The sequence below is a fragment of the Mytilus galloprovincialis genome, chromosome 10 (genome assembly GCF_965363235.1).
Source record: "Mytilus galloprovincialis chromosome 10, xbMytGall1.hap1.1, whole genome shotgun sequence".
Lineage (NCBI taxonomy): Eukaryota > Metazoa > Mollusca > Bivalvia > Mytilida > Mytilidae > Mytilus > Mytilus galloprovincialis.
The window spans coordinates 52474920-52589446 of record NC_134847.1 but is presented as its reverse complement, the minus strand read 5'-3'; the positions used below and the strand labels follow the sequence as shown (position 1 = coordinate 52589446).

At 32.2% G+C, this 114527-nt stretch overlaps 6 protein-coding genes and 1 pseudogene across 6 annotated transcripts; 3 read left to right on the top strand and 4 right to left on the bottom strand.

Annotated features, from left to right (window-relative positions):
• Positions 1-9308: 9308 nt before the first annotated feature.
• On the bottom strand, positions 9309-27866 carry LOC143047814 (uncharacterized protein CXorf65 homolog). Its single transcript, XM_076221092.1, has 6 exons — positions 27723-27866; positions 17013-17099; positions 15841-15960; positions 14702-14776; positions 10345-10389; positions 9309-9582 (listed from the first exon to the last, which is right to left on the bottom strand). Exons 1-6 carry the CDS (start codon positions 27745-27747, stop codon positions 9458-9460), a joined length of 477 nt encoding a protein of 158 aa, XP_076077207.1. The 5' UTR covers positions 27748-27866; the 3' UTR covers positions 9309-9457.
• On the top strand, positions 21159-25188 carry LOC143047809 (uncharacterized; annotated as a pseudogene).
• A 55-nt stretch (positions 27867-27921) lies between the features above and the next one.
• On the top strand, positions 27922-51803 carry LOC143047813 (uncharacterized). The gene is made up of 12 exons (XM_076221091.1): positions 27922-28236; positions 32238-32710; positions 33643-33754; positions 35323-35447; positions 36381-36435; positions 40590-40653; positions 41275-41457; positions 42362-43116; positions 44005-44855; positions 45982-46172; positions 47281-48115; positions 48869-51803. Exons 2-12 carry the CDS (start codon positions 32257-32259, stop codon positions 48997-48999), a joined length of 3756 nt encoding a protein of 1251 aa, XP_076077206.1. The 5' UTR covers positions 27922-28236; positions 32238-32256; the 3' UTR covers positions 49000-51803.
• Positions 51804-55939: 4136 nt separating this feature from the next.
• Positions 55940-62272, bottom strand: LOC143047811 (uncharacterized). The gene is made up of 2 exons (XM_076221089.1): positions 61845-62272; positions 55940-58445 (listed from the first exon to the last, which is right to left on the bottom strand). The coding sequence occupies exon 2, from the start codon at positions 58182-58184 to the stop codon at positions 56541-56543; it is 1644 nt and encodes a 547-aa protein (XP_076077204.1). The 5' UTR covers positions 58185-58445; positions 61845-62272; the 3' UTR covers positions 55940-56540.
• Positions 62273-67663: 5391 nt separating this feature from the next.
• LOC143047810 (uncharacterized) lies at positions 67664-73501 on the top strand. The gene is made up of 4 exons (XM_076221088.1): positions 67664-68499; positions 69713-69903; positions 70924-71746; positions 73039-73501. The coding sequence occupies exons 1-4, from the start codon at positions 67668-67670 to the stop codon at positions 73167-73169; spliced, it is 1977 nt and encodes a 658-aa protein (XP_076077203.1). The 5' UTR covers positions 67664-67667; the 3' UTR covers positions 73170-73501.
• Positions 73502-80456: 6955 nt separating this feature from the next.
• LOC143047812 (uncharacterized) lies at positions 80457-94139 on the bottom strand. Its single transcript, XM_076221090.1, has 2 exons — positions 94094-94139; positions 80457-82565 (listed from the first exon to the last, which is right to left on the bottom strand). Exon 2 carries the CDS (start codon positions 82307-82309, stop codon positions 80666-80668), a length of 1644 nt encoding a protein of 547 aa, XP_076077205.1. The 5' UTR covers positions 82310-82565; positions 94094-94139; the 3' UTR covers positions 80457-80665.
• Positions 94140-95401: 1262 nt separating this feature from the next.
• On the bottom strand, positions 95402-101330 carry LOC143049522 (uncharacterized). The gene is made up of 5 exons (XM_076223128.1): positions 101081-101330; positions 100125-100263; positions 98398-98534; positions 96461-96638; positions 95402-96091 (listed from the first exon to the last, which is right to left on the bottom strand). Exons 1-5 carry the CDS (start codon positions 101278-101280, stop codon positions 95495-95497), a joined length of 1251 nt encoding a protein of 416 aa, XP_076079243.1. The 5' UTR covers positions 101281-101330; the 3' UTR covers positions 95402-95494.
• Between the last annotated feature and the right edge of the window lie 13197 nt (positions 101331-114527).

Here is a 114527-nt window from a genome sequence, read left to right as displayed (position 1 = left end):
TTTCTATGTTGTGTCGTGTGTGCTGTTGTTTGTTTGTCTTTTTCATTTTTAGCCATGGCGTTGTCAGTTTGTTTTAGATTGATGAGTTTGACTGTCCCTTTGGTATCTTTCGTCCCTCTTTTAGGACAAAACATCCCCTAAGGTTGTTCCAAATACGAAAATGTATTCTAGTCTTGGGTTACAAAATCCGTTTTATTTAGAATAATTCCAAGTTTTGCTAATATTTAATTTATCAATATTACATTATCGATGTTAATTCATGTTATCACAGACATGCTGAGTACTGAGTTGCTGATACCCCCATGGAGCAAACCTCTCCCGGCACTGTATATATATACTTTTTATAGCCAACAATACGTAATGGGTTGCTGTCAGCGATAAAGGCTATCAAAATGTTTAACCCTAATTTGCATCTATTCTGAAAACAAACCGACTAGATTTAACAGAGAATACAAAAGATCCATCTTATACATATAACTAAAAAACATTGTCAGCTTAACATGTGACGGGCTTTGTCTATTTTACCAATTTTTGAAGGCCGTATAGTGACCTTTAGTTGTTAATTTCTGTGTTAGTTTGGCCTCTTGAGTCGAGTTGTCTTTTTGGCAATCATTTCACTTATTCTTCCACTTCTTCTTATTTCTATATTTAAAGTTAGCTTCCAAATTGTGCAGAGATTTTTGTTTTATTTGACTTATAACCATTTTTATTTGAAATTGTTTCACACCATTCAACAACCACTCGATTATTATAAAAATAGAAAATATTTTAATTTCACCAATATAGGTAAATATAAAGCCAATATTATAACTTTTGTTACCAAAATATTTATCAATATATTGACAGTTTCTATTTCATCGTATTAACGATTTATTGAAATCCTTGTTTTTATATCAGTTGCTGTGTAACATATATGTTACCCTGCACTTATTTATCTTGTATACAGTCAATCAATGTTAAACTTGGCAAGCCGAAAGCGTACATCAAACTTGTAATACTTGTGTATTTTCCACAACCTATTTACTTCAGTTTTTGGGTTGGATATATTCAAATAATTCTATAAATAGAAATAAAATAATGATTCAAGGGACAAGGGGCCTATTTTGCGTTGAAAATTTACCACATTCATTTTGTATATTAAACAGCAACAGTAGTATACCGGTATTCAAAAGTCATAAATCGATTGAAAGAAAGCAAATCCGGGTAACAAACTTATAAGCTAGACGTACGCTGTAATGTCATTATATGTCAAATTCTTAATGTACCTGGTGCAAAACAAATCATGAAACATAAAAAGGATGTGGTCGCGCTGTTTGTACAAAATATGAAAAAAACACCATATTTGCCCCTTTACAGAATACCAAGACAAAAAATACATAACTGTGACGCAGACTTTAAATTAAAAAGAGGAATATGTTAATTCGTGAGAAAAAAAAATGGTTTTCACTTTTGTTTTCTTAGTAAATGATACCAACGCCTTCTAAATAGACACACAAATTGATAAAAAAAATAAAATAGTGAACCCTTAAAAAAAATAAGAGCTTAATGTTAAACTATTACGACAATCTAAAGAAACGTCTAAATTTTGTAGATTTGCATGGAGTTTTGCAAGTTTCTCATTAGTTTCCTCCATATGCTGTATATTTACTTTTATTCTTATTTGTTCTGTTGTTTGATATAATCGAAATTTGATATTTAAGGTGATCTGAAACGTTCACCAGCAGTGACATCACAACTGACTACTTACTTGATGATAACACCAGGAACAAGTTGTCCACCGGCAGTGGTATCGACACAGTACCAATTAATAATTTTGTTTTTAGATATTCCAAGAACTTAAAGCGGTTTTTCAGATTAATTTTATTAGGAACTCACAAGATATCTTGTGATACTTGAAAGTCGGGGATGCGTAAATGAGTAGAAACGTTAGTTTTATGACCAAAAAGAAACTGTATATTGATGATGTACATTTATATAAACAGTGACCTCACTTCTTACTTCTGTTCTATGTTATTATTACAAGCTCCCTCAGACAAAGTTTAACTTATTTCAATCCTGTTATATTATTTATGATGAGTTTATTTACAACCACTGGGTTCATGAAACAGTAATTTTTGTCACAGGAAAAATAAATTTTAAAATGGTAAAGATGTTCCATCAAAGGCAAAATCTTTATAATTTGTATTCCTCGATGGTCATTTATTTGTCTTTTGTAAATGCTCACATATAAATAACGGAATAAACAGATTCTACTGAAAGAGGGACGAAAGATAACAAAGGGACAGTCAAACTCATAAATCGAAAATAAACTGACAACGCCATGGCTAAAAATGAAAAAGACAAACAGACAAACAATAGAAAACATGACACAACATAGCTATAGAAAACTAAGGAATAAGCAACACGAACCCTACTAAAAACTAGGGATCATATCAGGTGCTCCGCATGGGTAAGCAGATCCTGCTACACATATGGCATATAAGGGTAAGCAGATCCTGCTCCACATGTGAATATAGGTTTACAATTTCTCCTTTATACTATACATGTAAAGTAATATATCTTTCGCTATGTGTTAATTTTGCAACAAACAAAAATCAAAGTTAGAACCGAAATTGATTTTTTTAAGAAAACGTGTCTAGGATTTTTTTTTTAATAAATCGTATCTTAATCATCGAGATCTATACACAACATCATCGCAAAAATTTAGATGCGATATTCCATTTTTAATCAGAATTCTATATGAGGAAGAATTTAGCAAAAGTCTAAATCAACTTATGCTAATGAAATTCCTGACTAAATAATAATCCTTTTTTATATTGAAAATAGAATGGAAACGAAACATATGACAAAGAGGCACAGTAAAATTTAGTTTGAAAGAAGAGCCCGCTATGTAAGAAAAGTTAATGGAAGAATCTAAGCAAAATGGCAATACACGTAGATTATTTTCTTTGAAATATAAAAGGCTACTACAACTATGGACTTGAAAAAACTATTTTTGAAATGTACACCTCGTAAGAAGGATCCAAATGAATATTACGGTCCAAAACAAGAAAATTAACAATAGGTAACTTATAATCATCTCTATCGTTGTGAATGAGTGTTTCATTTATGAAACTATAAATGTTTTAAAGAATTAATGAGGGTGCTGGTCAGTAACGTACAAACAATCCTTATCAAAGCTGTGATGTCGTTTTCTATAAATTTCCTTTAAAGCATTATTTTGTTCCAAATCGATATCGGGACATTGTTTGGTAAAATTTGTTTATCTGAATGTTTGTAGAAATAAGATCACATCTATTTGTATTTGCTGCTTAAATTTTTGCTATAGAGTGTTTTTTTTTTTTTTTTTTTTTTTTTTTTTTTTTTTTTTTTATTATTTTCATATGATTAAAACACATTTGTGTTTGTATGTCTTGGATGTTTATTAATACGTATTTGATTTAAATTTATAATTTTTCGTGACCTAAAACAAAACAATTGCATCAAATATTGCTATTCTTATATAATAGAAATATTATTAATTACTTTGAAATGTCTTTCAAAAATTCTATACATTCCTCGATAAAATCAGTTTGCATATCTTTAACATTATTCCATATTCAATACACTTCAAACTTTGCACATTTATCAAGGTCATAAAATGCTTCGTTGGGAACGTGCAATCTGATATGTTTAAAATCCGTGAGTTTACGCCTGTTTAAAACTTGCTTTTAAAAAGCTAGGGATAAATTACTTTTCAAAAAACCGTTGTTATTTTTCTGTGAAATAAATCCTCCATTTAAACACGTGAAAGAAATTTAAACTTTTTATGAATCAATGTTCCAAAGCGGACTTTAGTACATCCAACAAAGTAAAAACTGCTGACTATATACTATTTTCCAATTTAAAATCAAAACTGTAAACTGTTTGTACAGAGGTATGGCGAAGGCATCGCTTTATAAATTTGATATTTTATCAGTTATTTTGACAATATTGCATAACTTTCGCTATTGGTTTGGAGAAAGACCAAATATGCACATTGCCTGCATTCGTTCTTCGATTAGTGCACTGGATAGTTGCTTGGAATTTCTATTTCTATATATCCAAAATTCAAAGTCAGTTCTTATAGATAAAACAGCGAAAGGATTATTTTACACGTGTCTAACTTTAAATTTTATATATGTAGTTACCGTTGTAGCATATTTGTACAGAGTACATGGCATATTAGAACAGAAGATTAACCAGACTCCAGATGTAGAAAAAATTAAAAATAACCAAGCAAAATACGACTCCATATTGGGAAAAAGAGTAACATTTCTTTACAAAGCAGTTGGATTTCCTATTACAGTTATTTTAGCCGCATTCGCCGGTTATTTATGGAATTTTTATAATGAAAGCCTAATGGTATTCATCATCGTTAGCATTGATGCATGTCTTGAATTATTAGAATTTTTGTACATGATTGGGTACTGTTTGTTCAAATCATCAAAGACGGGTACTGCTGATCTCGGACCAGTAAAACCACTTAAAAAAAGGATGTCAGATACCAAACATATGGGATTTATAAAACCTATCCTTCCACCTATAACAACTCCGAATAATAACGTAGAAGTATATGTGATGAAACCCACTCCACCAAAAGGTATTCCATATACTGAAGAGGACCCTGAGTTTACTGAAAAAAGCCAAAGGAGGAAACCCAATCCACCTAAAGGTATTCCATATACTAAGGAGGACTCTTACTTCATTGTAAAAAGACAGAGGAGGAAACCAAATCCACCTAAAGTTACTCCATATACTGAGGACTCTGAATTCAATGAAAAAAGACAGAGGAGGAAACCAAATTTACCTAAAGTTACTCCATATATTGATGATTATGAATTAACTGACAAAAGACAGAAAAAGAAAAAAAGAAGATCAAACAGTAGACTGTATGATCATGTTTCTTAATCGATATGATTGTAAGCTGTATTTGTTTTCCTTTAAACTATGTAAAAACTGCAATTTAAATATTCGATTTTGTAGCTGCATGGTGTATTCTGCAAAAGATTTGGGCATACACGAGGGTTATTCTATAGCATATTTAAATATATATATATATATCCCGTAATATTGGCCAATGGACGCTGCTAACTTCAACTACCAATTATGTATTTTTAAGGTAGCTAAATCCAAGTGCAACATATACATTGAGCTGCAAAATTTTCTTATTTTCAAAGCAGCTAAATTCAAGTGCTCATAGACATTGAGCTGCAAAATTTTCTTATTTTAAAGGCAGCAAGTGCAACATAGACGTTGAGCTGCAAAAGTTTCTTATCATCTACATCCGATTTCACCTGGATAGATGCACGCTTGATAAAGCTAGTTGTTCTAGCGAAATATTGAGTTTATTTTCATCATTTTCTAAATATTTTAAACATTCTTATATTTACATACTAAATAGTGTGTTAAAATTACATTGTTAGGCAATCTATAATTTTATTTGTGTAATTGTACTGATTAATCCACACACCCATAGATTTGTATGTCATGTGCTGCTATTTATAGGCACTTATATATATGTCACTGACTCAGACGTACTTATAAATATAATTATTTTCTGTGACTGTATATTACATTAATTTGTAGGATCCTTTACTATAGATAATTTAGCTGATCTGTAACAATAACATCTTCATGCCTTATATATCATGTACTGTAGTACGCCGCTAGATTAAAACTGACGAGGAAAGGTAACACACGGCCAGCGAAAGCTCTTTTTTTTGAGAGCCCAGGTGGTCGTGTGGTCTAGCGGGACGGCTGAAGTGCAGGCGATTTGGTGTCACGATATCACAGTAGCATGGGTTCGAATCCCGACGAGGGAAGAACCAAAAATTTGCGAAAGCAAATTTACAGATCTAACATTGTTGGGTTGATGTTTAGACGAGTTATATTTATATATATATATTTATATATAACTGCATGACTTTTTTGTGTAGTCTGTATATATACTAGTAGCAACATCTAGAATTATAAAATAGTATCGATAGCTTAATGAAATATTAACATTTGAATTTCAACGACAGAAGCGGTTGAATATTACAAAAAGTAAAATCACAAAAATATGAACTCCCAGGAAAATGCGAAATGGAACGGCCCTAATAAAATGGCAAAATCAAAGCTCAAACACATCAAACTAATGGACAAACACTGTCATATTCATGTGAAGTGTAAATATATTAAAATGTATTGCTATGAAAATTTCATGTATGTAAAACAATTATGAACTTGCAAGAAAACACTAGTTTGATTCATACACTCAAATAGCTATCTGGGCGTCTATATAATATTCAATAATTAGGCACTACTGTTGTCTTAAAACATCATTTCAGTATAAGAATCATTTAAGTCATGACCGTCTTCTATTTGCTAATTGCTCATGAAGATCTACGATTTGAGGGAATGATCATTTAATGTTCTAGTTTAAGTAGTTATTCAAGGGTCAAGAGAGATCCCTCTAAAAAAGAACACGGATCAAACTAAAAAATGTTTCTTCTCATTATTCAGCTAAAACACTCATGATAGAGCATTTATTGCAATCTTTAAAGATGGCATGGAGGAATTAAATGTTTTTTCTAACGCTTTTACAATTTCCTTTTTGATTTGTAAAACGTTTTACTGTAATAATCATACAGGTAAGATTTTATCATTGATAGACATATGTGAAATATAGTATATTTTACACATTTAAACAACAGCTATGCACTATTGAATTGTTTGTTATTTTGATATGCACAATCATGACAATGGTATCTATTTCACCGTGTAGTGTATAATATAAGTATGCATATTTACAATACTGAGCTCTTGCACACTGTTGTGTCGAATAATAATGATTGTAATGGTTGTGGTTGTACCAAAGTTATTTGTGACCCGGAATGTAATAACACCTTTCTCTTTGTCATATCTGTTTTAACGGGTATTTCTATTTACTTCTTTATACAACAAATCTGGGTCCTTGCTAGGAAGTAATATTGAGATAACCCCCTTGCATACACAATTTGTATAAAGCAAATGCAAGCAATATGTGTTTAACTTTTACGATCATAATCTGATATGGGCGTATGACATTTGCGCCGATTTAAAAAAAATGATTCTTTCATTTGCGCCGATTTCATTTTTTCATTTGCGCCGATTTTATATTTGCTCCTAGTAAGTTAATACTTGTACATATACTATACCGTGCAGGTATATTGGTAAAATCTGTTTATAAACATAGGTTTTAGTTAATTTTGATTCATATTGTTCTGAACTTTGCTGTAATTGATGGACATATTGCACACTGCAACTGTCCTAGGAGTCAATTTTTATAACCATCGACGGCCATACACATAAGTACGTTAATAGCAAGACAAAGAAAAGATGGATTTCGTTATTGACAATTACAACAAATATAGAAGAGACGAAATCACAAGAAAGGAATATATTAGATATGTTGCCTATAAATACTCAGCAATAACAGATTTATGATTTTAATGTATTCCGTTTTTATGGATTTATATGCTGTAAATAGATTTTCAATTCGTCATTTTAGTATAAACCAGAGTGCTTTTATCTAAGGTTTTTACTTCTTGATTTTAAAGTATGTGAATATAGTGTACAACTTGAAGACGGAAGAGATCTATAATGATAAATGAAAAATAACATGACTTGGATGGAGAGTTGTCTCATTTGCACTCATACCACATCTTCTTATATCTATTCACCTGTAATTAACCTGTAAAAATCGGCGCAAATGAAAACAAAAATCGGCGCAAATGAAAGAAAAAATCGGCGCAAATGAAATGCAGATCGGCGCAAATGAAATGCAGATCGGCGCAAATGCAAAACGCCGTCTTATATCTGTCGATAAATTTTGTTTACAATTATCAGTAATTAAGTTTCAACAATAAATTTTTAAAAAAATTACTCGAACATCAGATTTTGTTCTGCACCAAAATGCAATTGCTTACTCGCCATTACATTAATATTTGATAGTATAAGGTGTTTGTATATATGTATACTTGCATACTTGAGTTTTTTTTCTCTCACTTTATAATAGCTAAACACGTGTAGCACATCTACAACGAATTTTTAAATTGAAGGTCAGATTACTATTATAAGTATTCAAATTAATAGAATTTTTTAACATGCAGGCCAATAAATGAACAAACATATTTATAATTTGTTGTTGTTAAAAAATAGATTTCAAATGGCTCTTTTATGTCAAACTTCCCTTTGGAGGTCCATCTGTCTGTCCATATCAGAATAATTAAAATGAAAAAAAAGTTGATAACTTGAAGATGATGTTAAACATCACTGCATCTTTTCAGATTGAGATATTAAAATAGTTGGTATTTTAATATGCAATTATTCTTAATCTTTGCACAATAGAATAACAGCTATGAGGGTAAAATTCAACCTATGCAATAAAATTGAAAATAAGAATAGGGAATGTGTCAAAAGACGACAATCTGACGACACAGCAGAACACAGCACAAATCCACCAATGGGTCTTCAACACAACTAGAAAAACCTACACACGGAGACAAACTTCAGTTTGCCCCTAAAAACCTGTACTAGTTCAGTGAAAATGGACGTCACATTAAACTCCGAAACATATAGTGATTCAAATTTAAAACGCGAGGCCCGCCGAGTGTTTTAAATATTTAAAATTTAACTGTCGAGAGTGGATAAATATCGTATTACACGAGATTTGGTGGTGTAATCTGTTTCTCTAATGATTTTCAAACAATACGCAGGCAAACTTATTCCTTCTTTGCGACTGGTCTGCAAAAAAAATGTGCTCTTTCTATTTGACGTCATCAGGCATGGTCGCCTGTTTTCATGCCGTCACAATAGGAAATTCAGAGGAAAACATGTAAATTCAACATCATAATCGGATTTTCACCAATGAAGAACTGAGATCAAAAGAACCACACGTTGATTTTTTTATATACAATGGGTGCAGAAAGGGATAAATTGACCAATAATTTGAGAAATACAGGTACCATATGAAGGTGAAAAGGAAACGTCACTATCTAAAATTGCAAAATTAACAAAAGGAAATGAAAAATCACCTCTTTAATCGTAAATTTGCTTCCCATTTAACATATAGATATTAAGATCCAGCTAACAGCAGTATTCATTGTTAGTATTATAATTTAGCTTTATCTAAAGTAAGTTCGACAGAATAAATTTCTTTTGTGTATAAACTGAAGTCGTCATTATTAAAAGCCAATATATCATCCAAATATCTCATATAATATTTTGTATCAGATTTTGTTTCGATGGCCAACCATTCAACTTCATTCAATGTCATATATGTTTTTTATTTCATGTAAAAAAAATCCTAACAATTAATATAACTTTCGGTAACAGTTTCATTTAAACAACACAATATAATATAATTAATAAGTGACATGCATGTTACTTCTTCTAGTCAGAATAATTTTTGTTTTTATTTCTTTTCTTTCTTCTTCTTGCCAGCATTAACACTTTTCTTGCCACTAACTGCTGACTTCTTTGAAGAAATAGGTCGTATCATACTTTGTCTTCTTCCGCCACTACCAAGTCTTACTTGTTCTAAAAAAAATAGATCTTCGAGTTCTTTAACTGTGTAAATAAACAACTAAATATCACATACTCCAACAACAGTGTTTTAAAGTAGTCCATTTACATACAATTTAGTTTCTCACTTCTGTATAATGTCATTATTAGTAACTTAGGTTCCAACTACTTCAGTTTTGACTTTTCTGTTTGTTTTAATTGGTTTTGTAGCTTGTCAGGTAGTTTAACATCTCACTTTTGTACTATGAAATTATTAGTAACTAATGTTTCCGAAAAAAATATTTGAAATCCACTACTTATTCAAAAATTGAACAGAAAAGCTGATAAAAAAGGAAAGCTCTGTAAAAATTTAATTAATCCTTTATTGTAATAGGAAATCATGTGGTTATGTTGTGATCATTTATATGGGACAGTGTCTGTTTGTCTTTTTTTTTAATTTTAAGCCATGACTTTGTCAGTTTATTTTCGATCTATATGTTTGGCTGTCCCTCTGGTATCTTTCGCCTCTCCTTTTTTGAAAGAGTCACCGTATGTATCATGGTATTAATAGTATTAAAAATGTGTCTTGGATTGTTCATGTTGTTGAACCTGATGAAGGTAACATGTCTTTCACATAGAAATCATTGTTCAATTTGACAACAATGAAGATATCTAAGAGGTTCATTTATTTCTTATTCAATTTTAATTCTATTGACGAGTTACTCGAATACTGAAGTTTATAATTACAGCGGAAGAATAGTAAACGTATGCAAGAAAAAATGTTATATTGATAAATACCCTCCTCTGCTTGCTTTGCTTTTTTGTCTCTGTGTCTCAGTTTTCCTAAAATAAAGGGGAGAAATGAGACCGTGGTCATATACACAATTAAATCAAAGTAGACAAAGGTAAAATTGAGAATGGAAATGGGGAATGTGCCAAAGAGACAACGACCATAGAGCAGACAACAGCAGAAGGTCGCCAACAGGTCTTCAATGCAACGAGAAATTCCCGCACCCGGAGGCGTCCTCAGCTGGCCCCTAAACAAATATATACTAGTTCAGTGATAATGAACGCCATACTAATTGTACACAAGAAACTAAAAGTTAAAATAATACAAGACTAACAAAGGCCAGAGGCTCCTGACTTGGGACAAGCGCAAAAATGCGGCGGGGTTAAACAAGTTTGTGAGATCTCAACCCTCCCCCTATACCTCTAGCTAATGCAGAAAAGTAAACGCATAACAATACGCACATTAAAATTCAGTTCAAGAGAAGTCCGAGTCTGATGTCAGAAGATGTAACCCAAAGAAAATAAAACAAAATGACAATAATACATAAATAACATCAGACTACTAGCAGTTAACTGACATGCCAGCTCCAGACTTTAATTAAACTGATTGAAAAATTATGTCTTCATCATATGAATATCAGGCACAATCCTTCCCGTGAGGGGTTTAGTATCATACCATCATAACATATATGAGAAGAACCCGTGTCATGCCAACAACTGGTTTATTAATAATAAATGTGTTTAGTTCCGATGCAAAGACCCTATAAGTGAATCAATATTAACGCCAAAATATGCAATCTTTAATGACCTGACAACAGTATCGTAACTATATCCCTTCCTAATAAGTCTATTTAAAGGTTTTGTTAGCTTCTGAGGTGAATACTGACATTTTGTGCTTTACAAAGAATATTTCCATAAAAAATTGGATGTGAAATACCTGAACGTATAAGAAATTTGCATGCTGAGCTATATTTCCGAATGATGTCCTTATACCGATGATAAAATTTATTAAATGTTTTGACAAGTTTGTGATATCGAAAACCCTGGTGTAATAATTTTTCAGTAATACAAAAATTTCTCTCGTCAAAATCTAAAACATTGTTACATACACGAGCGAATCGTACAAGTTAAGATATATAAACACCGTAAGATGGTGACAAGGGAACGTCACCATCTAAAAATGGATAATTAACGATAGGAAATGAGAAATCATCTCTTTTATCATAAATTTTAGTATTAAGCTTTCCGTTAATGATATATATATATCAAAGTCGAGGAAAGGGCAGTGGTCATTGTTAGTATTAGCTTTATTTAAAGTAAGTTCAACAGGATAAATTTCTTTAATATACATACTGAAGTCGTCATTATTGAGAGCCAAAATATCATCCAAATATCTAAAAGTAGTATTAAATTTGTGTATCAGTTGTTTCGATGGGTCTTTGCTGATTTTTGTCATAAATTGTAACTCATAGCGATACAAAAACAGGTCCGCAATAAGTGGTGCACAGTTAGTCCACATTGGAATTCCGATAACTTGACGATATACGGAATCTCCAAAGCGAACAAAAATGTTATCTAGTAAAAATTCAAGGGCAGATATAGTATCAAAGCATGTCCAATTGACATAGTTTTTTTTGTTTATTGCTACTAAAAAATGACCTAAAAGAGTTTGAACATATAATTATATTCACATTCTAACTTTTTAAAGTCCATTTAATTAGGTGTGTGAATTTTGTCTTAATGAGATTGTGAGGCAATGTGGTATATAGGGTAGAAAAATCAAAACTTTGAACAGATTCAAAATCACCAATATAAGCATGCAATTTATCAAGTACTTCCAACGAGTTTTTGACACTCCAAAAGTTATTAATTCCACTATTTTCGAAGGCCTTATTTGAACAATATATAATCAGGTTTTTGATTGTACCAAGTGCACTGGTAAGAAGAAAAGATAATTTAGTAGTGGAACAATGGCTTGAAGACGAAATAAATCTATATTTTTAAGCCAATACATAGTTGGGACTTTCATTGTTTTTGGTTCTGCTTGTAAAGCGGTAGCTAAAAGTTTATGTTTGTTACAGATGTCGTTTTCTGAAAATGGAGTCAGTTGGAATGTTGGTGAATTGGTGATTTCTTTTTGTAGAACCTCAATGTAAAATTTACGTCAAACAATAATGATATTGTTAGCAGCTTTATCGGCCGGGACAAAAACAAATTCCTTGGCTAGTTCTTTTAGTTTATGTTTGATACGAGAAATAGGTTTATTGTGGTTATTGTTAAGAGTAAAATGTCCTTTAAAATGTTGAACACGTATATCAACTATGTTCATTTCTGAATTAAAAAAAAGTCCAAAGATTTTTTGTCAGCTTTTTCCCGTTTTATCCTTTTCAAACAGTAAGTACGGAGTGAGTCGTTGATGATTTCACGACACTCATTCCAATTAATAATTGACGGGGGACGATATTTAGGTCCTTTACTGAGGAATGACTTTAACTCTCTGTCTTGAACGATGTTAAGATCTCCTGTTATAACATGGGAAATGGGTCCATAAATATAATCGGAATTACTGCAATTACATGAAGTAGGTGTATTTTCACTGATATTAACATCTTTACACAATTGGCTATAATTAAACACATATTTCCGGGTAGATTTCTTGTAAATATAACAAATAAGAGGGAGCTCAGTATTTTCAAAATATTCAGGAATTTGTTCTTTAACAGAATGGTACCAGCAATATTTACAAAATCAAAACCTTTATTGACATACTTTATTTTAATAAAATGTTTTTTATGATCTTCAGGACAATCAATTTTAGGAAACAGTTTAGAATAACAATATGCCATTATAATTTGAACGATTTCATACTTAGGACTGCTATATGAAATTGTGTTGCAATCCTCTTAAATTTTATTTAACTTATTAATCGGTAATGAACAGAGCTTTGTTAACAGATAATGTCTACCGTTGTTTTTTGAAATAGAAATTAGGTCCGAAATATTGGTATGCTTGGTCCGACATTTTCTTTGATTGCGATTTTAGAACGGTTTTTTTCGAACAGTTTTAGAAACAATATCCAAAATGTTAACAGAATCGGTTCTTGATATATTGCCAATTCCCATGACATTATCATAAAGACCGAGAGGGTAGACTGTCTGTAATTTTTTAATCCAATTTAATTCAATTATTTTCCGTGATCGTACAAACTTTGAATGAGATTCACCAGGCTGCTTATTTACTACTTCCAAAGGTTGAACTGTTAAATATTTAATAGGATGATTGTGCTTCTTAAGGTGTTGATAAATGATACTTTTGAATTTATTGGGTCTTTTAAAACGATACAGATGTTCTTGAGTGCGTTTAGATAAATATCGTCCAGTTTCACCTACGTACTGAATACCGCATCCCGGTTTGTTTCATGTGAGTAAATAAATAAGACTGTTTGTTTTTCAAGTTATATCAGTTTCAAATTTTAAAGAAAATGTGCGACCATTTTAAATGTGGACCTTACCGTATTGTTGGTGGAAAGACGGGGACATGTAAGTAATTTTTTGGCATGACACTTATCGATAGAAGGGTAACCACGATTTTTATTGTTAAAAATATTAGCGATGGTCGTATTTTTAGATAAGCGATTTTGAAGATTGAGACGTGTAGATACCCTTTGAACGAGTTTAGTATTTAATATTTTTCCATTTCTAAGCTTCATATTTGTTTAAAAGAACGTGCATTATTTAGTGTGTGCATAATCATTTAGCAAAATAAAAACATTCTACCTAAAATAAATCGTTGATGGAGTTATGCCGACAAAACTGTACCGCATTGTTAACATAATTGACTCAATGTAGACTACACATTTGTAATTCCCGTTGAACTTATTCAGAATTAGTCTAATTTAGAAACGCAAAGACGACATTTAGAGTTGGTTTATTTGTGAGTTTTATGTCAAACATAAGATTCTAGATTGTTTCTTGATCTTTTAATTGTTCTTTTTTTTAATTTGACTGAGTTATAAAATAAGGTGATCATGGTAGTATGATTACCAACGAAACAATTATCTACCACATACTAAATATGGATGTGAACAATTTTATGTCACCGTAAGGCGCTCAACAATGAGAAAAACAAAACCGTATAGCAAGCTAATATACTTGAAAAGCCCACATATGACAAAACGTAAATAAACTACGGCTAAAGTGGTGTTTTTAAAAAAAAAAAAAAAAAGAAGATGTGGTATGATTGCCAATGAGACAACTGTCCACAAGAGACCAAAATGACACAGAAATTAACAACTATAGGTCACCGTACGGGCTTTAACAATTAGCAAAGCCCATTCCATACATTTAGTTCTTTTACCCATACTTACGTTCTAAAGATGGATACTTCTTCTCCCAGTCGTTTAAAATTGGTGTTATCTTTTTTAAGGATTTGTCGTCATATACTGTTTAAAACAATGTTATATATAACAGAAATTATGAAGATATAACTGATACATTAAGTATATATACCGAAAGCGTTATTATTGTGAAGCCCAGGTGATCGTGTGGTCTAGCGGGACGGCTACAGTGCAGGCGATTTGGTGTCACGATATCTCAGTAGCATGGGTTCGAATCCCGGCAAGGGAAGAACAAAAAATTTGCGAAAGCAAATTTACAGATCTAACATTGTTGGGTTGATGTTTAGACGAGTTGTATATACATAATGTACACAGCAATGTATCATCATCATTGCTGGTGATCCGATGGATAAATCTGTTGTAGAGTTGTCACTGTCACTCAGACGTACTTTATTAATATAATTATTTTCTGTGACTGTATCTTGTATTAATTTGTAGGATCCTTTACTATAGATAATTGAGCTGATCTATAACAATAACATCTCCATGCCTTATATATCATGTACTGTAGTATGCCGCTAGATTAAAACTGACGATGAAAGGTAACACACGGCCACCGAAAGCTTTATTTTTGTGAAGCCCAGGTGGTCGTGTAGTCTAGCGGGACGACTGCAGTGCAGGTGATTTGGTGTCAAGATATCTCAGTAGCATGGGTTCGAATCCCGGCGAGGGAAGAACAAAATATTTGTGAAAGCAAATTTACAGATCTAACATTGTTGGGTTGATGTTTAGACGAGTTATATATATATATATATATATATACACCAATATATGTTGCCGACACGATGTTTAGACGAGTTATATATATATATATATATATATATATATATATATATATATAACTGATATATCATGAAAAGGTCACGAATAAATACAAAAATATAGCACAGGTCAGTATAAGCATATAAAGTCACCAACAGTTGACAAAAGTTACATGCATATAATATTAACTTACTATTAACTATAACCTAATAAATGTCAATGCATTTTACGCCTTAAGAATTGGGATATAAAGGGAGGAAATATATAAAGCTCAACGGAAAGTAGATAAAATGATCATAACATGGTCCAATAATAATAGCCTCTTTTGTAATTCTTTCTTTACTTACATTCAACAGTGCAAACCAGATACGTGTGCCTCACTTGAAACAACAGAAAGGCACTCTCGAATGGATCTTTGGCGAACAAATCAAACTGTGTGGCATTTTCGTCTGTCAAGTCTATCATTGCTGAAAAATCAAATTACACAGAATGCCTTCGATTAAAATGTGACTGTTGATGTTGGCTGCTTAAAGTCCAGCGATAAACTAAATGCATATTGTGTCTGAACAAGACCATTAACCCTGCTTTGTAATTAGAGCTAAATCCACATGCTAAGCTGGATGTTTAACAGTCCGCAGAAAGACATGTTACTATAACCCGTTACCGGGCACATTATTCTTATTCCGTGACTATCAGTCTTTTGTTCTTTCCCTTAATGTCAAATTCTTATCAAGTTATGTTAGCGGAGAAGCAGCACATAATAATTCTAAAAAATCTTTAGTTTGATCCGGTTGGGTTTGAACCCACAATATTCCGCAGTCGAGTCGACATGTACCTCGAAACCACAAAGAATCTTAGAAACATTGCCATTTCAATATGGTTTATTTAAAACTTGAACTTATGATTTGTTTAGTGCAATTTTGTAAATTCAATTAAAAGGATTGCTGTGCTACTAAATTATAAAATAAACAATACCAGAAAGTACCATGACAATAAAAGTTTATTTTTTTGTTTATGTGTGACAACTTGATACCACCTTCAAATAAAAATGAGAATTATTATATAAATTTATATTAGGCAGATCATAGGAAGGAAATGAAATAGATAAATTAAAAAAAAAATATTCATTCGATATCCAGTTTTATATAAATTTGAGAAATGTAGTACTGAGCAAGATTATGATATCACAGTGCACAATGAAGGTATTTCTGAAACAACACAGAGTGTAATGGCAAGTTCCGAATCGACTCCTGCAATCAAAGACACACACACACACAAAATCACATATGAACAATCAAACTGCATATCTAAGTGTCAAAATATGTGGTCCCTAACCAATAGACAGGGCTATAATTCGTTTTGAACAGTTTTAAGTTAGTTATAAATTTAATAGAATCCCATCTTTTTAACAAAAAGTTAATGCAAGTTTATCAAATTGATGGTTGCTCGTTGCCATTTTGACATTTTATAGAAATAGAATGCGAACGAAATAAACACTGGCACTAGGAATTGTACTTACTGTCTTTTGGAAGATTACACTTCTTATGTATATATTCTGTAAAGATCTTCGTTGGGCAATCAGGATTAACAATAAGACTTTGGTTGTCTGCAAAAAAGATATAAAAAATTACACCGCCAGTTTTTGTAAATCCAATTTTCTATTGAATCAGATGACCCGTTTTCTGTACATGAGACCACTTTTGCCCAATACTGGTCTGAGCCTACATTAGACATTAAAGTACTAAAACTATTATTGTTCTCATCATATTTTTTCATCCTAGATTCATATAGACTTGTCTACAAGCCAGATACAAAAACATATACAAATAAGCAGATGAGATATGGTTTCAAATGAGAACCAGATGCTCCGCAGGGCACAACTTTATACGACCGCAGAGGTCGAACCCTAAACAGTTGGAGCAAGTATGGACACAACATTCAAGCTTGATACAGCTCTGAATTAGGATTGTGATTAAATAGTTGACACAGCATAGGTTTCTGACACATAATAAATGTGGTCTAATAAACTTAAAAAAAATAAATTTACCTATTATGGTCCAATATCCAAAATCTAATTACATGGCCATGGATTGATTCAAGAATTCAATTTTTTATGAAATCAAACGAAGTTTAATTTTGGACCCTTTTGACCTCAATGTGGACCAATTTGATAACAGGACCCAAAAATAAAAAATCTAAAAACATGGTTAGATTTAGCATACCAAAGAACCCCATACATCCATTTTTTGTTGAAATCAAACTAAGTTTTATTTTGGACCCTTTGGACCATAATGTAGACCAATTTCAAAACGGGACCTAAAATTAAAATCTAAATAAACGGTTAGATTCGGAATATCAAAGTACCTCAATAGTTCAATTTTTGATGAAATCAAACAAAGTTTAATTTTGGACCCTTTGGACCAATTTAAAAACGGGGACCAGATTCCAAAAACTTAATACACGGTTAGACACAGCATATTTAAGAACCCTAAGAATTCAAGAATAAAATCCCATTGAAATTGATCAAGAAATAAACAATATATACAAAGTATTAGAAAAGTATTGTTTTTGCCCCTTATTCCTAAACAGTTTGGGCAATAACCCCCAAAATCAACCTTCTTTTTTTTAAATGGAACCTTGTGGAACAATTTCAGAAAGATCCATACACTTACACACAAGTTATTGTCTCAAAACTAGAAAAATACTTATTTTGACCCTTTTTGGGCCCCTTATCCTAAACTTTTAGAACCAACACCCCCAAAATCAATCCCCACCTTCCTTTAGTGGTTATAAACCTTATTTTCAAATTTTATTGATTTCTATTTACTTATACATGTAATAAAGTTATTATCCGGAAACCATCCGTCTTCGGACGACGCTGACGACGACGTGATACCAATGTACGACCCAAAAAAAATTTTTTTTGCGGTCGTATACAAATTATCCACCATAATCCAGGTGAAAAGATGACGTCTATGTAAGCATCAATCGGACACAATACGGCATTCGGCGGATAAGAAACCCCAAATTGTAGTCTAATGTATAAAAAGTCCCTACATGACAAACCAAAATATTAAAAAATCAAAACAAGAAAAATAACGACCTAATTCAACGAAAAAACAAACAAATAATATAACCAACGAGAACCATACACCTTATCGCTATTTGTCCGCCATTACTGGATTTTAAACAGGTTCCCGTAAAATTTTGACGTCATAAAACAAAATATCTGACGCCACAAAAGGATTTAAAATCTACAATTTTAAAGCCCGTTATCCATTGGGTACAAACTCGAAGATTTTAATTTGGGCAGGTGGTGGTTCACTGTTGGGTATTTAACATTTGTGTTTATTAGTTTGATCGCAACCTCGCTTTGGTCTTTTCGAAATACGTCGGCAAGATTGCAGCAGACGAAAATTGGACGAGAAAATAATCTTCTTAAAAAAGTTGAAATAACACCTGAAATAGGTTTGATAAAGGGCTATAAGTTTATTTTGATATACGATAAAGACGGATTGATATCGATTTAATCCCGATGTCTTGAAATTTTAGTTAAAAACGACATTTAAAAACATACAAAAATTTAATGTGCAAATGAATGTCGAATTTAAGTAAACGGTCACAGCCAAAAATAAATCAAACCAAGATTGTGTTAGACATTATATTTTTATGCAATTTGAAAATGTGAAGGAATTTATAACTGTTATTGCCGTACTTTAGTGATATAAGGGGTTTTCAAATCAACCAAATATTTTCACAATGAAATTTTGAAATAGCTTATTGTCAGCATATAAATTGATGCAGTCGATAACTTAGTTCATCTAAATACAGGACAAATGAGCAAAAGTTGTGTTTCGACTCTATTTATTGACAAACTTGTAATGACAAACTTCCGGTTAACGGTGGGCATAAAAACCGGAACCGGCTTTGATAAACTCGTATGTTTCGGATTTGCACAAATGGCAAAACAATCATTTTAGTAAGTAGTAATTGATTCTTAGTTTATATATCCTGAGAATAACACGAAATAGCAAACTATAGGCATATAATCGGAGAGAGATTTGTGAAATACGTATGTTTTTGGATATTCACTTTTAATATTATATATATATATATAAGGTAAAGCACATGTATTTGAATGAAGATAACACATACACTTTAAGTTTCAGATCATGTATAGGAGGTCCGGCAGAAAAAGGGTGCCGACAAGCAGGGCAAATAATGGAGGCGCAGCGGCTGCTGCAAAGAAGTCGAAACAGCAACAGGAAGAGGCGACTGCTAATATTGCAGATAGATTACCTAGAACAAGTGGAACACCACCTGTACAGCTCGGCTCAAACACAGTGACAACTAATGTACTACCACACAGTCCAATAATGATCCCAGCAACACTGCCAGCAGAAACAATTTACCCTGCTCCAGGTAATACAACATTACACCAACCCCTAATTAACACAGGTTATGCCTTACCCATTGAAACGGTTAAGGCGTCAGATGACATAGCGCGAAACGTATCGCAAAATGTCAAACAAAAAGTAATAAATGGGGAATATGTAGATATGGGCAGTTTGTTAAATAATTCACAAAACATAACAGGAGTGAATCAAACACTTACATTTAATCAGGGACAGATTATATTACAACCTAAGCAACAGGATACAAGAATTAACACAATAGGTATATGGACGGATGCCTTTTTAATATATATCAGTATTTATTGTACTATACATACATCTCAGTTCCAAGAACTGTTGAAGTATATGCAAACTGTCAGGTTAGGGGCTAAACGCTATGCAGGTTTAGGATGGAAATTGTATGATGAACAGTTTAGACTACGTAGATCACAGGAGCCTGCTGGATCCTGGTCTGTCATAGACACTGAGCTATGGTTATTGTATATGCAACCAGCAGGTCCAATTAATGGGCCAGAGTTCAATATTGCACAAAAACCAACAAACAATTTTCTTAAATGCTATGCATATAATTATAATGGGACGTGCACCCAACAATATTGCACATACAAACATGCTTGTTTAAAATGCAGTGGGGTACATCCGGTTATATATTGCACTAATAGCAAAGTGACTAACTCTAATAATCCTCAGTCACCTGGGATTGTTCAGAGATTCAGATCAGCCCGGCCTCAAGCACCACAAAAAACAGCATCTAATTTTCAACCCTTTGCACCTAGGCAAATGCAAAATAACACAAGATTCCGTTCTCCTGGAGCATTTATGGGACAAAGGCAAAACCCCAGTCAAAATTAAATCTTTAAGAGAATTACTGTCAAATTATGAAAACAAAACTGATGCAGCAATGTTATTATTGGGATTTATAGAGGGGTTTAGATTAAACTATACTGGTCCAAGGATCTCGAGTTTTGCAAGCAATCTCATTTCGGCAGAAGTTCACAAAACTGAAACGAATTTAAATTACAAAAAGAAGTGCATCTTGGTAGAATGTTGGGCCCCTTTTCAAAAATACCAATTTCAACTTTAAGAATATCTCCTATTGGGGTAGTTTCAAAAAATGACGGTGGATGGCGTCTTATAACTCACTTGTCATATCCTCTAAACTGGAGTGTGAATGATTTCATTGATCCAAAAATTTGTAAAGTAAAGTATTCTTCTTTTGATAAAGTGGTTGGGATGATCTCTGAATTAGGAAATAACGTGCTTTGCGCAAAATGGACATTAGTCAGGCCTTTAGAATTTTATTGGTTCACCCAGCTGATTTTGACCTTCTGGGAATTTTCTTTGATGGGAAATATTATATTAATAAATGTCTGCCTGAAGGCTGTTCTATATCATGTGCCCTCTTTGAAAAATTTGCCACTTTTTTGCATAAAACAGTTGCATTGAAAGCTGGCATTGAGACTTTAGACCACTATTTGGATGACTTTTTCTTTGCTGGTGAAAGTTCAACGGATAATTGTACCATTTTGATGGACACTTTTAATGAAGTATGTAGGCAGCTAGGTGTTCCACTAGCAGAGAATAAAACAGTAGGTCCTACCACATGTATCACATTTTTAGGCCTTGAAATTGACACAGTACTTATGTTGGTTAGAATCCCCCCTGAAAAACTGGATAAACTTAAATTTATGCTTGATCAGGTCTTGTCGAAAAAGAAAATGGCACTGAAGGAACTTGAATCAATTACTGGTTTAATGGCATTTTGTTCAAGGGCTATTATATCAGCCCGTGCTTTTATTCGTCGTTTTTACGATTTGATAGCTTCAGTTAAGAATGGAAAGCCTTATTATACTGTCAGATTGAATTCAGAGGTCAAAGCAGATGCTAGAGTTTTGGCTAAATTTTCTAGATCAATTCAATGGTCAGTGTTATTTTCCTGATAGATTTTGGTCGACTAATGAAAGTCTGGAATTATTCACTGATAGTGCAGGTAATGTTTTATTAGGTTGTGGAGCTTATTTTCAAGGTCACTGGGTACAATACCAGTGGCCAAGTAGTTGGGCTGATACTAGCATTTTATTGGATATAACATGTTTGGAGCTTATTCCCATCGTGCTGTCGTTCATGATATGGGGTCGTTCATTTAGAAATAAAAAGATTCTGTTGAGAATAGATAATCAGGCATTAGTAAGCATTGTGAACAAAAGAACATCAAAATCAAAGAGAGTTATGATATTGATAAGACAACTAGTTTTTCTCACTATGAACAATAACATACAATTTAGGGCACAACATATTGAGGGTGAGCATAATGCAATCGCAGATGCTCTTTCTCGATTTCAGGAACAACGTTTTATGGACTTGGTCCCGAATGCAGACAGTTCTCCAGCAGCAATCCCACAAGAATTCCTGTCGATGATTTCAGAACTGAAATGAATCATTTACTTATAAATTCATTAGCACCCAGTACACAGAAAGCATATTTGCATAGCATGGACATATTTGTTAAATTCAGAGAAAATCATGGTTTTTCTGATGTCTGGCCTATTCCGCTTGATGACTTGACATCTTTCATTGTTTATATGTTTAGAAAGAAATTGTCCCACTCAACAGTATCTGGCTATATTTCAGGCTTAAGTTACTTTAATAAAATCAACAATTTAGAAGACAATACACAGAAATTTGTTGTCAGAAAATTGATTGAAGGAATAAAAAGGTTGGGGGGCCCAAATCAAAAGGACACTAGATTACCCATAACGAGAGATATATTGGAAAAATTATTGAGGTCACTGGCGGTGATTTGCAAAAACGGGTATGAGACAAAACTGTTTATGGCTTCATTTTCGCTAGCCTTTCATGGTTTTATGAGAGTAGGTGAAATAACAGTTGATTGTAAAAATAAGCAGATGCATACTGTAAAATTTGAAAATATAAAGCTTTGTGATGCAGGATTAGAGGTTTTATTGACGTCATCTAAAACTGATCAGTTTGGTTCTGGAACAACAATCGTTATTTCTAAGCAGAAAAACAAAAATGTATGTCCAGTACAAATAATGGCTAATTTTATTAAAGTTCGCCCACCTTATCTGGGACCTTTATTTTGTCATTTTGATGGATCCCCCCTTACAAGATACCAGTTTTCAGCATTATTAAAAAGGTCTCTGTCAGTAATTGGTATAGAAAACAATGGATTTAAGTCCCATTCCTTTAGAATTGGCATGGCAACTACATGTGCATTAGAAGGTATTTCTGATGAACAAATTAAAGAAATGGGACGTTGGAAGTCACAGGCCTTTTTGCGTTACATTAGGATTTAAATGCCTGAACATCATATATGTACATTTATTTGTGTAAATATGTTTCTATATTTGCTTATTTTGTAATGCAGTCTTGAGCTGGCATTTAAATAATATTGTATTATGTAAATAAATGGTATGTCCTGCATCAATATAAGCAAGTAATAATTGCTTTCTAAGAATTGCAGGACATGCTACAGTTTGGATCGTTGGATCCTCGATTATTAAGCATGCCTTTGGGGAAGCCAGAGGAAGACCGGGAGGGGTAAACTTGGGGCTGCAGAGGATGGGAGTAAATATTTGGTGGCAGGGAAAATGTGGAGGTAAAGTGCTGGACATGAAACAACAAATAAGAACCATGTTAAAATATGAAGATCCGCCAACTATATTAGTTTTACATATTGGAGGCAATGATATAGGGGAAAAAAGTTCAAAAACTCTTTGTGAACTAATAAGGAAACAGTTCAGTTGGATGCGTCAACTGATGGTGGACACAGTTTTTGTCTGGTCTCAAATTATTCCGAGATCAAGTTGGCGTTACTCTGACAATATTAATGCCATGGAAAAATGTAGAATGAGGGTTAATACCTCTATAGCATCATTTTTAACCAAAACAGATGGTTGTTACCTCCGTTACCCTGATATAAAGGCTAATGAATTATTCTTAATGAAAGATGGAGTGCATTTGACGTCTTTGGGAAATAACATTTTTTTGAATACCCTCCAGGGAGGATTAGAAATGATCATCAGGAATCTTGGCATTAATTTAACCTTCCCCGACTGTAAATAGATACAACTATTATGTTAACATTTTATATCTGACGTTTCAAGTAAGTTACTAGGAAGTAACTTGAAAGTTAATATATTAAATTGTATTTGGCACAGCTCCGCGCAGCTACACCCCCTCTTTTCAGTGGCGGTTGTCCAATCAGATCAAGTTGTTACCCTGATCTTATCGGACAATTTGGCACATTTCGCTGCGCTGGATTTAACATTCATATATTCAGTGAACAGTAATGATAGCCTCTGATTACCAGGGCTCATCAGTCAACTTCTCGTACCAGACATATTACTTAAATATATTTATATTAGTGGTTTGCCATAATTTGCGGTAGCCACATTATAATTTACATATATATTAAATACAGACATTGATAAATATATTTCAGAGCAAGATTGCCAATTTAAATACATATTATATATCATATATGTTATATTTTATTCAAGATAAAGCTGTGGCCAAATACTGCCAAAACCTTATTATCTATTTGTTATGTTTTGGGCCTCGAGGATAAAAGGATTTAAAATCTACAATTTTAAAGCCCGTTATCCATTGGGTACAAACTCGAAGATTTTAATTTGGGCAGGTGGTGGTTCACTGTTGGGTATTTAACATTTGTGTTTATTAGTTTGATCGCAACCTCGCTTTGGTCTTTTCGAAATACGTCGGCAAGATTGCAGCAGACGAAAATTGGACGAGAAAATAATCTTCTTAAAAAACCCACCACCCTCCCAATGTAAATTAATTTTGTGTTACATGTGTATTTGTTCTGAATGGAAGTAAGAAACCAGATACTGCTTTTAAGTTTATATTTCAGCTTAATTCTGCTAATGGTACTGAGATGGGAGAGTAGGAGACAACTAGAGAACACAATGTAGATGTTAAAGTGGACATTGGCAGAGCACATTTGGCACATTTCGCTGCGCTGGATTTAACATTCATATATTCAGTGAACAGTAATGATAGCCTCTGATTACCAGGGCTCATCAGTCAACTTCTCGTACCAGACATATTACTTAAATATATTTATATTAGTGGTTTGCCATAATTTGCGGTAGCCACATTATAATTTACATATATATTAAATACAGACATTGATAAATATATTTCAGAGCAAGATTGCCAATTTAAATACATATTATATATCATATATGTTATATTTTATTCAAGATAAAGCTGTGGCCAAATACTGCCAAAACCTTATTATCTATTTGTTATGTTTTGGGCCTCGAGGATAATGGAAAAGTGATTGTTGTTGACGTCAAAAGTTCAATCGGCCGGGTCAGCCGGGATTAGCGATAAGGTGTATTGAATAGCAGGCTCCTAATACTGGGACTAGCACATTCAAAATGCGGTGGGGATAAACAATGGTGTCAATATCACGAATCTATAAACAATTGCCATAGTTAAGTTGTATAAGCTATAAAATCAATCATGTTTTTCTTTGGAAAATACCTGTACTAAGTCAGGAATGTGACAGTTGCTTTCCATTCGTTCCGTTGGGTGATATAAACGTCGAGCATTTTATTTTGTTAGGTTTTATTGACTTTGTTTTAAAATATTTCACCTGGAGTATGTTGGTTGCGACGTGTTTGTGAGCGCTTAACATCCCTTAACAGTGGTTATAAAATCACAACATGAGAAAAAATTGTAACAAGAGGCTGTCACAACGACAGCAAACCAGATTTATTAACATTTATTTGTGTCCTGGCAATATCACAAGAACCATTACTGATGAATGGTGAAAGTGAAAATCGTCAAAATCAAATTTGACCTCCATTTTGTCATCAGTATCAACATATTAAAATTTGAAAAGCTTAGATTGAAAGGTTCATGAGTAAATGCAACAACGTGAATGGAAACGCCATTTTACGATCTTTCAAGAACCATAACTCCTGAACGGTAAAAGTCAAAATCGTCATTATTGAACTTGGCCTCTATTTTGTCATCAGTAACAACATATTAAAATTTCAAAAGCTTTGGTTAAATGGTTCATTAGAAAATGCACGGACACGACGGGAAACACCATTTTTTAATCTTTCAAGAACCATAACTCCTGAACGGTAAAAGTCAAAATCGTCATTATTGAACTTGACCTCCATTTTGTCATCAGTAACAGCATATTAAAATTTTGGAAGCTTTGGTAGAACAGTTCATGCATAAATGCACAGGCACGACTGGAAACTCCAATTTTTCAATCTTCCAAGAACCATAACTCCTGAACGGTAAAAGTCAAAATCGTCATTATTGAACTTGACCTCCATTCTGTCATCAGTAACAACATATTAAAATTTGGGAAGCTTTGGTAGAACAGTTCATGCGTAAATGCACGGACACGACTGGAAACCTAGACCATTTTTCAATCTTTCAAGAACCATAACTAAGTCAAAATCGCCATTATTGAACTTGACCTTCGTATAGTTGTCAGTAATAACATATTAAAATTTTAAAAGCTTTGGTTGAACGGTTCATGAGTTAATGCACGGACAACATTTGATTGCCGCCCGCCCGCCCTACATCCCCAAATCAATAACCGACATTTTTGTCACAAAAATCCGGTTAAAATCTGTTGTTATTGGCCTATCTCAGTAGACTGGTACAAAATATAATAAGACAACAAAAGATAGATAAAATAAAGACGTTTATTGCAATAAGCACAATTAGGCTATAGCACAGGAATTCGATTGTAGTGATAGCAGAAAAATACGTAATCAATTCAACATTTAAAACTGGTTTCTGTTTTCGACAATGAAGCATTACACCTTATCGCTATTTTTCCGCCATTACTGGATATCCAACAGGTTCCCGTAAAATTAATTTTGACATCATAAAACAAAATATATGACGCCACAATAGAAAAGTGGTTGTTGTATGCTGTATGCGTCAAAAGTTCAAGCGGCCGGGTCAGCCGGGAGTAGCGATATAAGGTGATCTAAGGTGTATGAATGAAATTTATGTTCATAAAGTTGTTTAAGAAAAATTGCATATTTGGAGCTTGGAATTGTAAAGAACAATCTAGTGATGCATTTTCAAGTAAAGTCGGTCAGTATATATATACAATTCTAACATGACGTCCTTCAAACGCTTTGAGTACACACCCGTGGTAAAATATGAATATATTGCCAGAGCTGTTCCGATTGTTCTCCCACGTCATATATGCTTTTTCATGAATAAGGTACCCGACGTCATAGAAAGATGACGTAAGAATATAAGCAGTTTACGGGAAAATACACGCTAGTGAAACCTAAAATCATCACAACAAGAAAACGTAAACAAACGATGATAAAATCTGGTGTAAGCCAATTATTTTTATACATATAATACATTTAAGTACATTATCATTTAAATTCATCAAAAACTATCTAAGTACGTTATCGAAAATAGTTTAAGCATGTCACTAATTCAGTTTACTCCGTTCTTTTACGCCAATTTAATAGTGCGTTTATTTACGGGAACGGCAAATATTGTCCTCCACCTGTAGCGCTTCGATCCAAAAGAATTGCCGTATATGTCCTATTAGAATCGAAATAATTCATGGGGGCTTGAATATATCTAGATTTTACCACGGGTTGTCCCTTTATGCCGATATTTTACCCCTCGCTATCGCTCAGGGTAAAATGTTTGTCATAAAGGGCCAACCCGTGGTAAAATCACGATATATTCAAGCCCCCATGAATTATTTCTTAAATATTCTCAGTGCCGGTGTTGTGCCGTTAAAAAAAGAACTTTTGACTCACCACCATACTCAACTGTGATATACATTTCTGGTGCCTCTTTGCTAATAAAATGACGTCATCATGACGTAACGATATCGTATAAGTTCACGATATACTTTTGATCTTTTTCCCTCAAGAAAAACTACTTAGTTTACGGAGACTTCGTTTCCACTAACTGAGAGATTTCGGGAGTTAGATTCTTGACTTCCGGTGTCTATTCAAATATCGAAAGTGAAAGTAGAATACATGCACCACAACACTCTTTCGTGACAACACCCTTGTTAAAAAAGCCATGGTGACACGGTAATAAGCATATAGATGGAAAATAACATCACTGATAGTTACCATATCGTGCATATTTTAAATTGCAATGCTAACACATCAATGACATAACAGACAATGAATGTTTAGCACTAGCAGAGATGCAAAGCATGTGTGTGCTGATTTAGAAGTAGAAAGATACCACAAGTAGATATCATATTATATCATGGCTCAGCTAAAACTACTTAGAACTTTTATAAATATTTATATATAGGTAAGTGAACAGTTTTTCTCAGTTAGTAAATATTCTTAAAATGGATGAGAGTGATATACATGTGGGGAAGACATTACAAAAGTTATCATGAATTGAAACAATTTGTTTAAAACTATCAGTCGATTAATTTTATACAATTGTATATAAAGAAATTTGGAGCCAATTGCAGCTGCAGATAAAAAAAGAAATGGAAACAAGAAAATTAAAGAGGAATTAGAGTTTAACAGAATAAATTTTTCCTGTATTCACGGAGGCAAAAAATTCTAAACAAGTTTGGCAAGAAAATCCTTATACATTATGTCTGATAAAACAAAGACATTAAAGGCCGATGCCAATAATCTTCATAAATAAATATAAAATTTTATAATTTGATGAAAATGTAAACCTTCAGCGCATCAAAAAATATTTTACCTCTGAAGCGTAGAAGCCTGTGATTGTTGTTTTGACTGGCAACATTTGAAATATGTGCCAAAACAATCCTATTGGATATGTAAAATTTGTTCCAAATCTTAATTTACTTACATGAATCTTTTAAAATTGGTTTAATTTGACGCCTTAATAACCATGATAACTTGCTTCTATAATATTTATATAACACCCAAGCTTATTTTCAATCAGTATGCATTTAATTTGCAATGTTTATTTGTATTATTAACGAATAAATACAATTTGAAAATATTATTTAGATTTCATACTCTTCACTGGTTCTACACGATCCCCTTATTATCAATAATTTCTGTATATATATATATATAAACGAGTCTAAATTGAAAACTACGTTCAAACCTATATATCACGTTTCTTTCCCTATCCGATGGCATTTTATTATAAAACCGGATGAGGGTACCCGTAGCCTACGATTGCGCGTAGCCTATGAATACACGTAGCCTACGACTACACATAGCCTACGAATAGCAATTTGACTATTCCTACCCGCATGAGGGTACGCGCAGACACTACCTTGTTTTATCATGTTTATAGTGGGTTTCATTGGGGTCTAAGCATGACGCAGGATTGCCAATTTTTTGTAAGCGTGACACATGAAAGTCAAGTTATTGTGCAGTGAAAACGGGAAATGAAGTCTAGCGGGACACAGGAAATTACAAAAAAATAAGAATTGCTTACATACATAGTGTAAGCGAGATACGTGAATCTGACAAAACAATAAGCGGGATCCGGGATCAGAACCCCCCAATGAGACCCCCTTTATAGTATAAGATAAGATATTTTTTACAATGTATTATCTAAAATAGAACAGGATTGTTACTAATAGAATTGAACAATATTACCATTACACCTTTGACCATCATTACTGGACATCACAACCATTCCTGTAGATGTGTGGCACCATTATAATGATTAACAATGCAAAAGTGATGGTGATTGTTGTATGATGTCAATAGACTAACATTCAATAGTTTAGATAAAGTGTTGCAAAATCTTGGGTCAAGTATTGTGGAATCACAAATAGAAATAACACTGCAGTTACCACCATGACCACAATTCAAATATGGCAGAGGTAGAAAAAGGTGAAATAGTTTGCTGCCTATTTCTCTGAGTATACGTGTTGTTTTCAAGAATTACTTAACCACCAGATTGACATGTACAGTTTAGTTGTGGATGTGTTTTCTTAATACCATACTAGAACATACCCGTGATATCGCGGGTCCGTGACTGAATTAAAGTATATAACTATTTGCAAGCATTATTTCAGTATTAGTATTGTCATCTGATAAAGTCATGCCGATTATAAGATACACAGTTTTCTCTGCTTTCAAATCTTTCTGTTTGAACCCGTCGAACTGGAACTTATCAAGTATTGGTAATATTAATTATTTGGAAAAGAAAAGGTCCTGGAATGGAGTATTTTTTAATCAACAGCATTGTCCTATATTAGTTTTAAATAAAGTTGAATTCTTTGAATCGCTGTTTTACGTCATGCCCGCTAACAAATTGAAAACTGTACCTATACGCCTTATTTTTAGTCCAGATTTTTAGTATTCGAATTGTTATCTTAGAAAGTCTTACTGATTTAAATACTTCAATAGGTAACAATTCGACAATTTAGTAGTGTCAACCCTGTGATTATGACCCGTGTATATATCTGAATACACCGTTTGTTGGTGCGCCTGTCAGATGCGGAACGTACAGATAAGGTAATAGGTAACAGGTGAATATACTATTGGTATCGGTATCGGACTTGACCCGGAACTTCTTAATTATTGGCAATATTAATTACGTGGAAAACAAAAGGGCCTGGAGTGGTGTAATTTTTAATCTACACCTTAGTACTATATTAGTTATATATAAAGTTGAATTCTTTGATTCGTCGTTTTTACGTGATGACGGCTGACAAATTGGACCTCGTAATTTTAGTATTATAGATATAGCCTCATTACAAAAATAAAAGCCATAGAAAATTCAAGGAATATAGTTGTAACTCCAAGAAATATGTTTGATGAGATAATCATATAGTCGTAATTTGGATATGATAATAGCAACTTGTCAGTGATAAAAGAAGCTTTATTTGTTGATTGGAACGTAGTCTATATTTAAATCTTGCTTGAAAGTTTAATGTTTCACAGGTTTAAATTTATGATAATTTGGATAAATATTGATTGGTATAGTGTATACTTAAAGAAGAAGATATATTCCTTGATAAAAATGTTTTTAAAAGTTTTTAATAACAAAAAATTTCAATCAATCAATAATCATGATAACTGTGTCCTAGTACCAAAGAAACTGGGCTAATGAGTCACTCTCTGGAACTGTAATCCAATGAACATTCCCGTACTACAACCTGACAACAGATGCTTCAACAACTCATAAAGATATCAGCCTGGTGGTAGTTATTACATTGACAGTACTAATTGTTCTGCTCCATATACGCTTTTGACTATTAACTACAGGCTATTATCATCTTGGATTTATTTTTATGCCCCATTTATGGGCATTATGTTTTCTGTTCGTCAGTCCTTCTGTTCATCCGTTCGTCCCGCTTCAGATTAAAGTTTTTGGTCGATGTAGTTTTTGATGAAGTTGCATTAAAGTCCAATCAACTTGAAACTTAGTAAACATGTTCCCTATGATATGATCTTTCTTATTTTAATGCCAAATTAGAGATTTTATCCCATTTTTAGGGTCCACTGAATGTAGAAAATGATAGTGCGGATGGGGCATCCATGTACTTGGGACACATTCTTGTAAAATTGAAATTTGCATAATTTCTTGTGCTTGAATATTTTTTTTAATGCCATGTTTATTCTGTATTATAATGTTTTGAAAGGTGCATAACACTTTCAATACAATGTATTTTGTATAGATAGTGTTGTGGGCTGCACAGTACACTCTATTGAAAATGTGCTATCTTCTTAGTAATAGAAAGTATTGTGTGCTGCAAAGAACATTAAAATGCAGATATGACAGATCTAATTATCTTATGTTGTACTGCCATACCACTGTCCCAGGTTAGGGGGAGGGTTGGGATCTCGCTAACATGTTTAACCGGCCACATTATTGATGTATGTGCCTGTCCCAAGTCAAGAGCCTGTAATTCAGTGGTTATCGTTTGTTTATGTGTTGCATATTATTTTTTTTCGTTCATCTTTTTATTTAAATAAGGTCATTATTTTTCTCGTTTGAATTGTTTTACATTGTCATTTTGGGGCCTTTTATAGCTGACTATGTAGCTGACTATGTGGTATGGGCTTTGCTCATTGTTGGGGTCCGTACGGTGACCTATATTTGTTAATGTCTGTGTCATTTTGGTCTATTGTGGACAATTGTCTCATTGGCAATCATACCACATCTTCTTTTTTATAAATAACAGAATAAACATGGAATTTATAAAAAAAAAAAATTAAACGCATGAAATTATGCTAATCTTGAGTGTAAAAACAGATCCAACAGGGCTATGGAAAACTGAATCAATTTTGCATGGCCTAATCAGAATCTGATATGATTTTATTTTGCCAAATTAAACATGTTGACTTGTTTTTCAGGGTTTAAAGGACATTCACCATGGAACATCCAGCTGTAGGGTTTGATGATCCAACCCTAATTGACCCCTTAGATGCCATTCTAAATGACCTTGCTAATGACCTTGATGGGGATCCCACAACATTCCAAGACCTTCTACAAATTTCAAGGTCTGAACTTGGACCCAATAATATGGCCAACATAACCACCGCTATGGAATATTTTAGAAGCATAGAAAACAACAAAGTTTATGACAAACTAGATTTGGTAGATTATCTCATAAATGTGACAGATACTTTGAACTACCATACAGTCATGGGAACTAATAGAGTTTCAGATCAGTTGAGCCTGTACAAAGAAAGACTTCTCAAACATAGAGAAGCACTGAGAACCAAAGGAGTAGATATTGATAAGAACTTTGTTGGGAGAATTGATGACATTAAAAAGATTGAGGGAGTTATATCTGGTGACTTTGCTCACTATGATTCTGTCAGAGGTAACATTAAATTACACAAACTAGCAAAATTTGACAATTACCTACTACATTCATGACATTATACTTAGGCCAAATAAAAAGTATGTGTGGTTCCAGTTACATCTGAAAAAAAGTTAGGGTAGGTAGGTAGGGATTTTTTTTTATTTTATGATTTTTTTTTCATTGAGTCTATGGGAGCAACATTCTAACTTTAACAGTGCTTAATGAAAAAAAGACAATAAAATCTTTAGGGTAGGCTATTTTTGAGGCGAAAAAGTAGGGAAGGTAGGGTTGCTGGAACCACCTATATATTTTTATTTGGCCCTACCGGGGATTCATTACTTTTTAAAGAATATAAATTTTCATGGATTTCCATGAAATTAACATGTTTATATGTTCATCAAACAAAATTTTTTAAAGGCTAATGTATGCAGAATTTGCTGAAGCCTTTAAATCAAATATCCATGAAGATGCAGTTTTTTATTTTGTCTACATAACTTGTTACACACGAAAATTATTTATTCACAGTTATTATGGTTGTACATGTAATATCATTTGAGATCAAATACTGATATTAAGTAAGTTATCAATTTCCCTCTCCGCAAATTCTTAAAACAGCAACAAAAAAAGCCTTAACAGATATATTGTTAAACTATAAACTAAGCAAACAGATATGTATTTAAAATTATTTTCCAGCAAATTTGAAAAACAAGACAATTTAGCTAAAACTTCATAAAACTATAATAATTATTTTCAGAAAATCTATATTTAAATTTTATTTACAAAATGAAAGACTGTTTTTTCATGTTTATTCATTTCATCATACACACTACAATTATTCCATACTCCATGGTCTGTTTTGCATTCTTAATTTATACAATCACCAACCTTTTTTGCCAGTTGAAGCAGTGAAATTCAATTTATCATATTTTTTATTGAAATCTTTCCAACAGGAGTTTGTATATGTGGCCTAGGAGGAATGGGTAAAACAAGTTTAGCTAATGAGGTCTGCTATCGTCTTTATAAGTCAAACCAAAGATGGAAGATCATCAGAATTGATTTGAGGTAAGCCAACATAGGATTTAGAAAATAGTTAAACCATTTGAACATTTTGATAGCTACTATTTAGGAGAGAAATGACAAATGTATTGTGTTTTTAGCTCTGACTGCATCAATTGGTGATTTGATGGTCGCAAATTTAGTTCACTGGCAAAGCTTTAGCTGGGCCATTAACAGAAACAACATGAAAACATACATTCAAAATCTGTCATACATCTTCTGCAATTGACATACGTTTTCATAACACAAATTGTGAATTGATACCATGAACATTAGTGAAGTTATCCAATCAAAGTGAAAGTTACAAACGTTGTTGCATTAGAACTCACCTTTTCAGAATCTAATTATAAAGCACTATATAAAGGTAATTTCATTGTTCCTACACCAAATTGAAAATAATGTTACATCATTGGTTGAATTTCTATTGTTATTAATGATTTAAACCAATCACAACGTTTTGGTGAACGCTTTTGAAAATACTACCCAGAATGCATTAGATTCTGAAACAGCGAATTATGATTGACTATCAGCAAATTAAGTAATGTCCTTTTTAAAAAAAGGATCAATTAAATTGTTAGAATTTGTGATATATATTTAAAGTTTATAAGTAGTAAGAGTAATTTTATTCACATTTTGAGAGAATTAAAACAGTGCAAATATAAAAAAGAAGATGTGTTATAATTGCCATGCAATAAAACAACCCTTGAAAAGACCCCAAATGACACAGAAATTAACAACTATTGATCACCGTATGGCCTTCAACAGTGAGCAAAGCCCATACCACATATATAGTCAGCTATAAAAGGCCCCGATATGACAAATGTAAAACAATTTAAGCGAGAAATCTAATTGCCTAATTTATGTACCAAAAAATGAACGAAAAACAAATATGTAACACATCAACAAACAACAAACACTGAATTACAGCCTCCTGACTTGGGACAGGCACATACATACAGAATGTGACTGGGTCAAACATGTTAGCAGAATCCCATACTGCAGTGAAACTTTTAAAAACTAACTACCTAATGGACAATGGAAAACAGCTGGTTTTCAGGGTTTAGATATAAGAAGATGGGGTATGTTTACTCTTGCTCCAAGACACAATTTATAAAAGTAAACCATTATAGGTTAAAGTACGACCTTCAGCACAGAGCCTTGGCTCACACCAAACAGCAAGCTATAAAGGGCCCCAAAAAATGACTAGTGTAAAACCATTCAAACAGGAAAACTAACAGTCTAATCTAAATATAAACAAGAAACGAGAAACACTTATAAACCACATCAACAAACGACAACTATTGAACATCAGATTTGTCTGTTTTTTGAAATTTGAAATCATCAAGATTTACAAACTGTATTTCTATACATCTTCAATGATTAAGGTTAGATAGAGAAGGGGATACAAAAAATATGTAGAGAAATTGAACTGAAATAATCTTCATGAAGTAGTAGCATAAGTAAACAAATACAAAATGTATATCTGACACAGATTGTTTTTGTGGCTGAAGTCAAATTCTGGTTTTAAAATGACATATTTTGTGTCATGGAATTTTTATATTGTATTTTTACAGAGAGAGGGATACTCTATTGGATTTACTGAGTTTAACACTAACAGAACTACATGAGACCTTTAGTTCTACAGATATACCAGAAATGATCAAGAAACTATGGAAAATCATTCCTGACATAAAAAGAAGTGAGTGCCATTGTAAAGTAGTATCCCGTGATGGAATAACATCTTAATTCTCAATATAAATATTATATGTATTTGATTATAAATTGTAATGCACATTGACAATTATGATGGAAAATACATTATGTTCGTAATCAATTAATATTGATTAATTAATTGATTACAACATAAATTATATTTTATTAGTTTTTGCCGTGCAATGAAATACTTGTGTAAGCTTAAAAAACCACTTTTCAATCCATATTTAAGCCTTTAGTGTTCTGAAACCAGAACTTGGCTAGCTAACAATTGGTTTGTTTGCATTTGTTTGTATAAACTTTGATCCTTTTACTCAAATTATATAACATTATTACTTGTCCTTGCAAAGATTTATTTGAATGGAGAAACAATTTCCTAAAGGGTTGGACAAAGGGTTCAATAATGTAGGAAAGCTTGAAAATAAATGAGCTTACATTGCAACAGGCAAAATTGAATAACTGTTCCCCGCTGGTAAGAGCTAGAAAACAAATGGCCTGACTCACAAAATGTTTTGAATAGTTTCACATGAAAATCAAATATATATTCATGAAGCATTGTCTACAAACAAATAACAAGGAATTAGTTGAATCTGAAATAAATTTGAATTATTGCATGATATTTCAGTATAAACTAACTTTCACCTATTAATCATGTTAATAGCCATGTGTAAATGGCTAACATTTTTTAATAGTTGGGTTATTTTCATCATATTTTTCTTATTAATATTTTTTCACAATTCTCAATTATATTATTCTAGTTTTAAATCACAACTAGTTTAATAATACTAGGTATACAATCCTTTCTTACACTTATTGAAAATTAATAGTACTGGGTAATGTGAATAAAAAAAAACATGGCTCAAACAGAATATCAAATGCTCACCCCCTCATGAGAAATTACTTTTATTTTCTTTTAAAGGGACAGTATTGTTATTTGATAATATAGATGGTCTTCTTCAAAACAGAAAAGGAAGGTAATTTCATTTCTTTCTGTTATATAAAAATAAGATGTGGTATGATTGCCAATAAGACAACTCTACCAAGAGACCAAATGACACAGAAATTATTACCTATAGGTCACTGTAACAGCGAGTAAAACCCGTATTATTAATTAGTCCAAGACCTTCTTGGTACTTTATGTAAATATACATTCATATACATTCATTTTCGTAGAAAGGGTAGTACACATACTAATTTGAAATCACATCATATAGGAAACTTAATGTAGAAGTGTCCTCTGATTTTATTTGGAGGATACATAACATTTTCTGAAATTTACTGGTCTGAAACAATTGCTCTCATGTAAAAGCAGAAACATTTATAAAGATGATTAGAACCATGGAAATTACATACCCGTAAAAAAAGACAACATACAGTTGATCAACGGTCCGTGTAACACTTATCAATTCAAAGTTTTAAAAAGTTTTGAAACTTTAGATTTTTGGAATTTTGATCAAAGTTTTAAAATATCAAAATTTTAAATTGTGTAAAAGTTTTGAAATTTTGAAATTTTAACCAAATTATTAAAATATTAAAATTCTAAATATCGTTTATAAATTTGATAGTTTAGGAATTTGATCAAACTTTTAAAATACTAAGCCTAACGTGCAATTTTGATTATTTCACTTTTTGAAAGTTTGATTTTTTAAATATTTGATTAAAATATCAAAAATAGTAAAGGGGCGAAAAGAGGGGTACCTGTAAACACTGATGTAAACACGGCTCTGATAACAATCATGCCTTTTTTTATATATAAAACATATTAGACATCACATGGGATAACAGTATCCTGAAATTTTAAGGTTGTGCATCTATCAAACAAATTTTGTTAATCCTATTTAAACCTGAATTAAATAAGTTGATTTAAATCTCTCATATAAGGTTAGCGTTTGAGATAAATAATTCAGAGCTATTTGGTGTTCCCAGTTCCTAACATTTAGAAGTAACAGTGAAAACTGACCAACTCGCAGTAAACCAAATAGTATTAATCGCCTTTTTGACGTTCCTGATGAAGGAAGATAAAAAAAAAAAACGCATCGGTTGCATGCAACTTTAAACGTTTTGTTTTCTTTTTTATCGATTGCATGACGATAATAAATTGCCTTTTATGATTTATTTCAGTTCCAAGAAATAACACGGAAGGAATACTTAATGTATAGCTTCACAATGAACGTTGTACTAGGCGCGCTTCAGCTGGCCCCTAGACAAAAAAGTGTACTGGTTATGTGATTATAGATGTCATACTAAACTTCGAAATATAACAATGAACTAAAATTAAAAGCATACAAGACTTAAAAGGACAGAGGCTCCTGAATTGGGACAGGCGCACAAATTCGACGGGGTTAAACTTGTTTCGTGAGATCAAAACCCTCCTCTATACCTCTACCCAATAAAGAATAAAAAACACAGTTATACGAACAATAAAATGCACTTTAAAAGAAAAACAAGTCCTATGTCAGAATAGGAGACAAACGAAACTAATCAAAATGTCAATGATAATAAATTAGCAAAGGACTACTATATATAAAGCAAACAGTTAACTGCTATACGCCAGCTTTAGACCTCAATTCATGAAACTGATTGAAAGGTTATGTCTTCATTATGCACACTCTCTCCCTGTTGTATTTATTGCTAATTTGTTTCGGAACATACATGAAATATGCTTCACTGGCAACAAAAAATCGATAATTTAAAATAGGTTGTTTTCGTACAAATTACGAAGAAACTTAGGATTTAACTCCCTCTGACAAAGTAGCCCTTATAGATTGATTTTGATATGTTTTAACTTCACTTTGGCCAAACACCTCTTCAATTTTTTTTGGTTCTTATTTTTCTTGACTTTCAAATTTCAGTTTTCAGCGTTCCGTAGTTGAATCCTTTACTTAAAATTCAGCGTTTTACATTGTACTGGTTTTTCGAGAGCAATGTGTATGGTCAAATATGGAAAAATCCATCATGCAGCTGACACTGTGGCTTCTCTTTACACGCCCCATTCTGGCTGGATGTACCTGTATTCTTTTAGTTTGCTAAAAGTCGATTGTCGTACGATAACTTAAAAATGTTCAAATAACAAAATGCAAATACGGAACAATAATATTCTTTTATATATACAAAAAAAATCCCTTTCCTTTTATTTACTATTTAAAAACAGCGGTTGATCTAGGACCCATAATGGAGCTACATGTACGTATATGATAACCAATCCAAATGTTGTCTAGAAGGGAGCAACCATTTAACTTTAAAAGTGGGGTGTTATTGTTTTGTCGAATCGCTAACAATTTTATTAAGTATATCGCTGATATAAACTTTAATTTGAAAAGAATTTTCAATTGTCAAAATGCCGACACCTACAAATAGATAGATGGGGGCTTAATGTAGTACAGCGACAACTATTACAATCATATGAATGCTGAAAATAATGTTTATGGTATACGTTTATATATGATATGAATGGTTTCAACTTTTACAAAACCAGAGCTATAAGTTTGATATAAACGTTTAATTTATTTGGCCTTTTTTAGTTTTATTTGACTTTATTTGCCTTTTTAACTTAAATGGAATCGAGCGTCACTGATAAGTATTTTGTAGACGAAACGCGCGTCTAGCGCAAAAACCGGCAAAATTTATATCCTTGTATTCATCTATGATGAGCTTATGTAGATACCTTGTAACAGTATCTTGGCTCCAATCTACTAATATTTGGTCTTAGTACTCTTAATTTCAACGTAAATAAGATATAAATATATCAAAAACTTCCAACATTGTAGACTAGCACAACCTTAATTCGGACACCATGCATTCAGTATTCCTACCGTACCAAAAAAAAATATTAACTAAAATCATTGATACAAGGCAATATGATTATGATCTTCATACAACCGATAAAAATGAAAACAACGTTAAAAGTTACGACCGAAGCGCTTTTCTGAATCGACCTTCTTAGGGAACGCTCAAAGCTGAATATTAAGGACCAACAACTTACAAAGAACAGATTAAAACATTAAAGATGATCGTTCATAATGTATACATGGAATGATGTATTCTTTAGCCAACATGATTGCAGAAAGTAAGAAGTTGTAGAGCAAAACAGAAAAAAATGAAATCAAAAGAGATAATACACCGTGTATTGAGCCTTTCTATTGCTTTTTAAGAGTTCAGTAGAAAATATATATATATGCTCAACCTAAACATACTATTTGAACTACTGCGAGTTGTTCAGTTTTTACTGTTACTCCTGTTTCTTCTGATATCCATGGGTGCTAGAAAAACCAGCAAGTAAAATGGCCAATATCAGATCCGTAGTACGTCTTGTTTTGAAATTAATTCTCTTCTTTTGAAAAATATTTTGTCATCCAATTTTTCACCGCTTACAACTGTCTGTCTGTGGTTTTATTTCATTCATTAACTTTTAAGTATCAGTATGTTTTCAATTCATATTGTTTTGTTTCATTCCGCTTTTATTTCGTTTCGCTTTTTACAGGTACCCCTCTTTTCGTCCCTTTACTATTTTTGATATTTTAATCAAATATTTAAAAAATCGAATTTTCAAAAAGTGAAATAATCAAAATTGCACGTAAGGTTTAATATTTTAGAAGTTTAATCAAAATCCTAAACTATCAAATTTAAAAACAATATTTAGAATTTTAATATTTTAATAATTTGGTAAAAATTTCAAAATTTCAAAACTTTTACACAATTTGAAATTTTGATATTTTAAAACTTTGATCAAAATTCCAAAAATCTAAAATTTCAAAACTTTTTAAAACTTTGAATTGATAAGTGTTACACGGACCATCAACAACATGCATCATGGGCACATGTTACCTTATCTCTAACTAAAAATATCATCCTATTGAAAAATAGCACTATCATGCTGAGCAAGGTAAATCTTGGATGATTCATATTTTTAAGCAATTAAGCAAATAATTGGGCATTGGGCATTGGGCATGAGTACAAAAATAAGAAAGGATCATCTACCTATTTGCATAAACCAAGATGTTTGAATTCCAACACACAAAATAAAAATATAATGTTAAAAATGCTTTGGAACAAAATTACTGTACATAATACTCTTTGAGATATCATAAGTAATGACTTTAACATTTTATGTTTCATTGATTTGTAACAGACAACAGATTTCACCAGTGTTGAAATTTTTCAATGACTTTCTACAGATGTTAGATGACACAACAGTAAGTTTATCTTTTTTTTTTGGAAAATACAAAATATTAAAGTAAGATGAGAAAAGGGATGAGGTGGGGGTTGGGGTTATGACTGCCAATTAGACCACTCTCCACCAGAGACCAATGACATAGAAGTTAGCAACTATGATTTACCTTTTGGCTTTCAACAATGAGCAAAACCACTTGTATTCGTATTTTTTTCACGTATATATTTACCTATGGAACATTGATTTAAAATCGAAAATGCAAAAGCAAATATAAAGTACTCTGATGTGCTTGCATAACTTTATTGGATGAACATTTTTTGAAAAGTACTTATTATGCTGCTTTAATAATTTATGAATAACTTAGAATCTAGAATATTGAAGTTCTTTTTAATGCTTCAGTGAATCTGAATTGCAAGGTAATAACCACTTGTAAATACAAAATTTAATCCTGGTATCTTTGATGAGTTTATTTACAACCACTGGGTCAATGCCACAGCAGGTGGGGCATCCATGTACTATGGACACATTCTTGTTTTATCATAACATATGGACAATAGGAAGGTGCAAAATAAAAAAAAGGAAGAAATGTTGATATTATACTTAACATTATGAGACTAGCAATATATTTTTTTTATATTTTCAGATCAGAATATTAATTACATCAAGACAGAAGTTGATTGCAATTGATGATAAACAGTTTATTGATAAAATGCGTCAAATTGGTAAATCACAGAAAAGAATGGATGAGTTAGTACTAGAAATAGAACTGAAGCCCCTCAATGTTAAAGAGGCAACAGAACTTTATGAAAAATGTGTTGACAAACAGGTAATTATTTATTTTGAGGAAGATACACCTGTAGTTCAATATTGACAATTAAACAATATAAGGAAATTTCAGTCAAAAAGGCAGAACCGACAACAAAGTTTTTTGCCCCACACGATGCATTTCATAAGACATAGAAAGACTATGTGATTGTCATTTTGGCCTTGTAAGCGCTATCACATGAACAATTAAGATTCTCAGACGAGTTAGAAAATCAGTTCTAAACAACCCTTTTTAAAGGAGTTATGCCCCTTTGAAATTAAAATAATATGGTAAATTGCATTAATAGTACTCTCAAGCATACATAACTTGTAGGAATTTTATGAAATTTGATAAAAGGTCTATATGAGCAAAGTCTGGGACAAGGTCAAGAATCAGCATTGATCAATTATTTTTACCAGATTAATGTACCTAAAAAATTGCATCGTGCACTTTCACACCTACATTTCTTGTAGGATTGTTATGAAATTTCTTTCAAAGTTTTATATCAGTAATGTCTTGGGTGAGTTTGAAAATCAGCACTGATGGACCTCTTTAAAATGTAATTAATATTAATCATTTTATTGTAAGCACTTTCATGCTTTCATTTCTTGTAAAATTTTCATGAAGTTTATAGCACCAAGGTCTTGGAAGAGGGCCTACCGGTAATAAAGACAGACACTTTTTTTATTTTTTTAGGGATTTTTTTTTACATGAATATAAAGATTTTAAAAGAAATTGCATCAATTAGGATGAATAAAATACTTGAAATATGCTCTACATAAAATAAAAACATACTGGATATTGTTTAATGTTATCCTTTTTGATGTTACAATATCATTACATGTATTACAAATCTAGAAAAAAAAAACTCGTAGGAATGTGTATTAAACATTTTATACAAACAGAAGTATTTTATATTTTTCAGTACAAAACTGATAGAAAGATAACTGGAGATATTATAAGATATTGTGGGTATTGTCCCTTGGCCATCAGGGCTACATGTAGTGCAGTTAATGGTGGACTCCTTGAACCTCAAGTTATTAGATATAACTTAAAAATAGCTGCAGAAAAGGGTGGACTCTCCCATGCTTTGCAAGTTAATAATTGTCTAGCACAAACCTTCAGTTCGCTTGATGTTGAATACCAGAAGAAATTGGCAAGACTCACAGTATTCCAGACAGCAAAGTTTGATGTTAATGCTGCCAGCGCTGTGTTTGGTGAACTTAACATGACTATGCGACCAAAAATGGACCTGTTGGCATTAAAAACCAGGCATTTTGTGGAAATAACAGAACCTGAAGATTACATGATGAAAAAGAAAACAACTTCAGCTACAACTGATATTTTTTTGACTCATGAATTGAGGTATTCTTTGCATCCACTTGTTTACATGTTTCTTAAAGAACTAATTAAGGATGGATGTTTTCAAGAGGAAGTAAAAAAGGCATGGCAAGGATTTGTCAGTCATTTTGAAAAAGCTGTGCAGAAAATAGGTGAAAAAATGGACACAAATTGTATGAAAGCTTGGAGGATGATTGAAGAAAATAAGAAGCACTTCATTAGTCTGTTTAAAGGTGATCATGTCCAAGATACACAGACAACCATAGATATGAAGGACAGAATTTTACTATGTACTCAAATGGTTTTAGTTGGAAACCTCTTGCTTGGAGATTTTCATAGGTATGTAAATAAATGTTCAGAGTTATGAATTTTTTGGTCACTTGAGAACATGGACTACAAAGGCTGTAGTAACACAATGAGATTATTATTTATATCATATGTCATCTTTGATGCCATTCTTTGTTTATTCTCAACTCATTGAAAAGGGCTTGGCAGATTCAATCCAACCTAGAATAGATTTTCGTGCAGGATAGTAAGTTGTACAGCAGTAAGTTTTATATTTGAACTGTGATTTTTTACTTTGACATTTCTGCTAATATTGTTTAAAGACATTAGTTGTCATAATTGAAAACTTCTCACATTTAGGTAGGTTAGACAGACAATTTTTTATGTGGCTGTATTGTTTTTAAATCCAATAAAAACAGAAAACAGAAATCCTGTCGAAACATTTATATGACAAAAAGTCCAACAATAATATCAAACCTTTACACAGACGAGAGAGAGTCGAGGATATCAAAGGGACATTCAAACTCACAAGTTGAAAATAAGTGAACAACGCCGTTACTAAAAAGGGGGGAAAAAACCAGATAGATATACTAAAGATTATATTTAAACAACCTTAACAACATAAACCAACCAAAAAAATAGGGTTGAAGTAAGATGCTCAGAAAAGGTAAGCAGTTTCTGCTCCACAAGTGACATGGCAAACAGAACAAAACAATTGTCCAAATAGTTATTATAGAATTTCTACCACTTTAACTCTTTATTTCCAAGACACTGTTACTTTCACATTGATAGAGATGTTTACAATTACTAGTTTTTAATGCAATTGCTTTTATGCCATCCCATATAGCCATCTTTGTGACGTATTTCAGAGACTCACAGTTGACTTGAACTAAGTATTGTATTCAAATGCATAATGAATACAAAATTCATTTCTTTTTCTAGAATAAACAGGATTGAAAAAATGTTGGAAAGCAGTAAGCAGAGGAATTGCAAACTAGAATATTTATTCTGGAAAATTGAAAAAGCCAGTTTTTTCTTTGATGTTGACAGAAATGAACTTGTAGCAAAGTATCTTTTTGAGATAGAAAGTACCTGTGATGTTGTTACAGCCATAGGTACTGCTTTGGCCCCTGTTTTTGGAATTTATTTCCTCCTCAAAGGAAAATTTTACATGCGAAGAAAGCAGCTGGAAAATGCAGTAAAAGATCTTACAATGGCCCAGAAATTGTTCAATGAACATAAATTTGTACGACATCGTTATATGTATCATATTACAAATATTTATGAAAAAATAGGTCAAACTTATCTTATGCTTGATCCACCTGCAGTAGAAGAAGCCAGAGAAAATCTCTATGCTGCTTTTAAGAAAGCTGAAGAAAAAGTTGAAAATTTTTATAATTTGGACATCCCTTCATTTATTGCAAGCATTGGTCGATTGTGGTATGTAATAGGACTAAAAGAAAACGAATTGAAAAATACAAAAGAGGCGAAAGAAAATTTTGAAAAATCCGTTAGATATTACACAAAAGCTATGGCTTTGGACACGCAAATGAATCTACACAAGTATGACAATTACGCTGATAAATTAGTGAAACGAGCTGAATCCTACGACGAGCTTGGATTGTTGAAAGTTTCTGGTGCATTTAGTGATGCTGTAAAAGATATCAAAGAAGCAGATAATATCAGAAGGAAAATCCTGCAGCCTCCTCACTATAAATGTACACATACACCACATCTAGTGGGCAAAATCCTCTTGCACAAGGCAAAACAGGAGTATGACAAGAAACAAAAAGGTATGGCTGTTTTTATAGCTGTATGTTATGGGTTTTGCCCATACCCTTGACAAATGGTGGTGTAGGGGTATGTAAAATCCTGATCTCCTTATTTGATCTTACCTGGCAGAGAGACTTGAAAATTGTAATAGATAGATAGAAACTTTGAATAACACAAATGAACAGCAAGACATGATCTACAAATAATTCATAATACTTGAAATCCTCCATTGCCTCGATATTGGAGTTATTGCCCTTTAATGAAAACTTTTGCATTTAAAAAAAAAATGTATAGATGATTCAAAACTTAAAAAAGGAAAATTATTAGAAGGATTAGGAAAAAAGGGGGCCATTGTTGAAGATGCAGGTGAGTAACACAGACTCTTAGGTAGAGCCTCTTGTTACATGTTAAAAGCATATTTTGTCTTTGACTGCTTTTCATTGTATGTTCTTGTAGGTTTTGATACAATTACCATATCTCAGTTAATATATGTCAATGGTAGATATTAGATAGTCTCTATTAAATACCCCCCCCCCCCCAATACAACTTTGCTCTCACAGGATGTGAAGAAGTTTAGATCATTACATATTTTGGGGGTATTTGTTTAATGATGAAAACTGTATGTCAACTTCTAAATGTCTTTTTTTTTATTATTGGAATATTTTAGGATGCAATTTTATTGACCCCACCACCCTAAAACTATATTATAAGTTATATGGTTCGCTACAGACCTCCTAAGGGTCCAAAGAGGGTTAGTAAAATCCATAGGGGGTGAGGCCGGAGGTCGAATATTAATCACCCTCTATGGAACCGTAGGGGGTCAGTAGTTAACCGTATAACGAATTTATTGGACGCTGGACTTTTTCTGCTGCGTTTTGTTGAAAAATAAACAATGAAACACAACAACATTAATAGATGACGTCACCATTAACGCGTCATGAACCCCCTATGAAACTTACTAACCCCCTACGGTCTCATAGGGGGTCACCACGTGACGGCGTTTAACCAATCACAACGTGATAATTTATCTGTGGTCGAATAATACATATTAAAAGGCTTATAGCTTTTTTGTAATAAATTCATATAAAGATGTTGATACATTCTTCTATGAAATGTTTTAAAATAAAACTTTATATTTTGAAATAGGAAATGCTATCAACCATCTTTGGGAAGGAATAATGTTTTATGAGATTACCAGAGATATGACTAAATGTGGTGGTCTACATCCAATACATATACATAGGCAGGAATATGAGGAAATAAAAGCTGAACATCTCTGGGCTTTACAGCAGGCAAGAGAGACACAGAAAATTGAACCAGCCATCAAGTTTTACAATGTGAGTAAAACTTATAATTATACCCTTTCAAAGGGGGGTATACTGTTTTACCTCTGTCTGTCCTTCCGTCAGTCCGTCAGTCCATCCGTCCCATGAATATTTTTCGTCGCATTTTTCTCAGGAACTACAATATAAGGATTTCTGAAATTTGGTTGCAGGGTTTATATAAGTCTACTACACCGTTTGATGTCTTTTCAGATTCATCACTCGACAACTTCCTGTTTACCGAACACTTGTATTATTTTACACATGATAACCAAGTTGAAAATTTCCGTCACATTTTTCTCAGGAACTACAATACAAGGATTTATGAAATTTTGTTTCAAGTTTTATATAAGTATGCTATACCGTGTGCTGCGTTTTCAGAGTCATCACTTGACAACTTCCTGTTTACCGAACACTTGTACTATTTTACACATGATAACCAAGTTGAAAATTTCCGTCACATTTTTCTCAGGGATTTCTGAAATTTGGTTTCAGGATTTATACTAGTCAGCTATACCGTGTGATGCGTTTTCAGAGTCATCACTTGACAACTTCCTGTTTACCGAAACACTTGCATATTTTTACACTATTGATATTATACACTTGCGGCGGGGGTATCATCAATGAGCAGTAGCTCGCAGTTTCACTTGTTTTATTTATTTTACCATTTTCAACTCTTACACCACTCTTGTCTATATCACTGAAACTATCTCATAATTATTAGTAATTATAAAGCTATTATATTTTCATATTTCAATAGAATAAAAATTCTACACTTTATTTTAACTGCTCTTTTTAATCGAAGTACTATATGTGTATTCTACCAATATGTTGATCTGTAAATTTTAAATTACTTTTATAGAAAATCTTTAGGGGATGACCAGTAGATTTTGATGTGGGCACTTTTTGTGTCACTTTTATGAGAAGTCAAAAATCAATATTTTTGTCCAGCTTTGATTGAAAGATATAATCTGGCAGCCATTAAGATAGAAATAAAAAGTATGACCTCATCAAATTTGCGGGGCAACTCTCTCACCCCAACCCATCAGAATTAAGTGGTTGTTCCTTAATATCTCAGGATGAGTATCCAATTAAGATTATGCTGTTTAAAACATAATTTCAGGATTTTGAAAAAGGTAAATTTGAGGAAGATAGGCAAAAAGCAAGAAGTGAAAGAGAGACAATAAAACACAGTGAATATGTTCCGATAGAAGATGTCAAAGCAGAAATAATGATGGCTGGACCGGGCAATATGACCTTCACACCTGTCAGAGTAGACGATAGTGACAGTGTCTCAGAAGAAGAAAATTTCGAAATGGTTGAGTTCAAAGAAGTTGTATTTAAAGATTATAAGTTAAAAGATGATGAGGTGATGGATTTTGATAAATTGTTTGAAAGAATGGAAAATCCTGACGATTTTTCAACATCAGAAGAAGAGGATGTTGCCATGGAAACAGAAACAAAGGTCATTGAAGGTAAAGGTTTTGAAAGTTTAATGGAAATTCAAGAAGACATTGATCAAAATTCTTCTAAATCTGCAAAGACAGATTTAACAATTGAAGAAGATCAAGTTTTTGATGAAAAAGATGCAAATAAAGAAGAAAGTGGGAAAAACTATTTGTCAGAAATTAGAAGAAAGTCAGCAGATAGAAGCAGTCTTTCTTCAACTTCTTCTCAAGACATGAGCTCTAAGGAAAAGAGGGAACGTTTTAAAAGAAAAAGGTCAAGAGATCCTTCAATGCAGGCATTCCTTGACAGTGTTGAGAGAGAAACATCAGAAAAAGGCAAAGCTGTTTTAAAGTCTACTAGATCAACATCACAAGATAAGAGTTTTGATCTAGAAATGCCAGTACTGGAATATTTAAAAATTGTAGATACTAAAGATAAAGAAGAAAAAAGAAAAATATTGGAAGACATGAAACAAAGATATCCATCTGTACAAGAGGAGGAAAAGGAAGGTAACCAAATAATTTGTTCACTTTAAAAAGAACAAGGAAAATGGAGGTTTATCATTGATTCAAACATTTTGAATTATGAGAAAAAGAAGATTTGGTATGATTGCAAATGAGACAACTATCTGTTAGAAACCATGAATTAGATATATTACACTCTAGGTCACAGCATCAATCCTTCAACAATGAGCAAACCTCTTACTGTATAAAAGTAAACTATAATAGACCTTTAATATAATTATAAAATGTCAAACACAAACATAAAAACTTACTAAAAGAATTGATTGCAGTATTAGTTATCTTTTAAGTATACAAGTCATATAATAACCAATCTTTGGAGTTTGTTATCACAAAATTTTGTAATTCTTACTTGACTATTAAATTTCTGATTTATATAAATGTATTGAATTTATTGTCGTTCTCACATATTTGGCTATTGTAAAATATAAAAAATATTAAAATTTGCATCAAATTACAATTCAGTATTTGAGGTGATCATATCATTCACTTAAATGAAGTAATCTTTAAGAATATGAAAATTGTATATTAAGACCAGACACAAGTTGTTTCCTTTTTCCTTTTTCCTTTTTCGATATTCAAATTTTGAAAAATATTACAAGTCCAAACTGAATTTTTTTTCCCCTCAAAATTTTTTTCACAAATTTTTTTATTCCTCAAAAATTTGAATATCGAAAAAGGAAACAACTTGTGTCTGGTTATATTAAGTTATTAACATCTTTTATATCTACTCTTTCAAAGAGACCAGCAGAGAATCTGAAGATACTGAACAACAAAAGGTTACCATGACAATTGGAAGAAAACGTCAGTTACAACTTTCAAGATCGGAAGAAGTGTCCAGTCAAAAATCCAGCAGAGATGTTAAAAAATAAACTGCATACACTGTCTTTCAAGGTGATATGAAGAGCAGGGCTTTCTGTCAAAATGAATATTTTTTTTTAACAAATAAGGAAGGAGCAGCTTTCCGTTAAAATAAATATAGGAGGGAAAGAATCTAAGGAGCAGCTTTCCGTTAAAATGAATATGGTAGGGAAAGAATCTAAGGAGCTTTTGTTTTATTATTGAGCTTTGGTTGTAGTTATTATTGTTGCATGTTCATTTGATATATGCAATATATTTGAAGTCAGTTTACTAGTTATAGGAGAAGGGATGGAACTCTTTTTCTACTCTACATTTTTTTGTCAAGCCTGCTATATTTTTATCAAGGAACAGCATTCTCAGCAAATAAGTGAAAATATATTTTTTTTATTTTCAGTATTTTTAATGCAGATAAATGTTTTTTTGGGGTTATTTTTTTCGTTTCAGTATTTTTGATGAAGATTATTATTTATTTTTTTTTGGGGGGGAGGGGGGTTGTTCCCAGTTAATATTTAGATACAGTTATTGTTTTTCGAACATCAATAATTTTGTCAAACCTTCATAGGATTTTATGAAAATTAGGCTAATTTTTTTATGATCAAGAGGTAATGTCTGAATCAAAATTTGAGATTTCCTTGTCCCAAAGTTCCTCTACAAGAGAATTTCAGATGTAAATCAATCTATTTGTATAATAACCATTAGTTTTCAAAAGGGGCTAAAGGGTTGGATTTTTTCTTCTTCATATGATACATATTACCATGTGCAACTTATTGTGGTGTCCAGCACTTAACTCTGTTAAGTACAATATTTAATCAACTGAGCTTTTGATAAACACTTGTTCAAGAATACATCGTAGTAGTTCTATCATCCATGGCTCAGCAAAGTTTTTTTTTTTTCTATTTATCTTGAAACAAAAACTTGATGAACAATGTTAGGAATTAAATAATTTTTGAGAGTGCCTTCTTCAATTTTTTATTGTGTATAAAATGTACAATACTACATTGAAAGTAGTATGACCTAGTATGGGTTTGTTTCACACTGGACTTCCAATGATTTCCCCGATTTTTACTGCAATTAACAAATTCTGTCATAGAAATGTTTTAATTTGTATGAATTTTAATGTGAATGAAGATATGCATAATATTTTATAATTGTAGTAACCTTTTTTGACAATTTACAGCAAGTTTTTCTATTTTGATACATAGAATGTCTATTTTATTGAGTTAACTCCAAAAAAAAATCTTTAAATTTTTTCATGCATAATTGTATTTTCTCGATAAAATATGGGAATTTTGCACAGTTTGTAGCTTGAAAATAATTTGATTTTCTATTAAATATTATAGAATAGGCAGGCAGCACTTATATTTTTGTTATGAATTTATTGATGCAATAGTATGCATATTAAGGTGGTACCTAACACTACAGGGAGATAACTCTGTAAAATAAGCTAAACGTTTTAATTACGTTGTCGTTGAGGAAAATATTAAGCTTCTCAATGATCAAAATTAGTGTTTGCCAAACTGCTATATAACCAGTGTAATTTTTCTGATAAAATGGTTGGTTCAAATTTTTTGAAATTTTTATATTTTTGTCATTTACACAAATTCCAAAACCTCACCTAAGTACATCCTTAAAGGCAGGGATCTAATATGGTTTCAAAGATTTTTATATTGTATATGATGATATATATTGAATCGTGACACTATAATAAACGATTTACTTACTTACTAATATTATTTGTTCGTAGTGAAACAATTTTAGTAGGAAAATGTTTTTTATATAGTTTACAAATTGTTTTAAAAACAGATATATTTTAAATTTTAATTACAGGCATTAAAAATTTACAATATTTTTTTCAATTTGAAATTGATATTTTTTCAGTATTAATTTTCTGTTTATATGTACAATGGATTTATATACATATTTTATATGTATTTCATTTACAAATGCAATGCTTGTTTGTTTTTCATGCTTTTGATATTTTCATAAGGAAAGCTATGTTTTCTTTATTTTTTTTCAATTCTTTGGGATTATCTCCCTTAGAATAGTATTGTTTTCATTCCTCTACCACTTGAACACAAAGCAAAATACTGAAGTTTCAACTAACCACACCAAAATCAATACAATTTTCTTGTCATGACTTTATACTATTCCATTCATTGTACTGCTCATCTTATATGGATATGTTTTAAATATGGTGTCTAAAGATGGCAAATATCTACTGTATATTTTTTTGTGTTCCATATTACAAAAGTGCCATATTTTTGTTATGAATTCATTGATATACATATATATATTAGTATTGAAATAGCAATGCAATACTTATTTGTAAAGCATTTATTTTGTTTTTCTTATATCTGACAATTTTTTTGTCCAGCCTGCAACTTCTTGTGCAGAAAGCTTGACATAGAGATAGTGTTGTCGGCAGCAGCATGAACTAATTACTCAAAAGCTTTATATTTTAGAAGATGGAAGATCTGGATGCTTCCTACTTTGTATAAAGATGCCTTATATGTCTAATGTCCTTGACCTTATTGTCATGGTTCAGTGACTACTTGAAAAAAGTTAGGATTTTTTGTAATGTTTATTTCTCTCTTAATATGAGTAATAGGATAATTCTATTTGGTTTGTGCATATCTTGCAAGCTTGAGGTCCTCATTTTTATCAAACAATTTTCATCTGACCTTGGCCTCATTTCATGCATCAGTGAACAATATTTAGTTTTGTTGTTATATACAAGCAAATACTATAAGCAACATGTCTATTATATGAGGGTGTGGATGGGGTTAAATGATTAAAGAATAATGCCCTTAAAAAATGAAGATTAGAGAATAACGGGCAGAAAAAAATGAAGATTAGAGAAAAAAGGGGTTAATTTTTTGAAGATTAGAGAAAAAAGGGGTTAATTTTTTGAAGAATAGAGATAAAGGCTTAAGGGGTGAAAATTAAATGTTTACAGAATAACAGACCCCCCATCCAGACCCCCTCTTATATGTGGTGTATGGAATGATTGTAAGGTGATCTTGTCCAATTGGCAGGTGTCATCTGAGTCACTAAGGGAGACATATAATACAATTATTGTACATATATATATTCTCAGAACATTAATGATGACTTTTCAATACTGTAACAGTTTATTTTTTACTGAAGTATACAAATGCATTAACATGCTTTTTAAAGTAGACCAAACTATCTTAAATAATTATCAAATAAGAATAACAAAAAGGTTCATCACAGTTTAAGATTTTTTTCATTGTAATCAGAATGTAATCAAAAAGTAATCAGGATTACAGGGTATTTTGAAAAGTAATTGATTAAATTAAATTACATGTAATCAGATTTTTGGCTGATTAATGATTACACTGATTACTTGAAAAATTGTAATCAATTACAGCTGATTAACGATTACAATTACCCCAAGTCTGCATCTGACCTTGACCTCATTTTCATGGTTCAGCATTTATAGTTAGTTTTTTTTGTTTTTTGGTCCCTTTTTATTCTAATATATGCAATAGGTCAACTTTATTTGGCATATAGAAGTAATTTACGATGAACAAGTCAGTCTGACAGGTTTAATATGACCTTGACCCCATTTTCAACATAATATCAATCATCAGTAAAGAAGGTGAGACATTTCAGTGTGTGCACTCTTGTTATTTGTTATCCGGGTGAGACAAGTTTATATATTCTTTTAACATTGACATGTTTTAAAACATGTTTAAAAAAGTATTATTTAATATTTCATTTTGTAATAAGTATTTTGTCAGTCCTTTATTGTTTCAATTTTTTATTTTTATTTTTGAAATATGTGTTTCATTTACAAATACAATGCTTGTTTTATTTATGCTTTTAATTTTTTTATAGATCTGGCTCTAAGGTTTTTTTCAAGGTTGAATCTATTTTGGTGTGTCTCACTTACCAGTATTGTACTCATTCCTGTACCACAAAGCAAATATTGATATTTCAACTAATAAAACAAAAATATAAACTTTTTCTTAAACTGTTTGGTGAACCAACCCTGTGTGAATTATTTCAATAGAGTCCCTGAAGTTGATACCTTATATTTTTTTCGTCTTGATTTATATACTATATAGGTGTATATTTCTTGATTTATATACTATATAGGTGTATATTTTGTCTTGATTTATATACTATATAGGTGTATATTTCTTGATTTATATACTATATAGGTGTATATTTTGTCTTGATTTATATACTATATAGGTGTATATTTCTTGATTTATATACTATATAGGTGTATATTTCTTGATTTATATACTATATAGGTGTATATTTTGTCTTGATTTATATACTATATAGGTGTATATTTCTTGATTTATATACTATATAGGTGTATATTTCTTGATTTATATACTATATAGGTGTATATTTTGTCTTGATTTATATACTATATAGGTGTATATTTCTTTTGATTTATATACTATATAGGTGTATATTTCTTGATTTATATACTATATAGGTGTATATTTCTTGATTTATATACTATATAGGTGTATATTTTGTCTTGATTTATATACTATATAGGTGTATATTTCTTGATTTATATACTATATAGGTGTATATTTCTTGATTTATATACTATATAGGTGTATATTTTGTCTTGATTTATATACTATATAGGTGTATATTTCTTGATTTATATACTATATAGGTGTATATTTTGTCTTGATTTGTATACTATATAGGTGTATATTTCTTGATTTATATACTATATAGGTGTATATTTCTCAAAGGATTGTATGTATGCAAACTTTTGCAAAACCATGATAAAAGTTTCAACAAAAGTATAATGAATAGATATAAGATGTGGTATGAGTTCCAATGAGAACTCTCCATCCAAGACACAATTTGTAGAAGTACAGTCTTCAACAAGGGACCTTGGCTTACACCAAACAGCAAGCTATAAAAGGCTCCCAAAAAAGACTTGGTGAAAAACCATTCAAACCGAAAACCAACTGTCTAATATGAAAAACGAGAGACAAATAAACTGTATAGCGAGGTGTATCATAGCTAGATCTGAAGGAGATGTTTCCTGTTCTGCCTGCTTGGTATTATTAACTGTAGAGTGAGCTCCAGGGCTCACGCTACCAGGCGACTTGGGCGAAGAAGTCGCCTTCCCGACCGTCACTTCGCTTTCCCCGACCCCCAAAAGCGAAAACAAGTCGCCCTGTCCATGACGATAGTCGCTTTCAGTCGCTTCCGTCATCGGATATTTTCAATTTTTACCAAGTTGATGAAACATCAATTTTATATTGATAATTAAAGAAATTCAGACATAAACGATTCATTATCTTTAGAAAAGAGGCTGAAGCATTGTCTTCGCAGTGTGTAGCAGGTTATTTGATAAAAATACAACTTTTTATCACTTCGTTCATTTCTGCAAGTTCCGGTGCTTGTTACTCGAAAACGTACATCAACCTTAATTTCGACGGCAAAATAAGTTTGTTACTGCATTTAAACGTGATAAAAGTTGCCTCCAGTAAATGTTTAATCCATTTATTGCATTAAAAACGTAATGTTCCTTTCCAAATAACTTGTCAAACATCGTTTATTTTTGTAAATTTTCTTGCATTCGTCCGCCATTGACCGATTTCTAAACTACGGATCTGAACCGGACCAGCTATGACCGAAATCCGTACTTTTACAATAATTACTACGGACGCACGGATGGAACAGCTGACAGAAGAATATTGATCCCAAAGGGAAAAATTACGCATTCGACACGCATTAAGAGACTTTTGGTTACATCTAATTGATTGGTGTATATAATTCCCTATATTTTTTTATGGATTGTTTCAAACTATTGATTAAAGTTGCTTAACTCTGAGACTATTATACAAATATCAAGATATTATGGCCCAGCTTATTAACTTTTATATTTTTTTATGAGAAACACTGAATTTCATACACAAGATAATTTTGAATTAAATTGTAATTGATATATATTTTTTTTTTTTAGTGCTAGTTGGTAGTTTCTCACAAGAACCTTAGTAAAACTTAAACAACTTTTAATTTCAAATGTTACTTTAATTGTAATTTTTTACTCAGATATGAATTGAACAATATAAAAAGAACATTATTTACATATTGCCCTTTATACTATTGTAAAATCCAAACATTGTAGCGCACCGCGCGAAAGAGCACTTCTCTTTCAAATCTCACCACTTCTCCCTATCAGTTTCAAAAAGAGAAGTCACTTCTCCCTATAATTCTGAAGTAGTGTGAGCCCTGGAGGTGTGTCATTGCTAGATCTGAAGGAGATGTTTCCTGTTCTGCCTGCTTGGTATTATTAATGCAAACTAATCATAATGAAATAAAATCCATAAAAGAACCTTAATCAACACAGCAAAAACATAGATCTTTATAAATTAGTTTTTTCGGCCACATCTTCATGTGTCTATCCTAAGATAGGAACTTCATCAGCTGTTGTCTTTTAAGAAAGTTCAATCTTTATAATCGACACATTTGAGGAGTAGATAAGAACTACTCTGTCTGTGTCATTTTAGGTGTCAACTTTTTAATTTCTTTTTAAGATATCTATTCTCATGATTATGCTTTATATAAACGTATTTACACTTTTGGTATTTAGCTGAATCTTGCCTCCGAATGACCTTAGATCTACTCCGAATCACCTTTTGACGTCAAGCAACAATCACTTTTAAATTGTGACGTCAAATAATTTAAATTATGATGTCAAAGTTTACGGGAACCTGTGTGATTTTACGTAATGGCGGACAAATTTTAATACAAGTGTAAACACGTCTATTGTTGTCCCCATCAGATAGTATGATGTGAATATCTGCAGATATCTTATTCTTCATGTATTTTTTTGTTCCTGTCACGTTGAAATATGCCACACACAAAACCTACATAGCATTTATAGTTTGGAAAAGAGTTATCTCCCATGTTAAGTAATTTCTTCATTAAAGAAAATATAAGTTATCTCCCTTTTATTGTAATTTTAATTGACATAACTATTCAAATATACTTCAATGAACATTAGGCATACAATTCTAAAATTGTTTAATAAATTGTTTATACTATACATCTTATGAAACTTTGCTATACATTTCTTATAATTATCTTATAAACATGATAAAACCTTTCTATACATTTCTTATAACCATCTTATAAAACCTTGCTATTATGCTATACATTACTTATAAATTTATAATCATTTTATAAAACTCTGCAATACATTTCTTAAAATCATTTTATAAAACCCTGCATTACATTTCTTATAAAATTTTGCTATATATTTCTTATAATCATCTTAAACATGTTTTTAAATCTGACTCCACTTAAAAACAAATTCATGACACAAGTTTGATTTTTTATTGTACATGTAACATGTTACAATAAAATGGTATTCATCTTCCATTGCAGCAATATATAAATTTTAAATGTATGCACAATGACCATATGCATGCATATATATGTATATACAAATAAAGAACATTACATTATAAAAAGAGCCCTTGCTTATAATATAAGGATACATTTTTTAATCCACTGTTTATACATATATGTCTCTTTAATGATCTTTCCCAGTGTGTATTCTCATATGAACTTTCAGGTTCCCATTCAAAGAGAATTCCTTTTGACAAACATTACATTCATAACCTTTCTCACCAGTGTGTTTTCTCATGTGTATTTTTAATGATTGACTGTGCCTAAAACTTTCACCACACACATCACATGTAAAACATTTCTCACTACTATGAATTTTCATGTGTATGTTCAAATTTCCACTTTGAATAAAACCTTTACCACACAAATCACATTTATAACAATAATCACCAGTATGTATTCTTTTGTGAACTTTTAAATTGTTTGCATGTTTATAGTTCTTTCCACATATATCACATTTATGAGGTTTTTCATCACTATGTACTTGTAAATGTGATATCACATGTTTCTTCTGACCAAAATATTTATTACAAATTTCACATTTGTAAGGCTTTTCGCCTGTATGTGTTCTGACATGTGCTTTCAAGTGTGGTTTCTGCTGAAAAGCTTTTCCACACTCATCACACTTGAAAGGTTTTTCCCCATTGTGTATTCTGGTGTGTAATCGCAAATTGTCAATTCTTTTAAATTTTGCATCACATACATCACATGTATAGGGTTTATTATCAGTATGTGTTTTTAAATGTTCTTGTAAATGATGTCCGTGTCTAAAATCTGTACCACAAACTTTACACTTGAAAGGTTTTTCACCTGTATGTATTCTCATATGTCCTACTAAGTAATCATTACGAGTAAACCTTTTACCACACATTTTACACTCATATGGTTTGTCACCAGTATGGGTTTTCATATGAGTTTTCAAAGTTTGGCCTGCTTTAAACACTTTAAAACATATATCACATTCAAAAGTATTCCTTGTTTTATCCGAATGTATTTTTTTATGGTGTTGAAAGATTTCTCTCCAAGCAAATGTTTTGTTGCAAACATCATATTTATAAGGCCTTTCACCAGTATGTATTCTCTTATGTGACTTTAAGTCAGAACCTTGATTAAACTTTTTACCACAAAACTCACATGAGTGATGTTCATCGCCTGAATGTAATCTCATGTGGGTTTTTACATCCGCTTTGCGAGAAAAACCCTTATTGCAGACATCACATTCAAAGGGTTTCTTGCTTGAATGTATAATCATATGAGCCTTTATAGAATTATTTTGTGCAAAGTCTTTATTGCATATATCACATTTATATGATTTGTCACCTGTGTGCATTTGCATGTGTTTTCGTAAATAAGCTCTCTGTTTTAATTGTTTACCACACACTTCACATGTGTATAAAGGTCTTTCCTCACCAGCATGCGTTCTCTTGTGTCTAGATAATGTACCACTATCACTAAACTCTTTACCACATACATCACATTTATATGGTTTCTCACCAAAATGGACTCTCATATGCACCTTAAAAACATTTCCATAATTAAAATCTTTTCCACATATGTCACAGTTATACGGTCGTTCGCCATTGTGTATTCTCATGTGTGGTGGTAAACTAATTTTGCTTCTAAACTCTTTATTACAAATTTCACATTTGTATGTTTTTTTCTTTTGAGTATGAGTTTTCAAGTGTGTTTGAAAGTGGTCCTTTCGACGATACTGTTTGTCACATGAAATGCATTTGTAAATTTTTTTTTCACTGTTTTGTGCCATCATATATGTTGTTACTAAGACAACTTATCAGTCAATATAGTGTATCACTGACATTGATAATGATGTCATATACTCGACTATAACATCTGTTGTTGCCGTCATTAAAAACTCTGTGACTATATGATGCAGTGTGTGTTGTGGACATCTTTTCTCATCTTCTTTTCATCAAAAAGTTATCATTAGAAAAATTTGTCTTCTTTTCCTGGTAGTGTCTAATCTGCAGTATCACTTAAGCATTAACAGACTTGACAGTCAAAAGAAAACCTGTAAAAGATCAAATCAGAATCAAAAATAAAAATAAATACAAGAAGTTCAAAAGTACCATTGTAAGTTTCATTGAGTTTATCATAGGGACATTAGCTACCAGATATATAAAAAAATATGTCTGATATTTTTTATTCAATCATTTATGAAAGTAAAATGACAATTCGTTTTGGTCAAACAAGTCTCAATAACATTGATGATCAATTATTCACTTGCAAGTGAATACTTCAATCTCATTGAATCTGTATTCATGTGACCTTCAATTTAATCCCTTAACTAGAGATCGATTATGCATGTTAAGTAATGAAACGGAAGATAATGTCAACATTAAAACCTGAAATTAAAAAGACAATTGCACAAGGTTTCTATCTGTTTATGTTTATATCATGTTATGTGACCGTTGTCAGTTTTCAGAGGTCATCTCCATAATCAATTAGATGGCATCTAGACTTTAACACGCACAAAATTCTGTATACCATCTTGTATATGCATTGTTGACTGTTTCTTTCAGATTTTTTTATATGTGTTTTACTATATCATAAATCAAATATGAGAATTTAAGTCAAATAGGTGAACATGATTTTTACAACTAGTGCCCCATGAAAGATAAATAAATGATAAATACATTGTATATTATAGTACATGTATTGAAAATTCCGAAGTTATTGCATGCATTTATTATTGTGATTTTGTCATATTTACTAAATTGCAATTTTAATTTTTGTGATAATGATATTCAGAAAAATTCTGTCATATCGATCTGTTTGATTCATTATTGCGATTATAACCCTGTCATGCCTGTTGTATTTTTTGCAATAATAATTTCTGTATTTAAATTATATAAAAGCAAAAACATACTGCAGGCCTATGGTAAGATTGAACAGTTTGCAATCATTTATAACTTTTAGATGTCTTATAAATTGTTATATATGTGTCAAATAGAACCTGATTGTGGAATATCTGTTTGTCAGGTACAGACATTGACCAGGGTTCTCGTTAAGGATTTTTGAATGCGAGCCCAGGAACTCGCCATTTTTGGCCATGATGAGTCCAACAGCAAGAAGAAAATATTTTATTGCAATAAATGTAATATTTTAGTCTCTATTTCCTAACAGAGCAATGACATTAAATTCAGATCACTTTTAAACTTTAGCTATAAAATGATGATATTTGTGTTTAACTCATACTGTGTTCAGTTTATAAAATATTTCAATCTTGATGCATCTGTGGACTCACCAGTTTTGAAAATGGTGAGTCCAGACAGATTTTGATGAGTCCAGGACTCATGGACTCGCCTTAGTGAGAACCCTGAAATTTGACCCTGTCAGTGGAATTATCTGCAAAATATAAATGTATGAAGATCAGGACAATAGCCTCAAATTGATCAATATTTTCCCTTAAAAAAATCATAGCTTGTTCTTTTCCTTATAAAAGGCTACTAGACATGTATCTTTTTTTGAAAAATGTACATGTATGTTCAATGACTCCAGTTTCCTTGTGTTTTTATTTTATTTTGTATTTTGTTTTTAATGTTGCTCAGTATGTATGTAAACTTTCTGAGGAGTTGCACTGACAAACTGTTACAGTAATATACTAGGGACTAGGGTCAACATTTTAAATCTCAAAGAGGCATAACTCTTAAAAAAAATATCATAATTTCTTCTTGATCATATTGATCACAGACGACACAGAGGGACAGAAGGATCAGGGGCAAATCCAGCCATTTTTCATAAGCAATATTTTTTACCTGGGGCTAGTATTAGTTATAACACTCCTAGGTGTTATATTTTTAAGTGAGGATTTTGCTAATATACATGATGTATATACATTTAAGAGATTCCTTTGCTAATCAATTTTCATTATACTTTTAATAGACATATTTACACATTTGGTAGCATATGGCAAAATCAAGGGTACTTTATTCAAATGATTTGAACCACATGACTTTGTCCCTTTTGATCAAATTACCTCCCTTAGCTTAAGATTGAAAACATCATTTATTTTAGATTTGCGGATAATCCAGTCATTTTCCGTAATGTATCTAAAACTAATGTATCTTTAAAAACTTCCTTTGGCAGTATTTACAAAAAATGCTGTTTAATTCTAAGGGAAAATGCTTAAAATTTGACCTTTTACAAAATGGGGAGGTTTAAATCATCATGTTTTTAAAAGAATTTGGCCAAAAACTCAAGAAAGCAGGTAAGTTAAAAAGTTTTTTAACTTTAAAATTCAACCTACAAAGTGTTTCCCTGTATGCAAACAAATCATGAACAATATCTTCTTCCATATATGTATAAATTTCTGTTTTGAATCTTGCTATTTTAAGATTTTCTTTCATTTTATATGATCTTATATATACATAGCAATTATACTATGATTACGCTTCCGATTTTTAAACTAAAAAGGCCGAAAGATTTCAGAGTAGACAATGTCTATTTGTACACGGACAGAAGCCTTAAAACGTGTACAATTCACCCATATATGCGAACAAATTGTTCATTCGACATAGGTATTGGCATACTAACATTTTTATTTAAGGGGACTTATACATGTATAATCCTATTGTAATGGCTGCCGTCATGATAAGGCAAAATGGCCGCTATGCAAATTAGCAAATTACCCTAAATTTTGCCATAAGAGTCAGCTTAATTTTGTCTCAAAATGACCCATCTGCGATCAGGTGATTGTCCCATGCATGGATAGAAACATTTTTAAGAAGTGCCTTTGCTTTTGAACTGTTTTAGGCAGCAACCATTTGATTTTCTGGGGGGGGCTATGGTTTTTTTTTCTGCACAAACTTTTTTTTTCGCCTGCGGCGAAAAACAATCTATTTTTTTCGCGACAAGTCGAAAACAATTTTTTTCTTTCAATTTTAGCATTACATATAGTGGCAGCTGAGGGTGAAACAAACAATTTTTTTTTCTCAGAATCAAAAACAAATTATTTTTTTCTCCAAAAACTGGAAGCAAACTTTTTTTTCCAAAAAAAACCATAGCCCCCCCCAGAAAATCAAATGGTTGCTGCCTTATTCTTGTTGTTTTTCATTTGTTGATATATTTACAGCGCAAGCATGAACTTTGCAACTTTTTTTTTCAAACATAAACATGCCACCATTTGTGACCAAATACTTTTTGCACTTCTATGTATGTTCAATTTTAGCAACAGCGGTCATGTTTGTGGTTAGAATAAATTTCTGGATAAATACATCATACAATATTAAAATGTTAATGTTTTAATTTATCAGTTGGTACTAAAAAAAAAAATACAGGGACCCAACGTGCCTGCGTAGACAAACAGATCGTTCATTATTTTAAAATTTAGTGTGTACTATATTGAAACAACATGAAATTAAGAAGGGCTAAAAATGAGGAATCGGCGCCAAAAGTGAAGGACAAATACCTGAAATATTAAATATGTATTTCTCGCTGAAATACTTATATCCTTTTGATATTTCTTTGTCTCCCTGACTCCTACTTCCTGATTTTACAACAGACTCGACAAAGCTAAAATTGATGGCCGGTAAACAAGTCAAATCCTTCGTAGAAGTATGCTCTGTTAGTTTTTCGATGTCATTTGCCGCCATATTGTTTACTTTAGTGACCGAATATAGCCTCGTTCTGAACATGTTATGAATATTTATGAGCATCTCATCAAGAACGGAGTATGGTCATAGATCTATGGAAAGCCAACGGGGTCAAAATTCTTAATTCGTAAGTTGTCAATTCGTTACTTGTAACTGTGTAATTTCTAAATTGTTAATTCGTAAATTGTTAATTTGTAACTTGTTACTGTGAAATTCATAATGCTTAAAATTCGTAAATTATCAATTTGTAACTTGAACCTTTGTAGTTTTCTTAATCGGTAAATTGTCAGTATGTTACTTGTAACTGTGCAATTTCATTCGTAAATTGTCGATTTGTAACTTGTACCTTTGTATTAAAATTCCACATTCTTCATTTGTTAATTGTCAATTTGTATAACTTGTAGATTTCAAAATTCCTTATTAGTAAATTGTCTTTTTGTATATTGATGGTTTGTAACTTGTAACATGTGACTTGTCGATTCGTGAATTGTCGAAGTGTGAAATGTCGAAGTGTAAAATGTCATCGTTGTATTATGCTAACGATCATTATGACGACAGATGGCGCTCGGGTTCTTCTGTGTATAAGCCTCCTGTAAGTAGGAGCACCACCATATGGAATATATACCAAAGGAGTTTAAATCAATTATGTACAGCGCATACATATAAAAGATAACAAATAGATAAATACATTCATTTTGTTTGTTTTATATGGCATGTATAAAAGGGACTCGGTTTTATATTGAGGTAACTTCGTATAAACATGTTAGTTTACTGTACTGGTCACCAAACCTGCAATGAGGTGTGTCACTTCCTTAATAAGGTATATAGATGTGTCGCTGGAACGGGCTCCCTTATCAACTTTGCAAATATATTACTTTCACTTGGCAAGAAATTTCTACTTAATATTTCACCGGGTCAAAACGAGATTAAAAACGAGACTAAAAACATGAAATATAAGACGGTGCTGGAAAAATACTAATATTGTCCTGGGCCCGCAAATTTTTTGACAACCATCATTCATTAATATTATAATCTCAATATTAAAATTTCAGAAAAGAATGTAATTATCTAATGATATGTTTTAATACAAGAAACAAATGGACGAACATTCTTTATTTAGTTGGCTCCTGAGTAATGAAAATAAATCAGGAATCTGATGTACGTACAGTAGTTTGTTTATGTAATTTATACGTGTTTCTCGTTTCTTGTTTTTTTTATATAGATCAGACTGTTGGTTTTCTCGTTTGAATGGTTGTATACTAGTAATTTTGGGGCCCTTTATAGCTTGTTACTCGGTGTGAGCCAAGGCTCCGCGTTGAAGGCCGTATCTTGACCTATAATGGGTTACTTTTATAAATTGTTATTTGGATGGAGAGTTGTCTCATTGGCGCTCATACCACATCTTCCTATACCTATAAAAAATGTTTAATGGTATCATATAAGTACTTTGCAAAACGAACTGAATGAAAAATTATTTTAAATGAGTCACTTAGTTGATGTATACTTTATATCAAAACTGTGTTGAATATGCACTTTTTTGTAATAAAATCTAAAGGAACCAGAAAACTAATCGAGGCCCTAAAATTTGAGATATTGCTGGGCCGTATAACTACATTGAGGCAAATGAGGCAAATGCCTCATGTTAGAAATTCCCCCCTGCCCCCCCCCCCCCTAAAAAAAACTGAAACAAAAGATTGTCTTCATATCAAATTGTTTTTTCACGGAAAGTGTCTTTTAAGACGCAAGTTCTCTTCACTCTTTGGTGTCGCCCCTGCATGTTTTTTTGTTTTTCCATGTTTCTATTTTCCTTTTAGTTTTCAGAGTTGATGGTCAATTGTTTGTACTTCTGTGTCCCAGGTTTGTCTTTTGTTCATTTATTGTCCTACTTTATGACTATAGTCTGAGCGTTGATTTTCATTTGTAAACGTGGTTTTGCAATGTTGCATGTCCACCGATGTCCAGACATTGTGCGAGAAAATATTTTAAGAATATACGATGCTACTGGACACAACAAAAATGGTCCTTTCTGCATGGATAATTGATATCAAAGAATACAAAACAGTTTTTTTGTAAATAAAACTAGATAGCTGACATGGTTTGAATTAAAGTAAGGTCACCTATTACCCGGTATCAAATAATTTGAAAAAAACAACCACAAGGTAGTGCCATATATGACCTTTCACATTGAAGGGTTAAACTTGCATTAAGTCGTGTTGAGAAAATCACCTTCAGAGGAACTTATCGACACAAAGTCATTGCATAAAAAAATACAAATGATCAATAGTCAAAGTTTTTGTTCCTGTTTTTCATCTTGATAATTGCTGGAGGGTCTTCAACAATACTTTGAGAGAATCATTAATACCGTAACACAAGGTGAAGAAGTGTCCCTAGTGTGAACTAGTACTTAAAGTATAATACTGCACTGTCACTATATTTAAATCTAGTTTAAAAAAAAAGTCTAAGCACAATCCAAGACAAGAACAGATAGACAGATCCGGTATTAATAATTATGAGAATTACAATTTTTGCTTTATCCTACATATCGGTCTTTTAATGTTGTATCTAGAACCTTAAAGTCTTAAATTACAGTGAATCTATGTTTTTGCTTTGGGACCAGAATATTGTCGAAAAAAAAATAGCAAAAAAAAACCCCAAAAATTAATTAAGCCGTTTCAATGCAAGGAGAGTCTGGGAAACGTTCAGAATGCACGACTTTGCGTTATTTTTCTCAGAGCTTCTCCCAAAAAATATTCGCCTCGCTACGCTCGGCAAATGTATTTTGCCTCACTATCAAAAGAGGCTAGTTACAGCCCTGTATTGTCAACCAGAATGCTAGAAAACCGCATATATTTTAATGGTCAGGTCAATAATGGGATATCATATGGTCAATAGTATGGGACAAGAACACATCTACAAACATCAATAAGTTTGAAAGAATACAGCGACAACCTGTGAGATTTATAACAGGAGAGTACAAATCCAGAGAAGTTGGTTGCGTCTCAAACATGCTCACAAAACATAAACTATACAAGACACACAGACAAGACGCTCAAGCCAGAAGCTAATATTTCTGTACGAGGTGGTCGCAGTGCTATAGAACCAGACAATCTTCCTATATCAATTTAAAAAAAAAACTCGTCCAAAAAGAACACTAAATAGCTGTCAAGGGCCCGATTTAACAATGATCAGTCAAGAAATGTTGTGAACAAACATGCAGATAAAAAACTACACGAGATATTTTGAAATCTCAACGAGTAAAATACAACAATATTCTAAATCATTTTTCGTAAAAATAGTATTCGAATAGAACCATATTGAAGAAGCGTAGTGCGTACACCGAGCGTTGACAGCCGTTCAGAAACTACTCTCGTGCATCGTCAATACATCGACGGCGCTCTCTCTATACCGTTGTATTAAAGCCGGTATTTGTATCCACAACGTTCTCCTACAGATACAGATCTAAAATGATCATGGTACAAAATCGAAATATACTAGGAGGTGTCCCCTCTACATATTTTTAACGACCATGATCGTTAAACTATGAAACTGTTTATTTTTTACTACACGCGTCACCTATACATAAATTTGAGAATGAAGATGGGGAATGTATCAAAGAGACAACAACCCGACCATAGAGCAGACAACAACCGAAGGCCACCAATGGGTCTTCAATGCAACGAGAAACTCCCGCACCCGTAGGAGTTCTTCAGCTGGCCCCTAAACAAATATGTATACATACTAGTTCAGTGATATACCGGACGTCATACTGAACTCCGAATTATACACAAGAAACAAAAAATTAAAAATCATACAAGACTAACAAAGGCCAGTGTTTTTTTCGAAATCTCAAACCCCCCTTCCTAATACTCCCACTTTTAAACAAATTGACGCCCTCTCCCTCTGACTTGTCAGAGAAAAGATCTTGCCATATCGCCATTTGCATGAAGGAGGCAATTATCTCTTATATATGCTTACACTAATCATACCCCACGCAACGAAGTTGCGGAGGGTGTAATGTTTTGACCCGTCCATCCGTACGTCAGCCCATAGGTCATGTTTCTTGTCATCGCAACTCCTCTCAAACCACACAACAGAATTTCATGATAATAAGGACATACTAAGTAGATTTGCATATCGACAAGAAATTGCAATTCAATTTTTTTTCTAGAAGTTACGCCCCTTTTAACTTATGTGCTTCGATATACCTCTGCAACAGTTAATCGTCGCAACTCCTCTGAAACCACACCACAGAATTTCATGAAACCTTGTAGATAATAAGGACATACTATGTAGATGTACATATCGACAGGAAATTATGATTCATTTTTTTTCTTATACAACTTTTTTTTCTTACAGTTATTTTATTTCTCCAGTGACAATGTGGGGACGTGGGGCCATGATGTGTGCGCGCTCACTAAGGTTTTAAATTTTATTTCTCCACGAAAATATTTGCACATTATTTGGGGTTTTCCAAAGAAGTATGTATTTGGTCATTTTTTAGAGTAAAATGATAGCCTGGGATCCTGGCTGACTGCTTGACAGAAGAGCCAGGCGGAATACAACCTGCAATAGGTTATTTAGGATTATATTGTTACGAATTCATTGCAAATGATTTTTTATTTTATATTTGACATGCAAATTTAAAAAAAAAAAGTATATTCATTAACATCGTGAATCATTTCAGTTAATGAACGATTGACAACATGTGAGATTTAGTACGGTTGCCGGGCTATAAGGAGGTGTTGCACCAGGTGGGGTTCATATCGGGAGTACGGGGCTTTTGAGATCGAGGGACCCGTGAATATTTTGGTCTTTTTGGTGGTACATTTTTATTGTAGGAAATCTGGTAGCGGCAATTTTTAAGCTTCTTGACCCGAAAAATTCAGTAGGCATATATATTTATACATAAAATTGAGAATGGAAATGAGGAATGTGTTAAAGAGACAACAACCCGACCATATAACCGACAACAGTTTGACATTTCTGCTAATATTGTTTAAAGACATTAGTTGTCATAATTGAAAACTTCTCACATTTAGGTAGGTTAGACAGACAATTTTTTATGTGGCTGTATTGTTTTTAAGTCCAATAAAATCAGAAAACAGAAATCCTGTCGAAACATTTATATGACAAAAAGTCCAACAATAATATCAAACCTTTACAAAGACGAGAGAGAGTCGAGGATATCAAAGGGACATTCAAACTCACAAGTTGAAAATAAGTGAACAACGCCGTTACTAAAAAGGGGGGAAAAACCAGATAGATATACTAAAGATTATATTTAAACAACCTTAACAACATAAACCAACCAAAAAAATGGGGTTAAAGTAAGATGCTCAGAAAAGGTAAGCAGTTTCTGCTCCACAAGTGACATGGCAAACATAACAAAACAATTGTCCAAATAGTTATTATAGAATTTCTACCACTTTAACTCTTTATTTCCAAGACACTGTTACTTTCACATTGATAGAGATGTTTACAATTACTAGTTTTTAATGCAATTGCTTTTATGCCATCCCATATAGCCATCTTTGTGACGTATTTCAGAGACTCACAGTTGACTTGAACTAAGTATTGTATTCAAATGCATAATGAATACAAAATTCGTTTCTTTTTCTAGAATAAACAGGATTGAAAAAATGTTGGAAAGCAGTAAGCAGAGGAATTGCAAACTAGAATATTTATTATGGAAAATTGAAAAAGCCAGTTTTTTCTTTGATGTTGACAGAAATGAACTTGTAGCAAAGTATCTTTTTGAGATAGAAAGTACCTGTGATGTTGTTACAGCCATAGGTACTGCTTTGGCCCCTGTTTTTGGAATTTATTTCCTCCCCAAAGGAAAATTTTACATGCGAAGAAAGCAGCTGGAAAATGCAGTAAAAGATCTTACAATGGCCCAGAAATTGTTCAACGAACATAAATTTGTACGACATCGTTATATGTATCATATTACAAATATTTATGAAAAAATAGGTCAAACTTATCTTATGCTTGATCCACCTGCAGTAGAAGAAGCCAGAGAAAATCTGTATGCTGCTTTTAAGAAAGCTGAAGAAAAAGTTGAAAATTTTTATAATTTGGACATCCCTTCATTTATTGCAAGCATTGGTCGATTGTGGTATGTAATAGGACTAAAAGAAAACGAATTGAAAAATACAAAAGAGGCGAAAGAAAATTTTGAAAAATTTGTTAGATATTACACAAAAGCTATGGCTTTGGACACGCAAATGAATCTACACAAGTATGACAATTACGCTGATAAATTAGTGAAACGAGCTGAATCCTACGATGAGCTTGGATTGTTGAAAGTTTCTGGTGCATTTAGTGATGCTGTAAAAGATATCAAAGAAGCAGATAATATTAGAAGGAAAATCCTGCAGCCTCCTCACTATAAATGTACACATACACCACATCTAGTGGGCAAAATCCTCTTGCACAAGGCAAAACAGGAGTATGACAAGAAACAAAAAGGTATGGCTGTTTTTATAGCTGTATGTTATGGGTTTTTCCCATACCCTTGACAAATGGTGGTGTAGGGGGTATGTAAAATCCTGATCTCCTTATTTGATCTTACCTGGCAGAGAGACTTGAAAATTGTAATAAATAGATAGAAACTTTGAATAACGCAAATGAACAGCAAGACATGATCTACAAATAAGCCATAATACTTGAAATCCTCCATCCCATCGATATTGGAGTTATTGCCCTTTAATGATAATTTTTGAATTTAAAAAAAAAATGTATAGATGATTCAAAACTTAAAAAAGGAAAATAATTAGAAGGATTAGAAAAAAAGGGGGTCATTGTTGAAGATGCAGGTGAGTAACACAGACTCTTTAGCGCCTCTTGTTACATGTTAAAAGCATATTTTGTCTTTGACTGCTTTTCATTGTATGATCTTCTATCATTGATTGCTCATAAAAGGTTTTAATACGATTACCATATCTCAATTTGGGAACTTGTTAACAGTAATTTCTTTTTTTTTTTTTTTATTTATATCTTAATGTTGTAGGGAAATAGATGTTAATGGTAGATATTAGAAAGTCTCTATTAAATATACAAGCCCCCCCCCCCCCCCTCCCCCCCCAATACAACTTTGCTCTCACAGGATGTGAAGAAGTTTAGATCATTACATATTTTGGGGGTATTTGTTTACTGATGAAAACTGTATGTCAACTTCTAAATTGTTTTTTTTTTATTATGGGAATATTTTAGGATGCAATTTTATTGACCTCACCACCCTAAAACTATATTATAGTCCGCTACTGGCCCCTACGGGTCCATAGAGGGTTAGTAAAATCCATAGGGGGTGAGGCCGGTGGCCGAATATTATTCATCCTCTATGGAACCGTAGGAGGTCAGTAGTTAACCGTATAACGAATTTATCGGACGCTGGTAATTTTCTGCTGCGTTTTGTTGAAAAATAAACAATGAAACACAACAACATTAATAGATGACGTCACCATTAACGCGTCATGAACCCCCTATGAAACTTACTAACCCCTACGGTCTCATAGGGGGTCACCACGTGACGGCGTTTAACCAATCACAACATGATAATTTATCTGTGGTCCGATAATACATATTAAAAGGCTTATAGCTTTTTTGTAATAAATTCATATAAAGATGTTGATACATTCTTCTATGAAATGCTTTTAAAATAAAACTTTATATTTTGAAATAGGAAATGCTATTAACCATCTTTGGGAAGGAATAATGTTTTACGAGATTACCAGAGATATGACTAAATGTGGTGGTCTACATCCAGTACATATACATAGGCAGGAATATGAGGAAATAAAAGCAGAACATCTCTTGGCTTTACAGCAGGCAAGAGAAACACAGAAAATTGAACCAGCTATCAAGTTTTACAATGTGAGTAGAACTTATTTCTTATTACTTATGATTGATTTCATGTCAATAGCACCATTCAAAATACTATTCTATTTAATTATACCCCCACTTTAAAAAAAAAAGGGTGGTATACTTTTTTACCTCCGTCTGTCCATCACCTTCCGTCAGTCCGTCCGTCCCATGAATATTTTTTGTTGCATTTTTCTCAGGAACTACAATAAGAGGATTTCTGAAATTTGGTTTCAGGGTTTATATAAGTCAGCTATGCCGTGTGATGCGTTTTTAGAGTCATCATTCGACAGCTTCCTGTTTACCAAAAACTTGTATGATTTTACACATGACAGCTAAGTTGAAAATTTTTGTCACATTTTTCTCAGGAACTACAAATCACAGATTTCTGAAATTTGGTTTCAAAGTTTATATAAATCAGCTATACTGTATGCTGTGTTTTCAGAGTCATCACTTGACAACTTCCTGTTTACCGAACACTTGCATATTTTTACACTATTGATATTATCCACTTGCGGCGGGGGTATCATCAATGAGCAGTAGCTCGCAGTTTCACTTGTTTTATTTATTTTACCATTTTCAACTCTTACACCTCTCTTGTCTATATCACTGAAACTATCTCCTAATCATTAGTAATTATAAAGCTATTATATTTTCATATTTCAATAGAATAAAAATTCTACACTTTATTTTAACTTCTCTTTTTAATCGAAGTTCTATATGTGTATTCTACCAATATGTTGATCTGTAAATTTTAAATTACTTTTATAGCAAATCTTTAGGGGATGACCAGTAGATTTTGATGTGGGCACTTTTTGTGTCACTTTTATGAGAAGTCAAAAATAAATATTGTTGTCCAGCTCTGATTGAAAGATATAATCTGGCAGCCATTAAGATAGAAATAAAAAGTATGACCTCATCAAATTTGCCAGGCAACTCTCTCACCCCAACCCCTCAGAATTAAGTGGTTGTTCCTTAATGTCTCAGTATGAGTATCCAATTAAGATTATGCTGTTTAAAACATAATTTCAGGATTTTGAAAAAGGTAAATTTGAGGAAGATAGGCAAAAAGCAAGAAGTGAAAGAGAGACAATAAAACACAGTGAATATGTTCCAATAGAAGATGTCAAAGCAGAAATAATGATGGCTGGACCAGGCAATATGACCTTCACACCTGTCAGAGCAGACGACAGTGACAGTGTCTCAGAAGAAGAAAATTTCGAAATGGTTGAGTTCAAAGAAGTTGTATTTAAAGATTATGAGTTAAAAGATGATGAGGTGATGGATTTTGATAAATTGTTTGAAAGAATGGAAAATCCTGACGATTTTTCAACATCAGAAGAAGAGGATGTTGCCATGGAAACAGAAACAAAGGTCATTGAAGGTAAAGGTTTTGAAAGTTTAATGGAAATTCAAGAAGACATTGATCAAAATTCTTCTAAATCTGCAAAGACAGATTTAACAATTGAAGAAGATGAAGTTTTTGATGAAAAAGAAGAAAGTGGGAAAAACTATTTGTCAGAAATTCGAAGAAAGTCAGTAGATAGAAGCAGTCTTTCTTCAACTTCTTCTCAAGACATGAGCTCTAAGGAAAAGAGGGAACGTTTTAAAAGAAAAAGGTCAAGAGATCCTTCAATGCAGGCGTTCCTTGACAGTGTTGAGAGAGAAACATCAGAAAAAGGCAAAGCTGTTTTAAAGTCTACTAGATCAACCTCACAGGATAAGAGTTTTGATCTAGAAATGCCAGTACTGGAATATTTAAAAATTGTAGATACTAAAGATAAAGAAGAAAAAAGAAAAATATTGGAAGACATGAAACAAAGATATCCATCTGTACAAGAGGAAGAAAAGGAAGGTAACCAAATGATTTGTTCACTGTAAAAAGAACAAGAGAAATGGAGGATTATCATTGATTCAAACATTTTGAATTATGCAAAAAAGAAGATTTAGTATGATTGCAAATGAGACAATTTTACTTAAGAAATAATTCATGGGGGCTTGAATATATCGTTATTTTACCACGGGTTGGCCCTTTATGACAAATATTTTACCCTGAGCGATAGCGAGGGGTAAAATATCGGCATAAAGGGACAACCCGTGGTAAAATTTAGATATATTCAAGCCCCCATGAATTATTTCGATTCTGATAAGACAAATATAGCAATTGTTTTGGTTCAAAGTGCACTAGATGGAGGCAAATATTTGCCGTTCCCATAAATTAACCCACTTTAAGATTGGCGGTAAAGAACGGAGCAAACAGATTTAGTGACATGCTCAAACTATTTACAATAATATATTTAGATAGATTTGGATGAATTTTAATGATAATTTACTTATATATCTTCTATGTATAAAAAAAAGGGCTTATACCACATTTTAGTATTGTTTGTTTACGTTTCATTCTGGTGATGATTTTCGGTATCAGAAGCGTGTATTTTCCCGAAAAATGCTTAAACTATTACGTTATCATTCTATGACGTCGTGTACTCCATCCTTAAACAATCATATGACGTGGGAGTACAATCAGAACAGCCCAACCAATATATTCATATTTTACCACGGGTGTGTACTCAAAGCGTTTGAAGGACGTCATGTTAGAATATCTGTTAGAAACCATGAATTAGATATATTAAACTCTAGGTCACAGCATCAATCCTTCAACAATGAGTAAACCCCTTACTGTATAAAAGTAAACTATAATGGACCTTATAATTATAAAATGTCAAACACAAACATAAAAACTTACTAAAAGAATTGATTGCAGTATTAGTTATCTTTTAAGTATACAAGTCATGTGATAACCAATCTGTGGAGTTTGTTATCACAAAATTTTGTAATTCTTACTTGACTATTAAATTTCTGATTTATATAAATGTATTGAATTTATTGTCGTTCTCACATATTTGGCTATTGTAAAATATGAAAAATATTAAAATTTGCATCAAATTACCAATCAGTATTTGAGGTGATCATATCATTCACTTAAATGAAGTAATCTTTAAGAATATGAAAATTGTATATTAAGACCAGACACAAGTTGTTTCCTTTTTCAAAATTTGAATATCGAAAAAGGAAAAAGGAAAAAGGAAACAACTTGTGTCTGGTTATATTAAGTTATTAACATCTTTTATATTTACTCTTTCAAAGAGACCAGCAGAGAATCTGAAGATACTGAACAAAAAAAGGTTACCATGACAATTGGAAGAAAACGTCAGTTACAACTTTCAAGATCAGAAGAAGTGTCCCGTCAAAAATCCAGCAGAGATGTTAAAAAATAAACTGCATACACTGTCTTTCAAGGTGATATGAAGAGCAGGGCTTTCTGTCAAAATGAATAATTTTTTTTAACAAACAAGGAAGGAGCAGCTTTCCGTTAAAATGAATATAGAAGGGAAAGAATCTAAGGAGCTTTTGTTTTATTATTGAGCTTTGGTTGCAGTTATTATTGTTGTATGTTCATTTGATATATGCAATATTATTTGAAGTCAGTTTAAATTATAGGAGAAGGGATGGAACTCTTTTTCTACTCTACATTTTTTTGTCAAGCGTGCTATATTTTTATAAAGGAACGGCATTCTCAGCAAATAAGTGAAAATATATTTTTTAATTTTCAGTATTTTTAATGGGGTTATTTTTTTCGTTTCAGTATTTTTGATAAAGATTATTATTTTTTTTTTGAGGTGTGGGGGGGGGGGGTTGTTCTCGGTTGTTCTCAGTTAATATTTAGATACAGGTATTGTTTTTCGAACATCAATAATTTTGTCAAACCTTCATAGGATTTTATGAAAATTAGGCTAATTTTTTTATAATCAAGAGGTAATGTCTGAATCAAAATTTGAGATTTCCTTGTCCAAAAGTTCCTCTACAAGAGAATTTCAGATGTAAATCAATCTATTTGTATAATACCGTTAGTTTCCAAAAGGGGCTAAAGGGTTGGATTAATTTTTTTTTCATATAATACATATTACCATGTGTAACTTAGTGTGGTGTCCACCACTTAACTCTGTCAAGTACAATATTTAATCAACTGAGCCTTTGATAAACACTTGTTTAAGAAAACAGCAAATTCGTTTTTTTCCATTTACATGTATCTTGAAACAAAAACCTTGGTGGACAATGTTAGGAATTAAATTATTAATGAGAGTGCCTTACTGCCTTCTTCAATTTTGTATTGTCTACAACATGTACAATACTATTATGAAAGTAGTATGACCTAGCTAGTATGGATTTGATTCACACTGGACTTCCAATGATTTCCCAGATTTACTGCAATTAACCAAGTCTTTCATAGAAATGTATTAATTTGTATGAATTTTAATGTGAATGAAGATATGCAGAATATTTTATCATTATAGTAACCTATTTTTACAATGTAGAGCAAGTTTATCTATTTTGTTATATAGCACGAGTTATATGCTGCATGACTATTTTATTGAGTTTACTCTATATTTTTTTTCTTAAATTTATTCATGTGTACCGATTATTGTTTTTCCTCAACAAAATATGGGAATTTTGCAAAGGTTGTAGCTTGAACATAATTTGATTTTTGTTGTCCCGCAACGAAGCTGTCGGTGCCATTTAGTTTTACCCTGGTCCAAATTTTGTCTTTACATCTTTCCGTCTTTCCGTAATTCTGTCATTCTGCAAAAAACCATTATACAGAGTTTTTTTCTAAACGCCTTCAGATATTGGGCTGATTTTTGGTATGTGAGTTAACCATGATGAATTACATATCAAATGTAAGTTTCGTTCCGCTCCACTAATTTTTGCTGAAATTACAGGCTTTGGACTTTGATAAATTATTGAATACACAGTTATACAGATTTTTTCTCTATTCCCCTCCAGATTTTGAGCTGATTTTTGATATGTGAGACTAACATCATGTTTGTGTCCACATGTGTTTATATTGAAATTGCAGATTTTTTATTTTTTTGGGACAGGGCCATTCCTGTCGCTTTGACACATCTAGTTCTATTAGATATTATAGAATAGGCAGGCAGCACTTGTATTTTGGTAATGAATTTATTGACACAATACTGGCAATAGTATACATATTATAATAATGGCATTGGTGATGTGTTAAGCATTTAATTTGTAATAGCTTACAAATATTATTTGTTTGTAGTGAAACAAATTTTATCAGGAAAATGTTTTTTTATATATTTTACAAATAGTTTTAAAAACAATTTTATTTTAAATTTTAATTAAATATTATTTTCATTTTGAAATTGATATTTTTTCAGTCTTATTTTTCTGTTGATATGTACAATGTAATTATATACATATTTCATTTACAAATGCAATGTTTCGGATTTTTTTTTTCATGCTTTTGTTATTTTCATAAGAAAAGCTATGTTTTCTTTAATTTTTTTCAATTCTTTGGGATTATCTCCCTTAGAACAGAATTGTATTCATTCATGTACCACTTGAACACAAAGAAAAATACTGAAGTTTCAACTAACCACACCAAAATCAGTACAATTTTCTAGTCATGACTTATAATATTCCATGTTCTGTACTGCTCCTGTTATATGGATATGTTTTAAATATGTTGTCTAATGATGGCAAATGTCTACTGTGCTTTTTTTATTCCATATTCTTTTCTAATCAGAAGATACAAAAGTGCCATATTTTTTGTCATGAATTCATTGAAATACATTATTTTTTTTTATATATATATATATAAGTATTGAAATGGCAATGCAATTCTTATTCCCAAAGAATTTATTTTTTTATACTTATATCTGACAATTTTTTTTGTCAAGCCACTTCTTGTGCAGAAAGCGCAACATAGAGATAGTGTTCCGTCGGCGGCACCATGAACTAATTACTAAAAAGCTTTGCATTTTAGAGGAAGGAAGACCTGGATGCTTCATACTTTCTATATAGATGCCTTATATGTCTGATGTCCTTGACTTCATTTTCATGGTTCATTAACTACTTGAACAAAAAGTTAAGATTTTTTGTAATGCTTATTTCTCTCTTTCTTATAATGAGAAATAGGATAACTCTATTTAGTTTGTGCATATCTTGCAAGTTTGAGGTCCTCATTTTTGTCCCAACAGTTTTCACCTGAACTCGGCCTCATTTCATGCATCAGTGAACAATATTTAGTTTTGTTGTTAAGTCCATATACAAGCAAATACTATAAGCAATATGTCTATTATATTTGGTGTATGGAATGATTGTAGGGTGATCTTGTCCAATTGGGAGGTGTCATCTGACCTTGAACTCATTTTCATTGTTCAGCAGTTAATAGTTAAGTTTTCGTGTTGTTATTTTTTTCCTTTTTTCTTATATAATATGCAATAGGTCAACTATATTTGTCATATAGAAGTATTTTTGATGTACATGTCAGTCTGACAACAGTTTAATATGACCATTACCTCATTTTCACGGTTCAGTGTTAAGTTTTAGTGTTTTGTTTGTTTTTCCTTAAACTATAAGCAATTGGTTAATTATGTTTTGAGTACAGAATGATTGTTAGGTGTACATGTTCAACTGGCAGGTGTCATCTGACCTTATTTTCATGGTTCACTGGTCATTACTAAATTTCCAATGGTTATGTTTGTTTCGTAGATATTATAAGCAATAGGTCAACTATATCAAATTCATAGATAAGATTTATTGTAAGGCAGTGGTGCATTAACAGGGGCATGTGCCCCTTCCCAAATCCTACCACTGAATCTGGTTATCTAGAATGGAAATTAATTCATAGCTTGATTTGACTTCCCAAACTGGCTGTTTATAAATCTAATATTAACAAGTTACGGAGAAAGGGGGAAAGTGTTAATATTGACACCTATGTGTAATGTAACCTTCATCTAATTTTCTTGGTTCATGTTAAGTTTAGGTGATACTTATATTACAGCTTTATATGTAGGACTATCAATATAATATCAATGATTAGTAAAGAAGGCAAGACATTTCAGTGTGTATGTATACACTCTTGTTATTCGGTCCCCGTGAGACAAGTTTATATTTTTAACAAACTGTTGACATGTTTTAAAACATGTTTAAAAATGTAATATTTAATATTTGTTTTTGAAATAATAATTTTGTCAGTCTTTTATTTTTCAATTTTTATATTTTTGAAATATGTGTTTCATTTACAAATACAATGCTTGTTTTATTTATGCTTTTACATTTTTTTATAGATCTATCTCAAAGTTTTTTTCAAGGTTGAATCTCTTTGGGTGTGTCTCACTTATACCAGTATTGTACTCATTCCTGTACCACAAAGCAAATACTGCAATTTCAACTAATAAAACCAAAATCTAAACTTTTCTTGTCTTAAACTCCATTTGGTGAAAAAACGCCTTTGTTACAACGCCTGTGTGAATCATTTCGATAGAGTCCCTGAAGTGGATACCTTATATTTTTTTGTCTTGATTTATATACTATTTGTGTTTCAATAGTGTTGTTAAACAACTAGCTGTGGAACCTTAGCTCATATGATATCTTTTGACAATTTGCAGACATCATAAGGACCTATGAGCTATGCAGTTCCACAGCTATCTTAACAATGGCATATACAATGTATCTATTTTTATTAAGTCTCCCAAACAAAGTTTGGAGACTTATTGTTTTTGCTCAGTTCTTATTATTTTTATTATTCTTCTTCTTCTTCTGCCTCTTCCTCTTCTTCCGCCACTTTAAAAATGAACTCGTCCGCAGCGTTTCTTCAAAACCGCTGTTCAGATTGACCTAGAATTTCATTAAATGGTAGACTAATATGTCTAGGTGAGCCATCAATCTTTCGTTTGTGCATTGGGGTCTATTAAGGGGTATTTTGGGGGGTAGAAAGGAGGGAGGGGTTTACCATCGAACCCTATGGGATTTTATTTTCTAAAATTTTCAAATGAATATAACTTGAAAACTGTAAGTGATAGATACATGCAGTCTTCAGAATTGATTATAGGACAATTCCCTGGGAGTTCATCCCCACCCCCTTCAATTTGAGAATATGCTTATATCTTGTAAATGGTCCAGATCCCCACCCCTAAACCATATATATTCTTAAATGGGACGATAAAACAAATCAAATGAAATTAAAGGGAGGTGACCGGGGGTCATCCCCACCCCGTTCAATTTGAGAATGTGCTATTATCTTGTAAACGGTCCAGATCCCCACCCCTAAACCATATATATTCTTGTAGGGGACAATAAAACAGATAAAATGAATTAAAGGGAAGTCCCTAGGGGGTCACCCCACCCCCTCCTGTTTCAAAACTTGTAATCGGTCAACATCCCCACCCCTAAACCATATATATTCTTGTAGGGGACAATAAAACAAATGAAATTAAATTAAAGGGAAGTCCCTAGGGGGTCACCCCATCCCCTCTTATTTGAAAACTTGTAAACGGTAGCCCCACCCCGTTCAATTTGAGAATGTGCTATTATCTTGTAAACGGTCCAGATCCCCACCCTTAAACCATATACATTCTTGTAGGGTCAATAAAAAAAATCAAATGAAATGTAGATAAATTTCCTGGGGGTCACCACCACCCCCTCCTGTTTGAATACTTGTAAATGGAGGAAACTACTCGTAAGCCATATATATTCTTTTATGGAACAAAAAATCAAATCAAATGAACATGGGACCATATGAATGGTGAGTTATGGGAGCTTTGTTTGGGAGACTTCTTAACAGCATCCTGTTACAATTACTTCTTGTTTTTTTTTTAAAGATTCTCTTTTTCAGAACCTGAAAGTGAAATTTCTTATTTTCTTCATATTCTACAGATATGTGCAATTACTTATTTATTCACAGTAATATCAAGCTTAATATCCAGACCATACATATACCAATGAATCCCATACTAAATCACAGATTCTTTGATGATTGTTTGCATTTTATAAGAATTTCTAAATACTAAAACAAGACATACATGTATAAATCAATATTGCATTCATATATCACAATATGTGTATAATCAAGATAATAGATTATTCTGCTTTGGATGACCTCATCATGTTTAATTTAACAACATCGCTCTACTATAAACAGAACTTATTCTGCTTTGGATGACCTCATCATGTTTAATTTAACAACATCTCTCTACTATAAACAGAACCTATACATGTGCTGTGGATTCATTAATATTAATATGAACCACAAATTCAAATATCAAACAAAGAGTATATTTCTCCGATGGTTGTATGCATGCAAAACCATGAAATCATGTTTCAACAAAAATTATAATGAATAAATTGTATATAATTTAAAGTGAGGTGTGTCATTGCTAGATCTGGAGATGTTTTCTGTTCTGCCTGCCTTGTATAATCAATGCAAATTAATCATATTGAAATAAAATCCATACAAGAACAGTAATCAACACAATAGATCTTTTTAAATTAGTTTTGTTGGGTTCATCTTCATTTGTCTGTTCAATGTTAGGAACCTCATCAGCTGTTGTCTTTTAAGATAGTTCAATCTTTATAATCGACATATTTGACGAGTAGATATTAAGGGGGTCTCATTGGGGGGTTTCGATCCCGGATCCCGCTTACTGTTTTGTCAGATTCCCGTATCCTGCTAACACTATGTACGTAAGCAATTCTCATTTTTTTGTCATTTCCCGGGTCCCGCTAGACCTCATTTCCCATTTTCACGACACAATAATTGGACTTTAACGTATCCTGCTTACAAAAAATCAGCAATCCCGCGTCACGCTTAGACCCCAATGAGACCCACTATTAAGAACTACTCTGTCTGTGTCATTTTAGGTGTCAACTTTTTAATTTCTTGAAAGATATCTATTATATTATGCTTTAAATGTTGTCCCCAATCAGATAGTATGATGTGAATATCTGCAGATATCTTATCCTTTGTGTATTTTTTTGTTTCCTGTCTCATTGAAATATGCCACATAAAACCTACATAACATTATTGGTTTGGAAAAGAGTTATCTCCCATGATAAATAATTTCTTCATTCAAGAAAATATAAGTTATCTCCCTTTTATTGTAATTTTTAATTGACATGGGACGACATCAAAAGTTCAATGTAGGATAAAAAACTTAATTCATATAGTTTTTTTCATTGACCCCCTCCCTCCCCTCCCCCTATCCCCCCACCCAACCCTTTTTTAACTTAATTTGGGAAAAATTGATTAACCATTAAGGATTATATAAAATCGATGTCAATTAAACAAAACTTTCAGCAAGTTTGACCCCCCCCACCCACCCCCTAAGTATTTAACTATTTGAATAATTTTTGTTATCCTTCATTGGTTTAATAAATTGTTTATACTATACATCTGATGAAACTTTGCTATACATTTTTTATAATCATCTTATAAAACCTTTCTATACATTTCTTATAATTATTTTATAAAACCCTGCTTTACATTTCTTATAAAGCCTTGCTATACATTTCTTAAAATCATCTTTTAATATAAAACCTTTCTATACATTTCTTATATTTATCTTTTAAAACCTCATTTCTTATATTCATCTTATAAAACCTTGCTTTACATATCTTATAAATCATCTTATGATATAAATTATTGCAGATTAAACACATTTTTAAATCTAACCTTCACTTAAAAAAGCTCCATGACACAAGTTTGATTTTTTATTATACATGTAACATGTTCCAATAAAATGGTATTTATCTTCCATTGCAGCAATATATAAATTTTAAATGCATGCACAATTAATACCATATACATGTATATACAAATAAAGAACATTACATTATAAAAAGAGCCCTATTCTTATAATATAAGGGTACACTTTTTAATCCACTGTTTATACATATATATGTCTCTTTAATGATCTTTCCCAGTGTGTATTCTCATATGAACTTTCAGGTTCCAATTCAAAGTGAATTCCTTTTCACAAACATTACATTCAAAACCTTTCTCACCAGTGTGTTTTCTTATGTGTATTTTTAATGATTGACTGTGCCTAAAACTTTCACCACACACATCACATGTATAACATTTTTCACTACTATGAATTTTCATGTGTAATTTCAAATTTCCACTTTGAATAAAACCTTTACCACACAAATCACATTTATAACAATAATCACCAGTATGTATTCTTTTGTGAACTTTTAAATTGTGTGCATGTTTATAGTTCTTTCCACATATATCACATTTATGAGGTTTTTCATCACTATGTACTTGTAAATGTGATATCACATGTTTCTTCTGACCAAAATATTTACCACAAATTTCACATTTGTAAGGCTTTTCACCTGTATGTGTTCTGACATGTGCATTCAAGTGTGGTTTCTGCCGAAAAGTTTTTCCACACTCATCGCACTTGAAAGGTTTTTCCCCATTGTGTATTCTGGTGTGTAATCGCAAAGTGTCAATGCTTTTAAATTTTGCATCACATACATCACATGTATAGGGTTTATCATCAGTATGTGTTTTTAAATGTTCTCGTAAATGATGTCTGTGCCTAAAATCTGTACCACAAACTTTACACTTGAAAGGTTTTTCACCCGTATGTATTCTCATATGTCCTACTAAGTAATCATTACGAGTAAACCTTTTACCACACTTTTTACACTCATATGGTTTGTCACCAGTATGGGTTTTCATATGAGTTTTCAAAGTTTGGCCTGCTTTGAACACTTTAAAACATATATCACATTCAAAAGTATTCCTTGTTTTATCCGAATGTATTTTTTTATGGTGTTGAAAGCTTTCTCTCCAAGCAAATGTTTTGTTGCAAACATCACATTTATAAGGCCTTTCACCAGTATGTATTCTCTTATGTGACTTTAAGTCAGAACCTTGATTAAACTTTTTACCACAAAACTCACATGAGTGAGGTTCATCGCCTGAATGTAATCTCATGTGGGTTTTTACACCCGCTTTGCGAGAAAAGCCCTTATTGCAGACATCACATTCAAAGGGTTTCTTGCTTGAATGTATAATCATATGAGCCTTTAAATAATTATTTTGTGCAAAGTCTTTGTTGCATACATCACATTTATATGGTTTGTCACCTGTGTGTATTTGCATGTGCTTTCGTAAAAAAGCTCTCTGTTTTAACTGTTTACCACACACTTCACATGTGTATAAAGGTCTTTCCTCACCAGCATGTGTTCTCTTATGTCTAGATAATGTACCACTATCACTAAACTCTTTACCACATACATCACATTTATATGGTTTCTCACCAGAATGGACTCTCATGTGCATCTTAAAAACATTTCCATAATTAAAATCTTTTCCACATATGTCACATTTATATGGTCGCTCGCCATTGTGTATTCTCATGTGTGGTGGTAAACTAGTTTTGCTTCTAAACTCTTTATTACAAATTTCACATTTGTATGTTTTTTTCTTTTGAGTATGAGTTTTCAAGTGTGTTTGAAAGTGGTCCTTTCGACAATACTGTTTGTCACATGAAATGCATTTGTAATTTTTTTTCTCACTATTTTGTGCCATCATTTATGTCATAACTAACACAACTTATCAGTCAATATGGTGTACATTATTGACATTGATAATAACATGACTATAACATCTGTTGTTGCCAATTAGTTAAAAAGTCTGTGACTATATGATGCATTGTGTGTTGTGGACAACTTTTCTCATCTTCTTTTCATCGAAAAGTTATCATTAAATAAACTTGTCTACTTTTCCTGGTAGTATCTAATCTGCAGTATCAGTAAAGCATTTATAGAGTTGACAGTCAAAAGAAAACCTGTAAAAAGATAAAATCAGAATCAAATAAAAAAAAATACAAGAAGTTCAAAAGTACCATTGAAAGTTTCATTGAATTTATCATATCATTAAAGGGACACTAGCTACCATATAATATATGATATTTTTTGTTCAATCATTTATGAAAGTAAAATGACAATTTGTTTTGGTCAAACAAGGCTCAATAACATTGATGATGAATTATTCACTTGCAAGTGAATACTTCAATCTCATTGAATCTGTATTCTTGTGACCTTCAAATTAATCCCTTAACTAGAGATCGATTATGCATGATTTATGCATGTTCAGTCATTAAAAGGAAGAGAATGTCAACATTAAAACATGAAATCAAACAGACAGAGAAAAATCCAATTGCACAAGGTTGCTATCTGTTTGTCAGTTTTCAGAGGTCATCTCCATAATCAATTAGATGGCATCTAGACTTTAACACGCACAAAATTCTGTATACTATCTAGTATATGCATTGTTGACTGTTTCTTTCAGATTTTTATATGTGTTTTACTATATCATAAATCAAATATGAGAATTTAAGTCAAATCCGTGAACATGATTTTTACAGCTAGTGCCCCATGAAAGATAAACAAATGATAAATACTTTGTATATTATGGTACATGTACTGAAAATTCAGAAGTTATTGCATGCATTTATTATTGTGATTTTGTCATATTAGACTAAATTGCAATTTTAATTTTTGTGATATTCAGAAAAATTCTGTCATATCTGTTTGATTCATTATTGCGATTATAACCCTGTCATGCCTGTTGTATTTTTTGCAATAATAAAAACATCGCAATAAATCATTTCTCATTATATCATTTAAATCATATCTCAGCAAAAACACTGCAAGCCTATGGTAAGATTGAACTGTTTGCTATCTTTTATAACTTTTAGATGTCTTATAAATTGTTATGTGTTAAGGTGGCTCGGCCCTTTACCAATGCGCATATTTTAACGCATGTTTCTTACAACGAGTGCCTTGGAAACGGTCGCTTTAAGGGGTCTTCTCAAAAATAGCTTTGACGACCTTGGAACGCGGGCGTGTATAAAAGCACCCTTGACGATGTATCAAAGTGAGCCTAACGTTCTTCAAAACAGGAAATACGAACGGTCAGAAATTCACAGTGCTTTCTTCATTTTTCGCATAAAAGTTTGAAAGGAGAAAAATATACATGATTTAAGCATAACATTAAAAAAAAAGAATATATAAATACTGACAAAGTCACATGTATGACGTCGACGGTATTTGGTGCCGCTTCGCTCCCAAAACGCATTCTCATCTTACACGGTCGCCTCTTCGGTCCGTTCGTACCATATTTTGAATTCACTTAAATACCAGTTGAATTAAAGAGGTCGAGAACTCTAGATTTCTTTACGTCAGAATATATTTGCATAGTAATTTCCCAAACACAAGGCCAATACGGCCTTGAAAAACTGACCAATCGACTCAATGAGCTACAATGCATTGTGGGCTACTACGAGTTTACTACAAACTGAAAACACGTGGAATTAGTGGAAGAACTGTCAACTAATATAGTGTCTGGGATTCTCAAAATATATGTTTTTGTTCTGCGAATGTGATTATTGTAAAATATATAACATAATCTTCAATTTGCATGCTCAGATTAAAAAAGTATTGTTTACGGGCTTCACTATTCGACTTTCTTTTTCGCCTTGTTAAAGTTGTTGAACAGGTTTTTTTCCATTGTACCTGTGCAATAATTTTAAGACCTGAAACAGTGAAATTTCAGATGAAATGACCACTGTCCACTATGAAATTTTTGAGCTCTTTTAAACCTGTATAATGTCATTCAAAATCATTTCTGCCTAGAAAAACACGAAAACTTTCATTGAAACACTTCTGTCTATACTGGATGTGTAAATTTTTTTTATCAGGACCTGAACTAAAAGTAAGAACATCATAATATTTAGTATGCTAAAAAGTAAGTGTTATGAAAGCGGCAGGGGCGGATACAGCTACTTAAAAAAAAAGGGGGGGGGGGTCCTAACCCTGGACAAAAGGGGGGAGTTCAAACTACATGTCACCATCCAAATGCATTTATCGTCCAAAAATAGGGGGGTCCACCCACCGGAACCCCATGGATCCGCCACTGAGCGGATACGGTATATAGCTCAATACATTTTGTATAGTTTCATCCATCGATAATGTCCGTTTGTTGCTAATTTGATCACAAAATATACCTCAGAGGTTTTTTATCATTCGGCTGCTGTCCTGTTGACATATATATGTAAAATATCTCCAATATTTAGTCTCTAATAGTGGGTGCCATATTGCCTATTTTTTTCTTTCTAAAACGTGCTTTGTATGTAGAAATAAGAAGATAAGGTATGAGTGCCAAATGAGACATCTTTCCAACTAAGACATAATCTAGTAAAGTAACACACATAGGTTCAATGGTGAAAAGTAAGCTATAAATGACACCAAAATTACTTGTGTAAAACAATCCAAAAAAAAAAAAAAAAAAAAAAAAACCGGCCCAATTAAATATTGAAAAGGAGAAGAAATCTATCCCATCAAAAAAAAATATATAGGGTTGTATAGGAGCCTGTATTTCAGTGGTTGTCGTTTGTTTATGTGTTACATATTTGTTTTTCGTTCATTTTTTTATATATAATTAAGGCCGTTAGTTTTCTCGTTTGAATTGTTTTACATTGTCATATCGGGGCCTTTTATAGCTGACTATGCGGTATGGGCTTTGCTCATTGTTGAAAGCCATACGGTGATCTATAATTGTTAATTTCTGTATCATTTTGGTCTCTTGTGGACAGTTGTCTCATTGGCAATCGTACCACATCTTCTTTTTTATTATAGATCCAACGCTGCAATTTTCACAAAACATATCAAATTTTCCACCTTGTCGCACATACATACTATTGCATGTAGAGCAAAACTTTGGTAAACTTGCTTGCTTTGTTTGTATATTGTACAAAATATGAAATATACAAGTTAAACTATGCCTATATATATATTGTTTAAAGATGTCAATCTTATTTTCAAAGCTTGTATAAACAACTATACACACAAAGCAAGCAAGCCAACCAAAGTTTTACTTTGCAAGCATTAGGAAATCAGCTGTAATGATTTTATTCAGTTTGGCAAATGTTCGAGCCCGTTAAAAAACGAAAACAAAATGAAACTACAGTTGCTGACTTCACTACCTTCAAAACAAAGGGAACAGTTTGGAAGTCTCATATACTGAAATGTGACAAAAATAAATACTAGTCCTATAGATTTTGTTAACACTGCCAAGTATGTAAATATTTTTTCGCCTTTTTTACGAACACAAAATTCAAGGATCACACATTTGCCTTTAATTATTTATACGGAAATTGCTGTACTCGTGAATATTAGCACAGGCTGATATCGACGGGTTACTTTACACTACTGTCTAGTAAGTTTGTCTCATGGGTAAATGTGTTTTTCGCTGTTCTTTCGTTGCTGTCTGGTGGACGATTACATGAAATCTTCGTGCCATCATCAAACATATTAATGGTTATATATCGGGTAATTCAAACCCTTTTTTCTTCGCATAGAAACAACTCTTCGTTAATCTGAGCATGAAAGGAATACTTTGTATCACGAACTATAAATGAGGATACACAAAATGAAAAACTAAGCGAAATTGTGAATCCCGCATTGCACGAAAAAAATGGGTTGTATTACAGTAAAAAACACGTGTTCTCTGTTGATTGTAAACACGTAGTAGTTCATCATGCATTGTTACTCATTGAGTGGATTGGTCAAAAACCTAGGTAAAAATAAATTGCGTCACATGTAAATAAACAATTACATGTGCGAGAACATAAGTATGGTAATTTATGCATTTCCATATAAGGTAGTGGTCCAAACCTGTTAAATGATGTCGTGGATATTTATTTTTGAAAATGTTTTGCCAATGACGCAATGATTAACTGTAAACAAATGATAGCGATGTAAACAACTTCATGTCATCGCACAGCTTTCAAAAACAGGTAAACTTGTGACCCGTATCAGAGACATATATGTGTATATTATGTCTCTGCCCGTATAGTATGGTTTAAAACATCGGGGCGGGTTTGTTATCATGATATAATCCGTTTGGCGTTTTATAACAGTTTGTTTCTGTCATAAATATATTTAAAACTTGAAATATCTTTATTTCCAAGTATTTTTAGGAGTTTATTCCCGAGTATGCGATATATTTTTCCACTGCAAAATTTTGATAATTATAGTTATACCAAAACAAATTTGAAAATGCCAATTTTCTAACAGACTTTATACTTAACATTTTCATTTAAAGATATGTTTACCTGCACGAAAATCATCTGATAATTTTTCTCGTATCACAATTCCATGATTTCCAGAACACTAGACTTAGTCCTATAATCTAAGACATCTGGACCAATGTTTTCTATTTTTATGATACTTTTCTATTACTTATTTTATGAATTGTTATTTTGTTGATTTGCAATTTTCTATTGTATCTATCAATATGTCAACCGAGTTCATATTAAAAAAAAAAGAAATATCATCATTAAAACTAAAATAATTGAATCAGAGCACTGAATGTTATTAAAATAGACTAATAGATCCAGCAACGATCAATCGGGCGGATCCAGCCATTTTAAAAGGGGGTTCCCAACCCAGGACAAAAAGGGGGTGTTCCAACTATATTTCCCCATTCAAAGGCATTGATCGTCCAAAAAAGGGGGGAACCCGGAACCCTCCCCCTGGATCCATCACTGTCAAAAGTAACCGGGACTGGCCTAGTATTCCGACCTTATTTATCGGTCTATGATATAATTCCTAAATACTGCATGCTTTGCGGAGAACCGCAAATTTTTTGGTTTCACCATGTCGGGATTTTGCTAGGACATACACCCGCAGCGTGCCGGGCAGTCTCAAACACTACTAAAGACTTTATATATAAAAAAAATCTATACTACTACTAGGTTCAGGAAAAGTTGGGATTGTAATTTAAAAGCTACGCCCTGAAGAACGCTATATTAGCCGGTGATGTTGGCAAACTTTAACTTTAATCTTAATTTTTGAAATGCTTTTTTAAAAGGTAAGCTAATAAGGAAAGTTTTTGATTAAAACAAATGATCACAAATATAGTTGAGTGATGTCAATGCGGCAAAAAAATGTGAATGACAATTTTGTTTGTGAACACTGATTTGATCTTACCGTGGCAAAGAAATGCATATCTAATCATCGATCTATGCGTGATGATAAAAGGAGATAATGTTTTTTTTTATTGAATTTTAAATATGAACTTTGGTGGATAGTTGTTTCATTGGCAATCATACCACATCTGCTTATTTTCATATCGTATGGTTAACATAGAAATATGACTAATCTGACAGATGACCCCTTGAATATACAGGGTGTTCAAACAGCTGGATGTATACATACGAAGCCTCGTAGGGTAAAAAGGGGGAATTTCGCCTACACTTGCACCAAGCGTAATTGTCCATTCATTTTTTTTATGGCAGTCCATATATCTAGCTCCCGTCTTACTTTGCATAACTTTCATAATTGATACTTATCTGCATGTTCTCGTCCGTATTATGCTTGAAATACTTGCCAGTGATCATTCAGTATGCACAACTTTAATTTTCATTATGTGCAATCATATAAAAAAAAAACGTAATTTCTGGGACTTTTATTTGTTTGACTATGTGGTATATCAGTTTATAGTAATTGTTGAAGTCCGTACGGGGACATAATTGTTATCTTCTATGTAAATTGGTCTCTGGTGAAGAGTTGCCTCATAAACAATGACACCCCATCTTCCTATTTTTATACCCTACGCAAGGAAGTGATGCAGGGTATAACATTTTTGACCCGTCCGTCCGTCCATCAGCCAGTCTATCAGTCCTGTTTCTTGTCATCACAACTCCTCTCAAACCGCCCAACAAAATTTCAGGAAACCTTTTTAGATAATAAGGACATACTATGCAGATGTGCATATCGACAGGAAATTATGATTCAAACTTTTTCTAGGAGTTATGCCCCTTTGAACTTATTTGCTTCAATATACTACTGCAAGTTTGTCATCGCATCTCCTCTCAAACCGCACAATAGAATTTTATGAAACCTTTTTAGATAAGGACATACTATTTAGATATACATATTTTTTTCTAGGAGTTATGCCCCTTTGAACCTATTTGCTTCAATATACTACTGCAACAGTTTGTCACTGCATCTCCTCTCAAACCACACAACAGAATTTCATAAAACCTTTTTAGATAATAAGGACATACCATGTAGATGTGCATATCGACAGAAAATTACGAATTATTTTTCAGGAGTTATGCCCCTTTGAACTTATTTGCTGCAGTATACTACTGCAAACAGCTTGTCATCGAAACTCCTCTGAAACCACACAACAGAATTTCATGAAACTTTGTAGATAATAAGGACATACTATGTAGATGTGCATATCGACAGGAAATTATCGTGATTTAATTTTTTTTTCTCAGTTATTTTATTTCTCTAGTGGCAATGTGGGGACTGACTGCCAAAGCGGGGCTGGCTTCAGTTATTTGCAATATAATCCACCAATGAGCCCCCACCCTATGTCGGACTCTGTAACAATCATCCCATCAACCAAATATTTTGAAACATATTTAGAATTCAAGAAACAGACAAGTCCATGAAAATGAGGTTAAGTTCAGATAAACCCTGCAAGACAGACATATTTGTTATTCATTTATTATTTTGTACATAAATCACCCATTAGTTTTCTCATTTTAAATGTTTTAAATTGTTCATTTGTCATTTCGAGACCTTTAAAACCAACTATGCAGAATATGTTTTACTCATTGTTGAAGTCCATATGGTGACCTACAGGTATAGTTATTTCTGTGTTATTTGGTCTCTTGTGTCTCATTTACAATCATATCACATCCTCTTATTTGATATTTTAATTTGTGATAAGACATTTAATAATCATTTTATACACCAAATATACATGAAGATGACCTATTGATTACACAATATTGACTACTACATGTACCTATTAGTATTTATTACTTTTGAGTATATGTCCGACATGCTGACGACGGACAGTCAATGGTATACCATAATATGTCATGAAAACTGGTGTTAAAAAAAGGCTCAACTAAATCAAATTTTTGAAACACGATTGATTTTATTCCTCTAATATCTATGAGATCAAATTTATAAAACATCTATTAATATAATTAATTTCAATGTACTAGTATACATGTAAGAATTGTTGCTATTTATACATCATGTACATGTACAATCATTAGCTGATCAGCTCTATATTTTCTTTATTTTTATTCTCCTTCACTGTTTTATTTATAAGAGTAGACTCATATATATGATCTGTATTCATCATTGGGACAGGTAGCTATATATATAGGTGAAGTAGGTCCTTTTGATTTGATTTTTTTAAAGGATTTTGACAGCACTAAAGCATATACATGTAGTTCCAATTTATAGTTGATCTTAGCTCCTTAAGTGGATTGTGGCAACATATATTGCATATATACATGTAGAATGTTGTTCTTAAGTTTCAGCACTTTACGCATAGTTTCCGGTTGCAAGACTAGAATATGATACTGGCTTCTCATGAAATTCTGTCAGTACTTTCCCAATAGTTTCCAAGTAAAGTTGAACATTCCAAGCTCACTCCTTCCATTTGCAATGTACATGTACAAATGTACTTGCAGCCTGAAATTAAATATCAGAGTAATTCTGTCAGAAAATCAACAATTATTGACATTCAAAAGCATATAGATGTAGACTAGTTCATAATGGTAATGTGTCCATGGGACACAGATGAGCAGCCGCTTGCATATAAAGGAAGAAAAGGGTGACACCACCCAAATTTGTACTTGATCTGAGTGTTGTTGTAGTAAGCATTGCATATAAGTTTCAGAACATTTGGATGAAGCAAACTTGTGTTAAAGAAAGGAACAAAATTTCAGCATTTTTTTAATTTGTAAAGGGGCATAACTCTAGAAAAGTAAAAGCGACCCCACCAGAAATTCAAACTTCATGTGTGTTTGTTGGTACAATGTAGTATAAAGCATATATATATGCATTAATTGTGTATTAGTTTCATAACATTGGTAGAGGCAAACTGAAGTTGGAGAACAGAAACCAAATTTGGGAGGTACATGCAAGTTTGATAAGACTGACAATGCAAGGGTAACCTTAAAAGAACTAAAATGGTCTAAATTAACATGTGTTTATTTGATAATAGGTTCGTTTTCATTTATTTTGTTTTCCCTTGAGAAAACATAAAATATTTTTTTATTATTTAATTTGGTTGAATATACATGTATATCGAATTTCTGAACAGAAAATAATGAAAATGAGACACAAAAAAAAATATAACCAAAAAATAAACCTGTGATAATACTGCTTCTATTGGTACCAGGATGCTTAAAATCAATCCAAAATATTTTTTTTTTTGAAAAAATGTATACACCTATAGTTGTTAATGTCTGTGTCATTTTGGTCTTTTGTGGATAGTTGTCTCATTGGCAATCGTACCACATCTTCTTTTTTATATTATATACAATATATATGAACAGCTAAAAATCTCAAGTGACAAATAGTTATGGCCGCATTCTATACATGTTTAACCCTGATACTTCTATTACTAGACCTTAAGACATTTTTGTATACCTAACAGAATTAGGGGGGGGGGGGGGGGTTAATGGTAAACAAATTGTGATTGATAAAGATGAATCCTTCGTTTGCCTCCTACTGTAGGGTTTATCATTTACAAATTAGGCCAATTATATCATATTCTCAAGAAAATAAAGAAGTCAATCAAACCCCAGACCTTAATAGAGGGGTGGACAGGGGTAAGGAGACAGGGGAATGAGGGATCAGGGAAAGGGGGTATCTTTGAAATATATTTTGTCTTGGGGCAAGGAGATGGAAGAATTGAAGTAAAGGGGGGGGGGGGATTTTAGAGTAAAATGGGAAGGGAAATATAGTTGGGGTCAAGGAGTAGAAACTGTCCCGATGGAAGTTATGGGGTACCCCACATACATATGACCCTAGTCCGAGATTTCTCTGACGTCCAACGGCTGTTTTGCCAGACAAGCTGGGGATAATCTCGGACTAATATGAACCTAACTTGGCTACGAAATAAGTTATTAAAAATGATGATTAAAAAAGACTAATTCATTGACACTAACCATTGCTAACGGTAGCGTAAAAATGACAGTAGATGTCATCCCTTCCTCTTCGGCCGTTTGCACACGGATATTTTGCAAAACTGGCCAGACATGTTTACAACTTGTCTGTAAAAGGTAAAATAAACACATAAATAAGATACCAGCTATAACGATCTATAATATTAAACATGGAACAGAAATTAAGCCCGTGCAAGGTTTCAGTCGCAGTGATTTTCAACAGTAGCGAGTATTTTGAGACAACCCCCAAGTTTGTATTTTTCGTTATAAAGATAACATTTGGCTGCCTAATATATCGAAATCTATGTTTTCTTAAGTAATAACTCTACCTTCATCGTTGTATATTCGCCACAATGTCTGTTATGCATGTACATGGTCGTATTCATCAATATAGTATGCTGCTCGGCAATGGCGACCTTGAAATTCCTCTGGTCCGATAATGGCGCCAAATTAGAGGGAAGCAACTCGCGCCAGACAAAATTACCGTATTTCACCAAAATAATCAAAATTTCACTTTTTGATAACAAACAGTAATACGATAACCACATTTATATTCAGCAATCGTTTATTGATATAATAACAAACATTATTTTATCAAAGCCATCAATAAAGAATTCACAATTAAGTAATTAATGGAGTGCAATGAAATTAGACCTTATGGAGTAGAGGGGTTAAACAAAAGCTCGTAACTTTTTTAAAAGCCTGGTGACCCCCATTTTATTTTACCTTAAAATGTTCGAAAAGTTCGTAGCTTTGACATATCTGTTTTTAAAAAAAATCTACCGGGGAAATTTTACGAAAAATCGATTAAACCAATATTTTTTGCCTTAAACTAAAATTAGAAAATGCAAAATTTAGACATTAATCTGAAAATAAAAGGATTTTTAAGTCAAAAACAACCAAGGGAAAGGTTTACATTTCAAATTCTAATGTTTTTTTACATAAAAATCATACTGACTTGGTTTTAAAAGTCTTTGAATTTGATGTAACGGTTATTGTTGGAAGGGTGGGCATGTTTGGAAATAGGGTCAAAATCGCACATTTCGCTTCAATTTGAGGAGAAAACGAGCCTGGTGACCCCCTTTTTTCTTTGCATTTTTGGATTCAGCATAAAAAAATCTACAGAATATGTGAAAATAAAAAAATTCTACCGGGGGTCACTATTGGGGTGAGCCACCTTAAATAGAACTTGATTGTGGAATATCTGTTTGTCAGGTACAGACATTGACCAGGGTTGTAGCTAAGAATTTTTGAATGCGAGCCCAGGAACTAGTTATTTTTGGCCATGATGAGTCCAACAGCAAGAAGAAAATATTTTATTGCAATAAATGTAATATTTTAGTCTCTATTTCCTAACAGAGCAATGCAATGACATTAAATTCAGATCACTTTTAAAGTTTTGCTATAAAATGATGATATTTGTGTTTAACTCATACTGTGTTCAGATTTATATACAAAATATTTCAATCTTGATGCATCTGTGGACTCACCAGTTTTGAAAATGGTGAGTCCAGACAGATTTGATGAGTCCAGGACTCATGGACTCGCCTTAGTGAGAACCCTGATTGACACAATCAGTGAAATTATCTGCAAAATATAAATGTATGAAGATCAGGACAATAGCCTCAAATTGATCAATATTTTCCCTTAAAAAAATCATACCTTGTCCTTGTCCTTATAAAAGGCTACAAGACATGTATCTTTTTTAGAAGAATGTACATGTACATGTATGTTCAATGACTCCAGTTTCCTTATGTTTTTATTTTATTTTGTATTTTGTTTTTAATGTTGCTCAGTATGTATGTAACTTTCCTGAGGAGTTGCACTGACAAACTGTTACAGTAATATACTAGGGTCAACATTTTAATCTCAAAGAGGCATAACCTATATTCACCTATATGCGAACAAATTGTTCATTCGACATAGGTATTGGCATATTAACCTTTTTATTTAAGGGGCTTATATAATCCTATTGTAATGGCTTCCGTCATGATAAGGCAAAATGGCCGCTATGCAAATTAGCAAATTACCCCAAATTTTGCCATATGAGTCAGCTAAAGTTTGTCTCAGAATGACCCATCTGCGGCATTTAAACTTTTCCAACTTCACAGGTAAGTCTGTACTCAGAGTAGTTTTTGACATAAATACAGCCATATAATGCATATTTGTCCGTTTGTTATGATGAACCTTAAGTTTTAATCTGAGTCACAATGGACGAACCCCACGGATGCCAAGTGATGGCGAAAGCTAACATGGTCATAGGTGGAATAAAAAGTGAGTTAATGCAAGACGTCAGAATAAGATATTAGCTACTTTAAACTTACCGACGCTAAAAAGCGGTTTGACCACCTTGGGGAATGTTAGTAAGGGGGAAAGAAACCAATGTTGATATGTTGAAAACTTTACAAGCAGAAGTGATGTATGATCATATATATGATGTATAGCTTTGAATCAACAGAGAGTCTGTGTCACTTTCTTGGATATATTGCATCTTCAATCATGCAGAGGCTCTCAAGAGCCTGAATCTCCTGTTGTTTTTTATTATCAAAAATGTTAATCAAAGTTTTTCTATTGCTTTTAAATTTTTAATGTCATGATCATTAAAAAGTGTGGATACAAACCAGTGTGGATAGTATCCAGCATTCTGAAAAAAGTAAAATCACAAAAATACCGAACTCCAAGGACTATTCAAAAAGGAAAGTCCCCAATCAAATGGCAAAATCAAAAGTTAACACATCAAACGAATTGACAACAACTGTCATATTCCTGACTTGGTACAGGCATTTTCTTATGTAGAAAATGGTGGATTGAACCTGGTTTTATAGCTAGCGTATTGCATGGCAATTAGGAAAGGTGAGCTAAAAACAATAAACGAAACACAAATTATATGAACACAACCATAAATGACAACTACACAAATTATTTGATTTTGAGTTGTGCAAGGAGGTATAAAGTTTATGTCACGGTACATTACGTGTATCCAAGCCCTGTCATAAGAACAAACATTCATTTTTTGTAAAAGGTTTTCTGTATGTATCAGTGTGTTTATTTATTCCAAATTAACTAGAGATACAAAATTTATTGATTTATATCTCACAAAACATGTTTAACTTGCTGAATTTTTGTTAATGTCCTTATTCAGGAACATCGAGGTAGCTTATGTTAGTCTTGTACGTTTTTTTTTTTTTTTTTTTTTTTTTTTTTTTTATCTCGGTTCATATCTGTTTTGAAGTGTAGTTACACCGATTTTTTTTAACTAGCATACATTAATGAATGAGGCCCTAATCTTGCTTCTGGAAGTTGGATTATTTATTGTGTTGAAGGCCCATTGTTAGTCTTAAGCTATTTTCTGTTTTGTTTTCAGATTGTAACTGTTGTCTCTTTTGACACATTCTTTGTTTATTGTATAAGTCAAAAATGGTATACTTTGCAAAATATTTTGTTTCATGATAACCTTTGATGTACATAGATATAGGAAGATGTGGTATGAGTGCCAAGCCAATGAGACAACTGTCCACCCAAGTAACAATTTATAAAAGTAAACCATTCAGAAGCCTTCATCACGGAGCTTTGACTCACACCGAACAAATTAACAACTTTATTTTTTTTTTCAAATTCATGTTTTTATTACTATTTTAATTAATCTCTGCATAAGAATATTTGAGGAGGGAAAAAAACATTCATCTCAAGTTGACAACCTATCAAAAACTCATATGATAATAGTATTACACTATTTCAAAGGAGTCTAGTCCAGTTATCTTAAAACTGACTGATCTAAACCTTGAAAAGTCTTTTGCTTTGACAGCCACTATATGATCTCTGATTGATTTCAACACTGGTGGAAATGATTCAAAATTACCTGCAATACTAGCAAGTTCTTTGTCCCACTCCCAATGACTATTAGAGAGCCATGGACGCTTAGAATCTTTGCCAATGACTGTTATCATCTCGTTATAAGTTGGAATACAGACAGATTCCTCTAACATCGCTTTGATAAATAAAGCCTCGTGATCGCCATATGGAAAGAAAAGTATATATAGTCTCATAAGTCCCATGAAAAAAATAGTAGAATATTGAGGTGGCAAAACATACTTGTAGAGATTACATACGACTTTATTTTGTCCAACTTCTAGTAAGCCCTCAGGAAGGAAAGATAAGTCGTATCTAAACCCTGTACAATAAATTACTGCATCAATCTGTATGACGTCATTATCATCAAGAATAATGGAAGATGATGTAAACCTTTTAAAACTGGACGTTTTTTCGATAACATTTCCTGGCAATACAGTTGTTAGCTTAGAACCTCTGTGGCATAAATATACCTTCAAAATAAAATAATTATAGAAATATTAATAGGAAGCTGTATTGTTTTATATTTAAAATATATATATACTTAGGGTATGAATTTCAAAACTGTAAACATTAAAAAGTGAAAGTTATTACCTGTTATTTCTCGTATTATATTTTTCGGGAAAAGTCGTAGAAGTCATTTAGTCATGTAAGTTACAAAGAAACAAATCAACAGGAGAAGTTTAGTCTGATGGCCAAACCCATGACGAACAAATGATCATTGAAATCAAAAATGATAGTAGACTAGTTGTGGTATCCTCTGATAATATAAATTTTAAGGTAGATTTTAGACATTATATACATAACCACTCCTGTTTTTACATATGCACAATTGTGCTTACCGTTTTTGCATGTTCATAAATGTCGTGACATATATCCATTCCTGAATGACTCGCTCCCAACATGGCTACATTAAGTCCAGCAAACAGTTCTGGGCGTCTGTATTGTATACTATGAATCACCAAACCTTCAAAGTCCTTCTCATTATCAATCATAGGATAGTTTGGAATGGAACAGTTACTTCAAACATAAAATAAGAAGTGAGCTAATATGAAGTCATTTAATTAAAAAGGAAGTAACTGATAATCGAAAATTAAGGTTTCTGCTGTTACATTAGACTGTCAAGATTGTAGTTTAAATCTCATATTCTTACTAAAGTCTTTGAAATTACACTTTTTTAGTTATGTAACTGCCTACTTCGGGCGTACAAAATTTGTGAAGTTTTATTTTAGTAGAAAGCATTTTTTGTTTGGTTTTGCCTTAAAAGATTAAGTTTAAGTGCTATGGGAAAATTGAAAATAGTTTCCCTTTACCAGTTAAAAAAAGTAGTAAGTATAATAATCTCTTTAAAAATTGAGTGTTTCTGAAGCGCGTATGTTGATTTACCATCTTCAATAAATCGGCAAAATCATAAAAGCCAATGACGTGTAAAAGGTAAAAATACTGAACTCCGAGGAAAATTCAAAACGGAAAGTCCCTTATCAAATTAATGACAACATCAAATGATAAAACACATCAAACGAATGGACAACTATCATATTCCTGACTTGGTACAGGCATTTTCAAACAAATAAAGGCATCGCTGTTCAAAAGTCAAATCGATTGCTTGAGAGACAACAAATCCGGGTAACAAACTAAAATCGAGGGAAACACATCAACTTCTAGAAGAAAACAACTGACCAACAGAAACACTGAACAAACGCCAACATACATAGGAACCAACTATATATTTGTGAACAATTGCCATATTCTTGACTTGATACATGACAGTTTAAGAAATCAGTGGTTGGTTGAATCAGGTTTTATGGCTAGCCAAACCTTCTGCTTATATTCATTGGTAGATCCAGGGAGAGGGGTCCGGGGGTTGGAACCCCCTTTTTTGGACGATCAATGCATTTGAATGGGGACATATAGTTGGATCCCCCGCCCCCGCCACACACACACACACACACAACCACCTTTGTCCTGGGTTGGGAACCCCTCTTTTTAAAATTGCTGGATCCGCCCCTGAGATTGCAATGAACAAATAATGTATGCTATGGACCTGCATGACTCAATTGACTTAAAGAGAATAAATAGCCAATTGAACCATACACGTTAATTAAACTTTGTCTGATTGACTTTAAACATTAGTTTGTTGATAATTTCTAAATATACTAATGGAAAATTCAAGAAAGATTTGAAAATCAGACAACAACAAAACTCATAAGTTGAAGATGGCATGGCCGAAGTCAGAATATACAAGACAGAAAACTATGGTTTAACAATGTAAACCACTCTTAAAACCAAGGCTCAACTCTGATGGTGAGGAGTTCCTGTTCTGTTAATGTCACCATTTTGCTGAACTCATGTCACGTAGCTAGGATTCTTAGTGGTAATAAGTCGTCAGAGGTCACACCTCAAAAATTAGGACGAAGGATAAGTCATTAGTAAAATGTCACTGTTTTAAAATAAGACTGGTGCACATGGGACAACGATCTCATTAGACTTTTATCATTTCTATATAAGGGTATACCACATTCAGTGATGTTGAAAGGAACCGTAACGTAGGGGCGATAGATACCAGAGAAACAGTCAAACACATACATCGAAAATAAACTGACAACGCCATGGCTTAAAATGAAAAAGACAAACAGACAATAATAATACATCAGAACCAACATATAAAAAATAAAGACTGAGCAACACGAACCCTATCAACAACTGGGGGTGATTTAGTAAAATATTGGTAAGTAAAACATTATTATATAAGCTTAAGGTACTATTAGATAAAATTTACCCATTACAAACAATAACAGCATCAAATTCTTCAACATGACTGTCATTCGTTTTTCTATTGTCTCCATATGTTAACAACCATTTTGTATCCTGTGTATTTGCAGAAACGGGGTTAACTGACTGTACTTCAGTATTGAACTACAAACATTGTCATATGCAGGAATTAAAAAAAAAAACAATAGTATGAAAGAGGTTGAAAAAACAGCTGTTTAGTGAATTTTAACTTAGTATTACAAACATGAGAACATAACTTGTTATTCTCTATATTGAAAAGAAGCGAAGACTAATGATCTGTAAAAAAACATCTCACAGTGAAAATTGATATTCATTATTCATTTTACTCATATGGATTTCTTTAAAATCTCGAAAGAACATTTGAAAGCAGTCTTTTTCGAGTATCACCAGCCCATTAATCAGCTATGTTGACATGAATTATCATTGATATTGTCATAATTATAAACTGTTTACAAAACTTTGATTTTTTGAAATATTCAGGTGTTTCAACCTCAGTAATAGATTACCTTAGATGTATTTCCCAAAACATTTGAGAATTTTAATCCTTAATGCGCTTCAAATTGGTACTTTATTATGTCTTTTAAAAAAATATTCGAGCGTAACTGATGAGTTTTTTGTAGGCGTTTTGTCTGGCGCCAATACCAAATTTAATTAAGCTAGGTATCTATATGATGAGGTTGTTTACAACCACTTGGTCAATTTCACTGCTGGTGGAGTTTTTATTCCCCAGGTATCACCAGCCCCGTAGTCCGCACTTCTGTGTTGACATAAATTATCATTGATATTGTTATAATTATAAATTAACTTTGATTTTTTTATATACTCAGGCTTTTCTTCTTCATGGATAGATTATACCTTAGATGTATTTGGAAAAACTTTTCGGAATTTTTGGTACTTAATTCGTTTCAAATTCGTACTTTATTAAGCCTTTTCAAATTCTTTTGATTGGAGTGTCAAGATGAGTCTTTTGTAGACGAAACGCATGTCTAGCGCAATACAAAATTTTAATCCCGGTATCTGTGATGAGATTGTTTACAGCAACTGTCTCGATGCTACTGACCTAGTGTAGTATTTATTCCCGATAGTAATCACAAGCACCGTAGTCAGCACTAAGGTGATGACATGAATTATCATTTTCATAATTATAAATTAACTGTTTACAAAACTTTGAATTTTGGAAATACTAAGGCGTTTCTTCCTCAGGAATATACTACCTAGCTGTTTTGGCAAACTTTTAGTAATGTTAAGTCCTTAATACTCATCATATTCGTAATTTATTTGGCCCTTTTAACTTTCTTTTATTCGAGCGTCACCGATGAGTCTTTTGAAGACGAAACGCGCGTCTGGCACAAATACAAAATTTTAAACATGGTATCTATGATGAGTTTGTTTTCATTTGAAAACTAGTATCAATATGCCACAGTATCCCTGATAGTGTTAATTCAATCCTACCTATGCGGTAGTCGTATTGAGTGATATTCTTAACATGGATTTTGTTCTATCTAGCTTTGATTAATATTTTGACAACCTGCAAGGACATCTGTCTACTAAAAAAGACCATGTTGGCCTTTTTGAGTCTTTTTTTGGTGTTTAATTTGTGCGATCGTCGGCTTTGCTCTCCGTCAACGAGATACGTCAGAAATGTCCTTTCATTCGGGTAAATTTGACATAATTGACTATGAGTCATTGTGGCAGCAAGCGCCTATTTCTTACCTTGATATATTTCCGAATATTACATTGGTCAGCAACTTTACGAATATAATTTAAAACATCCCGTTGGGTAGGAAAAGTTGGACAGTCCTCGTCCATGGGAAAACCTTCTAACTGCATTAATTGTTTTGGACGATTAGTCCTGTAATTTAAGATAAAAGGTAAAAATAAATATAAATGATAGATATTAATTATTATTATTACGAATGTTTTGATTCAGAGTATTTTCCTAAACTTTCCCTTTGAATAGTGAATTCGAAGTGGAGCAAAAAAAAAAAAAAACGCTCAACTGTGTAGGACGCTTAAAATTATATTGGGTTGTTTCTTCTAACAGTTCTTTGTTTTTTCGTCGTTTTTCTTCTTAACAAAGGACTTGATTGCTTCTCTTTAAAACTACTAGTATTGGCCTTTGATTGCCTGCTTTGTATCTTTTAGCTGAAGCTTGTTTTGTAGTCGTTTTTTATTTCCAAACAAGTGAATTGTCTGTTTTTCTTCAACTATTGGAATTTAATTGTCCACTTTGTATCTTTGAACTGATGCTTGTTTTTTCGTCGGTTTTATCCTTTACAAGTGAATTGTCTGTTTTTCTTCAACTATTGTTTTTTGAACTCCAGCTTTGTATATTCTTAATGCTGTTTGTTTTTTCGTCGTCTTTCTTGACAATGTTTTTCTTCAATTATTGGCGTTTGATTGGCCGTTTTTATCTTTTGACTGTGTTTTTCAAATTGATGTTATTATAATTTCTACTGTTAACATATAGATGAATAGAATCATGGCTTTCTGTCGCCTAGTCCAGTAAGTTTGCCGAAATCTTGATTAAAATTTGATCATGGGGGACAAGAAACATTTTCCACACCTAAAAAAAATAGGAAGAACAGAACAAACGAAATCAATTATATCCGTTTTTTTTCTAACCTAACCAAGTCAACTTATAAAATCAATTTTAAATTTAGACTTACTGAAGATTGCTATACATAGCGGAGTTAATTTTACGTCCATAAACATCCTTATCCGTTTGATCTGTGTAAAGCCATAGACCTCCTAGGTCATAGTTCCTCTCAAAACAAGTAAGCAGAAACTTTTTGTTCTCAGATAGCCTTCTTAGGGCAGAAATACCCATTATACCTGCTCCAATAACAGCTATCCTTTTTTCGTCCATCTTAATGACTGATATATATTGGTGTAATAGTCTTACGTGAAGTTATGACATAGGCTGTAAAGATCAAAATAAATAATACTGTTTGCATCATTACCAAACATTACAGCTGACGGACTATAATTAACCATTTGTTATAAGTCATGCAGTGGTAAGAATCCTGAGAAAGTATTAAATGGCACAAGGACCTTGTTGCATATTTGTTAGGAATGGCCAAAGACAAAATTTTGATAAAAACATATCAACAAAACAAGAAAAGTTCGTTTTATTTGTGTCACAAGAAATTCTTCACTCTACTCTAGTAGTGATTATAATAAGGTTGTTTTTTTCATGTCTTTTTTCTTCAATAAAATAATTGTAAGTAAAAAAACTAAGAATCACATTTCTGCTTACCGGATCATAAATCGTAGTTTTTACAGTCAATGGTAAACATCTCTGAACAATATGAATGTATGCATAAAATTTATTAAGTTGAAAAACAAGTAGGTCAAAAAATCTGCATGTGTCTACACATACATTTAATTTGACCTTCGAGAAGAAGTTTATAGAATAGGATCATGGTAGAAAAGGTTATCGTATATAGAGGCATAGTGAATTCAAGTACAAAAAGGTATCGCTCTTTTTTTCATTCATGCTTAGTCTTGTAGTTTAAAACGACATTTCAGTCACTTGTTTTGTTCAGATTGAAGTACAGGGACCCGATGTTGCATTAATTGTTTTGGACGATTAGTCCTGTAATTTAAAATAAAAGGTAAAAATAAATATAAATGATAGATATTAATTATTATTATTACGAATGTTTTGATTCAGAGTATTTTCCTAAACTTTCCCTTTGAATAGTGAAGTGGAGCAAAAAAAAGCTCAACTGTGTAGGACGCTTAAAATTACATTGGATTGTTTCTTCTAACAGTTCTTTGTGTTTTCGTTGTTTTTCTTCTTAACAAAGGACTTGATTGCTTCTCTTTAAAACTACTAGTATTGGCCTTTGATTGCCCGCTTTGTTTCTTTTAACTGAAGCTTGTTTTGTAGTCGTTTTTATTTCCAAACAAGTGAATTGTCTGTTTTTCTTCAACTATTGGAATTTAATTGTCCACTTTGTATCTTTGAACTGATGCTTGTTTTTTCGTCGGTTTTATCCTTTACAAGTGAATTGTCTGTTTTTCTTCAACTATTGTTTTTTGAACTCCAGCTTTGTATATTCTTAATGCTGTTTGTTTTTTCGTCGTCTTTCTTGACAATGTTTTTCTTCAATTATTGGCGTTTGATTGGCCGTTTTTATCTTTTGACTGTGTTTTTCAAATTGATGTTATTATAATTTCTACTGTTAACATATAGATGAATAGAATCATGGCTTTCTGTCGCCTAGTCCAGTAAGTTTGCCGAAATCTTGATTAAAATTTGATCATGGGGGACAAGAAACATTTTCCACACCTAAAAAAAATAGGAAGAACAGAACAAACGAAATCAATTATATCCGTTTTTTTTCTAACCTAACCAAGTCAACTTATAAAATCAATTTTAAATTTAGACTTACTGAAGATTGCTATACATAGCGGAGTTAATTTTACGTCCATAAACATCCTTATCCGTTTGATCTGTGTAAAGCCATAGACCTCCTAGGTCATAGTTCCTCTCAAAACAAGTAAGCAGAAACTTTTTGTTCTCAGATAGCCTTCTTAGGGCAGAAATACCCATTATACCTGCTCCAATAACAGCTATCCTTTTTTCGTCCATCTTAATGACTGATATATATTGGTGTAATAGTCTTACGTGAAGTTATGACATAGGCTGTAAAGATCAAAATAAATAATACTGTTTGCATCAAAACCAAACATTACAGCTGACGGACTATAATTAACCATTTGTTATAAGTCATGCAGTGGTAAGAATCCTGAGAAAGTATTAAATGGCACAAGGACCTTGTTGCATATTTGTTAGGAATGGCCAAAGACAAAATTTTGATAAAAACATATCAACAAAACAAGAAAAGTTCGTTTTATTTGTGTCACAAGAAATTCTTCACTCTACTCTAGTAGTGATTATAATAAGGTTGTTTTTTTCATGTCTTTTTTCTTCAATAAAATAATTGTAAGTAAAAAAACTAAGAATCACATTTCTGCTTACCGGATCATAAATCGTAGTTTTTACAGTCAATGGTAAACATCTCTGAACAATATGAATGTATGCATAAAATTTATTAAGTTGAAAAACAAGTAGGTCAAAAAATCTGCATGTGTCTACACATACATTTAATTTGACCTTCGAGAAGAAGTTTATAGAATAGGATCATGGTAGAAAAGGTTATCGTATATAGAGGCATAGTGAATTCAAGTACAAAAAGGTATCGCTCTTTTTTTCATTCATGCTTAGTCTTGTAGTTTAAAACGACATTTCAGTCACTTGTTTTGTTCAGATTGAAGTACAGGGACCCGATGTTGCATTAATTGTTTTGGACGATTAGTCCTGTAATTTAAAATAAAAGGTAAAAATAAATATAAATGATAGATATTAATTATTATTTTTACGAATGTTTTGATTCAGAGTATTTTTCTAAACTTTCCCTTTGAATAGTGAAGTGGAGCAAAAAAAAAAGCTCAACTGTGTAGGACGCTTAAAATTACATTGGATTATTTCTTCTAACAGTTCTTTGTGTTTTCGTCGTTTTTCTTCTTAACAAAGGACTTGATTGCTTCTCTTTAAAACTACTAGTATCGGCCTTTGATTGCCCGCTTTGTATCTTTTAACTGAAGCTTGTTTTGTAGTCGTTTTTATTTCCAAACAAGTGAATTGTCTGTTTTTCTAGCATTTGATTGTCCACTTTGTATCTTTGAACTGATGCTTGTTTTCTCGTCGGTTTTATCCTTTACAAGTGAATTGTCTGTTTTTCTTCAACTATTGTTTTTTGAACTCCAGCTTTGTATATTCTTAATGCTGTTTGTTTTTTCGTCGTCTTTCTTCTTGACAATGTTTTTCTTCAATTATTGGCGTTTGATTGGCCGTTTTTATCTTTTGCCTGTGTTTTTCAATTTGATGTTATTATAATTTCTACTGTTAACATATATATGAATAGAATCATGGCTTTCTGTCGCCTAGTCCAGAAAGTGTACCGAAAGTTTGATTAAAATTTGATCATGGGGGACAAGAAACATTTTCCACTCCTAAAAAAAATAGGAAGAATAGAATAAACGAAATAAATTATATCCGATTTTTTCTAACCTAACCAAGTCAACTTATAAAATCAATCTTAAATTTAGACTTACTGAAGATTGCTATACATAGCGGAGTTAATTTTACGTCCATAAACATCCTTATCCGTTTGATTTGTGTAAAGCCATAGACCTCCTAGGTCATAGTTCCTCTCAAAATAAATAAGCAGAAACTTTTTGTTCTCAGATAGCCTTCTTAGGGCATAAATACCCATTATACCTGCTCCAATAACAGCTATCCTTTTTTCGTCCATCTTAATGACTGATATATTGGTGTAATAGTCTTACTTGAAGTTATGACATAGGCATAAATAATACTGTTTGCATCAAAACTAAAAATTACAACTGACGGACTATAATTAACCATTTGTTATAAGTCATGCAGTGGTAAGAATCCTGAGAAAGTATTAAATGGCACAAGGACCTTGTTGCATATTTGTTAGGAATGGTCAAAGACAAAATTCTAATAAAAACATATCAACAAAACAAGAAAAGTTTCATTTGTGTCACAAGAAATTCTTCACTCTACTCTAGTAGTGATTATAATAAGGTTGTTTTTTTCATGTCTTTTTTCTGCAATAAAATAATTGTAAGTAAAAAAACTAAGAATCACATTTCTGCTTACCGGATCATAAATCGTAGTTTTTACAGTCAATGGTAAACATCTCTAAACAATATGAATGTATGCATAAAATTTATTAAGTTGAAAAGCAAGTAGGTAAAAAAATCTGCATGTGTCTACACATACATTTAATTTGACCTTCGAGAAGAAGTTTATAGAATAGGATCATGGTAGAAAAGGTTATCGTATATAGAGGCATAGTGAATTCAAGTACAAAAAGGTATCGCTCTTTTTTTCATTCATGCTTAGTCTTGTAGTTTAAAACGACATTTCAGTCACTTGTTTTGTTCAGATTGAAGTACAGGGACCCGATGTTGCATTAATTGTTTTGGACGATTAGTCCTGTAATTTAAAATAAAAGGTAAAAATAAATATAAATGATAGATATTAATTATTATTTTTACGAATGTTTTGATTCAGAGTATTTTCCTAAACTTTCCCTTTGAATAGTGAAGTGGAGCAAAAAAAAAAGCTCAACTGTGTAGGACGCTTAAAATTACATTGGATTGTTTCTTCTAACAGTTCTTTGTGTTTTCGTCGTTTTTCTTCTTAACAAAGGACTTGATTGCTTCTCTTTAAAACTACTAGTATCGGCCTTTGATTGCCCGCTTTGTATCTTTTAACTGAAGCTTGTTTTGTAGTCGTTTTTATTTCCAAACAAGTGAATTGTCTGTTTTTCTAGCATTTGATTGTCCACTTTGTATCTTTGAACTGATGCTTGTTTTCTCGTCGGTTTTATCCTTTACAAGTGAATTGTCTGTTTTTCTTCAACTATTGTTTTTTGAACTCCAGCTTTGTATATTCTTAATGCTGTTTGTTTTTTCGTCGTCTTTCTTCTTGACAATGTTTTTCTTCAATTATTGGCGTTTGATTGGCCGTTTTTATCTTTTGCCTGTGTTTTTCAATTTGATGTTATTATAATTTCTACTGTTAACATATAGATGAATAGAATCATGGCTTTCTGTCGCCTAGTCCAGAAAGTGTACCGAAAGTTTGATTAAAATTTGATCATGGGGGACAAGAAACATTTTCCACTCCTAAAAAAAATAGGAAGAATAGAATAAACGAAATAAATTATATCCGATTTTTTCTAACCTAACCAAGTCAACTTATAAAATCAATCTTAAATTTAGACTTACTGAAGATTGCTATACATAGCGGAGTTAATTTTACGTCCATAAACATCCTTATCCATTTGATTTGTGTAAAGCCATAGACCTCCTAGGTCATAGTTCCTCTCAAAATAAATAAGCAGAAACTTTTTGTTCTCAGATAGCCTTCTTAGGGCATAAATACCCATTATACCTGCTCCAATAACAGCTATCCTTTTTTCGTCCATCTTAATGACTGATATATTGGTGTAATAGTCTTACTTGAAGTTATGACATAGGCATAAATAATACTGTTTGCATCAAAACTAAAAATTACAACTGACGGACTATAATTAACCATTTGTTATAAGTCATGCAGTGGTAAGAATCCTGAGAAAGTATTAAATGGCACAAGGACCTTGTTGCATATTTGTTAGGAATGGTCAAAGACAAAATTCTAATAAAAACATATCAACAAAACAAGAAAAGTTTCATTTGTGTCACAAGAAATTCTTCACTCTACTCTAGTAGTGATTATAATAAGGTTGTTTTTTTCATGTCTTTTTTCTGCAATAAAATAATTGTAAGTAAAAAAACTAAGAATCACATTTCTGCTTACCGGATCATAAATCGTAGTTTTTACAGTCAATGGTAAACATCTCTAAACAATATGAATGTATGCATAAAATTTATTAAGTTGAAAAGCAAGTAGGTAAAAAAATCTGCATGTGTCTACACATACATTTAATTTGACCTTCGAGAAGAAGTTTATAGAATAGGATCATGGTAGAAAAGGTTATCGTATATAGAGGCATAGTGAATTCAAGTACAAAAAGGTATCGCTCTTTTTTTCATTCATGCTTAGTCTTGTAGTTTAAAACGACATTTCAGTCACTTGTTTTGTTCAGATTGAAGTACAGGGACCCGATGTTGCATTAATTGTTTTGGACGATTAGTCCTGTAATTTAAAATAAAAGGTAAAAATAAATATAAATGATAGATATTAATTATTATTTTTACGAATGTTTTGATTCAGAGTATTTTCCTAAACTTTCCCTTTGAATAGTGAAGTGGAGCAAAAAAAAAAAGCTCAACTGTGTAGGACGCTTAAAATTACATTGGATTGTTTCTTCTAACAGTTCTTTGTGTTTTCGTCGTTTTTCTTCTTAACAAAGGACTTGATTGCTTCTCTTTAAAACTACTAGTATCGGCCTTTGATTGCCCGCTTTGTATCTTTTAACTGAAGCTTGTTTTGTAGTCGTTTTTATTTCCAAACAAGTGAATTGTCTGTTTTTCTAGCATTTGATTGTCCACTTTGTATCTTTGAACTGATGCTTGTTTTCTCGTCGGTTTTATCCTTTACAAGTGAATTGTCTGTTTTTCTTCAACTATTGTTTTTTGAACTCCAGCTTTGTATATTCTTAATGCTGTTTGTTTTTTCGTCGTCTTTCTTCTTGACAATGTTTTTCTTCAATTATTGGCGTTTGATTGGCCGTTTTTATCTTTTGCCTGTGTTTTTCAATTTGATGTTATTATAATTTCTACTGTTAACATATAGATGAATAGAATCATGGCTTTCTGTCGCCTAGTCCAGAAAGTGTACCGAAAGTTTGATTAAAATTTGATCATGGGGGACAAGAAACATTTTCCACTCCTAAAAAAAATAGGAAGAATAGAATAAACGAAATAAATTATATCCGATTTTTTCTAACCTAACCAAGTCAACTTATAAAATCAATCTTAAATTTAGACTTACTGAAGATTGCTATACATAGCGGAGTTAATTTTACGTCCATAAACATCCTTATCCGTTTGATTTGTGTAAAGCCATAGACCTCCTAGGTCATAGTTCCTCTCAAAACAAATAAGCAGAAACTTTTTGTTCTCAGATAGCCTTCTTAGGGCATAAATACCCATTATACCTGCTCCAATAACAGCTATCCTTTTTTCGTCCATCTTAATGACTGATATATTGGTGTAATAGTCTTACTTGAAGTTATGACATAGGCATAAATAATACTGTTTGCATCAAAACTAAAAATTACAACTGACGGACTATAATTAACCATTTGTTATAAGTCATGCAGTGGTAAGAATCCTGAGAAAGTATTAAATGGCACAAGGACCTGGTTGCATATTTGTTAGGAATGGCCAAAGACAAAATTTTAATAAAAACATATCAACAAAACAAGAAAAGTTTCATTTGTGTCTCTGAACAATATGAATGTATGCATACAATTTATTAAGTTGAAAAACTAATATGTCAAAAAATCTGCATGTGTCTACACATACATTTAAAAATTTTAATTTTCTGACTATATATATGCGGTATGACACTTTTCTCATTTTTAAAGGATGCATATATATATTGGTATATATATTATATAAGTTGTTGGTTTTTTTTTAAATTAATCCTAAATACATTTTAAAAAGTTATATGTTGAAAGACGTGCATGTTGTCAAATTATAAAATTACAGTTTGTTTAGTTTCAGAGAAAACCAGAAAAAATTTTATTCTTTTTTTTTCTTTTTTTTTTTTTTTTTTTGCTTAATGGATGCAAATGAACGCATTAAGTTTGCGCGCATTTGGGGATTATAATATTTTACGTTTGCGCGCAGCTTTTGATAACATTTGCGCGCATTTATCTTACAGGTAAACTCGGGTAAAAAATGGAATATAATAAAATATAAATAATATCAAAATATAAATGACTATTTTATATTAGATATGATTAAAAATCATTAACTTTGAAAATATATTTTAATTATATATTGTTTAAATTGAATTCTCAGACAAAATAGAAAGTGTTCATGATAAATTCCGTTATAACTTTGAGCATACATGTAACTTCATTGCGAATTTGTCAGGGTGAACAAGTACCCCGAATAGTGATCTCTTTTAAATAATTTAAGTTAATTTGTAAAGTTTTGTCAATGTACGAATAGTTGAAGGTTGTTTTTTTGGTTTTTTTTTTTGAAAATCGGGGGAAAACCATTAGGATATGATGAATATAAAACTTTTCGTATTGATAGAATATAAAACAACTGATTTATCCTGCTTGAATCCCACTTACACCTCCTCATGGGTGAGTAGGTGACTTAGACTAACGGAAAGGGTACTTCTACTTAAAAATAATTGAATAAATTTATAAATAAATAAGTATTATTACCTGAGTTTACCTGTCAAATAAATGCGTGCAATTGTAATCAAAAGCTACGCGCAAATGTAAGGGTAATGCGCGCAAACGGTGCAATTTGGTTACCGTGTGACATTACATGATTGGCAGGCTTATAATTGAACTATATAATGTATAATTGATTGACACTCAGTCATCCCCTTTTATTATCGATATGCAGTGGTATATCCACGGACTTACTTAAAAATGTATATTTAAATACTTGGTATGACTAAACTTATACTTATTAGCGAAGAATTAATAAAACAACAAATATTGAAAATGCCCGATTTTGTTTAGCTGTACAGAGGTTTTTACAGCGTATGACTAAAGTATTGCTATCGCCTAGATTTCAATTACCGATATTCGTTTTGGGTATTTAATCGATCTTTACTTTTAACATGATGAGTACGTAGACATCATCAAGTGCAAACTAACATTCCTTATCGCTTGTTATAAATTCATTTCTTCAATGAATTCTCATCAAAATACATTTTAAAGAAAAAATCAATAATATTAAAATGCTTTGTAATATGTATATTCCTGTATTAAAAAAGGACAAGGATCTTTCTGATGTCAGCAGTTAACGGGGTATCACAGTAACCCCAGTCCTAGGAAAAGTTTTCGAATCATGACTGCATTTAACCTAAACGTAATCTGCAAAATATTACGGACTTTTGGCTTCACTATAGGCCTAAACCCTCTTATCTCTAGCTTCATTATATCTGAATCAAAATATGATAAAACAAGGAAAAACAGTGAATTTTATATGGGTTTCTTGGATGTCAAATCAGCCTTTGACGTGGTACAGCATGACATTATACTAGATAAATAACTAGACTCAAATATTCCTTCTTTCCTATGGCTGGTAATTAAAGATCTATATTCTAATCTGACAACAAAAGTACAATGGCAAGGCGATCTTAGTGAAAAATGTTCGGTCCACCAAGGTGTACGACAAGGTGGGATTTTGTCTACTCATCTCTACAAAATATTTGTACAAGATCTACTTTTAGAACAAGAAAGAAACTCTTTAGGTTTAAATACTGGAAATATTTTTGTCGGTACTCCTACTTGCGCTGATGACATGGCTTTTATTTAAACAAATAGAGACAATTTCCAAATTATGCTCAACGTTTCGGAAAGATATTATAATCAACATCACTACAAAATTAATCCTACAAAAACAAAAATTGTCACATGTGGAAAGGTTACAAACGCTGATCGGACTCTATACGATACTCCGGTTACAGTATCAAAAGAAGCAACTCATTTAATGTAGGTATAACTAGAAGCTGGAAAAAGGAAGGAGAAATAAATGTGGCAAATAGAATAAAGCTCGCAAGACGAACTCTGTACGCATTACTGGGCTCTGGGGTGCATGGAACAAATGGCTTAGATCCAGTAACATCTTATAACATCTACAACACATATGTTCTAACAAGACTCCTATATTGTTTGGAAGCCATTCCTTTAAATAAGACCAATATAACGCAGCTGGAATCTTTTCATAGAAAGAGTTTAAGACATTTTCAATCTCTTCCTCAACGCACGGCTATAGCTGCAATATATCTTTTGATTGGTGGACTGCCAATAGAAGCTGAACTTCACAAAAAGCAATTGTCTTTTCTCCATAATTTACTTTCTTCAAATGTTCAAAAAGTTAATGATATCACCATCAGACAAATGTCGGTTAACTATGATAACCCGAACAGCTTTTTTCAACAATTCGAGAAATCCTATTAAAGTATGGACTGCCTCCGATTCATCTTCTTCAAGAATCTCTCCCTTCAAAATTGAAATGGAAATCTCTTGTAACGAAGCATCTGAACACATACTGGCAAAATACATTAAGGGACGATGCCGAATCTAAATCAACTCTAAAATATATGGAAACTAAACATCTTCTTATTGGCAAAAATCACTCAGTGTGGACTGTATTTGACAAGACAAAAGCCGAAGTTCGGAAAGCTATTATTAAAGCTAGAATAGTTTCAGGAACATTTATACTGAATTCTGATCGAGCGAAATTTAATCAATCACCTTCACCAGTCTGCCAACTATGTAATCTTTCTGAGGAAAATATCTCTCATTTTCTCCTGGAGTGTCCACTATTATCAAATACTAGAATTACATACTTTGAACCAATCTATGTTACTCAACATACAACAGCTGAAGTCTGGTATAGTGTCTTTCAATCCAAATCAAGCATTATCAGGCTAATTATAGACTGCAGGCATTTTTCACAAACACTAAGAGACGGCAAGATAATGAACACGATAGAAGCCAAAACTAGGGAGATGTGCTATAAACTTTATATAAAACGCGTAAAGTTGCTTGAGGCAATGGATGGTTGACGGTCTACAAACAAACAGTTTTTATTCCGTATAAGTTGTGTTTTAATGTTTGTAAATGACACTCGGATTTTATGTGTATAAAGAAGAGTTTTACTGTGTATTTTAACCGTTGGACAATAACTTTTAAAATATATCCACCATATATTTTAATATGTAAATAGTACTTTTACTTGGAGATAATTCTTGGTGTTCCTTATAAAGGAAGCTTAAATATGGAGAGAAGAATAAGAAGAAGAAGTATACACATATAAGTAAAAAAAACATTAATATCTATGCACACGCATGCGGAAGAATATCTCAAGAACGTTTGCAATCTCAAGGTACGATAACTCTGCATGGATGAATTTTTGCGGGAAAATACGAATGCTTACTCAAATTCATTCTATTTAAAAAAATCGAATTATTACAGAAGAGTGACGTGTCCACCATGCACTTGCACTTCACTATTATTAATATAGTAAAATAGAATGGTAAAAATGCATGTAAATTATATATTACCTGTAACTGTAATATACAAGTATTAATATAATATATAACAATAAACCAGAGTATACTGATTTTTATCACTACAATATAATAGTCATTACGGCGAGAATGATTTGCCTGTCATTAATTTATCATCCACGCACGAAATTTTCCCAGAAAAAAATTACACCTGTACATTAAACTCATTTATAGGTATAAAATGTGATTTTTTTCTGTAATAAGTGCTTATCGGATCATTCACAAGAACTTGCGGTCATCCGATGTTCAGTACTTCAGTACTTTGATTTTGTTTGTTGTGTAACTGACCGACTCTATTTTACATTTCATATAACGGTTAAGTCTTTATGAGGGTGTGGATGAGTGCGGGTTACAGAATAGAGAATAATTGGCACAAAGAATAAAGAAAAGAGAAAAATGGAACACAAAAATAAAGAATAATAAATAAAGAGGTGCTAAAATATAAATAATAGAGAATAATGGGCATAAGTTTAAAGAATAGAGAAAAAATTGTCTAAAAATTTAAAGAATACAGAAATGAAGGACCCGCCAACTAGAGACTTCTTTATCAGTCATATAAAACTCTTCACAAAAATTGTCATGAAGTGCACTTTTAAAGAATGCACAATTGAAACGAATAACTAAGTACTCACTTATTTCCTTCATAGTATCCGGAATACAATCACAGAGGGAATAAGTACTTAGCACTTAATTAACTATTTCTAATTGTTTGAAGTACCGTTGTGGTATCATATTTACTTGAGGTTATTCACATGTCTCGTCTGTTGGTCAATATCTAGGGAACTCTGTCTGTAGATGCATGTTTTCTAAAATAACTGAAATATTTTCTGATGTGAACACTTGTATTTACAAAAGCCTTCAGTTTTGGTAGTAGTAATAATTTGTTTAAGTTCGCATGAACTTAAAGAAGATTGTCATGTTATGTCGTAAATTGTAAATGAGGGGCGAAAGATACCAGAGGGAAAGCCAAACTCACAGTAGATCGAAAACAATGTAAACTGACAACGCCATGGCTAAAAAAGAAAAAAAGACAAACAGACAAACAATAGTACACAAGACACAGTTAACATATAAAATTAAAGACTAAACAAAAATTATACCACGTTTACAGCTCGTTTTATACATTTTGTTCGTACTTTTGCGATGAAGTTGTCTATTGATTTATGGTTGGTGTCCCTTTCCCTTTTTAGCGTACACAAATTCGCGTCAGTTGAATGGCAATGCTTATGAAACTACAATAGGTGTGTTTCTTATCACAAATTTGTATGGTTAAACATATAAAAAGCAATAAAAAAAATTTATCAGACACCGTGCACGCGGCCAAAAAAGCTGAAACATTTCCATGGAAAGATCTTTTGATTTTGTTTAGATTAAGTTTTTTTTTCTTGCGCTGTACTGTGGTTTTAAAAGATGTCAATATTGTATTATAATGAACACAACAGTTACGCGGACCGAAGATTTTGAAAAAGTGTCCCGAAAGGGCCCCACACTATTTGAGTGTAACAAGTAAAAAAATTGAATTAACCATAAATGTAGCTCCAGTAGGACCATAAGGCGGGTCAGGAAACCCTTGCCCCTAAATCTGCAACTGTTTTTGAAACTCACACTGTTTACCCGTAAAAAAATATTTGTAAGAATTAATATCTCTCCAAGCACTGGGGTTTTTTTTTTTTTTTTTGTGGGCGCATTTCCTCTTTAATGTTCAAATAAATCGATCATTTTATATCCTCAGGATATTCTGATGAATCTTGACGGATGTGATGCGACACTTTATTTAAGATAAATGTTGTTTTTGTGTCACATGAGCCGCAAGTGAAATAGACCGATAGGGTATCTTGTTTGAGGTCCTAGGTACACCAAATAAAATGAAATACATTTATGGGTAGGGATTTTTCGAATAAATCGAAATATGAATTAGGGGTAGTTTTTTTTAAAATCCAGACGAATGTACCCAATTTCTCCACCTAAAAAATAACACCAAAGACAAAACTGAAGCAAACTTGATGCTGGGTAGCAATTCGTATACGGTTTTAGAATGGTAAAACTTTATCCTCATGCATTTTTAATGGAAACAAACTATATTTTTTTCATGAATCAATATTTTATCTAATAGATTTCGAATCCGATATGTTGCTTAAATTAAACCTTCCTCACCTCCCTCTACATACCCATAGGCTAGATGAGTGGTCGGTGCCGAAACTGCACGACTTAGTTTTCAATCGACTGTGTCGAGTCTTCAATACCAGTAACACAGCTCCTATATATATATCTATGATCATGCGGCCAACGCTATT

Bases quoted from the DNA above. Each gene is read 5' to 3' on its own strand.
- LOC143049522 (XM_076223128.1), bottom strand. From the start codon at position 101,280: ATGGACGAAAAAAGGATAGCTGTTATTGGAGCAGGTATAATGGGTATT. The intron at 100,264-101,080 runs GTAAGTCTAAAT...CTTAAATTACAG, and splicing joins GCTATGTATAGCAATCTTCA to GACTAATCGTCCAAAACAAT. The intron at 98,535-100,124 runs GTAAGAAATAGG...CAATGTTTGTAG, and splicing joins ATATTCGGAAATATATCAAG to TTCAATACTGAAGTACAGTC.
- LOC143047813 (XM_076221091.1), top strand. From the start codon at position 32,257: ATGGAACATCCAGCTGTAGGGTTTGATGATCCAACCCTAATTGACCCC. The intron at 36,436-40,589 runs GTAATTTCATTT...GATTTGTAACAG, and splicing joins CTTCAAAACAGAAAAGGAAG to ACAACAGATTTCACCAGTGT. The intron at 44,856-45,981 runs GTATGGCTGTTT...ATTTTGAAATAG, and splicing joins GTATGACAAGAAACAAAAAG to GAAATGCTATCAACCATCTT.
- LOC143047810 (XM_076221088.1), top strand. From the start codon at position 67,668: ATGTTGGAAAGCAGTAAGCAGAGGAATTGCAAACTAGAATATTTATTA. The intron at 68,500-69,712 runs GTATGGCTGTTT...ATTTTGAAATAG, and splicing joins GTATGACAAGAAACAAAAAG to GAAATGCTATTAACCATCTT. The intron at 69,904-70,923 runs GTGAGTAGAACT...ACATAATTTCAG, and splicing joins CAGCTATCAAGTTTTACAAT to GATTTTGAAAAAGGTAAATT.
- LOC143047812 (XM_076221090.1), bottom strand. From the start codon at position 82,309: ATGATGGCACAAAATAGTGAGAAAAAAAATTACAAATGCATTTCATGT.
- LOC143047814 (XM_076221092.1), bottom strand. From the start codon at position 27,747: ATGTATATCACAGTTGAGTATGGTG. The intron at 14,777-15,840 runs GTAAGTAAAGAA...TGTTTTAAACAG, and splicing joins TCTGGTTTGCACTGTTGAAT to TATATGACGACAAATCCTTA. The intron at 10,390-14,701 runs GTAAGTATGGGT...CCTTTATTTTAG, and splicing joins GAAGTATCCATCTTTAGAAC to GAAAACTGAGACACAGAGAC.
- LOC143047811 (XM_076221089.1), bottom strand. From the start codon at position 58,184: ATGATGGCACAAAACAGTGAAAAAAAAATTTACAAATGCATTTCATGT.